A 144,179-nucleotide genomic window follows, 5' to 3' on the forward strand; every position below is an offset into this window, starting at 1 on the left:
GTCAGATTCATGGATAAGGGAAGAACTTAGGACCAAAGAAGATATAGAGAGCATTACAAATGTAAACTAGATCATTTTGATTATATAAAATTGAAGTTTTCACACACACAAAACTGAAGCAACCAAAACTATAAGGAAAGCAGAAAACTAGGGAAATTTTTTGTAACAATTATCTCTACTAAAGGCCTCCTTTCTCAAATATACAGAGAAATGAGTTACATTTATAAAAATATAAGTCATTCCCCAATTGATAAATGGTCAAAGGATATGAACAGGTAATTTTTAGACCCCCCCCAAAAAATCAAAGCTATCTATAGTCATATGGGAAAAAATGCTATAAATCATTATTGATCAGAGAAATGCGAATTAAAACAACTTTGAGGGTGAAAACCTTCATTTACCAAAGTGGCTAATATTACAAAAAAGGAAAATGTTGGATATTAGAGGGGATGTGGGAAAATTGGGATTGCATTGCTGGTGGAACTGTGAACTGATCTATTCATTCTGGAGAGCAATTTGGAACTATGCCTAAAGGGTTATAAAACTGCATGGAAGCAGTTTGGATCCAGCAATAGCACTGCTAGGTCTATATCCCAAAGACATCCAAAAAATATGTACAGCTCTTTTTTTTTTTTTTTTTTTTTTTTTTTTGGTGACTAAGAACTGTAAATCAAAGGGATGTCAATTAATTGGAGAATGACTCAACAAGTTGTGGTATATGATTATAATGGAATACTATTTTATTATAAGAAATGACAAGCAGGATGATTTCAGAAAAACCTGAAAAGACTTACATGAATTCATGCAAATGAAGTGAGCAGAACCAGGAGAATATTGTTAACAACAACATTGTCTGATAAAAGAATTGTAAATGATTTAGCTATTTTTAGCAATATAATGATCTAAGACAATTCCAAAGGATTAATGATAAAGCATACCATCTACCTCCAGAGAAAGAATTGATCTAAAGTTTTTTATTTTTAACTTTCTTTCATTTTTTTCCTTTTATTTGAATTTTCTTATACAAAATGATTAATGTGGAACTATTTTACATAATTGCACATAATTAAGTTATATCTGATTGCTTACCATCTCAGGGAGGGGAAAAGAAAAAGAAGGAGGAATAGAATTTGAAATTCAAAACTTCAAGTAAAAATGTTTTAAATTTTAAAAAGCAACTAATTCTTTGTTTCAGGGATCATGGCCTACCATTTGGCAAAGAACTATTTAGTCACATGTGTTTGCATGTCTCCTTTTCCTTTGCCATGCATTTATTTCAGTCACAGGTGGAGGTTTGTGAGTAGTCCAGGCTCAGGAAAATACCCTAAGGGAAGTACTACTCAGTTGAGAATTGACAGGAAACAATAAATGCAGAGAATATGCTCTCTAGGCACTAAGTTTCCAATTTAATTAGGCAGCTCTTATGAGAAAAGGATTGTTTGAATTTTTATAAGACACTTAGTCAAGAAATGCCACCTGTCTTAACTGTCCCTAGGGAAGATGAGTCAGAGATGATGTGTGCTACATCTTCCTCTTTAAAAAAAATAAAAATAAAAACAGTATATATGGGTTTTCTGAGTGACTACACTAGAAAACAATTTAGTAACAGACAAATTAACAACAACAACAAAGTAATCTATTAAGTACCTTCTATGTGCCAAATATCATGCTATATGCTAGGGAAAAGTGTTTTGTTTTGGGTTTTTCCCCTCAAGGAGCTCATATATTAATATGTGAAGGAACACACATATGGGGAGAGAGAAAGGAAAGAGAGTTTTGGCCTGAAGAAAGTCATAGAAATGGTGCATGGATCCATAAAATGGTCAGTTGCTATGCCCCTTCTAAGAGCAATGGCATTATTACTTTAATTACCATTCCCAAAGCAAGAAGTAAAAGATGCAGGCTATTTGAGAATGGGAGAAAATGAGTCCCAGCAGAGCAGATGGCAAGATGCTTGGAGAGGTCTTGGTTTCCTAGTGGATGATTTTATATAGATCCAGGTATAAAACTCACCAAACAACCTCTTAGCATTAGAGTGACTCAGAAAAAAGAAAGTCCCTTCATCTGTTTGTTTGGCCATCAATAAAACATAACAGGCCTATTCATGTTCATTACTGAGCAACTAATATATGCTCAACTAGGAGGGAGCAAGAAAAGTTCCAGGAGTCCTCAATCTAAGAATAAGTGCCCTGGAAGCATGCTACTCCCCTCCTGATGAATAAATAATGGACTCAGGATGTAGGGTGAGACAGACATTTTTGGACATGGACAAGTTATCAACAGCCACATAAAAAGTACTGCAGATTATTAATATTTAGAGGAATGCAAATTAAATCAGTTGCACTTCCACAGTAACACCCATCATATTGGCCAAGTTGACTAAAAAAAAGGAGAATAACGAATATTATAAGGGAGAAAAGAAAACAAGCACATTAATGTAGAATTGATGGAACTGTGAAATGGCCCAACCATTCTGGAAAGGATTTTGTAACAATGCCCAAAGAGTTATTATATAGTTTGTAGTCTTCAATCCAGCAATCCCACTACTGGGCCTAGAAGAGATCAAAGAAAAGAGGAAAAGGTCCTATATGTCCCAAAATATTTACAACAGTTCTTTTTGTAGTGGCAAAGTTAGGGGTATGCCTAACAATGCCTAACAAACAATAACAAATAACAATGGCTAAATAAATTATATCAATTGACAGGAAAAGATAATGACAAATGTTGAAGGGAACATGAGAAAACTGGGACACTAATATATTGGTGGAGTTGTGAACTGATCGAAACATCCTGAATAGCAATTTGGAACTATGCCCAAAGGGCTATCAAACTGTGCATACCCTTTGATCCATCAGTGTCTCTACTGGGCTTATATCCCAAAGAAATCATAAAAAAGGAAAAAGAACCCACATGTGCAAAAAATGTTTGTAGCAGCTCTTTTTGTAGTGGCAAGAAACTGGAAAGTGAGTGGATGCTCATCAATTGGAGAATGGCTGAATAAGTTATGATATATAAATATTATGAAATATTATTGTTCTATAAGAAACAATCAGCTGGGTGATTGATTTCAGAGAAACCTGGAGAGACTTATATGAACTGATGCTAAGTGTTATGAGCAGAACCAAGAGATCATTATACATGGCAACAGCAAGATTATACAATGATCAATTTTGATGGACTTGACTTTCTTCAACAGTGAGATGATTCAGACCAGTTCCAATGATCTTGGAATGAAGAAAGACATCTACACCCAGAGAAAGAACTTTGGGAACTAAGTGTGGTTCACAACATAGAATTTTCACTCTTTTCGTTGTTGTTTGTTTGCATTATATTTTCTTTCTCATTTTTTTCTGGTTTGATTTGATTTTTCTTGTGCAGCAAGATAACTGTATAAATATGTATGCATATATTGGATTTAACATATTTCTACCATGTTTAACATATTTTGGACTACTTGCCATCTAGGGGAAGAGGTAAAGGAAGAGGGGGATTGGAACACAAGGTTTTGCAAGGATTAATGTTGAAGAATTATCTATGCATATGTTTTGAAAAATAAAAAGCTTTTAAAAAAGAGAAAAAGAAAAAAGCTATTATAAAAATGGAGGAATAAATAAATCTAGAAAATAAATTATTTCAATGTAATGGAATACCATTTCTATAGCAGGAAATGTTGAGTAGGAAGGCTTCAAGAGATATCTAGAAAGACTTGTACCAATTAATGCAAAGTCAAATAATCAAAACCAGGAAAATAATTGATAATATAATAATAACAGTATAAAAATGATGGTGAAAAATGTTACCTTCTGACAGAGAAGTGATAGTGATAGACTAAATATGTGAATGAGACACTTATTTCCCCCCCAGTACTTGTAATGGACCTGCCTTCTTACAATGTACCATAGGATTGTAGATTTATCATTGGAAGATCCTTTAATCCAAATGACTATTTTTACAGATGAAGACACTTAGACCCACAGAGATTAAATGACTTGTCTAAGAATACACAAGAAGAAAATGGCAGAGTCTGGATTTGAACCAAGTCCTGTTTCACAAATCTAGCGTCCTTTCCATCATACTACACTGTCTTCCATTTCCTTGACTTGATTTGAGTTTATAGTTGTCTAAGGAAGTAGGAATGCGGTTCTTCCTCCACTCCCTTTCTCCCCACCCTCTGAGTCAATTGATACAGTCATAAAAAGAACAGATTGTAACAATAATACATAGAGTAATTTTTAAAGATTTGTTGGTCCATCCTAGGAAAACATAGTAACCCATGTTGAAGTTTTAATGTATAAACAAGATGAATCTAGCCAAGAGTTTTTCATCTTTATTGCATATGGAGTCCTTGTAGATGCATTTATTAAACTATAGATGATTATAAGGGTAACCAATTATATTGAAATTGTATTGAAACATATTTATCAAAATATTGCTTAAAAGTTCATGTTCCTTAGGTTAAGAATCCCTAGTTTTATGTCCTATGATACCTTTAGAAGGTGTCAATCTCTTTGATTAGGAAACATTAGGAGCCATATGTATGTATATATGTATATATCTGAACACATGCATGCATTTGCACACATATACACATAAAGTATATATTTGTATTGTGCACATATATATAGATGTCTAAGTACATATACAGATACAGATTCTATCAATATCAATATCAATATTGATATATATTCCTTCTTCCCCCAATAAATTCAGTGTTTAGTTCACAATTGCTCAGTCTAGCATAATAGGGATCTTTAGTATATATAATGATACTTCCTCAAATACCTTAACATCCTATTTCCTCTGACTACTTAATTTCTATTACCTGCTCCTCCACTTCACATCATACCCTTGATCTTGCCATCACCCAAAACATGTTCTACTCCCATGTTCATGAACTCTGAAGTCACTTTAACTGATCATAACATTTTCTCATCCTTTCCACCTTCCCACCTCAACACTTTTATTTGTCCCTATTTTGCCTCCATTCTCTCCAAGCCTCAGTTTTTTATATCTCCTTACTCCTGCACTTATTATATCCTCCTCCCTTCCCTGTCTTGATCCCTTTATGTAACAAATCAATTTTATACTCGCCTCCCTGCTGGAATTCCTTAATCCCTTGTCTTTTTGCCACCTATGTCTTACCAATCCTCAACCATGGATCCCTCTCACTTCATTCACTTTTATTCATAGCACAACCAAATGTAGCTGGAGGAACACAATGAATATGCTACACAGGTGGCACTGGACAAAGTTGCCAACAATTAAAATTCTACAAGATGACATCATACTTTCCAACCATGCATTCTCATCTGCTCTGCTTCTATTTCATTCTCTAAACTGTACCAGAGATCATGCCCAGGAAGAACTAAGTTGCTCAAAACTTGTCTTTCTGGAACCATGCAAGCTCATTTTCATTTTGTCATTTATTGCTCTACTGCTATGTATGCACTCACCTTCTCCAATTTCGACCTCCTGCTCTGAAAATTGTAATCACATCTAATCAACTTTACCACTGATTAAAGGGCATATCAATGGACTGCTCCATTGTTCCTTTCTCCATCTTTGTGACTTCCCTGTTTCCCTATATGTGCTATCTTCCCTAGTTAGAATGTAAGCTCCTTGAAGGCAGGCAATATTTTGTTTTTATATTTGTATCTCTGGTACTTAGCATAGTGATTTGCACACATTAGACATTTATCAAGTGCATTTTCCCCCATTCTTTCATTTACTCATTGGTGGGCCTCATGAGCAGGAAGGAAACCCCACCTACACAAGTTTTCCTATATACAAACAAAAGTCCACATGCCCTAACTAGCCCAGGTTGTTCACCTTGCATCTCTAGATTATGGAGCAGAGTATATTATGAGGATCAAATTTTTTTAAAAAGGATTTTGTAAACCTTAAAACACTTATACAAATGTCAGCAATTATCATTCCATTCTCAGAGCAGATTAGCTGCTGCAAGATATTTCTATAAAGGGTCAAACATTTATAAACATCTTATATTAGCAATGAATCATATCATTTTGTATATGTAATATATTCTAGAGACACCTGGATGACACTTGCTCTGTGGCTATTGAAAGTTACTTGCTGATTCAGTATCCCATTGACTCTAGTCCTGCTTGTCAATCAGTGGTGAGGATGGTATTAAACAGTCCATTGATGTTCATCAAGTAGTCGTCATCTCCTACTTGTGACTTTTGTCCCCATATCTGCAAATCGTTATGTTCTTGCTACCTTGGAGAAGAATGCAAAGGCCCAACCTCTTTCACTGATGTTTATCTGAATTGTCTTCAAATTTACTATAAAAGCTGTTCCCATCTTGAAGCTCTCCTGATATTTAGTGATCAGCCTCTCAATGTTTAGTACCTTGATTACTCATAATAAACTCCTTTTAATTCTCTTGGTCCTGAATTTTGCCTCATTAATCAGGGCAAAACCCCAAATGAAGGATATCGCTTTCAATATAGCCATGAGCAAGTGATTTAATTGTGATGATACCTGGAGTATCTGTTTCACAGGATTGTTTTGCAATAATGAAATAACACAGAGCTGTATAAATATTATTATTAAAATAGGCTGCACTGTTTCCAGACAAATCTAGCTTGTATAAACTTTTAGGCAACTATAATTTTTCAGGGCACCTGGATTGTATAGAGGATAAAGTGACAGGCTTGAATTCAATTCCAGCCTCATATACTAGCTATGTGACCCTAGGCAACTCATTTGGCCCTGTTTGCCTCAGTTTTCTCATCTGTAAAATGAGCTAGAAAAGAAAATGGAAAACTATTCCAGTATCTCTACCAAGAAATCTCCAAATGGAGTCATAGTTGGAAACAACTAAACAAAAATAATTTTTTCAGTGTTTCTGTATAACACTCCTTTCACAGAGATTACAATTAAAATGGATATTCTGTATTCAGAGGAATGTGGTACATTGGCAGTGACAAAATTTCTGACAAAGGTCAGGAAACTCTTTGTGGGATATCTCCTATTTTGAGTGCTCCCTTTTATTCCTTCTTCCCTCAAAGTAAAAAGGCAGCACATGGAGTAGTAGTTCTAGATTTGGGATAGGGGGATATGGTCACATCCTCCTACTGCTTTCCTCCACTAGGTAGGGCAGTTGTAGTGCCAGAATTGAACAGTGTTGGGTCCCTGAGCCACACTAAAAAGCTGTTGTGGCTTAACCTGCTTGTGCCGGCAGGAGCCACTGAGATTTTGCAGAGCACCTAGATGCAATCCCTGCGACTCAAACACCATTATTCAATCCTGCTGTATCCTCCTAGCTCCATTTTTGGTTCTTTCAAAGGTTTTGCAATTTTCTCATATTAAAAAAAAAAATCCATTTAGAAGTTTTTTTTCTTTTCTTTACTTTTTATACCATAAACTCCTTTGGCAATCTTGTGAAGACTATGGATCTGTCAAGGTATTAGGAGACATCCTATTCACCCTGTTGTCAAGACCTAGCAAACTGGCTATGCCCTGAGTTTGGCATAATAACCACCCTTTGTACTCACTCTCTATATGATCTCAGACACAGCAAAATCCCAGAATTGTTTCTGGTCATGAAGCCCCGCTACGAAATAATCTTCTCACTTTGTAGCTGTTACAGCCAATATGTATTGAAATCTCTCCTCATTCACAAGTGGATCCTTCCACAAAGGACAGGGCTCCAACACATGTTCTTGTTCACAAGCTCTTTCCCTCACTTGGAAATTAAAGTTTTATTGGATTCCTAACTCTCCTGTCTCTAGCCTGCTTTGTTCAGCTCCAGACATCCAGAGGTTAGAGGCTGGTTCCCTCCAGTTGATGGCCTTCTCTGAATGTTTTTAGATGAAATAAAACATACAGGATTACAAAGGAAACCATTTATACTGAAATGCAATATTTGATGTATTTTTAAAACTGGTTCATGGATTCCATGTTAAGAACTTCTGATCCTTGTCAAACATGTTGAAGGGTAAGAAAATTTTGAACATGGAGGAAAAAACTTAACATGCCTTACACAAAGCCATCTTTGTCTCTTCCAGATTTGTAAAACAGTTTCCTCAACTTAAAAATAGGAACTATACATGGTTGGTGACAACAAATTTTCTATTGATTGGAATTGGGGGCGTGGCTTAGAAAAGTGACAAGTAGCAGAGTAAGCTAAAATTACAGATGATCTGAAAACTAATAGTTTCAGTCTTATCTATTCTGACTAGAGCAACTATTAAGAACTAATTATCTCACACAATTCCTGGACAGAGGTCTTCATAGGTAGTAAAACTTCTCTGAAGTCAGGCAAACAAATGGACCAATAGGAACAGAAAAAGAAACAAAAGGTTGAAAAGCAAGAGTTCTAGATAATTCATAATTAAATAATCTCTGAATCAATCATTTAACCAATTAAAGTTTATTAAACCCCTTTTATGTGCCAGGCACTGTGCTAAGTATTTGGGATTACAAAAAGAGGTTAAAGGCAAACTCTGCCCTCCAGGAGCTTACAATCTAATTGAAGAAATGTCGTGCAAATAACTATAAAACAAATTATATACAGGATAAATAGTAATTAACATCAGAAAAAAGGCACTGGATTTGGGGAAGATTTCCTGTAGATGAGATTGTTATTGAGATTTAAAGCCAGGGAATTCAGTAGGCAAAGATTAGGAAGAAGAGTATTCCATGCTCTTGGAAGATGGCCAGAGTATGCTTAGAGCCAAGACATGGAATGTCTTGATCATGGGACGGCCAGGAATTCAGGGTCAGTGAATTGAAAGGTATGTGTTGGAGAGATAGATTGGAAAGATAGAAATGGACTATGTTATGAAGGGCTTTGAATGCCAGAGCATTTTGTATTTGCTTTTGTAGGCAATATGAAGTCATTAGAGGGTGTGTGTGTGTGTGTGTGTGTGTGTGTGTGTGTGTGTGACATGATCATACTTGCAAAGTCAAGATTTCAGAAAAAATGTACCATTTCTATGATTCTCAGATCTACTTATGCCAGTTCTCTTTTATTGTCCTGACTCATTTTCTCTAATTGTTCTGCTTCAGTTTATAATTATCAGCTCAAAGCTCAGTTCTGCAAAACCTCCCCTCCCTTTTTATCAGAATATTTGATAAGGATAAAAGATCTTATGTTTTAGAATATCAGAAAGCCTCTCCCCCTCCCAAGTTATTGGAATGTCAGATACCGTCTTATCAAGATGCCTCTCCCCATATCCAGGGTGCCTCCCCCCATTATGTCACCCTCATCTCTGGTGGCTCACCCCACCCTGTCAGAGTCCCATTCCCACTCTCAGCACCCTGATGCCGCCCCTGCCTCAGTCTACCCAAAGTCTAAGCCACATGTGTATATATGTCATTGAGAACTCACACTGCTGAATTCCTGGAGACGATAGTCTCGTTCAGCTCTGGGACCAAACCATGGATCCATTTGGTCCCAGGAAATTTCTCCCATTTAATAAATTATTAAATACTCTCTAATCTCTATCTTGCCTCAGTTTCTCCAGCATTACATACTTAGCCCTAGCCTCTCTCCTGATCTCATCTCACATTTCAGATTATCTGCTGGACATCTTAAACTGGGTATCCTGTATCATCTTAACTCCATAGGTCTAAAAGTCATTATCCTCCCCACCCCAAACTCTCCCCTTTTCCTAAGTTTCCTATTGTTGTTGAGGGCACCATCATAAAATCCTGTTTGGCTTTCACAGTTCATGAGTTAGCACTATTCTAACATTAACATAGTCCTTCTTGCTGCTATTCCTCATCTCCCACCTCTGGTAATTTTTACTGGCTATATCCCTCATGTCTGTCCTTCTTTATCATCAATTTCTTGCCTCTTTGGCTTTCTTCAAGCCCCAGATAAAATTCCACTTTCAATAGGAAGCCTTGATATTTTTAATGCAAGTTTCTCATTATTTCCAATTTATCCTATATATATTTTGTTTATACAGAATTTCCCATTAGACTATGAGGTCCTTGAGAACAGGAACTGGTTGTAATTTCTTACCTCTTAGTATTCCCAGTACTTATTACAGTGGCTGGGATGTAAAGATACTTAATGTTTGTTGACTATCTACCATTTTAAAAATTAAGTCATTTCTCCTTCAAGTGCCAGCATAATGACTTCACATGCATAATCGATATATTACTTATTTGCTAAAGGGGTTGGATGGGAGTGGGAGGAAAGTAATTTGGAAATCAAAATTTTAAAAAATGAATGTTAAATTTCTTTACATATAATTGGGAAATATTTTAATGTAATAAAAATACATTAAGAAAAAAATAAGTACCAGCAGAGAGGCATCATTGCATCAATGAAGACACACGTTGTTGTGGGGAGTTGGGGGTTTCTTTCTAAGACTTCGGGAGGGGAAAAAAGAACACCATATTGTTTACATATAAATAAAATGCACATTTCATAAGCTTACAATTCCCATTTGTGACCCCCAAAGTCCTTTAAACCAAAAACTGCAAAGGCGGAACTCAGATAACTATTCATTTTCTGATCTTTTGGCAAGTGGGGTAAAAGGCCATAGTAAAATATTAAGTAGGTATCCCTAAGTTCACTTCAGCTCCTCTTGGGAGGAAAGTCCTGAACACAAATGGCATCAAACACAAGAGACAAGGTCACTTAAGCCACAAATTCTGAGTGCATTGGTCACTGTCACTTCATGCCTATGTCCAATGCAGCAACCACCACAATAAAGCTGTGAGCTTGCTGTGTTAATTATCACAAATGTCAACAAACTTTGGGAAAGGCAGGGTGGGAAGTATAGAGGTTTTGGAATGTGAAAGGAAAAACACTTTCTTATATACTTGATTTCCTAGATCTCTGCTGAGCCATCTCTCCACTGGATCTGAAATTCATTTAGCCATCCTGGTTCTTAGAAGTTGAAGTAAGCAAAATCTGAACCTCCAATTTGAGATATCAACCTCCATCCTTTATTAGGGCAATCACTTAATAAGTATTATATAAGTCAAACTTAATACATAAAGACAAACAAACATGACCAATGACCTGAAGTAATTGACAGTAATATCATAAAAGGAAGTAACAGATTGGCCTGAGTATCTGAATAGCACCAGCTCTGCACTAACAAGAAGACTTTGGGGAGAATTATTTAATCTATTTGAATCTCAGTTTCACCCTCTATAAAATGAAGAGATTTGGGTAAATGAGTTCTATTCAGGTCTAATCTAGGAATTTATAAAACATAAACCAAAAAATTGTAGTTCAAATTAAATGGTTTGTAATGATCATCATATAGATGCGATTTGGTGGGGTGAGGGGGAAGAGAAAGAAAAACCCTAGACTACTGATTTCATTGATGTAGAGAACTCCTGGTAAGGAAAAAAAAAATTTTTTCTCCTAAACTCCCCCTACTGATGCAGAGAAGCAACTCACCTATAGGTATGGTTGCTCTGTTTCCAATTCAAAAATTCAAAGTAGCAACAGAGCTACTAATATCACAGAGAAGCTAATATTTTAGGATTAACATCCAACTTTTGCACTGTTGGTTTCCTGTAGCTATAGGTGTCATGTACACCACCTTCTGGCTGGTTTGTAGAAAAACAATTACTTCGGTTGGGGAAAACAGATAAAAGCTTATTACATTTTGGATAGTAACTATTGGTTAAGAATTTGGGTGTTCTAGTCTAATTGGTTCTGTCAAAGCACAGATCCCTGCTCTATCACCTCAAACAGCAAAATAAATGACAAATAAAGCAAAATTAAAATGGTGGGGAAGTTTTCTTTATGAAAGGGGAAAAGAAATGAAGAGGGAGGGAAGGAGGGAGGGACAGACAGAAGCATCTATTAAGTACCTATATCTCAGGCACTCTGTTAAGCTTTTTACCAATTATCTCCTTTGATCCTCACAATCCTGGTAGGTAGGTGCTATTCCCCATTCTATAGTTGAGGAAGCTGAGGCTGACAAAGATTTAGTGGCTTGCACAAGGACACACACAACTAGTAACTATGGCTATGTTTAAACTCAAATTTTCCTTACCTTCCTGACTCTGGGTTCAAAGTTCTATCCATTTCACTACCTTGATGCCTCTAAACAAAACTTTTATGAAAAATGTTAAAAGAGAGCTGATAGCTTGGATCAAAGGCGGAGAATTTTAATAAAGTAATGGAATTTTTTTTTAAGGAGAGAATGCAAAAATTCAGCAATGCAATAAAAAAAAATAAGCACAAAGTCAACAAAAGCAACTGACTTAAATTTTTTAATTATGCCTCCTCTTAGCAAAAAAAAAAAAAAAAAAAAAAAAAAAATCCAGTAAAACAAAACAGAATTATCCAGATGAATCTTATTATTTTATTTATTCCTTACCAATTATAAGAACTTTATAATGAAATATTTTGTCCTTAAAAAAAAAAAAAACTTTCTCTACTCACCAGAACATCTAGCATTTACCACTAAATTCAGTGAAACTTTGTTAAGATCCTTAAAACTTCTAAAAAGAAAAGCATTGTTTTACTTGAGTCCCATTTCAGTCTTCCCAGAATATGCACTAACCTGTGGTTTGACTAGAACATCATCAATTCTTAGCCTTATTCTCTAATCCTCCCACTCATTCAGCCCCTTCTTAGCTGGATTTGGAGTCAGCTCCTCAATCCATATTCCCAAGATAGCAGTTTTCAGCTGTTATCACTGAATATTTTGTACACCTCTTCCCCCAGCATATATTCCTCTATTCCCAACCCATCCACTTGATGGCTATCAAGCACTTCTCAAGTAATCAGAATCATCCACCACCACCACTACCACCATCACACCCCACCCTTTTTTTTTTTTTTTTTGGGGGGGGGGGGGAATGAGACAGAATTCAACATGAAGAACAGGCATGGATTGAGGCAGATCACAAATATCATTTATATTATTTTTCTGTCCAGAGGCAACATATTTCCCATTCAATTTCACAGTTATTTATGTCACCTCACTCACCTAATATATCCTATCATTTGCCAAATCTTGTCATTTCTACATTCTCAGTTCACTTTATTCACATAACAACCACCCTAATTCAGGACCTTGATTGCAAAAGCTGCTTAATTGCTCTCCCTCTTCTAAGTTTCTCATCACTTCAATTCAGCTGCCAAAATGATTTTCATAAAGTTCATGTTTGACCATATTCATTTCCTTACTCAATAAACTTCAGTTGGCTGTCTACTGGCCTTAACATTATATATTTTTAATTTCTTTTTCATTGCAATTTTAATGTAAATTTTATAATGTAACTTTCTCATAAGAAAAATAGCCTGATCAATGCCTGTGATATATAACAAATTCTTATTAATTTATAATTAGTACAACAGTACACGTACATAACTTACAATTAAACACATTTATGTGATATACATGCTCAAAATGCAACCAAAAAAGTTGAGAATCTACCAGACTAGGATAGTGCTCTCCAAACTTTTCTCATCATACAAATTCAGTTTCTTTCGTAGGTGCCTTTTTGTGGGTGTGGGGTAATAAGGTTAGACTACAATTTCAAGGGGTTAAGGCCTGGAAAAGAATATTGGGAGCTTATATAATTTTGAAAGGTGAAGAGTTGGGAAATGTTGAACTGTAATGTGTGAAGGATGAGTGAGGTTCCAGAATTGGCTATCTAAGGCATATATATATATATATATCTATCTTTTGGGTTCTAGCCACAGCCCAAACTTTGAACATCAATGGATTAAAGGACATCCAACATGAGGGTTATGACTCGGAAGATTTCTGAAATTGCTATTGGCCTGGAGCCAAAGTATCTTCAGAAAGCTGATTAGAATGTTATGGGTATTGTTTCGAAGGAATTTCAGAAACATTCAACAATATTCTTCTGGAAAGCTGTTTCAGTTTTCAACAATCCTACAGCCAAAATTTCCCCAGATTTATTCCATGCTCATGATGTTGATGAGTAATTACACCTATGTGTACTATAATAAAAGACAAAATCTCTACAATCATTTTATTGGTTATGTAAGAGTCCCCACTAATATTTACATAGTGCAAAAAAGCTGTTATTACTCCAAATGATTAACAGAACAATTATCTTAATATAGCAAAGAACCAAAAAAAATTTAAAAACAAAACCTTCATGTTCTAATTCACACTAAATTTGCTAAATTAATACTAGAGTATAATAAGTTTAAAGATATTAAATTATAGATAAATGTAGCATTTAATTATGAACTATTTAAAATAAAGAAAAACACTATTACACACAACATATGAACACTTTAGAGGTTAGATGTGCCAACAGCAAGTTTTCAGTACTTGGGATTCAAATTTCAAGTTAAACAGACATTTTGGTAGTATTTGTGGTGTGTGGCTGGGTTGATAACTTTATGGTTTTTCATTATGGCTTCACACTCTGCTTATTGAGGGAAAGGAAAGAGAAGGGTTTGTTTATAAATAAATCTCAAGTTCACTGCAATTTAAAGAAAAATTATTAAAACCCAGTACATATTTAAAAGATTAAGCTAAAATTCTGATGAGTTGGCACAACTTATTGTAAATACTTAAAATGACAGTTTTTAAAGCAAACAGCAGCTTTTCAAACAGTAATACTCTGTATACATAAATTTAAATATTGTATTAAATTTAAAGTTAAAGAAATTAATGCAACCACGTGTAGCTCATCACCCATTTGCACGTAACATTTTCCACTCCTTCCCATCCCACCCCAACTTATGTTAAGAAAATCACTCAAGTGCATTATTCTGACATGAACAGTTTCTGAATATTTAATTAATGAACTACATTAATTTTGACTAAATTTCTTTCCCAAATATTGGAGGAATATAAAATACCTTTTCTGTAAAAACGACCTCCAGTCAGCTATTTTAAAAACTGTCCTTCCAACTATATCCTCATATTATTTTCCCCATAATTAGCCAAAAGAAATATATTACAGGATTTACAAATGGTTAAAACTAAAAATTAAAACTAATACAAACATTTGTTTTATGAGTAGTTATCTTCACAGCAAACAAAGCTACGGTAGCAAGAAAATCTGTTTGGGGAGTGTAATAATTCACATAATAAATCATATGCCTATATATTGAAATAGAAATATAAATTTTCAAATAATTAATGCCAATAAAATAACCTAGCCAAAAATTAGAAAAAGCTATGCCTTTGAGTGCTGATAGAATCAACTTTCATTATCATGAATTCTCTTTCTTGTTCTCCAAATGTTCCCTCAAAAACTCCCAATTTTTGGATACTAGAAGACTTTCTCCACATACTGTAGTTATTACAATTATAACATTATTATAATTTATCAAAAGGAAACAAGTCCTAAGCACATTATTAATACTTAAGCATATTCTCTCAGCATGGTAGCACATCCTTTGCCAAATTTGGTTTAGTCTCTAGAGGTGACCTGTCTCCTATTACAAAAAGGCCATGGTCCCTTGGGTGTGTTGGCAGAATGGGTACCACAATTGTGAGAGGAACTATTGCACACATTATAGAATACTTCTGAAATCTATAGCAAAATTACAAGTAATTGGTGGTTTGAGGATTACCCGAACTTTTCCTGTATACAAAGTCAAAAAACTTTAAAATGACAATTCAAGTTCAGAAAAGATATATAAAATATAAGAAACCATTGTAATATCATTATTTCAAGATCAAGAGTTATCTGAATCACTGACACTGACTAATCAAAGGAAATATACATCATGGAAAGTACTAAAAATCTTTTAATTCACTTTTTGAGGGGAAGAGAGATTGTCAGTAGTTCAAAACCTCTATCATTTCCTATGCTGGCTAACATTTCTATATGTAGAAAGTAAGATCTGCCTTGTAACTATCCATGATTACAATTTATGAGGCATCATTCCTTACATATTGCATTCTTAAAATGCCCATTACTTAATGCCTAGGAAGTTTATATTGGGGAACAAAAGAAAAAGACAACAGTGCTCCCCCTTCATATAGCTTCCCCTATATTAAAAGATTATCACTATTTTCTAGACATCTATGTCTCAATTGTGAATATTTTATATAATCCACAGATTTTCTGTAGGTCTCAAACACTCATTAGCATCTCAAAGAAGGCTAACATTAATCATTAACCCTAGAATTTTCCAAGAATCAAAATGCCAACACTGTTAAAATACCAAAACTAATACAGTAGTTCCAATGAGTTAAATTAATATTCTGCCCAATTCTCCTCTTCTGGCTTTGTGAGGCACAACCTGTCAGGTAGTAGTAGAATAGCAAGGAGAGAACTCTCTTTCCATCCCTATATTTTATGTCTGAACCAATCTTATTGCCTAGGTAAGTGAGAGCTGGTGAGCAGAAAGTTGATTTGGTTTTGTGTTAGAGGTGGAGATGGAATGGTCTGATTCTCCTACTCTCACAAACCTGAATATTTCATGAGAGTCTTTTAGGTGTCTGACTGGAGGTGGAGAATTGAGCTCAGTAAGTTTAACTCCTCAAAGCAGGTAGTTTCTGTGCACACATTGCTAAAGAAGGGGAGTGACATGAACTTTTTTTTTTTAAATGATCAAGGAGTAAATATACAGTACATACAACTGCTTACTCTGAATCATCATCTGGTAAATTTCACTACAACTATGACAACTTCCTCTCTTCTTCTATATTTGCTCTTCAAAGCAAAGTCATCAGGATATCTGTTGCAGTTCTGTAAATGCTTTGTCTCTCCTCTACATTAGTAGCTATGGTCTTCCTTCTTTATTTTACAGGAGATATATCATTAGGCTAGTGCAAATGACATGCAAATATTTCATTCTATACAAGATCTTATGTTCCAAACCAGAGCTTTAACTCAAATCAAGAGGGTCAAGATCCAGAAACATGCAAGATATCATTCTCTCAAAATCCAAGCCTCACCTTTGATTACTCTATATCAAGTGCTTCAGTTATAAAAGTTACACTTAACTATTAAATATTTACCTGTCAAAACATGCCAAATTCTGTATAATATAGATGATGTACAACAGCATTCCTGAGGTAAGTGAGTAAAAAACAAATATCAGAATGAGGGTGATCATGGTTTACTTTTCCATAATTGTAGGAAATTAGTATTAGCTGTGACAAACACAGACTATCATTGGTCACCATGGTTTAAGTTTCCTCCTCTACTATAAAAGTTTTAGAGGTATTATCTAACCTCATTACAATTTACATCTTTCTAAACAGAGTAACAGTCTTTGAAAGATGCTTCCAAAGGCCAAGTAACAGTTTCATCAAATTTAGCATGAAACACTTCTGGTACTAGTCATCCTCTTCCTTTCAATGAGGTGTTTTTTTTCTGATGCATTACCCCACCATTTTTATAGCAGCCAGAAAAGTTCCCCCTCTTCCTCCCCACTGTTTTCATTAGAAAAACATGGGCAGAGAAATTAAAATTACAGTGGGATACTCAGGATGAAAATGCTAGTAAATTGTTGTTGATCTTAAAACTTGTATCTTCTACTTTCAAAATATGAGTCTAAATAGGCATTTTAAAATTATTTCTCTTAAAACCGGTCTTTTAACATTAGTTTCTATCACAGAAAAAGCTAGAACTTATCTGTCAAAATTTTCATAGGTAGCTCGTAGAAATACATTTTGATGTTATTTAAAGCTAAGCTACAGATCATAAAGAAACAATTAACAAAGAAAACTACAAAAATATTTCTGTTGGGAATTAAATACACTTATTAAACATTTAACAGTGCAAAATGTTGAGATGAAGCATAAAAGGTAATGGCTGCAACCCTTACAGTTAATTTTATATATAATATATATATATATGTAAATATATATATATATACACACACACACATATACACATATATATGTGTGTATATATGCACACACACATATATATTTTTTAATTTCCTGAGTTATGAATTTTTATGTTGTAGTAGAATCAGAATGCTCTTTATTAAGAGAATTGCAGCTATTAGGTTTCTCTTGGACACTGCTTGCTTGTTTATCAGCTGTCCATTCCTCAATGTCAGTTATTGGATCTGTTTGCTCTGGAACCTCTATTTCCTCTTCTCCACTTTGTTCGGTATTGTCTTCCTCTGCTCCATTAAGAGTCTTCCCAAGCTGAAGGGTTTCCATAGTTCTTTGGGTTTCTGAGACCCATGATTCAATTCTACTGTTGAGTTGCACTTCTACAGATATGGGTTCATGGGGGTAATCTTCATCGTCATCATCATCTTCATCCTCTTCTTCCTCAAGCATCCCTGGTACAAGAGTACTTGTGGTACTAGTGATAGAAGAATTCAAAATATCTCGGCAGCTCCCATCCAAAGACCCTGTCTCTGTACTCTGCTGTGACGCCCATTCTAAGTCATCTGGTTTCACCTCCTCTTTGTCACTCACTGCACATTTCCCAGGGTTTGTAGTTGAGGCAGTGCCACCAGTAGTCACTGAGGGTAGTTGTTTATTAACAAGAACCTTGTCGTTTGAAATTTTATTGGATGTTTCAGGTGCAACGGTCTTACATGAAGCATCTCTCTCATTTTCAGATGTTTCCAGTCCATCTGAGGTTTCTACCATGTTTCTCCAATTTGTTTCTGTAAGTAGCAAAACAGATATTTTCATCAGATTATTTCAAAACTTGCCAACAATCATAATGCAAAAAATTAAGAAATTTTTCATTGTAAGAGATTTCAGCAGCATTTCAGTCCAACTCATACTCAGGAAGAATCCCCATTATAAGATATACAGCTTTAAGATCTCCAAGAAAGAACCCACCACCAAGGCAGGTTTTTCCATTTTGGAGCAGTTCTAATTGGTAGGCCCTTTTTTCCCTCACAGAGCTTAAATTGACCTTGCAATACTGCCCATTATCATAATTCTTTCTTCTGTGGCCAAAAAGAATAAGTCTGATCCCTCTTGTATCACAGGCTTTCTCACATTCTGAGTACAGGTATCATATCCCCTCAGTGGATTTTTTTTTTCAGCCTAAATATCCTATCACCCTTCAATTAATCCCTATATAATATAGAAATAAGGTCCTTCCCTATCCTGGTTCTTCTTCGCTATGCACTACTTAGTTTTATCAGCATCCTTCTTAAAATATGGGGTGCAGAGTTGAACACAATACTCTAGATGTAGATTTATCAGAAGAAAATACGGTAGACCTATCACCTCCTAATTTCTAGGAGCTGTGCTTATACAAACATAAGCCATTGTGGCCATAATGGCAAGATGCCATGCTTTTTCGACTGTCACATTGCATTGCTGACACATCTTGACCATGCCTCCCCTATCTTTTTTTATGACACTGATTTCTGAACTCAATTCTCTGCTGAATTTTGTTTTTTAGATTCAACTCAATCTTCACACCTGTTGAAATTTATCTAGTTCCTGAATGTCTTCTGGCATGACAGCTATCCTTCTCAGATGTTATAACACCCAAAGAAAAGTTAAGGACCCAGAGGCACTCTGCTGGAGAGGTCCTGCCAAGATGACCTTGAACTTTAATAACCATCCTAGGAGCCTGGTGATTTCAACAGTTCTGAATCCATCCAGTTGTACTGTTATCCAGACAACATCTATTTTTCCACAGGAAAAATATGAAAGATTTTACTATATGCTTTGTTAGAATCTAAGTAAAAATTTGTTACAAGAAGAGATAGTGATTAAAAATAAGAAATTAAGAAAAGAGAATCAATGAAAATTTTTAAATACATCAAAAAAAGAAGAGATTTACACAGAAAGGGTAGTATTTGTACTTTTAACAATGTTAAAAGTGATGTAACACTTCCAAAAAACCCTGAATATTGTAGATTCTGTGTGTGTAGATTCACAGCTTCATAAACAATCCTCATGCTTCTGACCTTCTTTGTATATAGAAATATTTACGTCTATTGATTATACAAATTATGAACCTGATTTTAGATTTAGTTCAATCTTCAAACCTGCTGAAATTTGTCTAGTTCCTGACTTGAATACAAGTTCATAATTTATTTTTTTTAAATCTAGGTAAAAAATGCCAGTTTAGAAATCCTATTAAAAGGAAGAAATCAGATTGAGCTGTCCTTGATGAAGCCAGGCTGTCTTGAGGATCCATAATTTCACCAGTTCTTATTTATTCCTGTTAATGGTGTAAATCTCAAATATTCTGTGCCTTATAACGATTTATGAGTTGGTATGGTCAAAAATTTTTAAAAAGTACTATCTAGTGGCCCATCCTCTAAATGATGTGTTTCTGCACTTAGCTAAGCTCATCCTCTGGGCAAATGAATATGGTGCAGTCTGAAGATGATCAGATGCTCAAGACCATTTTAGTTTGGTTTAGCCTGCCAGAGAAGGTGCTCCATGAAGACAGCGTTCAAGTACTCAGATCCCCTGCATATTTGATGAGGCTTTGTGGTAGGACTTTAGTGGAGAGATCATAATCACAGGAGAAAAATAAGAATTTCATATTTAATGAGAAGTTAATCCTATGCCATAAAACAAATATATGCTCAGAAAAACATAATCACAGAATGTTAGAATAAGAAGGTCAGTCTGATCATCTAGATAAAAAAACTGAAAGCCAGCTAAGTTAAGTGTCTTATTTAAGGTCACATACCTCACCAGTTGCTGAACCAAAACTAGAAATTATGCCTTTTGATTCAAAATAAAATGTTATTTTTCTTAGCTAAATAAATAAACAAGTGAATGCTTTTGTAAGGCTTATCTGCAGTAACACTCAGCAAGTAACTCTAGAGAATATAAGTGAGAGCAAGACAAAGAATAACAGAATGTTGTTGTTAGAGGGGTACCTCAAAGAGACATCTAATCCAACTCAGACCTGATAAAAAATCCTGCAACATAGCTGAAAAACAGTCAACTGTTTTTTTTTGCTTAACGAGGGCTTTGCTTAAAGCCCTCGAGTAAAAGATAATTCTAGGGGCAACTAGGTGGCAGAGTGGATAGAGTGCTGCTTAAGAGTCAGGAAGACCTGAGTTCAAATCCAGCCTCAACTATTTAATACTTGTGCTACCTTGGGCAAGTCACTTAACCAGACTGCCTTAAAAAAATAAATAAATAAAAAAGAGGGAACCCACTCTTTTCTTAAGTAACTCATTCTAACTTAGAAGGTCTAGTAGATAATGAAGTTTTTCCTTACATCAAGCCTAAACTTTTCTCTTTACAACTTTCATCTTACTTCCAGTTTTGTCCACTGAGGCCAAAAAGAAAAAAGTCTAATTTTTTCTATGTCACAACCCTATAAATACTAGAAGACAAGTTTCATGTCTCCTGTAAAGTCTTTTCTTCTTCAGGATAATTATATTCAAATTAATTATTTTTTTTTTATTCATGAGGAATCGGTACAGTAGACAAAACAATAGGAATCAGGAGATTGGGCTCTATGTTATCTCTACGATCTTTGGAGAATTATTAATTCTCACTGGACAAGTGAAGTTTGAAGGACTAGTATTTCTGCTTCCTCATCTGTGAAATGAGACTAAGAATCCCTGCCTTAGGAAGCTCACAGAGGTTTTGAGATGATCAAATAAGAATATATATATATATGTAAAAATTACTTGGAAAATATAAAGTTCTAAGTAAATAATAATTATTCAGGAATACTTGCCAAGATAGTGGCAATTTGTCTAATGTAAAAAACAAAACAAAAACTACTGAATTATATAGGTGAACAAATGTCGAGAGACTTAATGAGATAAAATGCGACAAAATAGTGGCACTTAAATAGAACTTTATAGTATTTTACATACATTACTCATTTGATTCTTACATGAGATATGTGAACAGAGCCAGAATTTGAACACAGGTCTTTAACTCAAAAGTCCAGTCCTCTTGCTATCATAATACCACAATTGCTAAATAACATCATTTAAAAAGGAAATATATTACTTAGGAAAAAACTCCCTTTACAATTATATACCTTTTACAGCTATGGATAAGAAATTATTCTTAATCAATTACAAAACATAAAATTGATAAATTTGATTACATCAAATGGAAAGAAGTAATGTTTTAAAGGAGGGAGGAAGGGATGGAATCAAAAGCACAGACCAAAGATTCTGCAAGAAGGAGAAAGAAAGAATGAGGGAAAAACAAAGAAGCAAACCTTTACCTTTCATAAGATTATTTATTTATTATCGATTTTTTTTTGTCTGATGTTTTCATGGGTTTGTGTCATCTAATTGTATCTATCCTTCTTTTATCTTTTATAAATATCCTTTTTTTTCCTTGAAGCAATTGGAGTAAGTGACTTGGCCAGAGTCACACAGCTAGGAAGTGTTTGAGAGCAGATTTGAACTCAGGTCCTCCTGACTTCAGGGCTGGTGCTCTATACACTGCATCATCTAGCTGCCCCTTATAAATATAGTTTTAAAACACGAGTTCATCAGAGGATTGCATAGATAGCCACATTGGTTTCTTCAGATGCCTGATCCTTCATCCTGACAGTATTTTCAAAATGTCTCTGCTTCTCTCTTAAGGTTTTCTTCAGCTAACTTGAGGCACACGTTTTTCTTAAAGTCTCCATGGAATTTATCTTTTTCTGAGTTCTTTTGAAATATTCCTTCCTAATATATAGCTTAAGTTTATGAGAATATTCAGTGTTTGTCAAGACTAAGACTAAGACAATGGCATTAGAGGTTACTTCCTTCAAATTTCAGTTTAAAGCCCTCATTAGGTGAGCAAATCTCTTGCTAAATTAAATGTCTTTTCCACACTTATTTCAGTGTTCAAAAAATCTGACATATAAAAATGAAAATAAAAATTAGGGGGAAAAACCCTCCTGTTCTTTTATTATCTAAGTCAAAAGACATCAAGAGGAACCTAGGAAAACAGAAAGAGCTGGTAGATAAATTGAGTGGCTTGACCATTTATTCAATGGGTTAGGGAATGCCTGTCATTTCTGATCTGAAAATGAACCCTAATTGGCTCCCAAATTGGAAACAAGAACTTGGCAAACAATCTAAAAGGAGCTGAATAAAAAAAGAGACAAGGTATCTACTTCTAGCTGCCATAAGAGGTATGATACAATGTTGAAGTAAAAATACATAGTGACTAGAAAGATAAGACCAAGCTAGTAGCTTAGAAAAATAAAATCATATTGCTCCAGAATATGGTTATAGTGTTTAGTAAATTTAAATTGTATATGCTATTTCTATATAATATGATTTCACTAAATACTAGTAATTATATGATAGAGCATTAGTAATCAGTTAGTGATCATGATTCAGAAAAACAAGAAAAAAATCTAATGGGTCCAGAGTAAAGATCTTTCCTCATTCAAAAGAAGTTCAGGAAATCAAAGCAAGATTGTCGAAAACCTAGGGTTTCAATGCAATGGTAGTTGTCTGGCGAGTCATGCATGTAGATGGGAAAACTAGGAAAACAGGTTCTGGGATCTAAAGATCCCAATGGACTTGTAAGCAATGGCAATTCTTATTAACCTCAGGTTAGTATCCAGAATAATTCAGAAATCTGTAGTTAAGACTTTATATAATAATAGGGTTGGGATAGATGGACCTTAGTGATCATTTGGTCCAACATTTTTATTTTGAAGGTGTGAAAACTGAAGCCTATTCTTGTATGTAACTCTTTATTTCATGATATTATATTATTTTGTTTTTATTGTCTTTAGTTTCTTAGGGAGAAATCTCAATGTTACTATGTATGTCCTTTCCAAATTAATATACTCAATTGGCTCTCAAATCTTTTTGTTTTTCCCCAGTTATTCTCTAACATACTCTCCCATAAAAGCTGCAAATATCCTCTTAAGTCCTCTATACTACCTTTTCCCTGATATATCAGAAAAAAACCTTGAATTCTCATTTCCTGAGAAAAAGAGGACATCCACCAGAAGTTTCTACTTCTCTTGCACTCCATATTCCTCTACTTCTTGCCCTATTCCCTCCTTTCTTTCAGTATTTGAGGAAACTGGTTGCCTTTTTACTCACTAAGACCAACCACTCTACCAAGTGCCCTGATCTCTTCTCCTCAAACTTTAGGATTTAATCTCAATCACCCTCTTTCATCTTAATTTCTCTTGTGCAGTGGCTCCTTTGCTACCTACAAACATGCTCAGGTCTCCCTATCTTTAAAAGCCTTCCTTGTCCCTGCTATTCCCTCAAACTATCCTCCTGTATCTCTTCTCCCTCTCCCTTCAAACTTCTAGAATTATCTATAAATAGCATGGTATAGTGGAGACTACTGGGCTTGGAATTAGGAAAACCTACCTTTGACACTACTTATGTGACTTTGGGCAAGTCACAATTTTGGGGAGTCTTAATTTCTTCTAACAGTATCTGTAGGGTAACTACTTCAACATGTTGTGAGATAAGATATGTAACATGATTTATAAACTTTACAATGCTATATAAATGTGACAATAATTGTCACACTTTTTGCTTCTGTTCCATTTCCCACTAACTTTTCACTCCCTTGCATTACATTTCCACTCCCATCCCTACTCTCAAACTGTTCTCTTTAATGTTACCAATGACTTCTTCATTGCTAAATTCAATGATCTTTTCTCCATCCACATTCTACTTGACTTCTTTGAAACTTGCAATATCCATCTCCTTTCTCCTAAATATTCTCTTCTTCCTCAGGTTCCATAAGACCAATCTTTTGTCTGACTACTCTATCTCTGTCCTTTGCTGTATCATTATCTAATTTCCTACTTTCTGTCATGGTGATTTCATCAGCTTTCATGTTATTCAAGTATCATCTAGATTTATGTGTTCAGACGTGTGTGTGTGTGTGTGTGTGTGTGTGTGTGTGTGTGTGTGTGTGTCCACACACACACATAAACAAACACAAGAACTCCCCTGGAACATAAATTCCACATTAAACTCCCCCTCCCCCTCCCTGAGGCAACTGGGGTTAAGTGACTTAACCAGGGTCACAGAGCTAGGAAGCGTGAAGTGTCTGAAATCACATTTGAACTAAGGTCCTCCCGATTTCAGGGCGGGTCCTCTATCTACTGCATCACCTAGCTGCCCCCTCATTAAACATTTGCATAATGCCCATTTTCACCTAGATGTTCCATGATCAGTTCAAACTCAACACAGTTACAATGGAATTGATTTTTCACCCAAATCCATTCCTCCCACAACCTTCCCCATTTCTGTTAAAATATACCATTATCCAGTAACCAAGGTTCATTTCTTGAATGTCATCCTTGATTACTTCTTCTCCCTTAAGCTTTCATATTCAACTAATAGATTCAATTTTTATTTGTGATTTTCTACATGGACAAATGCAATTGTCTCTCCTAATCAGTTTATTTCATATCACTTTCTTCTAGATACTCTACCTGCCAGTCAAACCAATCTTGTTGGCTATTCTCTAAACTCATCACTTTAGCATCTTTCTCTATGCCTTTCTATAATATAATGTGACTCATACAACTAGAAATTCCCCCTCATCTCCAGTTTTAGCATCCCTAATTTCCTTCATAATTCACTCAATTATCAATTACTATGTGAAGCCTTTCCTAACTCTCTTCTGTTGTTAGTGCTCTCTTCTCTTCTATCTTGCATTTATTTAACTGTGCATAATATACTCTCCAATCTCAGCCCAGGAGCAGATAAACTCCTTTTAAGATCACTTAGACATACAGAAGAAGGAAAATAGTAATATATCCAGCATTGTTGAGAAATAAGGGAGTAGAACAGTTGATCATACTAACTCCAGGATGGATTATAACAGTTAAGAATAAAAGAAACAAGAATAATAGTTGGCAAAGCAATCTGAACTCCCAGTGTGTTTGGGCCCCATCTATTATGTGCTTAGCCCTGCTGCCAGGCAGTGTTAAGAGAGAAGACAAGACCTTTGCCTTCAAAGAATCTACAAGCTAATGCAAACACAAACCAAATACATATGAAATAAGTAAAAATAACTTAAAATGTTAATATATTCAATGAGAAGCAGCATGACAGAGTATACAGAGGGCTGGTTTTAGACTCATAAAAACTGAGGTTTTATATATATATATATATATATATATATATATATATTCATTCTTGACTCTAGTATATACCAAATGTATGAACATGAGCAGATCTTTTAATCTCTAAGTATCCCAGGCTATTCTAAGATTAGTTCCAGATCTGAACAATAGAGGAATTTCCATACTAGGAATTCCATACACCAATGAAATCCTAAATTATAGAACCTCTTAAAATAACATTAAATAAATGGGATTTAGAAAATAAATATAAGTAAAATAAATAAAAATAAATAAGACAAAAAAGTCTAGGAAGATCAGGAAGAAATCACCAGTACCTAGAGGAATGAGGGAAATCTCTAAAAGATAGTGCCTAATATAAATCTGGGAGGAAGTAAATAAATCATTGCACTAAAGGCATGAGGGGTCAACCTGTATGACCATACAGAAGCAGAAGACAAAATTTTGATTTTGGAGATAAATTATCTCAATTGACTATCACATAGAACTCATGAACTGAATTATTTTGAAATAAAACTGGAGTGAAGGAAGATTGAAGCTATACTATGGAAGGCTTTATTCCAGCCAAAGGAGTTTACATTTTACTCCAAGGACAGTAAGGAGTCACACTGAAGGTTTCTGAGCAGGAGAGTGACATTATGAGTTCTATTTCAGATATACTAAATTTGAATCATTATCAATGCAACACCCAGTGGGAGACGTCCAGGAGACCTTAGGAATATTTTTTGGATAATGAACAAGCTGATTTTTGAAAGGTCTAGAAAGATTTGCATAAACTGATGCTAAGCAAAACAAGTATAACCAGAAATACATTGCACACAATATCAGCAAGAATGTACAGTGATCAACTATAAAAGACTTGATTCTCAAAGGTTCAAAGATCCAAAGCAATCCCAAAAGACTTTGGACAGAAAATGCCATGTGCATCCAGAAAAAGAACCATGGAGATTGAATTAACACATGTTATGTTCACTTCTTTATGTTTTTTTTTCCCCTTTCTCCCATGGTTTTTCCCTTTTGCTGATTTTCCTCTCCCAATATAATCCATAAAGCAATGTGTTAAAAATAAAAAATTAAAGAAAAAAAGAAATATATTTTGAATTCATCTAAACAAAGATAACTGAATTCATGGGAGCAAAAAGGATCATTGAAGAAAAGACTTGGTGGACAGTCTCATATAGGAATTTGGGGGCAGATGATGAATAAACAAAAGAAAACAAGAAGGATTAGTCAGACAGGTAGGAAAAGCATGTGGAGAAAGTAATCACAGAAGTCAAAGGAAAAGAAAAATACCCTAAACAAATTAACCAAGAAAGTACTAATACATCAAGGAAAAAGTTTAGGGACTTAAATCATCCAGATTAACAATATATAGGGTAAGAGCTGTGTTATAGAGGAGTGGAATAATTATTAAAATAATGGAGGAAGAGAAGGAGAAATTCAGAAGTTTACAATTCACAGGATTCATCAATGCCAAGGAGAAATCAGAGAGGAAGAGTATCTGGGAGTGTAGGGTGGAAAGCAAAATTTCCCCAATTGGGGGGGGGGGGGGGGGCGAACCATTCAGCAGATCATTGGAGTTAAGTATCCTGAGAATAGCATTTTCAGTAAGGAAAAAGATATGAAAGAATATTACTGTGCTAGGGATCACACAAATTCAGGGGAAAGCTCCAGAACATTGATAATTAGATTCCAAGGAATCCTTAAGTGGTCTGATTCCTAAGACCAGTGTGGTATAGGGAACAGAGTAACAGATTTGCAAAGGACTTTGGTTTGATCTTAGTTCTGTCTGTGTGACCTTGTACAAATCACTTATTTCTGTGAACCTCAGTTTTCTCATCTTTAAAATGAGAAGGTTGAATTAAATAACTCTAATATTCTTTCTACCATTAGATATATGATACCATAAACTTTTGGAATTAATTGGATGCAATTCTGAATAACATTAAAGTCTGGAATACAAATTAAACTATAATACTATCTATTCAATTTAAGCCCGAATCTATTTTTTTCCTGCCTTTTTTTTTTTTTAAAGAAAGTATTTTAAGGCAAACTTAACAATTTAAAAAAAAAATGTACATGTAATTTTAATTTTGGGCAACTTGATTCTGATTATAAATAGAATGAAAAGAGGTAAGACTTTTTAAAAACCTTTTAAAGTACTTCTCTATAGTAAGGCAAATGAGTAATTTACCTCCAAAAATTATTTTAGACATTTTTAAGTTAAAAGTAATAAATAAAACCACCTACCATATTCCTTTTCATTTACTTCGGAGATGGGTTCAGAAATAACACTGCAAAAAGAAATTGCACTTGCTGCAGAAGGATTCCGGGAATGGCCCATGTGATGGGGTACCTTCTTAACATTCTTCAAGGCTTCCTCAGCCTGTTCTTGTTCCATTGCTGCCACCATGTCCTTATAAGCTTTCCTGGCTTCCTCAGTCAGTTCTACCAACTTATTAAATAGGTTCTAAGTGCAGAAAAGAATTTTGGTTAATACTTCCTCTTGCTATACAGCATATATATATATATATATATATAAGTTATATTCAGTTCTGACACATTCTTGGATAAAAATATCCTCAAACAAATTCCATTAAAAATGTATTAATTTGTGTTATCTATGTGAACATGTAAATATGGATATAAAGATATATATGCATGCAAATATATCCATAGATCCTCCCTTCACAAAAACATACAGATATATTTATACACATAAATTTTCACATACACAAAAATGTGTGTATAAATCCTAAGCCTTCAATAACCTGAAAAATAGCTCCATATTAAAAAAGAAAAAATACTGATAAGAGGGTTAATAGTTTCCTAACTATAAGGTTAAATGGGTAGATGAAAAAGGTGATGACTTTATGGACAGGTAGGGAAGTGGTTAGGCAGTGGGTAGTAGAGAAGACACAGGAAAATTGGTGAAATATCCCAAGAGTACGTTACAGTAATTTTTATAAACATTCTTATTAATGATTATACAACAGATATTCCTTTAAATTTTTGATAAAACAAAACAAAAAAAAAGGTTAAATGGCTTATCTATAACTTATAAATTAATTAATTCACTCAATAAGTATTTACCCAGTACCTACTGTGGGAAAGATACTTTTTCTAATCCCAAATCGGGAGAACTGCCAAAAATATTGATAAGTATAGCTAATTTGAATTATTAATATAGAGATTTCTGCTTCTATTTTAAGGAAAGGTTTAAAATTTTCAAATAGCATCAATTCAATAAATATTTATTAAATAAGAGCTTATTATGTGCCAAACACTGCTAAATTGTGGGAATAGAAAGACAGGAACAAATTAATCCTTGCTTTTAAGGGAAAAGACTCGAGAAAACATTTTATCTTTAAGTCAAGAAAAGACAAAATAAATAGAAAGTCATTTCAGAGGAAAGGAGGATTAAAAACTGGGAAAGTTAAGAAAGACTCTGTATGGGAGGTGTCATGTAGCATGAGTCTTAAAGAGTTCCTAGGGGCAGAGGTAAGAAGCAAATCCAATGAAGTCCAGCGCTTTAATGATTCAAAGTTATGATGATGAGGGATGAAATGTCATACACAGAGAACATTAATTAGGCTAGGATGTATGGTCTAATGAGTTCACAAAAGTGTCTATAATGTTAAATAAGAGGAATCAAGATTGAAGATAGACAATGAAAAGTTTTAAATAACATAGCAATTTGTACTTCATCCTAGAGAAAACTTCTTATGTGGTCAGTCAATGAACATTCATTAAGTACCCACTATGTGTGAGGCACTGTGCCTTATAAGTATCAAGAATACAAAGAAAGGCAAAAATATTCTCTGTAATCAAGTGCAGAAGGCCAGAACTCTGAAAAAGTATACTTGAAACAAGGTGTTAACTCAGTGGAATTGATGAGATGATAGTTCTTTAGTTCACATATATACTTAATACTTAGTATAGTGATGTAATGGTTCTCTAGTTCACACATATTCAGTAGGCTGTAATGATGTAATTGCACTAGGTATATAAGGGCTAAGGAGGACTGGAAAGGGGACATACCATCCTTGACCAGCCTTGTGGTGGCTCTCCTGCCTTCATCACTTCTCCACTAAGACCAAGGACTCGGGCTTATCCCAAGGATCTCCAGAAAGCTAGCCCAGACATTTCAATCAAGGAACTCACAGTTTAATGAGGGAGACAATATGAAAATGACTATGCACAAACCAGATAGATACACAATCTACTGGACATAATCTCAGAGGGAAGGCACAAAAACATTAAGGGACAATTGAGAGAGAAAAAAAATCAAGGAAAAATATTGCAAATAGCCAAAAAGAACAATTTCAAGTTCCAAGTCGACTTCAACTAAAGACCAGCAAGGGGGAGAGGTGGAGCCAAGAAGGCTAAAGGCAGGAATTTGCCTAACCTTTCCCCAAATTGCTTCAAATTCCTTTAAATAATGACTCTACAAACAAATTTTAAAGTATCAGAACATACCAAAAGACAGAGTAGAATGTTTTTGAGCCAAAGGCAACTTAGAAGTTCAGCAGAAAAGGTCTTGACATCGGGGTGGGAGTCCTGGGGCATGGCACACTGATACAGCCCCAGCCCCAGCCCCAACCTCTAAGTCAGCAGCAGTGGTGGTGGCTTCCAGATCTCTCAACCCAGAGACACCAAAAAGGACCTAGAAGGTCAGCAAAAAAGTCAGTGGAACCAGAGTGGGAACCCAGTCTGCAGTCCCAGCTCCTCGGGCAGGCCAACACACTGGATCTTACAGCTACAGTGTGGCAGAGACATACCTAACAGCTCCAAGGCAGAAAAGAGGGCTTATAGTCATATTTCTAGAAGCTTGGAACAGGTTCTGTCCCTCTACTCTGGAGATTTACTAAAGTAGGAAAGCCTTACTTTAATTGAGAGTTAAAGGCAAAATAATAAGCTAGGAAAATTAGCAGACAACAAAAAAATTTCTGACCATTGAAAGCTATTATGGAGACAAGGAAGATCAAAACACACACTCAGAAAATGATAAAGTCGAAGCTGCTACAGCCAAAGCCTCCAATAAAAATAAGAATTAGAATCGGGCCATGGACAAACTAAAAAGGGACTTTGAAAATCAATTAAGAGAAATAGAGGAAAAATTAGGGAAAGAATTGAGAAAGATGAAAAAAGAAATACAAAAAAACTAATGAGAAGAATGCATTTTAAGGTATTTGTTCTGATTATTTGCAATATTTTTCCTTGAATTTTTTCTCTCTCAATTTTCCCTTAATGTTTTTGTGCCTTCCCTCTGAGATTATGTCCAATATATTGTGTATCTATCTGGTTTGTACATAGGCTTTTTCATACTGTCTCCCTCATTAAACTGTTGAGTTCCTTAATTGAAATGGCCAGGCTAGCTTTCTGGAGGTTCTTGGGATCAACCCAAGTCCTTGATCTTAGTGGAGAAGTGATGAAAGCAGGATAGCAAAATTGACCAATTAGGAATGGAGGTATAAAAGCTCACTAAGGAAAATAATTCCTTAAAAAAAAAAGAATTGAGCAAATGGAAGCTAATGACTTTATGAAAAAAATCAAGATACAAGAAAGAAAGAAAGAGTGAAATATTTCATTAAAAAAAAAAAAAACTGACCTGGAAAATAGATCCAGAAGAAATAATTTTAAAATTTTTGATCTACCTGAAAGCCATGATCAAAAAAAGAACCTGGACATCATTTTTCAAGAAATTATCAAGGAAAACTGTGCTGATATTCTAGAACCAAAGGGTAATACAGAAATTGAAAGAATCTACTGCTCTTTCAGGAGATAATATCTCAAAATGGAAACTCCCAGGAATATTATAGCCAAATTCTGGATCTCCCATGTCAATGAAAAAATATTGCAAGCATCCAGAAAGAAGCAGTGGAGAGACAGTCGGGATTTAGCAAGCTTTAGCAAGATTTAGCAGCTTCTACATAGAGGGTTTGGAATATGATATTCCAGAGAATAGTGGAATTAGGATTGCAACCAAGAATCACCTGCCCAGCAAAACAGAGTATATAATCCTTCAGAGAAAAAAAAAAGAGATCATTCAATGAAACAGAATTTTCATTTGATTGTGATGAAAAGACAAGAGCTGAATGGAAAATTTTATTTTCAAATATAGTTCTCTGGAGAAGCATAAGAAGGCAATCAGGAAAGTGATACCCTAAGAAACTTAATAAGATTTATCTATTTACATTCCTACATGGGATGATAATATTAGAAGTTATTAGAACATTCTAATTATTATGGCAATTAGAAGGAGAAAGGACATGGATATGAGTTGAATTTGAAGGGAAATTATCTTTTTAAAAAATATGATGAAATTAAGCGTTGAGAAAGGAATGTACTGAGAGAAAAGGAAAGGGATAAGTGGAAGGTTACAAATTATTTGCTATTTAAAAAAAGGGCAAGAGGGAAAGATTCTGGGAAAATGGGGAAGTAGATTGGTAAATTTCAAGCTTTCTTGATTTACCCCACAAATGAACAAAGTCAAACCTCAGGGCAAACACTGACTGGTGAAAAACTAAGAAGACTTGGGGCATAACAGGAGTCTTTCTGGTACAACTCCAGAAGATCTGAAGAAAGGCCCTGGATTGGGGCTTAACCCATGTGAAATGCAAACACTCCAGGGGAACTTTGTAAAAACATCAAGTAGAGATTCCCTCAGGCTAGCTGGATCTAGTTAGATCCTCAGCCAGAACCAATTAATTATTTGTAGAGACTGGGAGCTCCCAACCAGCTGTGCTGCTGAGACCAACTCCTAATTTAAGGGTTCCTGGTGAGAGTGGAGAGTTGAAGGGAAGCTTGAGGCACCATCCCTCACTCCATGATTAGAGATGCTTACACTAATACCTCTTATTTAAAAAAAATTTTTTTAAATGAACTGGCAAAGAAGATAGAATTCCACCCACTGAAACATTTTATGGGAACAAGGAAGTCCTGGAACAGGGAAGAACATCTTCAAAGGAGTACATTTTAGTAAAAAAAAGCTTCTACCCCAAAGAGTAATGTGAAATGGCTCCCTGCCCAGAGAGAATTTATAGAAGAACTCAAAAAAGAATTCAAAAATCAAATGAGACACATTGAGAAAAAACTAAAGAAAAAAATTAAAATCAACCAAGAAAAACAAGATTATAAAAATAAGTTAACCAATTAGAAAAGGAGATACAAAGTCTCAAAAATGAAAATAATTCTTTGAAAATTAGAATCAGGCAAGGGGAAGCCAGTGAAGTTATGAGAAATCAAGAAATAACAAAAGATTATAAAGAATGAAAAAACAGAACATCGCATAAGAAAAACAATAGATCTGGAAAACTGATCAAGAAGAGAACATATAAGAATAATTAGACTGCCAGAAAGTTGTGATCATCCTAGAAAATTGTCGAGGAGTGATAAAATATGAAGGGAAAATAGAAATAGAAAAAATCCACCAATCACAACCTCAAAGACATCCTTTGTGAAAAACACATAGGAATATTATTGCCAAATTTCAAAACCCCCAGATCAAAGAGAAAATTTTCCAAAGAAACAAGAAAAGAACAATTCAATACACTGGAACTATAAATAGAATAATTAGAAAAAGACCTACCAGCAGCTACAATAAAGACTGAAGGTCTTGAATCATATTTACAGATAAGCAAAAGAACTAGGCCTGTGGCCAAAAACATCATATCCAGAAAAATGATCTATAATTTTGTATGACAAAGAAGGGATGTTCAACAAATTTGCAGATTTTCAGGACTTTGTATCAACCAATCCCAAACTTAACAGAAAACATATAAGAGCCAATATCAAAGAGCAATTATAAGGATCTCAACATGAACAAACTGTTTAAATATGGACAAATTACTTTTTTTTTTTTTTAACATGGGAAATGTATACTTTATGTTTAAGATTTACATCAATAACAGGTTAAGCTCAAAAGAAAGATTGGCAGAGTTAAGGTAAAAATAGTAATCAAATTATATAAAATAAAGTGCAGAGGAAGAACAGACAGAGGCATCAGAGGGGAGAGGAGGGCTCATAGTTCTGAAGACCTACTCACATCAAGAATGGGTTCAACAGGCAACACTACAAATACACTATGAAGGGTAAAGCACCCTCCAAAATCTATAAAGAAATAAGGGGGAAGGGATAGGTGAATGAGGAAGCAAAGGGTGAGGGAAGAAGACAAGGGAGGGATCCATAAGTGGAGGGAGGTTAAGTAATAGTGAGGCAAGTTATGGAGCAGAATTTAATGAGAGTCAGCAGGGATAAGAAAGACATATGGGATATATATGTGTTTCTGTGTATATGTATTTATGTATGTATATGTCTACACATATTTACATAAATATATCTTCTCTTAACTATAGCCTGCTTCGAGGTAGTAGCGGGGATAAAAAGGAGATATGTATGTGTTTATGTATGTATATGTATGTATATATTTACATATGTATATATAAATATATCCTTTTTTTTTTTTTGCTGAGGTTAAGTGACTTGCCCAGGGTCACACAGCTAAGATGTGTTAAGTGTCTGAGATCAGATTTGAGCTCAGGTCCTCCTGACTTCAGGGCTAGTGCTCTATCCACTGCGCTACCTAGCTGCCCCACTATGTCCTTTTTTAACTATAGCATGCTTGGAGGTGGGAGGGGATGAAAGGGGGGGAAAGCATAAATAAAGGTGTGCAGCAGAGATCAAAAGAACAAAATTATATGGAAGTAAAGAAAGGACAGACACTCATGAATATAAGTTCTTCTACTAATATATATATACTTTCTTAAATTGGTATTTGTTGTTACATACCTTGAATCCTCCCTGATTTTCTCTTTTTTTTTGTTTGTTTCCTTTTGTTTTAAAAACTTTTTTTTTTTTTTTTAAATTTGGTTTCTTGAAATAAAATAAATTTGGAACAAAAAGAGACAAGAAAAAACTCTTACAGTGGAGGGGAAGAGGGGAAAGAAGGGAGAATGAGTGAACCTTACTGTCATCACAATTGGGGCTCAAATAGGAAAATATATATGTACTAAATAAGGATATGGAAATCTATCTTACCCTGTAGGAAAATAGGAGGGGAATGGTAAATGGGAAGGGGGGAGTGTGAGAAAAGAGAAGACCATTTTGGGGGAAGGAGTGGTCAGTAGCAGAACACTTTTGAGGAGAGACAGGGTGAAAAGAGAGAGAGAATAAATGGGGGAAGGAATACAATTAGCAAAAGTAATTGTAAAAAAAATTTCAAAGTAAGGTTCTCTAATGGAATATTATTGTTCTCTGAAAAATGATGAGTAGGATATTCTCAGGGAAAAAAAAAATCTATCAAGTCCTCCATGAACAAAGTGAGATATACTATATATAAAGTAATCGCAATGTGCTGGGATGACCAGCTATAAATGACTGTTATTCTCAATAGTACAATCATCCACACTTATTCTAAAGGATTTATGATAAAAAAAATCCTATCCATACCCAGAGAAGAAACTAAATGAGTCTGAATTAAGATCAAAGCATTCTCCACTACTCTCTAATGTCTGGGCTAGCTTTCTGGAGGTCCTTTAGATAGGTCATAATCTCAGCAGGATAAACATCATGAGAATGGTCGGGAATAAAGTTTAGATTCTTTATTCTGGCCCAGTCCTGATCTTGCTGCAGGAGGTGTGAGAGCCACCAAGAGACTGTTCAAAAATAGAATGTCTACCTTCCAGTCTTTCTTAGCCCTTATGCACTTTATTGTAATTACAGCATAATGAATATGTGAGATTAGAGAACCATAACATCACCATACTAAGTACTAAGCATATATGTGAACTAGAGTTCCATCGTCTCATCAATTCTACTACGTTAACACCTTGTTTCAAGTATACTTCTCTAAAGTTCTACCCTCTACAACTCTCTCTCTTCCTGTTTTTAACTTAATTTTTCTTGAGGGTTTTTATTTTCATCAGACATTTGTGGGAGATCTATGTTTTCTTTCAAAATTGACTTTTATGAAAATGTTTTACATAATTTCACATGTGGTTTCTTAATTGTGGATGGGCATAAGGGAGAGAATTTAGAACTCAAAAATATTAAAAACAAATGTAAAAAAATTGTTTTGAATGTAACTGGAGAAAAATATTAAATACATAAATTTAAAAACAAATAAAAAGACCAGAGGGGATTTTGGAATGCAATATTCCAAAAGGCAAAAAAGATATGATTCTAAGCCAAATAATTTGCTCTGAAAAATAATCCTAGAGAGGAAAAAAATAGATATTCAATAAAATAGAGAACTTTCAAGCATTCCTGAAAACAAAACAAAACAAAAGATAAGTAGGAACTCTGAAATACAAACACAAAAGTCCAGAGAATCCTAGAAAGGTAATATGATTTTAGAAACTAGGAGTTGTACTGCTGATCTAGTGCTAACATTTTAAGAGAAGGAGATTAAATAAGGATCCCCTGAGATCATTGTTTCAAAAGTTATTGAGGGAGTTAGTAAGAAAAACAAAGGTTCTGGAAGTAAACTGCTTCTTTGAAGTAGGGAAAAAGAAGGAAAAATAAAAGGAATGCACTAGTGTACAAATGAAATAAAAAGTTGTGGTAGAACTTGCTATTCCTCATAACTGGGAGTGCATGAGAACACAAACATTCAGGAAGAAGTGAGGAGTGGACATCAAATGAATCTTACTCTTATCTGAAAGGGACAAAGGAGATTTTCTCTCTCTCTCTCTCTCTCTCTCTCACACACACTCACACACACACACACACACACACACACACACAGAGGGAGAGAGGGAGAGAGGGAGAGAGTTGTATGTAGAAATATATCCAATGCAAAATAGAAAACAACTAAGGATATGAAAATTTAAAAGAAAGACTATTAATGGAATAAGAATATTCAGAAGGAAAACAAACTTCCCAGTTCTAAAGAGGGGTATATAAAAAGAGAAGGGAGCAAAGAACTACAATCTTAGGGGGTACCATAAATAGCCTTTAAGATAAGTGGGGTATGGCTAAATAAATTATGATATATGGTTATAAAATATCAGTATACCACAAAAAATTATGAAAAAGGTGAATTTCAGAGTATCTTGACTAGTATTATCTGAGAGATTGAAGTAAGCAGAAACAAAAGAAAAATTTTTACAAGGAAAAATGTTACAATGGTCTTTTGGTGGGGCTTCACGATATAAAATTCTTCCCTATGCAAGGTATTTTTTAAAATCCCACATAAATAAACCTAGTCAAGCAAGACAAATGTACACAATGACCATTGCCACAAATGGATTTGTACCTTGAGTCTAGCTCTATTGTCAGGATATGGGTGACATTTTTTAAACACACAGAAGAGAACTGAAAAGAAGTTCGGAAATTAAATCATTTTGAAAATAACATGTAGAATTTATCTTGAGATGAAGATTCACAGTTTCATATAAAATCCTCATTTTATATTCTGCTAAATAAATAAGTACTCTTTTGGTGTTTAAAATATAATTTTTTTTTTTTTAAACAAGCAATGGGGAATGACAAAGTTTATTGTTAGGGTTTTTTGGTTCATTTTAGCAGAGTTTAGCAGAGCCTAGCAGAGTACACTAGGCTAGAAAGAGGGATAACAAATAGAAAGTCTTAAAATAAGCAAGAATGAAAAAGAGTGAGCAACAAGCAATAGTAACAATAAGCACACATATGACAAAAAGGGAAGTGATGAAAGGCTAGGAAAGGAAAAATATGTATATAAAAGAAATTTCACAACAGAGGATAAAGGAAAGGGCAAAAAGTCAAAGACTACTTCAAGTATCAGAAGGTTCAGTGACTTTAGTAGTGTCTAGAGAAAAAGGTATTTTAACTAGTCAGCATTCATAATCCAGTCTATTTCCAGATATATCATTATTTTGGAGAAGAATCCAACAGATTGATTCTGTTGATGAAAATGATGAATTGAATGATGAAAATATCTCACAAAATCATCCACCATTCTTTGTTTATGAAAAGTACCAGTGAATAAGCTTCTGATAGTGATTTATTTTCCAAAGGATGCTTTTCTATTGGGAAAAGAATGCAATGATCACTTGACAAGCATTCTAGGCTATTTGGCATACAATTATCTTATTTTAAATTGATTCTGGCTTACAAATCATTTGTTTCAGTAGGCTCACCATAAGTAGTAGCCAGCTAGTTTCTCTCTCTAATGCTATCTTAATTACTCCAAATCAATATACTGAAATAAATTAATCACACACAGACTTGAAAGATATAATATCCCCTGAATACATAATTTTAATACTTTGATAACTATCTTATAAGAAAAATTTATTCTAACAATTGAGATGAACTAAAATAATAATGTGGCATTCCCTTATGTTACAGATTTAGGGGAAGGGAAAGATAAGTATTTAGAAAGTGCCAACTATGTACCAAGTGCCTTTTTTTTTTTTTAAACAAAAATTATCCTCACAACCACCCTATCAAGAAAATTTTAGAAAACACAGATTAAGTGGCTTGCCTAGGGTCATACAGCCAATATGCCCGAGTTCAGATTTGAATTTAGGTCTTTCTGATTCCAAACCCAGTGTCTATTCAGCTTCTTCTACAGAGGTAAATTTAGTCTACTTATTGCTGTGAATGGATTTATCCTCTATAAAAATTCTCTCAAGATTAGGGGAAAAGTAAATAGTAACTCAGGAATTTTTTCTTTAGTCTTTGAAATTTAACAACTCATTTTTTCAAACACTCAAATATTACATGGGAATGTGCCTCCAAAATATGCTATGTATAACTGTATCTTCTGAATTCTTATTACCTCAGCACCACAGTAGTTGAATATTCCAACAACACTGACAGGCACCAGTTTGTTTACACAGCGGCCCAGAGCTTTCCGTCCAAGTGCAAAGACAAAAGGGATTTCTTGTTCCCGTGCCATAGCTATAACATTATAAAGTGCCTCATCTAAGCCACCTGGAAAAAAAAAGTCAAGTTCGCAAATTTAAGTGATTTTATTACCTAAAGTGACCTAATATTCTACTTCTAACATTGCATGTGTTTTAAATTGAACTATTTCATTTTTTCAAAGTGAAAAAAGTTTAAATGATTTAATTCCTATAGCACATTGTACCATAAAATCTCACATCAATAGTATTACCTTCTATTCTATATCTTTTCCTTGTATGTATATCTTGTTTCCTCAACTACACTGTAAGCTTCTCAAAGGGTAGGATTCTTTTCTTCTACATCTTTTGTAGGTATCTTTTGCCTAGCAAAGTGTCTGGGAGTTGAATAGACTTCAAATCAACAAGTATTTAACTTTTCATAATAAACTACAAATTAGTTTGTTGCCCTAACATTCCTTTTCTCTCAGTCTCAGTTCAATATAATAAACACATTACAAAGTAATAAAGAAAATCAGAAACAAAAATTTTCAGTATGTTGCCTATGGACAAGCCTACAATTAACATATCAATCTATTCTATTTGAACAAAAGAAAACCGAGGGCACATCTCTGCTCTCTGAGAAAACAACATATAAAAAGTAATAAGTACATCTGTTCTGTACATGGTAAGTTTGTAACAATGGATTTCATAATACAAAACCTTTACTAATAATGTTAAGGGGAACATTCCTTCTGTTTCTTTTAGCAGAAAGAACAATAAGAAAAAGAAGCATTAGGAAAGCAGATGGCTTCAAACGGGTTGAGAACATACCAGACACTACTATACTAATTTATTATGATCTTAGCATCCTAACAAATATGTTGAACAAATATGTACCCTCATTAACAAAAATGAATATTTTCTTTGAAATACATGCTCCAAATTTGAATTAAATCTAGGTTTTTGAAAGACTCTTCTTCTCTCTTTAATATTTTATAACAAATTGAAATAAGCTACATTTTCCTTCACAGTATATAACATTATATAAATTAAATAATGACACTACCATCATATATACATACACACACACACACACACACACACACACACACACACACACCCCTAGGCACTTTAATAGGTAGGCAAGTCACATTCCTACCTTTTGACTGTATTTTTTCACAATTGGGAGAAATAATAACACACTTGATCTTGTTTAATTTCATATGCTTGGTAACCTCTCGAAGGCCCATAACTAGACGTCTCCTTGCTTTTGCTCTTACAGGATCTTTTTGGTAAATACGCTCTTGAAAACTAACAAGCTCTTGAAGAAGCAGAGTCACACATTCATCAATTTCTTTACAGAGAACCTGATTACAGTACCTGTTAAGAAAAAATGTTTTTAAAAAGTTAAATCTTCCAACACTAAATTTATTTTCTTGCATTGTTCTTTCATCTTACAATACTTCAGGAAACAATTACTATAGAAAATCTTAACTAAAACATTAAACTAAACATTCCCTTTATCCAATATTTGATCAAAAATCATAATACTGAACCTTCTTATTAAATCCTTTGAGAAATTCTTATTATAAACAGAGGAAAAACTCAAAATAACAAATGGACTTTACTGCTTTTAAATTACAATTTCAACTATCTTTTGATTTGGATGACAGATAAAATCCTTCATGAATAAAAGAAAAATTATTCTAATTATCCAAATCAAATGTTACATAGTTCAAATTCTTGGGTTAAGTGAGATAAAAGACATTTTTGCTTCACCCTAGATGAACATTTACAAATGCAACTAAAAAGAACATATTTCAATAACAGGGTTTCACAGTAGAGAGGTGGTGGTTGGTAAAACATTAGCACATCTGCCAAAATGGTTCTATAGCCAATTTTAAATTGACATGATCAATAGGTGCCACTGCCTCCTAAATTTGTATATTTCTCTTGTCATTAATAAATGTTTAATTCTATGGAGACTACTGTTACAAACTTATGGTATTAAACACATACAGTTCTGTCCTCTTCTAATACCTTCTTTGCCCAAGGATCAGAGAAGAGTTATTGGGTCTGTGTCTAAGACCACTACCAGAAAGGGTACCTGTGGCGCAGGAAGGGATTTATTGATTTCTAAATCACCAGAGAAGCCTTGAGGTGAGACAATAGGTTTTTAAGTTCCTTTACATCAAACAAAAGCGTGGAATATCAAATCAGGTATGGTTTCAGTGCAAAAAAATTAGAAAAAAAAAATGAACAGAAAGGAAGGAGTCAGGAATGTGCTATGCTATTTATACTAGCTTTCACCCACATATTCCATCTTGAGAAGAAACATGGCATACTGGATAGAGAGCCAGGCTCAAGGCTAGGAAGATCTTGGTTCAAGTCTCAATTCATCTCTGACATATACTAGCTAAGTGATCCTGAACAAGTCAGTTAACTTTTTAATGCTCCAGGCATCTCTCAAGGACTATAAATTGCAGAGAAGTTGACTATCTTCATAGATACAGGAAGTTTCTAACCCAGGAGATCCCAATATTAATGTAGTCTTAGGGCCAGCTTCTCTTCCTTTATTACACCATACTCAACTCCTTGTCAAAAAAAATTAAATCGATTAGATCTAAGAATAACTATAGTTTCCAATTAAAAATAAGCATATTAATAAAATGGTAAAATTGCATATATTCTATTTTTAGCTGCAAACCAACATGGGGGGGGGGGGGGGCCCGCTGGGGATAAGTGATTTGCCCACGGTCACACATATAAGAAATGTTAAATGTCTGAGACCAGATTTGAACAATGGTCCTTCTAACTTCAGGCCTAGAGCTCTACCCACTGTGCCATCTGGCTGCCCCAAATCAATATTTTATTTGGTAAGCAAGTTCAAGTTCAACTACATATAAGCAACGGTGCAGCTAGATGGTACAGTGGATAGAGCACCAGCCCTGGAGTCAGGAGGGCTTGAGTTCAAATCAGGTCTCAAATACTTACCATGTACTAGCTATGTGACCCTGGACAAGTGACATAACCCTAATTGCCTCACCAAAAAAACAATATAAAAAGAATATATAAGCAAATAATAAAAGTAAATCAAATTTTAAAATTAGATTGGCTAAGAAATTGAAAAAAAAAGATGGGACTTTTAGATAAATAAAGTCAATTCAACTTAATAAGCACTTATTAAAGGCAATTTAATAACCAAGCACGCTGCTAAGGGATGGGGGAATATCAAAAAAGATAAAACAGTTCCTTCTCTCAAGCAAATCATATCCTAATGGGAAGATGATATATAAACAATTATGTACATATAAGATAAATATAGGGAAAATTGGAATTATTACTAAGTGTTACATATGATCATGAAAGCAATTTAGCCATTCTTTATTCTACTTCTATAAGCCTTTTTTATGGTATTTGACTTCATGTAATATTTTGCTCTCCATTCATCAGTCAATATTTGACATCTTTCTAATCTAAGCAAGAATAATTTGATAGTGACATTAGGAAAAGGAAGAAAATGCAATAAAGTTCAAATAAATGCCTAAATCCCTAAAATATAAAGTGACAAAGTATCAAGTATAAGTTCCAATATTTTTAACATATAAAATTAAGTTCAGTAGGCTTTTTTTTTTTTTTTATTTTAGGAAGTAATTCATTCCATCATATTACTTGCTAATGGTTCACTGGAGGCTACATCAGCTAACATATGTGCTGATGATGGCATAATAGTCATTCTTTAGGAGTTTACAAGACAGTTTTAAAACCCTAACAAAGGTCTATGAAAAAATTAAAAATTAGCTTTGTGTAGAAAAGCATATTTCATAATGGTTTGGAAAAATTGTCTCAAAGATTGATATAAAGTACACAATAGCAAAAGTATTTCATGGAAAATCCAAGATAATCCTAAAAGTAGATACTGATAAGGTATTCCAGATATCCATATCAACAAAGTCTTTTACAAAAAATAAATGCATTATTAAATTATTTCTATGTGAAATATATTTTGATCTCTAATGAAATAGGTAAATGCTTTAAATTGATGAAACTTTTATCAAAATTAATTTTTAAATAAGCATTTCCAAAGAATATTAAAATTATTTGTGAATTAAAGGCAAATTTTATTCAGAGTTCAATGAAAACTTAAGTCTGTACTTGTATTCTTGTATGGTTAGCACACACAGTAACAAGTAAATAATAATATTTAAATTCAGAATTGCCATTAGGATATGCTTTCTACAAGATCAGGAAGTTATTTCAGTTCATTGTAACTATTCATATAACCTATTGCCAAACCTCATTTCATAAGGCATTATAGGACCTTCCCTTTGTAACAAAGAAAAATATCTAAGATCTTACTCTCTAAATCTTTTGCTGTGGATTTTGGTAATTGCTGAAGACGCCATTGGACTGCCTATCCCTGAGCTGGCAGGAGAGCCCTGTGATACAGGTGTCATGCAATATGGAGAATTCTGACTTGCTGGAGAGAGTGAAGTATCACTAGGCATACTTAGTCCGGTTTCTGAAATTTAAAAAAAAAAAAAATTAGTTTAAAATCTTTCTGCACCTTAAAAAGTTCTTTAAAATTTTTTAGTATGGTAGACGGTTATTTCTTTAAAATATGCATAAATTATCAATAATACATCAGCATCTTCTAAATTACAAAAAAAGAAAACATTAATTTTATATCATTAAATAATAAAATTTTCCTAAAGAAATATTCAAATAATTTTAAAAACTCTCTAATGGCCTAAAATTAGTCTATGTAGAAATATTGAAGACATGAATGTTAGACTCTAAAATATGAATTCCTAGATTTTATTTCTATGAACAAAAGATATATTAAATTCCTCTGCCAATGACTTTCTTTGCACATTTCAACAATTCCTAGGTTTTTGTTTGTACTACTTAAACACATTCTCCATCTACTCCCTCAGATTTCAGTCTATTTTGATTTAAAAACTTAAAACTCCACAAAATAGAACCAAAAAAATATAACCACATGATAATAATAACTATGAACAAAAAAATATGCTTTGGCAAATAAATAACACTGTTTCCTATCAATCTCTGTGTTTTGTCATCCTGCATACTATTTGAACTCTTTTCTACAGCATTTCCCATCTTTTTCTAGACTCTCAAAAACAACTGCCTCCACTGACATAGCAAAGCTTTATCCCAATCTTTCTCTTCAGTTTGTTTTTTTTTTCTCATTATTCAGACCTTTCCATTTTCTAAATTATGCTTTCATACTACTACTTTTCTCCCAGTAATTACTCTTCTCTTTTACCTCAATGACCAAATCCAGCAACTTAAAGATAACACCATCCAACCCCATGATTACAGGTATTTACAATACTATACTTCTTATTTAAAAAAAAAAAAGTGAAGCAGCAAAGAAAAAAGAACTCCATCATTGAAACATATTATGGGAACAGAGAAGACCAGGGTTCATCTTAAGAGGAAGACACTTTAGTAAATCAAACAAACAAAAAACTTTCTATCCCAAAGAGTAATGTGAGAACAACTGATCTGGAGAATTGATCAAGAAGAGAAAATATAAGAATAACTGGACTGCCAGAAAGTTGTGATCAAAAAGAGAACCCTGACACAATAATGCAGGAAATAATCCAAGAAAATTGTCTTGGAGTGATAGAACATTAGGAGAAAGTAGAAATAGAAAAAAATCCACTAATCACCACCTCAAAGAGATTCTTTGTGAAAAATATATAGGAATATTATTGCCAAATTTCAAAATTCCCAGATCAAAGACAAAATTTTCCCAAGAAACAAGAACAGAACAATTCAAATACACTGGAACTATAATTAGAATTGTACAAGACTTATCAGCAGCTACAATAAAAGACCACAGGTCCTGGAATCATATACACTAGCAAGCAAAAGAACTAAACCTGTGGCCAAAAATAACACATCCAGCAAAATTATCTCTAATTTTGAATGACAAAAAACAGACATTCAACAAACTGCAGATTTTCAGGACTATCAACCAAATCCAAACTAAACAGAAAAAAAATTTAACATATAAGAGTCAATATCAAAGAGAAATTTTAAGGATCTCAACATGGACAAATAACTTAAACATGGACAAATTGTTTTTTGTTTTTTTTTTACATGGGAAAAGTATACTTTATGCTTAAGATTTACATCAACAATAGGTTAAGCTCAAAAGAAAGACTGGCAGAGTTAAGGTAAAAATAGTAGTCATGTTATACAAATGAGGTACAAAAGAAGAATAGACACAAGAGGCATTAGACAGGGAGGAAGGCTTGTAGTTCTGAAATCTCACATAGTGAATGGTTCCAATAAGCAACACTACATATATACCATGAAAGCATAGCACCCTCTAAAATCTATAAATGGGGGGAATGGGCATATATGGAAGCAAAAGGTAAGGGAAGAAAATGAGGGAGGGATCCCTGATAAAAGCAAAGCAACTTGTAGAGCAGGATTTAATGAAAGAAATCAGCAGAGGTACAATAGACATGTGTTATGTATGTATGTATATATTTACACATGTATATATGAATACAATCCTTTCTTAATTATAACCTGCTAGGGAGTGAAGGGCGGATAGGAGGAAAACAAAGAAGTAAAAAAAGCTGCAGCAGAAAACAAAAGAACAATTTACAAGTAAAAAAAGACAGACACTCATGAATATAATTTCTTCTAATATACATATATACTTTCTTAAATTGGTATTTGATATCATATATTTTGAATCCTCCCTGATATTCTGCTGGGCAGATGATAATATTCTCTTTTCTTTTCTTTCATTTTGTTTTGTATTGTTTTTCTGGTTTTCCAATTCTGTTTCTTCAATAAAATAAATTTTGGCAAATAAATAAGCAAATAAATAAATGGATGGGTGAATGAAAAAATACATAAATAAATAAAGAGGGGAGGGGGATGGAGAATAGTCTTAATACTGCTCTTTCTAGGCCATTTCTTTCCAGATCTCTTGAATAAAATACTACATGTGAAAAAATTTTATAAACAATAGTCACAGAAAGTTAAATTATTATTGTTACCTTAGGCATAGTCAATCACATCACTCACTGCTCTAACTTACTGGCTTTTCTTTCAAAAGACAGTATTCCATTTTGAATGAGGCTTCACCATTAGCTAGTTCTGTTTTAACAATCCCAACTTGATTGCATTTTTCCTTCTGAATTCAGTTTTTGGTACCCTGCTATAACTATAACCCTCACGGATCTTAACTTCTACTGACAAATATAATCAAATCTACTTTATGGAACAGTATCTCTTGTTGTCTATAACAGTACCAGAATATCTTTCTAGATCATAAATTAGCAAACTATGGCCTGCAGGGCCAATTCAGTTGACTCCCTATTTTTGTATAGCTCAAATGCTAAGAATAATTTTTACATTTTGAAATAAAGTTGTATTTGTTTTTCATTCTGCTGCAGCTGCTTAAAGTAAACAGCCATCTGATTAGTCTTCTACTTTAAATGATTCTTTTTTTTTTTTTTTTTGGTTCACTCTCAAATCTGAACTCTGCACCTTAAAAGATAATTCATGCTTTAGTTCTAAAAAGATAAATTTAATAATATAAAAACTGTCCATAGCTTACAGATTATTAAAAAAAAAAAAAAAAGAGTTGGTAAGTGAAATTCAGCTCCGAGATTATATTTTGTTGATTCCTATTCTAAATAACTGAATACTATATCTAATTAACCAGAGTAAAAGAATCTACTACTTTCTACACTACTCCTACTGACCAGTTCCTTGATTTCTTTTTTTAAAAAAACAAATAAATTAAATTGATGTTTTTTATTTTTTACACAAGTCATTTGCCGATATATTCCTACACCTCTACTTCTGCCACTGTAATGAAAAACAATGAATCAAAACCAGCAGATACAGTGTCTTCATTTGACAAGCTAAGCAACATTCTGCCCTTAAAATCCTACATCTCTTTAGTCAGAGGATGAAGATATTTTTTATTATCTCTCCTCTAGGCCCATTATTTTCTTTCCCCAATTACTGAAAGTACACGGTTTTGTTTTTTGTTTTTGTTTTTTAGTAATATTTTCATTTGCATTACTGTAGTTATTCAAAATTATTGTTCTGGATCTGTTTCACTCCATACTGGTACACATAAATCTTCCCATGTTTCTCTGAATTCTTCACATTCAATCCAGATTTACAATTTCATTAGTGTGGGGAACTTCCAATAAGACCATTTCTTCTACTAATGCAACCACTTGGGTCCTTCTCTATTACAATCTTAGTCGTGGAGTGTGGTGAGCTTTTTCTTCCCAAAAGCAGCCAGGTGATAAAAGTTCAGATCTTTTATTATCTCCAATATAGCCCGGTTAGTTTAGAGGTCTCTCTCTCTGCTTGGTTCCAAGAGCTCCCTCCGAATGTCGCCAAATCCAAAGGTCTGGTCGTTCAGCCTCTGCCTCTGCTTTCTTCTGCCTCCAACCAGCACAGAGATGGAATGAATCTCTTGTTTCCTTCACTTGGGGCTCGGCTAGCTTTCTGGTGAGTCTTTCAGACCAGCTTGGTCTCAGTGGGGGGCGTGCAGGAGCCCAGCCACCAGCTACAGTGGTGTGAGATGAAGATGAATCTGGTTGTCCACTGAACTCTCCACTCGTAGCTTTATCCTCTGAAAACTCTTCGTCTGCCACCAGCCAGCCAAATGGAATATATTCTGCCTTGCCTCGGAAAGAGGGCTTCTGGCATAATTCCGCTGAAATCCGTCAAAATGCTCTCTGCACCAGAGTCGCTCCTCTCGAGTCCAGCTGAACTCTCCTCTGCGACCAGCCAGCCAAGAGGAAAAATGTATTCTGGAATAGATCTCTCATCACTGGCCTTATATCTGACTCTTTTGAGAGAATGGGATTATGGGTTTTCTCCCATAGTGCTCTCTGGCCCAAAGAGCTTTAAGGGAAGTGTGAACTCCCTTGAAGTTAGAAAGTTTACTTTGTAAAGCTGGCATACTTGTGAACTCCAATGAGTAAAGGTGTGAACACAAGCCTTGTATTAATTAGTTCTACTTAGTACCTTGTTTCAGGTTCTGGCCAAAATCTTCTTGTAAGATTAGATCAATTCTAATTAGTTAGCAGTTAGTAAGGATTCCAACAGTGGAGTACTGAGAAATTGTCTGAACTGGATAGAATAGGTATCAGAAATAGAACCTCGAATCACACTCTTATGACTCAGGTGTCAGCTCTGCTCCCTCTCATTTCTTACAACATAGTAATACTCTATTACATTCATATTACATAGCTTCTTCCCCCATTCCCTCGTTAATGGACTCCTACTTTGTTTCTAGTTCTTTACTAACATAAAAAGTATTATAATAGACATCCTGGTTTCTGCTGAATTTTTGTTTTTTATGTCTTTGAGATATGAACAGTTTACTAATTTTTCTCAATGTCTTTCTATATAATTAATAATATAATATAAAACATGTAATTTGTAGTATCTTTTCTCATATAAGTCTGTAACATTACGTAATTAGTATCAATATAAGATAAGTATTTTTTCTCACATAATTCTGAATTGTTTTACAAAATAGTTGGACCAGTTCACAATTCTACCTTGCAATATTGTTTTTCTTCTTGTTATCTTTGCTAATCTGCAGAATAAGTTAAAAACTTGACTTGTTTTAATATGCATTTATATTCTTATTAATAATTTAGGTCATCATTTTCATTAATAGGCATTAATAAAGTCTGAATGCAGATCAAAGTATACTATTTTTCACTTTATTTGGCGGGGGGGGAGGAAGTTGTTTTCTTTCACAACACAACTAAAATGAAAATGTTTTGCATGATTACACATGTATAATCAAAATTGCTTACCTTCTTAGGAAGAGTCAAGGGGAGGGAAAGAAAAGAATTTGACACTCAAAATAACAAATGTTTAAATTTTTTAAATGCAATTAGGGAAAAATAAAACATTATTAGAAAAAGATAAATAACCTGTACTTTGTCACATATTTGTGTATATATGTTTTCCTTATCATGCTAAAGTGGAAGAGGCAGGGAACAGATCTTACTTATTTCTGTAGTTCACATAATGCTTCATAAATCAAATAGATTTATAAATAAATCATGGCTTACTTTACCTGCAAAATCTTTCCTTTAAAAAAAAAAAGCACTCTATCAGTAATATAAATATTTACTGAATCTCCACTGTTGTCATTCAATCATTTAACTGTGTTCGAGTCTTCATGACTCCATGAACTTTTCCATGGCATTTTTTTAATAAAGATACTGGAGTGGGTCATCATTTCTTTCTACAATGTGTATCCATTTTACAGTAGAAGAACTGAGGCAATTAGAAGTTAAGCAACCTGCCCAGGGTCATACAGCTAATAAGCTGTCAAGGCCAAATGTAAACCTAGGTAATCCTGAGGGTAGTAAATAATGTAGAGATTAAAGAACTATAAACATTAAGTATCTATTTTAAAAAACTGTATGTCATAGCAGAAAAAAGCAGTGGACTTAAGAGTCAGAAGACATTAGTCTGAATACTTTCATGCTTATTAGTAGTATAACACTTAACATCTTAAAGTTTCAGTAGCTTCATTTTTAAAATAAAAGTGAAACTTACTACTGACATTACAGGGCCATGATAAGTACTTTATCAACTTCTTTAAAGCACTTTATCAAAGCGCTATATAAATTTCAATTATTTGAATTATGTACAAAATAAACAAAAAAGTAGGGAGTACACAAAAGAATATAACTATTATCTTTCTCCTCAATCATACAGATTAGTAGTGAGAGAGATAAGTACACACACACAAAAATTTAAAAGAGATTTCCAAAAGTCTTGGTCCCAATCCTGTATAATATTTGGCACTTTCCATAGCTTGTGTAGCAGTAGAAACTGTTTTCTACACAATTTCGATAGCAGAAAAGATGACTGAAGGTTAGCATACTCAGAAAATAGAACAGAGAAGAAACATTCTATTCAGTCAATGTTAGCAATACAGTTCTTAGAATATTTAAACATATTCCATTCTCAAATATTCTATATATTGACTTCTTTCCATTTCAAATTATGTCTGCTACACTATGGAAGATAAGATTAGTTTATATCCCACAATTAGTTGTAATCTATATTGAAAATAGTGATCTTTATTTACTACTAACCAATAATTATGTGACTTTAAGTAAGTCAGGAATGAAAGTCAAGAGCCCTGTATTATAGTCTCAGCTTTATCACTAATCGAATGTGTAACCTTGGGCAAAACACTAAACTTTTCTGAATAGGACAAAGTGGCCTCTGAGGTTTTTGGTACTTAACATTCCATGATACTAAGAAAGGGTAGATTCAGATGGCAGAGTTGAAATATGGGAATTCCACAAGCAAGGACAGAAAAACAAGAATATTCAAGAGATATTCTAGCAACAGTGAGTAACAGTTTGGCTACAGTAGAAATTGATGGAAGGGAGTAGTGGGAGAATGGAAAGATGAGCCTAGGACAAAATGAAGAGGATCTTGAATTTGAGTGGAGAGTATAGGCTTTATTCTCATAAAGTTGAATGAAGATTTATGATTAGGAGACAGACAGAGTGAACCCCCTTTTTTAAAAGACAGACTAAATCGCTAGAAGTGTTGGACAGCATTGTGACATAGTGGAGAGAGAACTAGCCTCAGTACGAAGAATCAATCAACAATTACTTAGTAAGTGCCTGTGGATGGATGGATGGATGGATGGATGGATGGATGGATGGATGGATGGATGGAAGGATGGAAGGAAGGATGGAAGGAAGGAAGGAAGGAAGGAAGGAAGGAGGAAGGAAGGAAGGAAGGAAGGAAGGAAGGAAGGAAGGAAGAAGGAAGGAAGGAAGGAAGGAAGGAAGGAAGGAAGGAAGGAAGGAAGGAAGGAAATAAAAACAAAAAGAAAAGAAAAGAAAAAAAAAATACTTCCTATCCTCAAGCTCCTAACCAATACTGGCTATGTAACTCTAAGCAAGTCACTTAACCTCTGAGAGCCTACAAGAACAGGGGTTGAGCTGTTCGTTGAAACAGGTTTCTCATCAACTCCAGACCATGCTTCATATCCTATCCAATCGATCAACTCTTTGCCATCTCTCCTGCACTATACACATGATATAAAAGATAAAAAAAAAAAAAAATGGAAAACAAGAATCTATATGATTTGGTGACTAAATCAAAGGTTAAATCAAAAGTGATTACTTTAAGTCTCTGATCCTCTTTGACTGGAAAAATGTAAGAAGTAGTTTGAGGAATAAGAATTTTATATTAGACAAGCTGAATTTGAAGTGCTAATGGAACATCACACTTTCATGTTTTACTTTCATCATGCCTAAGTGCACATTCATTAAGCATGGATGACTATGGCATAGGAGAAAACACTAGACATGGATTCAAAAGACCACCTTAGAAGTCTCCCTTCTGATAAAGATTGAACCATGCAACTGTGGACGTTATAATCTTTTTCATTCTATATCTTCATTTTTCACATACAATTCTGGTTTAAAGATAGACAATATCTCAAAATGATGCTTGAAAGACAAATACTTATACAAAATTAACATGCCATACTCTATTGCCTCCAAGAACAAATACAAAAGCATTCAAAGCCTTTTATTACCTCTCTCCAACATTTCCAGTCTTCTTTACTCTACTGACACTGGAATTCTGTCAATTTAATGAACAAGACGCTCCAACTCTTGTCTTCAGGCATTTTCTCCAAGCTTTCTCTCATGTCTAGATTGTTCTCTCTCCTCATTTTTGCCTAATGGCTTCCCTTAAGTCCCAACTAAATCCTATCTTTTACAGTAAGCTTTTCCCAACCTCTGTAATTTCTACTGCTTTCTATCTGCTGTATCCTAGTTTTCCTGTAGCTAGCTTGCTTCTACGTATTTTGTTGGTCTTCCCCATTAGATTGTACATTTCTTGAACAGAGAAACTGTTTTTTGCCTCTTTCAGTATACTACCTGCTATATAGTAAGCACTTAAATATTTAATGATTGATACTAATAAATATATCATTAAAGCATATTTGTTAAAGTTTTAAATAATAATATGTATATAAATTTTTGCAAGGCAATTGGGGTTAAGTGACTTTCCTAGAATCACACAGCTAGAAAGTGTTAAGCCTCTGAAGCCACATTTGAACTCAGGTCCTCTTGATTCCAGGGCTGGTGCTCTATCCACTTCACCATCTAGCTGCCTATATATATATATATATTTTACAACTTTCACTCATAGTTCCTATTTCTATTTCATGAAGTCCAGAAGGACAATATAACATATCTTTCTATGTCACAATCCTTCACATAATTGAAAACAACTTTCATATCTCTCACTGGTTTTCTCTTCTTCAAATTAAATAACCTTAATTCCTTCAGCTAATCTTTGGGCAGCATAATGACCATGCCATTCAATCATGCCATTTTATCACCTGTCCTGTAATTGTAGGTGTATCCCCAATTCCATTCCCACTAGTTTTTCATCTCTTGCTCCAAAGAAAGTGTCAATGGGTCAACTCACTACCCCCCCCCCCACATAGTTCACCAAACCGAACCTCTTTCTTGTCTACCATTTCCCTACAAATTGTCTTCCTCTATTAGAATGCTCCTAGAGGACAAAAACTGTCTCAGTGTTTATCATACCTGTTTATCTAGTGCTAAATTAGCACAATGCCTGACACATAGTGTCTCATAAGTGCTTTTTGTGGATTCATTAATAATTTAAAACCATTCACTATTCTGGTTTATCCTTTTCAAGATTTATTTTTCTTTGAGAGAAAGACAGCACCCAGAACTGAATACAACATTCTGGATAAGGTCTGATCAGGGCAAAGTACAGAGCATTATCACCTCCCTAATCCCAGGCCTTTCTTGATGTCCCTAAGAATGCATTATCTTTCTTGGCTCCTATTATTACATAGTCATTTGTACTGAGCTGGCAGTACACTAAGAGATCCAGATCTTCTTCATATGAACTACTATCTAGCCATGCTATTTCCTTCAATTTTATACTTGTGAAACTGATTTTTTTAACCCAAGTATAAGACTTTAAACTCATCCCTATTAAATTCACCTTATCTATTCTGGCCCAATTTAAACCTGTCAAGATCAAGAATTTTATCAAGTATATGAGTTAGTTGCACTTTGCCAATTTGCACTTAAGTCTCTTTGCCATTGAATATAATTTTATTTTTTTTTTTTTGAGGCAATTGGGGTTAAATGACTTGCCTAGGGTCACACAGTTAGGAAGTGTTAAGTGTTTGAGACCAAATTTGAACTCAGGTCCTCCTGACTTCAGGGCTGGTATTCTAACCACTGTGCCACCTAGCTGCCCCAGTGAATACAATTTTAAAAAGTCTATGATCAAGCAAGATTCCTAGGTCACGCCACTGGAAACCTGCTAGAAAATTAAGAAAGCATTATATAGTAGGCAGAATTTCAATCAGAGATTTAAGTTCAAATCACACTGTGTGAATATAACCAAGTTGTTTAACTTCTAGAGGTCTCAGTGGCCTCATATGTGAAATATAGGTAATAATCATACCTACCTCATAAGGATGCTGTGAGGCTCAAATAAAATAAATTCTGTAAAGCTCTGCAAACTTTAAAGTATTAAAAATGTCCATTATTATCATTACTAACATTGTCATTAATGCCACATTTTAGAATTGGGAGTTCAATGGGTTCCAAATGTAGCTAACTTCTTCTAAGTAGCCCATATCTTCCTTTCTTTTTAAGTAATAATAATTTGAAGACTGTCAAATGCTTTGACAAAATCTATGTAAACAATATTACCATTCTTCCTTGATTAACCAGTTTAGTGACACTGTCAAATACACAACTGAAATCAGTTAGGTTTGGTATGTATTGTTCCTGATAGTCATACTAATAATTGTTGTTGTCATACCCTTTTCTAAATGTAATTATATTTAGAAATTCATTCCTCAGTGATTCTCACCATTTCTGGGCTGACTTCTACAGTAGAAGTTTAGGTCACAAGAGCTTATTTATCCTTTTCTTTTAACAATGTGTTGATACCTGCCCTTCCCAAAACTATGATTATATACATACATACATACATATATATATATAAAATTGGACTATTCCTAGCCTTCCCCTTTTCTCTTTATCACAAATTCTGTGATAGAATTTCTATGACATCTCATTTAAGTTTCCCATCATTTCCACTTCAACAATCAGTTCTTTCCTGCTGTTGAAGATCAAATCTAGAATATGATTTCCTTACTTTGTTTCCCTTGCCTTTTGGAAGATGAAATTATCATTAAATCAAGCTGAGAAATTATTAGCTACTCTACCTTTGGCAGAAAGGAAATGTTCCAGCAGATGTTAAATAATGGAAATTTCTAATCATTATGATACCATGCCAGACTTGTAATGTTTATTTAATTCATCAGTTATTTTCATCTTTGGGGTCCTCCAATAAGAATACTGCTTCTGTTTCTGCCTCTAGTGATCATCAGTATGTTTTTCCAGTATGTTTCCTCCATCCAACTCCTGGATTTATTCTACTCCTCTCCATCTTCATCCCTGTTTTTACATATTTTGTCCTCTTTTAAGTAAGGTCCTTTTAGAGCGATATGGTAGTTCATCCCAGTGATAATAATGAAGCAAAATTTTCCTTCTTTCATTAGGATCTCAAATTCACTCTGCTGCTCACTTTCTGCACAGACATTTGAGACTACAGGTTTTTGTTTCCTATAAACTTTAGGGTATTTCTACTGCTCATCTTTTTCTCCACACTCTAAAACAAGGGTCAAGAGACTATGGCCCATAAGCAAAATCTAGCCTGCTGTCTGCTTTAGTATAGCCCATGAAAAAAAATAGTTTTACATTTTCACATATGACTTTATTTAAAATTAAAATATAAGCTTTCCTTCAAGCTGCAAAATTCAGCTTTGAAATCTAAACAAGAAAGTTAAATAGTCAACTGGAAAAAAGAAGACTAATCAGACAGTTGAAACCATTAAACATCTGGAACACTGCAAAAAGAGAACACAACTTTATTCAAAAATTTAAAACACATTCTTAGAATATGGGTTGTATAACAATAGGTAGCAAGACTAGATTTTTGCCCATGAGCTGCAGTTTGCTAACCATTGCACTAATGTATCTAACTTGGTAGAGATGGATGTGTATGTATGTACATGTAATATTACATGTGTATATTTCTTTTTTCTTCATATTTCATATTCACTGTATATATGTCATGCTACCTCTATTTATTTTAAGTATCGCAGGCTATGTTTTTCTTCATAGATATGAAATACCCTTTGCACTTAAAAACGCTGAATTTAGCTGATTTTTATCAGTCAGTATTCTTTCTTTAGATATATATAATCAAGGGCAGAAACTAAAAACCCAATAATACAATACCATATATTCCTATATAATCTCTCAGTTCTCAATTCTAACTTACTTAGCCATCAAGGCTAAATTCACAAAATCAGTCATAATTTTTCCCACTTTTGTTTTTACCAATCCTACAGTAATGTTTTATAGCATCTTCTCAACTTTCCTAATAAATTCTAATATCTTTCCAGGATAAGACTATGTCTTACAAATTTATTTTCCATAGCATTTAGCATGATGTCTTAATATCCTAAATCTGCTTAGTATAAAAGCAGTTTCAAAATATTTTCACCAATTTACCTCATTAAAGTCTAATAACCTTGAACAAGAAAGGACATATGTCAAAGTGGACAGAGAGATAGCCTCAGAGTCAGACAGACCTGCATAAAAGTCCTGCTTCTGACACATACTGCCAGAAAAGTCACAGAAGGTCTTGGTGCTTTAGGTAACTCTCTCTAAGACTCTAAGCTGTAAAACAATTACTGAATAGCATTACTAAAGGCTATTAGTCAATTTCTTATACCAATGAAATCAAAATAAGTAAACAACAAATAACAAAATGGCCCCTGCTACAGGGGATGAAGAATCTTACAGTTGAGTAAATTAAAGTTCAAATAACATACCAAAGAAGTTGCAATATTTATTGAAATACTGAATAAATTAATGGTCCTAAGAATTTCTCAAAGGAGAATCGTGAAATCCTATATACAGGATAATCCTGATGAAATATATGAAAGATGAACCATCATTATGGAAAATAGCCAGAACAGTATAGAGGGATCAAAGATCATACACATTCTTAAAGATAAAGATCCAACATGATGCATGTTCTAATTAGCCTCCACTATGCACCCGTGTACATGGTCTCTTAAATAATTTTTAATGCATTATAAACAATTCCATTTTTCAAAAAAAGAAAAACAATCAAATTCTTTACCTTCCTGGGAGGCAATCTCCTGTGGCAAATCCTCAATAAAATCTAAGGGCATCTCTATTGGCTCCTCAGATCCTGGAAGACTATGATCTACAGTAAAACGCCCTTTCTTTTCCTCTCTCTCTTTCAGAATAACCTAAAAGCAAATAACAGTACAGAATAGAAAAGAATCAGCTTGACAACACAATAGTTCATATGAAATAGATCTGGGTGTTTGAATTGACCATAGGCTCATTAAGAAACAGAAATACAAAATGGTTGCTGGAAAATGTTGGAAATACTTGGAAGCTATTGGAATACACAGGAGCCACCTGACAGTGGTTGCTGGAGATCCAACCTAGACCTGCAGAATGGATCTCCTCTTGTGAGAGGATGATACAAGGAGAATAAGAGGCAGTCGTTGTGTCGTCTGACTTCTCTCATCTTCCCTCTGTCTCCAATTTATCTCATTCCCAGTCTGCAACACCTGTGTCAGCAAAGGCTGCCCTGCAACTCCTTCCGATGCTATGATCCACAGCTGTGGAGGCTCTCAAAGAATTGACCTGTCCCTTAACAATTCCCCCCACAGCATAGTCTGCACCTGAGGAATGCAAGCAGCACTATCACCTCTGGATGGTTGTAGCAGGTGTTGATCTTATCATGAAGGCGAACTTTCAGTTCAGTAGTCAAAACAGGCATTTAAGTCTCTCATCAGTCTCCTGGCTGGGCTCTTTGATGTGTTGGCCCATTTAATTACCCCGACTAAAAAAATCTTACCAGAGCTCTTCTTCCTTTCTTTCCCCATGGGTTACTGAAGGAACTCGGAAGGATACTTCTCACGTACATTTCTGGTTCTTCTTATAATTCATATGCTTCTTATACCCTATATTCAGGTGCCATATGTTGGAATGCACGGGAATAAATTGGAGGCAGAGGGAAGAGGAAAGAGGTCAAACAACGCAGCAACCTCTCAATGAAAGAAGTGAGAAAACAGCAACTGCCTCTCAGTCTCCTTGTATCATCCTCTCACATGAGGAGGTCCACTCTGCAGGTCTGGGTTAGCAGCCACTGTCAGTTGGCTCCCATGTATTGCCCACAGCTCCCAAGCATTTCCAACAGGAAAGGTTAAATTAAAAAAAGTAAAATTCTACTGGTTAAATTATATTCCAAAATTCAGTGATAAGTTCTGAGAATCATATTTTTAAAAAGACTGATATAATGGAACATATACACAGCAGAATGAACATGACAATAGGTGACAAGAAAAACATTTCATGCAAGAAAAGTTCAATGATAACATTTTACACATGTAAGAATCTGATTTTTTAGATTATACAGTGTCTTTATTCAAATAACTATTCTACACCACACTAGCCATTATTAGTCTCATTTACAGAAGAGCAATACTATTTTCAGAAAGATTATTTGAGCTCTCCATAATTGCAAACTGCTAAATAATACAATAAATGAGACAAGAATCCCAATCTAAGACTAATCTAACTTATAAGTCCAATGTTCATCAAACACTGTTTACCTTAAGGAACAAAACTCAAGACTATTGATAGAATAGGAACTGGTACTGTGAGCTCATTGATACAGGGAACTCCCTTTCCCAATACTAGTTCACATTTTCTCTGCAATTTACAGCCTCAGGGAGATGACTAAAACACTGAAGAAGTAAAATATCTTGCCTAGGGTTACAGAGCCAGTATGGATGCAAGAAGTGAAACTCAAAGCCTGGGATTTCCTAATTTCAAGGCCATCTACAATGCACCATTGCTTTCCAGAACTGAAAGCTACCTTCAAGTATTTGAAAGATGACCTAGATGAGGCCAGAGGGCTGAATCTGGACCATTAGGAAGAATTTAGAGGAGGCAGACTTCAGGTTATTTTTAACAATTAGATTTGGTAAACAATAGAATAACTACCTTGAAAAATCTAACACAAGAAGTATTCATGCAGAAGTTAGATAAGCACCTAATGGAAATATTATAGAACTGATTTCTTCATTGGGTGAGGAGCTAAACTAAATAACCTCCCTCTGACTTCAAGATTCTATAAATATTTTTAAAAAATTCTATAAATATAATATAGCACTGCATTAGAAATTTAAACTTATAAGTTACATACACTCAAAGAAGGGAGACTATCTACTAAATGAAACCAAAAAAAAAAAAGAATTTTAAAATTATTTTAATATAAAAGTCTAAAAAAGGACCTGGAACTACAGTTTAAAATGTGTCTGACAAGTTGAAATTCATAATGGTCAGGAAACACTGCATGTCATATGATATTTTAAAAATTTTAAAGGCCTCAAAAATCATATGAAATTTTCCTAACTGAATGTATATTCCAGTAGTAACTGATTATGTCTAATAAATTCATATTTGAACATGAAATACCAGCACAAATATTCCATAAGTAGGATAAGTTTTACACCAGAATTCATTATACTATAGAAGAGAGTTAGGTTCTTTTTGAATGCTTAGTATTCTACCATTTATTTAATCTTGTAGAAAGTAGCACCAACTTTCCAGTCTTATATTCTGACAGGATTAAAATTGGCCATTAAATGGCCAACACAGAACCAAACATTTAAGAAAAATCGATTGAAAAAACTATCACCATTTGGCAATTTAATCCAAATGAATATATACTCAAAATTAGTGTGAGAGGCAATATAGCCTGATAGAGGGCCTGATAGAGTCAGGAATCAAGGAATACTTGGCTTTTGCCCCCTAAGAGTAGGTAACTAAAGGCAAATTACTTAACTGGTCAAAATGTTGGGCAACTCTCCAAGGTAAAGGTGAGCTGCTAACTTTCAGGGAAGAGTTTCCATTCTAGGGGATCTCTACATTCATGAAACCACAGGTCCAGACCCAAAAAAAAAAAAAAATGGTTTACCTTTTTAAGTGCTGTGGGTCGTTTAAGCTTTGCAATTTCTTTCTCTTTTCCTCTCTTTATTTTGGGAGAAGTAGAGTCCAAAGGGTTAAGAGGTGCCAAACAGGGTTGACTTTTGGTTAAAGACTTTCTGTTGGCAGAATCTTTAGACTGTAAAGGAACAGCACTGACCACTAAAAACAAACAAGGACATTAGTTTCACTACAGAACATTCCTGGAGTTAGTTTCACACGCTTTCAAAATTCCCAATGACAAAATTACAAAAACAAGAACATCCTCTTCCGGTGGGAGGAAAAAAGGCAGATAATGATAATAGGAAGCAGCCTGACCCACTGATGCGTTTATACATATTTCTTATTTTTATAAAGGATAAAACAAGACAAATGTCTTGTATCTTAAACCAATATGGCAAACTCAGAAAAGTGTTCCTAAACGGGTACAAAAGTGTAAAATCCAATAGAATCAGGAAAGTCTGAGGTGGAAAGTACAAAAAACCTGTCCTGTGGTTCCACAAAACTTGCGCTTATCATTGTGCTTCTTTTAGCCTCAACTCTTGCAATCCTGAGTCTGACTAGCTATTTAATGGCAAATTAACCATTTAACACTTTCTTTATTTTTAATCATCCAAATCAACCTTCAGAAAAGCCTTCTCTCCAAACTAAATCTCTGTCTTCTTTGCAATATAGTGTCTATATTTGAGACAATATGGAAAATTCTTTTCTTTATCTGAATTTTTTTTTACTGACAGCAGGATGACACCTGACAAGTGAAAGGAGTCTACCTGTTCAGTCTCACTGCATATCAACCATTCCCTTTGATTCAATCCAACAAAAATGAATTAAATACCTATCCTATGCCAGATACTATGCTAAGCACTGGAGACAAAAAGGACCAAAGAGGTAATCCCAACCCTCAAGGAGCTTATATTCTAGAGAGAAATGGCACGGTATAGAAAAATAAGTACAAAATAGATACCAAGTCAATGAAGAGAGAAGAGCTCTGGTGACTGGGGCAGAGGATCAAGGAGGACAAGCCTCAGAGCAGATGGTGCTTCTTAAATCTGAGTTCCAGTCTACCTGGGATGACAAGCTGTTCACTGCACTCCCTGGCCTCCTACCTCTACAGCTCTGCCCATGCCAGACTGTAACTCCCTACTCCTCTCCACTTCACAGCCTCCTTACTCACTACTGAATTCTCTCTGCACTGTTCTCATTGGCATCTCCCCCAACTGCACCCAGAGTACTCCGTAGCACAATAGAAGCTCCTTGAGGGCACATAGCTTTGCTGTTTTGTTTTTGTCATTATATCTTCAGTGAGTACATATATTGGGCATTTAATAAATATCTACTGAAATAAACTGAGTCTTCTTGGGGTTGCCTGGGATAAAACATGTTCAAGACCTAGAATAAAATCTAACACATGACATTTCTAAATCATTCATCTTTCTAGTCCTCTAGAAATAAAGCTCTGTGTTCTAATTATGCATGTTATTATATATGCCATTACATATGTAGTAAACATGCTATTGTATATATATATATATATAATATATATATATATATATATATATAAAATGCTAACAAGCATCAAATATTAAAAACAAAGGCTTATATCCAAAGACCATATAAAACAGAAAAACAGGTTCTAAATTCTATGTTCAAACATTCTACCCTAGTCCAGTTCCACTATCTATGACTTAATTTGCTAATAAGTAATACGGTACGAGGAACAAAGGGATTTAAAAATTTTTTCAATGCTATTTCACATCAATGATAATTTTTTTGGTAGTGAAAAAAAAAGAAAAAAAATTAAAGAACACATTAGTAACATATGGCAAAGTTTTAAAACAATGACCAAATATGCCAGTACCTTTTTTAATTCCCTCAGTTGATATTTCATTTAAGACATAGATGTACAAAATTTATTAGACACATTTTATAACAGAAATTGTTTCATAGAAGGCAAGCTAATTTCTTCACAAATAGCTAAAAAATTCATTTAAAATCACCAGTTAGCTTGCATCTAATTGAGGAATTAAATTTGGCCAAATTAATATGATTTTAAAATATATGAGATTTCAATCTATTAAAATTACTTTTAAAGAAAAAGACAGCATCCCAAAAGTCTAATAGTTTGTTTCTGGAACATTCTGTTAATGTGTACTTGAAAAACAAATACATCGACATAAACACATATAAATTTAAATACTTCTATATATTGACATCACTTGACTATATATCATGAAAGCAAAATCCTTTCCTCTACATAAATATTATCACCTGTGTATGATAATGGTCTGGTATTAGTGATTTGCCGAGCTTTCATTGCTTGCTGTTGCTTTTCCAGAGCAGCTAACATATCCCCTAAATCAAGCTGTACAGGAGTCTTACTCTTTTTGCCAGCTGCTTTTGATAAAGCTTCCTGGAAGATGAACAAAAAAAGTTTATCTAGATATACAATATAACATAGTGGCAAATTTAAATTTAAGACTGTTATATTTATTATATTCCTCCCAACTGTTCTTTTCCTTAGTATTTGTCAAGTATTAAAATTCCACAAGTAAGAATTATTTTTTAACAAACCTGTATTTTTTTTTGCTCCATACTGATTTCTGAATATTCCTGAGCTGTGGCAAGTGCTGCTGCTAAAGCCTTTTTCTTTTGACTTTTTGCACGTTTAGGTACCGAAGTTGTAATAGGAATTGGAGTCTGAACTATGTTAATTGGTGAATTTTCAGGTAAATCATCCAACTGAGATTTGCAAAACAAAAACAAAAGAATGGGATATTTAATTTAAGGATTATTTACGGATTCTAGGTATCTGTTACTAGAGTTATTTTTTATAAATTAAATTGATTAAAATAACATAGCTACAATAAATCAAAGCATCAATATGGATACAATTAAGATAGTTTATAATGACACTATGAGACAATTCCATCTTCCATCTTTAACTTCAAATATATATAAATGTGAAAAAATTCTATATATTTTGTAGATCAATGTTGACTATAAAAATCGACTTTAAAATTAGTGTCAAGAAACTAGTATATGATTTATAAGCTTTCCCAACCATAAAGAGACATACTTCATATTAATATGTAAAAAAAAAATTGATCTGTTTTGTTAAAGAAATACTAGTTTAAAAAACATGCTTGCTAATACACTGCTGATGGAGTTGTAAACTATGCCCAAAGGGCTCTAAAACTATGCAAATCCTTTGATCTGGCAGTACCACTACTTTGTCTGAATCTCAAAGAGATCATAAAAAAGGAGAAAGGACCCACATGTGCAAAAATATTTGTAGCAGCTTTTTGTGGTAGCAAGGAATTGGAAATCGAGGGGATGCCCATCAAATGGGGAATAGCCGAATAAGTTGTGGTATATGAATGTAACAGAATACTATTGTTCTATAAGAAACTATAAAAAGAGTACTCTATAAGAATACTAGTGTTGTAAGATGAACAAGCTGATTTCAGGAAAACCTGGAATTCTCAAATGAAGTGAATGCTGAATGAAGTGAGCATAACCAGGAGAACACTGTATATAGTAACAGCAAGACAGGATTAGCTCTTTTCAGCAATATAGCAATCCAAGACAATTCTAAAAGACTTAGAATAGAAAATACCATCCATATCTAGAGAAAGAACTAAGAAGACTGAATGCAAATCAAAGCATACTATTTTCACTTTTTTTCCTTCCTTTCTCATGGTTTTTCCCTTTTGTTCTGATTTTTCTTTCACACCATGACTAATATGGAAATACATTTAAAATGAATGTACATAAATAACAAGACTGCTTACTGATTTGGGGAAGGAGAGAGAAAAAAATTGGATCTCAAAATCTTGCAAAATTGAACTCTGAAAACTATCTTTACATGTAATTGGAAAAAATAAAATACTATTAGATGGGAAAAATGAATAAATATAAATAAATAAAATATGCTTGGTAAGGGAATTTAATACTTGCATTAATGGCTATATATAAAATCAACATTAGTCAACAATTTGGATAGTCTGTCCATGTTTAAGAACAAATCACAGCCAAGTGTCAGTCTTACCACTTTTGCAGAAATTTTTTGTTGAATGTTTTCATCTTTAGCACTTCCAGTATCATTCAGTTCTGTAAATTCATCTTCATCCTAAAACAAAGTAACAAATTTTAAAATAAAAATTGAAAAGAGCACAAACCAATTTAGGAGATTTTTTAATTCTTTAAGAGTATTGAAAAAGTCTTAAAGGTTTTTTTTCCAATCATATTGCCACTATACAGACCCTCATTACCTATAGCTAAGTGTATTTTAACAGTTTCTTCACTGATCTATTTGCCTTCATGTTCCTCCTCTATGTGAGTCCTCCTTCCTATATACTGTAACCACAATAATCTTCCTAAAACAAAGTTCCTAATCCCCTAATCAAACACATTCAATGGCTTTCCAAGGCAAAATGAAAAATATCTAAATATAGCATAGAACTTAAGGCCCTACAAAATGTGGCCCTAACTTTGTTTTATCTCCCCCAATCCTACAATTTATCCAAAATAGAATTTATTTTTGTGTGAACACATGCTGAGCTTTCCCATCTAACAATTTTGCTGCCCTTTCCTTTTACCCAAAATGCTTTCCTTTCCTCACCCCTACTTTTCCTGCTCATATTCACTCTCCAGTCACTGCCAAAAGTCCTATGCATGCTTCTTCCCTCTTCATTTCATACCACTCAGAAGCAGTTTGCCATTATCTTTGCTTTTACCCCATCTCACCTGAAGAGGCAGTCTAAGTCTAAGACCTCTACCTGCTCAAAGTGATCCCATTCCACCTTATCATCTTCAACAAATTGCCACTTCTGTCATTTCCACTCTTACTTATCTTCAATCTCTGTCTCCTGGGTCATTCACTACTGCCTATAAACATGTTTCCCTCATACTAAAAAACCCTCACTTGATTCTTCGTCCTCTATCTGTTCTGCCCTTTGTGACTAACCTCCCTGAAATAGCTATCTACAATAATTTTTCTCCTCTCATTCTCTTAACCCTTTACAATTTAGCTTCCAACTTCATCATTCCACCAAAAGACCTCTCTCCAAAATTGTAAATGATCTTTAGCTGCCAAATCCAATGGCCTCTTCTCAATCCTCATTCTCTTTGATCTTTCTGTCACTTTTGGCACTCACTTTTGTCCTTGATATTCTTCTCTAGGTTTTCAGGACATAACTCTCTCCTGGTTCTTCTATATATAAAATTACTACTTTTGGTGCTTAACAAATACTAGATGACTTAAAACAAAAATCATTTGGAAAAAGAAACTTATTTAATTATACTCATAATTTCCTAAACAAATACTGAAATAAACAGGCAAGATACTGCTTAACACAGGGCTTTAAAAATTCTGATATCGCCTTAACCCTCTCTCGTAAATCCTCGTCCTTGATATGACATCAAATGTCTCCAGCCATCAGTACTTATTGTTCCTTCTCCATGTCAAGACCAAATTCTTTATCTATGCTTTAAAACCCAAATCCTCACATTTTCTTCAGCAAATTGCCCGCCTCAATCATTCCTACTCCCTCTCTTTCCTCTTCTTCATCTTCCTTATCTCCTCTCCTTTCTTCTTCCTTTTCATCTCTTCTCTTCTCTCTTCAATATCTTTCAATCTACTAGTTTTTTCTCCTCTTCTTCCAAACATCCCCATCCCCAATCTTAAAAAAAAAAATCCTTAGTACTCACTACTATCTACTAGTTATTATCTCTACTAGCAGCACTTAATCTCTCTCCTATCATAGCCAAACTCCTTGAAAAAGCCTTCTTTCTCTTCTCAACTCCCTCTAAATCCTCTGCAATTTTGCCTCTGACCTCACTCAATAATTATAGAGTTTTCTCCTTAGTTTCCATATTAACCACCAAATCCAACAGCCTGTTCTTCAATCCTTATCCTTCTTGACACTGTTGACCACCTTCTCTCCTGAAAGTACTTTCTCTGGCTTTTTTTTCTGGCACTATTCTTACACGTTCTGCTCTAAGTTTCCCTTCTCAGTTTCACTATCCATTATCATACCCACTGGGAGTATGTAAACAGCATTAACCTGTTCAGTTTTTGCAAAAAGACTAAAAGTTAGTTCCTATTTGTCATTTTCAAGTAAGGAATTTTTTGGTTTTACTTTTTAATGGCATAATAGCCTATTAAGCATAACTGGTATTTCAAATTTGAACCAACACACATACACACACACACAAGAGACAAAATAATGTCAAGAATACAGAATTTAGAATCCAAAAAGCATGTTTTATGAGTTTCAGTCCCTTTATCTGTAAAATGAGGAAATGCATTCTTACATCTAAGATTCTTTCCAACACTAACATTTTGATCCTAAAAAGGTAATTCACTTATCCACAAGAAATTTAAAATCTAAAAGAAGACATAAATTTAAAAATATTATTTGATCAGTGTATACTTATCTCTGCATCAGATATCACATTAAGCACTAGAGAAATAAATATCAAGAATTAAACAATTGTTGAGAGATTAATCGAAAAAAAAAAAAAAGATTCAAAATAAATGTTGTATTGGTAGAAATAACTAACATCATCCAAAGAAAAGAGAATACCTCAAAGTATAATGGGTCGGGACTTGGTTCTACTCTATGAGATTGACTGCTTAATGGTTTATTGTCTTGTCTCTTCTGCAAACTTTGTCTTCTTTCTGAGGATGTGCTATGTCCACGACATCTGAATCCAACCTAAATAAAGTCCAAGAATAAAAAACAAACAAAAAAAAAAAAAACAAACTAAAATTTCATAATATTAAACTTTTAAAATAACTTAATTCAGTACAATAATCACAAATATAAATATTAACATACAAATGTTAAATTGCTCTTATCAACATTCACTATCACCAGTATTTTTAAATTGTACTTTTAAAAAATTCTGTTTAAATCTGGAATTTACAGGAAAGCTGACAATAAAAATAACTTCTTCACTAAAACACACTAAAATAAAAATGCTATTCGTCTGTTTGAAATATAGCAAAATGCACAGTTTAAACAGAGCCAAAATAAGTAGTAAATCTAAAATTAGCATCGATTTTCAGATCACCTTTTTTGAAGTACTCAATTTATTAGTGTTAAATACATTCTCTTACCTAGAAAAATTTTAAAGAACTAAAAACTGTAGTCTCTAGGTTACATCAACTACCAAAACTTTTTACTAAACTCAAACAGTGCAATTACTGGACTAAGAAAGACCTTGAGAGGAAATGCTTTTACACATGCCTTGAATTCTTTAATCTGAAAGCAAGCATATGAGGGTTTTGAAACATTTTTATACTCTTAGAAGCTGGTCCTTATTTCTAAGAGTGAAGACGAGAAGAATACTGACTTTGTGTGGTAGGCCTCGGTTACATTAAAAGTAAGAATATACCAACACAATCACAATCTGGGAGTTCTGCTAGGGTAAATGTGGCTCTCATTAAGCTGCTAGACACATGACAAGGGCCAAATGAAAATATCAGGCTCTAGAAAGCAGAGTTAAAAGGACTGCAAAACACAGCATGAAATTACCTGGGATCTATTCCTACCTCTGAGACACTGGGAAAGTCATTTAATTTTTCTGGGACTCAGCTGCCTCATCTTGTAAAATACAAAATTTGGATGAGATGTCATCTAAGATTTCTTCCATTTCTAAAACTTAGAGCCTATGAGTTTAAAAATAATAGATTTATAACAAATTGTTCCTCTTCACAAAGTCTTAATCCAACATTTCATCATGTAGAGATGCCTAAGGTTCTAAAAAGCAAAAATCAAGTTTAATCATATTATAGGTTTGAGAATTTCTAATAAAGATGGAAGATATCATTTGTAAAAATCATTTAACTGAAAAGATATGTACCAATGAAGGTAAACACCTACAATTACCATATTGTTATTTATAATATTAATGTTTATGATAAACGTAGTATATTAATGAATTTTTTGTAAATTTAATTTTTTAGTTTCACAAAATATATTCTTCCTGGTAGAGACAAAAAACATAGAACAACATAAATTCAATATTAAAAATATGTCTATGAACTTAGTTGTTAAATTATAAAGCCTAAAGTGAAGTAGGTCAGAATAGGGATTGCACAGAGGTTCTTCAGAAAAACAAAGACATATGATTTGACTACTATGATAAATGATGAAAAAAGACAAAAATAACCAGACCCTAGTTTTTAGGTATCAATATTAGAAATATTCTATTCAAAGTGATATTCACTTGAACACTATAATTCTCCCAACCCTGCCTGACTTATATTTCATATCTTTTCCAATGATTTCCTTTCTCTTCATATGCTTTCTCTCTAGCAGGCTGCTACAACAAAAATGAAGTTTTGCATTTCTGAAAAACTTAGTAAAATTGAAATTTACAACCTGAAGGTAGGAACTATGGCATTTTATACCCTTTACAGTTTTAGTGGCTCTCAAGCCCAATGAATCAAGAGAATGATCTGGCAACAACTTTAGGTTGCATTAAAAGTTCAAAACTAGGAAGGTACATAGTTATGATTAGACCACACTTGTAATACGCCTCTCAGTTGTTGGTACCACATTTTAAGAATAACATTAATAAGCTAGAGATTAATCCGAGGAGTATCCAGGATTGTAAAATATCTTGAGTCCATGCCATCAGGGAATCAGCTGGACGAACTAAGGTTATTAATCATAGAGAAGAAAAGGAGAGTTATCTTTAAGTATTTAAAGGGCTGCTATATGAAAAACAATTAGACTTGTTTTGTTTGGCCCCAGAAGACAGATCCAGAGCAAATGGTGAAATTGCAAAGAATAATTTTAAGCTTCATTAAAGAAGGAATTCTTAACATTAGAGCTATCCATAAAAGTAGAGAAGGTTCTCTTGGGAGGTGGTGGGTTCCCACCTCCCTATTTGAGATCTTCAAGAAAAAGCTGAATGGATTTCTTGGATTTCAGGAGGAATTCTTTATCAGCTTCCAACACTGGGAAAAAATACAGACCATGAGGATTTTCCCAAGTCTGCCATTCTACCAATATTTATCTGTAAATAGAAACTAAAGAGTTACTTAAAATTCTAGCTTTTAAAAAAATAGATTTTTGCCTAATAGATTTTCTATAAACAACAATAATTTATTCTTACAGAAGAACTGCAGATCAGTTTTCAAGAATGAGTTCATAGAGGCAGCTAGGTGGTACAGTGGATAAAGCACTAGTCCTGAAGTCAGGAGGACCTGAGTTCAAATCTGGTCTCAGACACTTAACACTTCCTATCTGTGTGACCCTGGGCAAGTCACTTAACCCCAATTGCCTCAGCCAAAAAAAAAAAAAAAAATGAATTCATATTAATGATACCTAAGTATCATTACTAAGTAAGTGTTCTCAAGTTTTACCAAAATCAAAGATTCAGGTAAGTAAATCACCTAGGCAATTTATCACTCAATTAACATCAACAACTATGTTTTTTTTCCTTTAGAAACGAAAATGCAATTTTAAAATTCTAGATAAGTATTACACCTCAAGCTAGTTATTAGTTTAGCAATTCAATAAGCATCTGTTGCCAGGGGTTTTAAAAGCCTAAACCCCTAACACAAAGAAGTTCCAGGTGGCATTAATTCTGCTTAAAGGCAGAAGGGGGAAGCAAGAGAACTGATTTTTACTAATAAGGACAAACTGGCTGCTAAAGCAGAAATGATGGGAAACATCTGGAGGAAGTGACCATGCCATATTAAAGCTCATTAACAATCAGTAATAAGAGAAAGTTGGGCAGAGTTTGATGCCCACCCCAGATTTTGGATATTCAATTTTCAAAGTTCCAAATTAAAGTAAAAACACTCTACCTAAAATTCTATAAAGAAAGCTAGCCAAAGAGATGGAACCTTCAATAAAAAAAAAAAAAAAAATTTAAAAAAAAACCTGACAATTCTTGCAAAGAAAAAGACGTTCTATTTAAAAACTAATGTGAATATGCAAGGAATTCAGTAAATAATTTTGGTTTTAAAAATACTTGTACATAAAATGGAAGCAAATGGAATTAATTGACAAGGAATACAAAGAGCATAGCACTGTACTGTACTTTGAAAATGGTGTCAAGAATGCTAAAGCTTAGAACAAGTTAAAAGTTGTTAAGTGCTGAAGGTAAGAAACGAGATATTTTAAATGCTATTTTGCAGATAAAGTGAAGACATAAAGAAGGGAAAGAAAGGTTATCTTGTCTTTAAAGAGAAAAGAGCTTTATACTCTTTCAAGGAAGCAGCTGCTTCTCATCCAAGAACTATAATGTTAGGAGAGAGATTATCCAATAAGGATCACAGGAAAAAGGAATAATTAGTAATCTCTTGCTGAAGGCTACTGCTACTGAAAAAGATATCTGTAAATCTCATTTTTTTAAAAAAGTCTCCTACCTTCCCAGGGTCGTCTGCTTCTTTCCCAAGTAAACCCAAGGATTTTTTTTTTAAAAACTACCCAAAACTTTTTCAAATGAGATTACTAGTATTCAGTTCTCACCATTCACACAGGCACTGTCAGGAAAAAAAACACAATTGTCATATATTTCAAAGTCTTGGGTAAAAAAAACCTGAAGGCCTTAGGAGTACCAGCATTGTTTTTATCATTTCTGTTCATCAAAAAAAAAAAAAAAAAAAGAAAAAAGTAGATTTGGTAAATGAAAAATTGGTTTCAGAAATGAATCTTTCCTGTGATTAAGAATATAACAAGTTCCTAAACAAGGACGGCACCTAACAATAACTGATAAGGATATTCTTGCAAATCTAATCAAACAAACTTTAAACTGAAAATGGAAAGGTGAAGGAGAAAGTTCTATAAATATAGGAAAAATAGTTGAAGCTGAAATCTACAGAGAATAAATCCAAAAAAGAAATCAGCAATAAAACCTAGGCCTCAATGTCTAAGTATTGGTATTAGCAAGATTTACTAGGGGTCCTAATATATAGTAAATTAGACTGAAGTATCATATAAGATCCATGACTGGAATGTGATAGAAAAGCTTCAGCCAAAATAAAAGATGATAGATTTATGGGGATGGAAGGAAAGAAAATAGGGAAAAAGGAGAAGAGCATGTATATTAAGAAGATCTAATCGGGGAGGAAATCCAAGAATCAGAAAAGGAAGCACAGTTAAGAACACATGAATGAAAATCAACAGATAAAAATAGAGGCAAAATTTTTTTACATAAAAAAATATATGAAGAGTCTTGTGAAATTTCTCTTGGAAAAGAACCAATGAGGAAAAAATATCTAAAAGATGCAAGTAGAAAAAAGGGGATGAATAAAGAATCAGAGTTCTATAATTAGTAGGAAGTAATAATAAGATCAGGTGAGGAGCAAGAACACTTCATTTTTTGACTTAGGAGAATGACTGAAGATGGTAGTCTTCATTCAAAGACTTCAATCTTTTTAATAAAGTGGAAGGCTAGATCACCTAAAAATTTGAAGAGCTGCAGTACAGTTGGTTTTGGAAGAGTCTCTATGAGGAATAAAAAAGAAATAGGTAAAATAGGATTTTGGGATAGCACTGACTTTCAACTCATATTCTATGACTATGAAATAGAAGTTACCTGTGAATTATTCCTTTGCTCAGTTTGCCTTCCACCTCTAGAAAACGGCTGACTTTTTTCCATCCAAGGTTTTTTCTGAGTTGCCTGAGAACTTACATTGGACCAACTTGTCCCACCTACAAGTGATGATGATAAAGATTCTTTAAAAAGAAACAAGAAAAACAGGGGAATAGGAGTAGGGGAAGGAGAAGACAAAGTTATGTCTTATGTTTTATAATTAAAATAAAATCTATGTCAAAGTCAAACACTTAATCTCAAGCATAGAATATAATAAAGTTGGGGAAATTCTCAAAGTTGGAAAAAATATTTTTGTAACATTCTTATTCTGAACACATATGTATCTTGCCATACACTTTTAAGTTTTCTAATTTGCTCAGGAAAGGCATCTAAGTTAACATTAACTTTTTTGGAAACTTTGTTTTTTGGGGGTTTTTTCCCCCATTTTCAAGTCTCATATGAAGGAGCATGAAGAAAGAGGAGCAAGAAGGATGAAACAACATGAAGATTATAGCAAGTAGATGATAGTATGAGAATACTTAGATAAATACCTGAACATATTGATGGTTCCACAAGCTGAAAATAAGGGGAAAAAAATGTTAGTTTGCCACTTTGAAATAAACACTTTTAACTTTGCAAAAACCTTCACACCATAAATATAGCACACTCACTACAATTTTAAGAAAAAATCCCCTCTATTCATTATTTTAATAAATTTAAAGGAAAAAGTATATTCAATATAAAATAAATGTTCAACTATAATCTTCTCATTTCCATTAGCAACTATTAGAGAAAGTAAATATCTAATCACAGTTACATTCAATAAGTGTATAAATCTAGACAACGGTTACATACATTAATTGTACCACAATCAATGTTTCTGGAAGTCATCATTGTAGCTTGATTGTTGCTGTGTTTGGGACTACAATAACCACTATCACTGTCAATGTCAGCTTCGCTAGCACCTTGCTCACTAGAAGATTCTGCTGTAGGATGGGATGATCTCCTCCTCCTTCCTTTTGATTTCCAAAGCATTGTAGAAGTACTCTCTGAAAGAGACTTATTAGCAATATCTGATGGAAAATCTGAAAAGTAAAGAAAGCATAACAATTCTTTGTTAAAAAAAAAAGTCATTTTTATAAATATAAAAGTTTACAAATCATTACAAAATAAAGCAGTTAGTTGTAAAAGAAAATTGCAGATATATATCAGTTCTTTAAAATGTAGACCAAAAGGTTCATCCCTTCTGAAGTCAAACATCAATGCTTCATCATAGTAAAAAAGTGATTTTTGTAGGCTATTTTAGCAGAGCCCAGATTTAAAAAGTTTTGACTAAATTGAAAAAACTTTTTCTATGAAGGTGACTGTGGATTTTACTGGTCAAGTGAAAACTATCCTGCCCATATATAGACAGACTCATCATAAAGAGGTTGGCCTCAACAGATTAAACACTCAAAAGGTCAGTCAGCCCTGGACAACCACATAGTAAAGTACAAAATTTCTAAAACTGTGGGACATGACTCTGTATGGGGCCTGATAAATGAATATGAGGGTCACAATGTTTTATTATCAATAAATTTTTGATTTGTATGTCTATTTTATGTACCTACATACCTGTAGTCATATAAAAATTTCTTAGGCAAAAAGGGGTTTCAGGAGGAAAGAGTTTTAAGTCTTGATACAGCGGAAAAAACACTAGACCTTAGTCAAGAAGCCTGAGGTTTGACTCTTGCCTTAGATACTTACTATTTATAAAGCCCTGGGCTGGTGACTAGACAACTCTAAACCTCAGTTCTCCATTTATAAGATAAAGGGATCAGATTTATCAATAACCTCAAAGGTCTTTCCAGCTGTACATCTATGATCTCCATTCTATAGTGAGGATGGTGAAGCATCAAAAAAGGAAACATAAAATGCTAAGAATTATAGTTTTAGACAATCTACAATATGTTAATTGTTGGTACTTAAAATGTGACCTTTGTCCAAAACAAATGAGAAACAAACAAGAAATTATTTCATGAAATGACATAAATCCACATTCAGTTACCTACAAGATTATTAATTAGTAAACACCAATTGCACTATATGCAGTTATGAAACTTCCAAACAGAGCTATTTAAAAAGCTGTTGATGCTTTTAAAATGGGAAATAGTCAAGAGTAAAGGCACTGACTCTTAAGTGATGCAAAACAGTTAAAATGAGGCAGTCACAAAGGCCCAGAAAGATCTCAAGCAAACATGGGACTTCCCTGCTAAGCAGAGAGAAGGGATAACCAAGGTTAGTTAACACTGGTTTAGAGTACAAGCTTATTTGCAAAATATTACTGAGAACAATGAGCAAAACTTTTTTCAAAACAACACAAAGCAGTTAAGAAAACGACTTGACAGATAGCCAGATCATCCCAAGAACATTCATTGATGAAACTGGAAATAGGACAAAACAGTTGTTAAATGGAACAGGTTTTATCCAGAATTTTTATAGTCATTTATTCTCATGAATAAAAATATTTTTTATCATCACACTATTCTCATTAGAAATGGAACCTTAATACCTGATGTATAAGTGTCAATGACAAAAAAAAAAAAAAAAATGAACTTGTGATGAATGGATAGACCCAATCAAGAAATCAGTAACAGAGACAATTCAATTTTAAAGGAACTCAGGGATTGATTTAAAGACACTCAAACAATCGAACACCCCAAGACTACAGGGTTCTTTTGCCAAGAAAGAGAGACTAAAACATTAACAACTACTAATTCTTAATTCTCTCATATACATAAAATTGCAGTGAGAATGCAATAGACATTATTATGAAGATACCTGATATATGAGTATAAGGAAGTTTTTGCAAACTTTTTCATACAAACTATATTTTTATGATCACACAATGAAAAAAAGCATAGAAAATAAGATTCCATTTTATGATAAAATAGTAGACATAATACCACAAAATGTAGTTTTGAAGGTACCTTTTAAATATGAGAACATCAAAATTACATATAGTTATAATAGTTGCAGTTATGAAAATAACACTGTTCAATGGTATGAAACCATAAAAGCCATGTGAAACTATGGAAAAAGTACTTAATCTGGATGAAAGGAGAAAGAGGACAAAAGGAACCTAGTGTCTGATAAATGCAAACTCCAGCCTTGGAGATAAGAGTTCAATATTTATAGCAGCCCTTTTTGTGGTAGCAAAATATTGGAAATTGAGAGAATGCTTATCAATTGGGGAAATGGCTGAATAATCTGTGGCATATGAATGTAATGGAATACTATTGTGCAATAAGAAATGATGAACAGGCAGATTTCAAAGACTTGAACAAACTGATGCAAAGCAAAAATGAGCAGAACCAGCAAAACATCATGCACAGTATCAACAATACTGTGTGATGATCAACTAGGATTGATTCAGCTCTTCTCGGTAACATAATGATCCAAGACAAGTACAAAGGACTCACGAAGGAAAATGCTGTCCATAACTAGATAAAGAACTGATGGATTTGAAATGCAGATTGAAGCACATTATTTTCACTTACTTTAATTCTTTGCTTTTTTTTTTCCTTTTGATCTGTTTCTTCTATCATAACTATGAATAACATGGAAATATGTTTTATATGATAGCACATGTATAAACTAGATCACACTGCCTACCTTCTTCAGAAGAGGGGAGGGGAGAGAGAGAGAAAACTTTGGAATTCAAAATTTTATAAATATGAATGCTAAAATTTTTCTTGTCATGTATCTGGGGAAAAAAATAAAATACCATTATATTAACAAAAAAAGTTCTTAATCTGGAGTCAGAACACCTAGTTTCAAACCATTCCTCTACGGTTTTACTAACTTGCATTGTGTAACTCCCATAATTTCCAAAAGCCTCATAGAGTTTGCACACATATAAAATGAGGGTGAATTAGATGGACTTTGAGGTACCTTCCACTCTAGATCTATGATCTACCTCATATGTTTGCTATTGCCAAGGGAAAAAGTACACATAAAAGTCAAACAAAAGGATTCACTGGTCCCATCTTATTAACTATTTGATCCCTAGAACACTATAAAGACTTCTCAGTGAAATCCACTGCAGTGCAGGCAAAACAAAATGGATGAAAAATATGCTTTTTGCCCATTTCTGTAAGCTGTACAGGCAGTGTTTCAAGTTTGTCCAACAATATGTGTATTATATCTGGGACAGGCACTGCAAATAAAATCTAGGCTCAGAATTGAGGAGGAAGAGGAAAAAAAATAAGACAGACTGAATTCAAAAAACTTAAATTACTTCCAATAATCCCTATCTGTTTTCAGCTACAAAAGCCCATCTTTAATACAAACATTTCTCCTAATAATGAGACATTCCAATAACAGAAGAATTAAAATTACCAACAATCCAAAGGGCAATGGAATGATTTGTAGTGGATGTAAGTATGACATATATGGCATGTTAATTATGATGATTTGTAAGAAAGTTGTATAAATTAAAAACACATTTGACCTGAAAACAAGATGTGCTGTTCATAAACAAAGAACAGAAGAACAAGAACAAAGCACATAAAGTCTAAGGGATTCGCTGAGACCTTTAAGATCTTAGATGAATGAGAGGAAACCTCCAGAGCAATGAATAGTCTCCCTATGGATGTACTATGGAACAAGAATTATATAGAATGAGAAGATATGGAGGAGCTGCAATCTACTTCAATGGAGGAAATGATATCAGTTTCAAAATACTAACTATCCTTTACTGAGCTTAAAGACATAGGAAAAAAAAGATGAGTTAATATATGACCATTTTTGAACTGTAGCAACCAGAATCAGTTGTAAATTGATCTGAATTAAAATCCTTAGCAGTAAGATTTAAGAATTCATCTGAAACTAAACTTAAAATACATAGCAATCAACTCTAGAAGCTACCCATTAATTCAAGAGCTGGCATTTCATGTTCTTCACAGCATGGCTCCAAACTAGCCTTATTACACATTATTGCCTTTCACATAAACTAAAGTCATCAACTCCCATAGATTCAATGATTATCTCTATATATACAGATGACACCTGTATCTAGTCTTTATCTCTCTCTCCAGAGTTCCATTTCTGTATCTCCAACTTCTTGTTGTTCTGTCATTTCAATCATGTCTTACTCTTTGTGACCCCATCTAGGGTTTTCTTGGCAAAGATAATGGAGCAGCTTGCCATTTTTTTCTCCAATTCATTTTACAGATGAGGAAACTGAGGCAAACATATTTACACCATTTACCTAAGGTCACATGGTTAATAAGTGTCTATGGCAAGTTTCGATTCAAATCTTCCTGACGCCAAGCTTGGCACTGTATCGACTGCCCTACCTAGCTACCCTGGATATTCACTTCCTCCAGGTCATTTCAAACTAGATGCTAATATGAATCTCAAATGCAACATGCCCAGAATATAACACATCTTTTCTCTGAAATCCACTGCTCCTGAACTTCCTTACTTCAATTAATACAAACACCATCCTTCCAAGTCATATAGGCTCAGAACTTCACTGTCATCCTTGACAGCACTATCATTTACCTCACATCCCCAATGAGCTGCCAAACCCTTGTCTATTCTACCTCTACACCAAATCTGTCTTCTTGTTTCCACTCACACAGTCTCCATTACTATAGTATATGGACTCTAAACACATCTCACCAAAGATTTTGAAAAAGCTTCCTGTAGGGAGTAAAATACAATAAAAGGGAAATAGGTACCTTTCTCCATGCACAGTAAGTTTATTATTAGTGATGCATGTAACTAGCAACAAAGCACAATTAACAAAGCAGGTCAGACTGGCCCCATCAGTTAAGGCCAGTGCCCCTCCTTCAATGAGAAGGGAAAGAGCATTTCTTCTGAGATGCAAGAAAGGTGGTGGGGTATTTGGGGAGTCTTAGGATTAGCTACAGGTGAGGAAAGTTGGGTCCAGACTTCAAATGTGGCTTAGCATACACCTCCCTGACAATAAGGGAATGTTAATTGTTTTATGGGCCACAACTATCTCTATTAATCTTACTTAACTAGAAAATCAAAACCACTTAAACCAAGACCCCTCTAGTTAGTTGCCTTCTGAGGGAGGATCAAACATCTCTACCCAAAAAAAGAAGAGAAAGGACAGAAGATTAGTCTTTGGGAAGGAACTCCAGGTTAAACTAGTCAAGGTTTACAAATTCCAGATTAAAATCCCAAATAAAACCTAGGAGCTAATTACTGGAATGATTAATGATTATGACTGGGAGACTTCATTCTGAACTGGGTGAGTTCAGCAAATGCTAGCCATTATAAAAATCAATACTGTATAAAATCATTACATTGAAAAATCAATGCAGTAGAGATCAGAGGAAATATTAATTTCTATCATTTCACACTTCTAATTGGTTTTTCTGCTTCAAAGACTCCCATTTCATCTTCCACATAGCTACTAAATTGCCTAAAGCACAAGTTTGACTCCTTTTTTTTTCTACTTAATATACTCTCTAGTAGTCTTCTGTTTTCTGTAGGATAGAATATAAACACTCATTTTCAAAATTTAAAATTCTTCATAACCTGGTCAAAAGCTAATTTTCTAAACTTTATGATTCAAATTTTCTTTGAGGAAATTACAATAAAATTTCACTGTTTAAAATTTTATATAAACCAATGGTTCTTTTAAAAAAAAAAAAAAAAGTCAGTGCCAAAAACCTAGTACATAACAACCATCTTAAAATAACAAAACAATCTGTGCAGACAATGGAGGAAGTAAGTTTAAAAAATAAAGGAAACAGATTGTGGCTCCCTACTTCCAAGGAATTTTATAAATTAGCAGACCAAATAAAGGTAAGAATGGGAAGGATTTCTACTGAGTATTATTTTTTATATTATACTTTTAAAATGGTATAAGCATTTTTAAAAATTCAGATTTCACTTTCAGAAGTCTAAAACTTTTATATCTACCCCTTCTCTTACCTGTTTGCTGGGAAGCATCCACTAGAAGCACAATTTTTGACCGATTATCAGGTCCTGCAGCACTGGTTTCTTTTTGAGTAGCTACGCTTTTTACTGGTGGCCTTTTACTTTTTACATGTTGCTGTAAAAGCTGCTGCTGCTGATTTAAATTGAAAAAATAATATACTACTTCAATAAAACAATACTACAAAAATAAATACAAGTAAAATGGGAATAGACTAGATCAGAGGTGTCAAAACAGGTCCATAAAATTCTGAAATGCTAATCAGATTAAAATGCAATTGAGAACGCTTAACAAAATAAATAAAAAGACAAATACAATATATAGTTAATTTGTGATTTTCTTAATCACTATAAAGGCAGGGATCCTTGATAATTGATTGATTTCTAAATCTCCTTTTACCTACAGAATTTTATTACAATAAGTATTTGACACAGTATGTGAAAATAGATCACCTTAACCAAAAAACTGAATTTTTGTTTCATTAACATATACTTATCATTGGTAAGAATTTTCTCCTGAGAATGAAAAATTATAAGATGATGATTTCTGCTTAAAAAAAAAAAAAAAGAAAAGAAAAGAAAAGAAAAGAAAAAAAAAAAAACTCTGAATTTCTTTTACATGGCTATTCTTTGCTTACAATATACTGACTTGATGGAATTTTGAAATTGAAGAACTGAACTTATTTATTAATTCCCTCAAAAGTAATATCTCTCTCATTTTTGGAATGTAGGCCTTATGTGCTATTACCTTACTTCTACCATCTTGTAGCCTTGATCCCTTAGAAATCAATGCAATATAGATGACCTGGGACAGAGACAGACCCAAAGCTTGTACAGCAATTGCTACTTTTAGTTTTTACTTTCTTCCACCTTCAAAAGCATACTATAATAGATGAAAGCCTTTTCATTGGTCAGGGAAAAAGTACTGGTTCTCTGCTGTGGTCATATAAGTGGCAACCAAGAAGTTATCTTTCAGGTTTCGATTCTATTCAAGATTAATTCTGTCAACTCCAAGTGATTGTGAAGGACATGATTTTTAATGGCTAGTAGAAAAATTAAGGTTCTTCGATCAAAAAAACCTTAAAACAATTTGTTGTCTTGTTTGTCACAAACTAATCTTTAACAAATTCACTTGTGTTCTTAAGGACTCCATTAATTCAAGGATATTTAGTCAAAGCCAGAAGCAGGAAAAGGGAAGAGGAACTGTTCTGTTTCAAAAGATGGTTTTGAGCATGTATCTTTAGTTTTGATAATAAATATGGTATTCAACTCACTTTCCCTACTCCCTGGCTAGCCAGTTTTAAATTTTCATTTTGAAGCTACTCTTAAGTTATACCTAGAAAGGGTGATTCTGTTGGTATTGTTAAAAATGAGTAACACTATTAATGCCTTATCATCAGTTTAAAAAAATAAAAGGAAAAAACTTCCCAGTGACTGTACCCAATTGCATATCCAACAGACCTATACAGAAGGTCAACTTGAACCACTTCTGTCTAACAAGTAAGTAACCAAACGATGGAATATATAAAAAGGGAAGGAAAAGACAAAAGTTCAATCCTTGAAATGGAGAAAAAAGTTGGACCAAAAGGAGTACTTCAAGACACAGAAGGGAAAAGAATGAGTGAGACATTAGTCCCAAACTTCTCTAAATTCCTTCGAAAGGCTATTCAACATTCCTGAGTTTGATTTCATTTCAAATGGTTTAGGAAAAAAATATTTCCTGCTAACTTTAGTAGATTTTTTATTTAAATCAATGAGAAAAACAGAATGTTAACAAAAATTCACATTTATAGCTAACTTTGATGAAAATCTATTATTCCCAATATCAAGCAGTTATAGAAATGCTTCTTTCCTTATATTGCCCAGCATTTTATGACTTAATTTTTTCAATTCTATGAAATGACATAAACAGAATCAAACACAGAAGTAAAAGGGAACAACTTGAGAATAATTCTTTAAAATATCATCATATGATCAACTATGATGGACTGGACTCTTTTCAATAATGAAGGGATTCAAGACAATTGGCTTGTGATGCAAAGTGCCATCCCCATGCAGAGTGAGAATTATGGAGCCTGAATGTCAATCAAAGCATAGTCTTTTTTTTTGGTTTATTTGTTTGCATGGTTTTTTTTTTTTCTTTTCATGATTTCTTTCCTTTTTGATCTGATTTATTATTATTTTTTTTTTTGTACAGCACAATGATTATAGAAACATGTTTAGAAGAACTGCACACAATTGTCTGCTGTCTTGGGGAGGGGCACAAGGCAGGAGAGGGAGAAAAATTTGGAACACAAGATTTTGCAGAGACGAATGTTGAAAACTATCTTAGTATGTATTAGCAAAAGTAAAATACTATTAAAATAAAATAAAATAAAAAGAAGAGGACACATTAAAAAAAATCACAGTAGATAAAGACACCAATTAATCAAATGTGACCTTTTACAATCCCAGTTATTGTTTAATTTCCAATTCTCACTACTAAATTTAGTGGATTGCATTAAAATATTTATTTTTTGCTTAGCATGACCGTAAGCAAATATTAAATAATTGCTTCACAATAACGTAGGTATAATATAAATTCTGAGTTATTAATTTAAATCCTTTGGAAGCACAAGGATATTGTGATTACATAGATTTATATGAAAGATTAATGAAAAAATCCCCATATAGAAGTTATTAAAAATAAATGAATGGTGGGGGAAAAAAATTAATAACCGTCATCTGTCCTTGTATATGACACAACAGATATGTCTCTTGTCCAGGATCAATCTAGCTAAATTTAGAGAGGTATATCATTAAGTTGGTGATAGGATAATGAGCTTTTATACCAAATGAACTCTCAGAATTATCAATCAAGTCAGAGAAAGGCTAGAGTTTGGAGTGTTGGCAGAAATACCTACACTGACCAAAAAAAAGAACAAAATGTGAAATAAATGATATTTATTTATCATGGTGGTGAAAGAGCCTACCAAAAAATTTCATTTACTATACTGTATACTATAGTTTAAAACCAAAAATGATGAGTTACTTGCACCAACAATAACAAAACATATACACAATTTTAAAGAAGTCAAAGTTACTTACTTTCTGCACAATGGGACCTCTGTTACTACTTCTACTTCTGTGGCTGGACAGTGGAAAGACTTGTCCAATCTGATTTGGACGGTCAGTGCATTCTGTAGGAATAGTATTTAAAGTATTTGCTGTTGGAAAGGTGCTGGAGTAAGGTGTAGGAAAAGGATGATAAAATCCCATAACTTGGGCACATGGAGCTGGCATCAACTGGTAATATGTATATTCAGTAGAAACAGGTGGCTGAGCAGATATAATGGGATAAGCAAGGTATGGCCCTGGAGGATTTGGATTTGGTTGCTGCCATCGTAAGTCACTGTTATATAACGGAAACTGTCTGTAAAACCAATAGGAAAGGAGAAAAAAATTTATTAAATAAGCAATTTTTTTTAAAAAATCATGTTTAAGATTTAAAAGTTTTTTTCTAAATTTAAAGTCTAAAACAAAAACAAGTAATGTTTCTATTATGGAAAAATTAATTCCTTAGAACCGCCATATAATGCTAACATGGGGAACAAAGTTTCCTTTCCTTGCTCTAGTTATATGCATGTGAAAAGATTAAACATAAATTCAATATACCTTCAAAAAGTTCAACTGTATCAACCACATTTGCTTAAACCTGCAATTTTCTTATGTTCTCACTGTTTTCATCTTAAAATCTCCGACAAACATTTATTTAAGTAACTAACTACTAGATCTACCAACCAATTTCAAAAGCTATGTGGCAGGATTCTGTAAAGACTTATGCCAAGGTGATCACCATATAAGATTCCTCTTTTGTTTTTTCACTCCTTTTTCATATTCCTCTCTTAATAACATGAATGGATACTCTTATGTGCCACTCTAACAATAGAAATGCTAACCAACGGCAAGAAAAGTAAAAATAAAAGCATTAAGTTTTTCTATTCCAGTAGCAGTAATCTTAGTAGAGCATACTTTTGAGGCTCTCAAATACAATGGAGGAAGAGAGGTTCCTGTCTTTCATTTACAACTTCTTTAGGAATTCTACTGATGAGAAGTACAAGAGAGTAAAAGGGTTTTTTTGTGGGGAGATGGAAGCAGAGTGGAGAGAGGTAAGAGGGAGATATTAAGAGAAAAGGGGAAGATATTATAAAAAAAAAAAAAAAAAAGCCTTTTTCTTTGACTTCTCCAAATTCAGGAGATGTACATGCATGAAAAATAGTGGATCTTAAAAAAAAAAAAAAAAACCACACCTACTATTCAATATAATTTCAAAAGTATTAATGATGTTTTCTTTACTTATGAATTCTCCAAGATAATTTGCTAAAAGGCTACAAAAAGAAAAACAATCCCCTTAATAAAAACAAAATATACACTGTCAAAAGTTAACTAAAATCATATGTAAAGGATTTTATTAATGTACATCCCAAAGGAAAATTTAACGATTTCCTTAATTTTCTGTTATTTCTTTTAATATTCTGTTTGTTATTTCTGTTGCTCAACTCAGTATCATTTATAAAATACTAACAAAATCTCAATAAAAACAATTTTTTCATTTCCCCATTATATAGCCACCTTAGCAATACTCAGAATCTAAGAGTCTTGAACATTTGGGGACAATTAACTTGAATGTATAATATTTCTGGAGTACAGATTTACTGTCTTCATAGATCACATATTTTGTGTTAATAAATACACAAATTTAGTAGCAATTACATTGCTAGCTATGATGAGAAAAGTTTACAAGAATACAAAAACAAATTCTAACCATTAAATGACATAATTGCTAACTACAAAGTAAATATTATACTAGCACCTAATATCTAGATCTTGTAATAAATGTTTTCTGACTGAAAATAAATGGTAAATAGCTATACAAGATTTTATTGCTAAACAAAATTTTGGGCATAACTTATCATTGTATTAAGACTTAGCAAGATTAACTACAATATACATAAAAAAGCTTTTATTGGGGTTTTTTGCACCCTTCACTTCTCCTTCATTAATTCAATTTTTAATTTAAACAAAATAGAAGATCATGGAATGATGAAAAAACAAATCTCTATGTCATCATTTTAACGTGTATATCCACACATACACATAGAAACGCTTGTCTGCACTATATAATTTTTTTTTGGCTGAGGCAATTGGGGTTAAGTGACTTGCCCAGGGTTACACATCTAGGAAGTATTAAGTGTCTGAGGCTGGATTTGGACTCAGGTCCTCCTAACTTTAGGGCCAGCACTATATCCATTGCACCATCTAGCTACCCCGTATGATATTTTTAAGAGTACTGATTTTTCAAGTTTTAAGCAAACATTTAGTTCTATAAAGGTCTTCAAACATTTTATGAACCAGAAAAAGTGCCAATGTTATAAGTCACCAATTATGACAATTAAGCCTAGCAACCTTTTACACTTTGCCCTTCCCCCAAAAAAAACACATATACATATTATATACACACACCCAACACAAAAGTTACCTATTAGACTGGTTTTCCTGCACAAAGGGATAACAAGTTATCAGGTAGCTGGGAATTGGAGTTGGTTCCACTCCACTCACACTTCCACTATCAGCTGGAAGTGCCATTGGGATCATAAGTGTGTCAGGAGTCTTTTTCTGAGGAACAAATGGCTCTACTTCGGCAGACAGCTTGACATTCTTCAGAGAAAAAAAAAGAAAAATAAATCAATATGTTATGAAAAGAAATGTTACACAAATTTGACAAGAGAGAATCTTTCAGAACAGCAATAGAATTATCTTTATTTGGAACCCTCACAGAACATTTAAGATAGAGTAGTATTACCTAAAAATAACTGAACAGTGACCAAGTTATTCATACAAAGCCATCAATTAAAACAATGGAAAAAATGCATAAAAGATTACCAAGTTTCAATGAAATCATTTCTTGTTACGTAATCAAAGATGTTAAAGTAATCAAGAATACAAGGAAGTCATACTTCAGAGACTAAAAATAAACTTGGTAGTAAGATATTTAATTCCACAGACAAAATAGTTTGGGCTTTACTAACTTCTGGTTTTTTTGCATTCAGACTAAGGTGAAAAGTGGTCACTTCAAAAATATGAAAACATGCACTGAGATTTCAATATACAATATAGACATCTAACTAAAAAAAAAGTTTTTAAGATGAAATCAAATCTAAATATTTAACACAAAGAAACAACTTTCTTAAATGGATAAAAATTGTTGGAAAACTGAAAATGAATTCAACATAAAATTTTTTTAAACTTCAAAAAATGTTTCTATATTAAATGTTTACTTTTCTAAAAAAAAAAAAAAAAAAAAAAAGCCAGCTGGATAAATTCAAATAAGTTAACTTCTTTTGCATGGCTATGTCATTATAATAACAATATACATTTTATAATACTTAATGCTATATAACTGTGGGAAAATTCTCAATTATTATCAAGCTCATTAACTTGAATGTGAGATCTTCAGCAATTATAAAATCACTAAAAAAATTTATGCCACAGAATTTCAATGAAATTTGTGAGGAAAAGTAGTTTCATCACCTATTACTTGATATTAATTTAATTCATCTGGATCAGAGATGATAAATTGTTGACCTCTTTGTCAGTCTGGTTAAACCTCCAGAGTTGTATAGTTTAGTTCTGTAATGGTCTTCAGTCATTTTTATGAACCAAAAAAAGTGCCAATGTTAAAAGCCACCAATTATGACAATTAAACCTAATCAACTTTTATCCTCTGCCCTGCCTCCAAAAGAAAACACATACACACATTAAATACACACACAAAAGTGTATGTGAACTATTAGACTGGTTTTCCTATTCAAAGGGATTATAAATTATCAGATAGCTGGGAACTGGGAATTGGTTCTACTCCACTCACACTTCCACTACCACCTGGAAGTGCCATTGGGATCACAACTGTATTAGCTTTTTTCTTTTCTCAGAATATTTTTAAAACATTGAATTTTTAAAAGTATTAAAAATATATACAAGATCACAAAGGAAACCAATTTGTATTTATTTATTCATAGCTCAAAGACCCAGATTAAAGACCTTGACTTAGGTTTAAAAAAAAAAAACTGTGAAAAATAGAGTTAAAATGTCTTTAGTTATTAAAATAATTGAATTCTTAACACTATTCAGAGTTTGTCTCAGACAATGCTGTCAAAAAAAAATTACAAGGTCCCTATACAAAGCATATTTTGTAGTAGAATTGTAGCATTGGACTCAAGAGTGAAGAAATGGGTTTAAGTCCCACCTTTGACTAGCTATGTGGCCACTTAACATCTATGAGCCAGTTTCTCCAATAATAAAATGATCACAAATACGTAATAGGGTCATTGTTAGGTTCAAAAGGTAATCTCTAAAAACCAACAAATGTCAAAACACCATGTTAATACAAATAATAATTTGAATTGATGTAGATCACACATTTTTTCTTATAAATAAAAGTCTACTGACAACCTACTGTAAAACATTCAAACACTATTTACTTAAAAAAAAAAAAAGAAAGAGCTGCACTCAAACCAGATAACTGGTTTTTTCTTAAACTTTAAGCTTTTCACTGAATTTCATTCTTCAGCCAATAACTGAAGTAGATAAGGCTTTGCTGTCTATATTCATATGAAAAAATGCTCTAAATCACTATTAACTAGAGAAAGAAAATTAAAACAACTTCGAAATACCATCTCATACTTATCAGAGTGGCTAATATGACACAAAAGGAAAATGTTAGATGTTGGAGGGGATGTAGGAAAATTGGACACTAATGCACTGTTGGTAAAGTGGTGAAAATTAATCTGGAGAGCAATTTACAACTATGTCCAAAAGGCTATAAAATATGTGCATACTTTTTGATCCCACACTACTACTACTAACTAGGTCTATGTTCCAAAGACATTCAAAAGAAGGGAAAAAGACTTATTTGTACAAAAAATATTTATAGCAATTATTTTTGTAGGAGTTGTAAATTAGAAATCAACTGGGGAATGGCTAAACAGGCTATGCTATATAATTGTAATAGAATAATAATGTGCTATAAAAAATGAAAACCAGGATGATTTCAGAAAAAACTGGACTTATATGAATTGATGAATAGTGAAGTGAACATAACCAAGAGAATGCTGTATACAATAACAGCAATAATGTTCAATGAAGAACTGTTAAATAATCCAAGACAACCCCAAAGGTAATCGATTAATAATAAAGCATACTTTCTGCCTTCAGAGAAAGAACTGGTATTGTTTTTCACTTTCTTTTTTTCCCTTTTATTTGAGTCTTCTTGTATGAAATGGCTTTTACCAAAATGTTTTATATAATTGCACATATATAATCTAGTTTACAGTCTCAGGGAAGGGAAGAGGAATGGAATTTAGAACTCAAAAAATGTAAATAAAAATGTTTTTAAAAGTATTGTTGCTTTGAAGTAGTTAAATTAAGAGCTTAAAATTCTCATTTGATTTAAAGACTAAGAAAGTCAAATTTAGACTATAATTTTACCTTAACCTTAGTAGCAACAGAGAGCAAAATGTTACTACCAAACTATGATCAAAAAAATTAGTACTTCTTACCAATCGAATTGTAAGTGGTATAGAAACACTCCAAATAGTACATCAATGAACAGATAGCAAAAGACTATTATAATTGAAAGTTTCCCCAAATGCAAAAAAAACCCAAAAAACTCAAGTCTTCAAATATAATTGAAAGAGGAGTAATATATAGGAGATAAAGGACCTGGCTACAAGTTCTGACTGCAAAACCTTTGCAGAATATTTTTTTAAATTTATAGTCAAAGCTTTCTTCAATTCAAAGCTTAAGAAACAGTTTTCACTAAGTTGTTTGTGGTGCCCCAAATATCTTTTAGAAAGCTTGATCAATTTGATCAATGAAATACTCAATAGATAATATGTATAAAATCAATAGATTTTTTCATATAAAAAATTTCATATTTATTCAATTTAAGCTTGTTTTCCCTTTTATTTGATGTTTTTCAACAGTACCAGTTATATATTTCAACAATTAAAATCACAATAAATATAAATGACCATTTTGTTCTCTGCCTAAAAGAAAAGCTATTGTAGTCATTACCAGCTGCAGAGACAGAAGATGTCACTAATAGGAACAGACTGGTAAACTATATTCAACAGTTGAAGTACTAGAGAGGTTTTTTTTTTTTGTTTGTTTTGTTTTTTTTAAGATCTTGTTTGTTGTAACTTTAGGAAGTTCTGTACCTCACATTAAAATGCATTGTCTTCTCTAAAACTCCAACCCACTGATGAAGAAAGCTACATAAAAATTTCCAATTGTTCTCACATATACCACAATTTGATAAAGCAGACACAGACAATATGTTAGGAATGACTATAACACTAAACTAGAGAAAAGATACACTTTATATTTGTGTGAAAATGAAAATAAAAATTTTGCAGTGACCAAGAAAATATAGTCAGCTATGGGAATATAAGAGGGCATGGTACATAGCTAGGTTATGGTTTTACTACTGGATATTTAAATTTTGGGTTTAATTAGATTAAAAAAAGTTTAAGTCATTATTTTTCAGCTATCAAAAAATGACATTAAGAATCTGACTGAAACAAAGTTCTAAAACTATAAAAATACATCATGAGAAAAAAAAAAACAAGTATTACAAAAGCTAAATTATACTTTTGGCTTAAATTATCTTTAAAAAAATCCAACTATGAAGTTAAATTATATTTTCTTCTTTAAAGTACTTCAGACTCAGTATATCTTAAATGAAATTATTTCATAATTTTAAAACGATCATTGCAAAAATTATTTCCACATAATTATACCTGAAACTATTGCAGGTACATTGTGAGTTTATACAGTTCATTATAATCTTTTGGGGAAATTACATTAATAGAAGCCATTAATGACACTATTTTTACAGCTAGGATATTCATGTTACCTCTCTGCCCTCCCAAATTGATAATTCAGAAAGAGATAAAAATCTTCCAACCTATTTCATTAGACTACTCAAATAAATTCAATGGACACTAGTGAGAACCTTCTTAAATTCAACAAGTATTTATTGATGCAGCTTTGGGAGGAAATAAATACTATCTATATATTTATTATTTATTCATAGTGTATATTGTACATTTTTTGGTGATGAAGTTACCAAAAAAAAAAAAAATAGACTTCTTCCCCATTCCAAACAATGTAAAACTAAGACTAAACAACCTGCATTAGAAAATAATAATACTATCTCATAATGAAATTTCAGAAGAAATTATGCCTCCCACTGAAAGAAAAAGGAAAAACTTCAGATTGTAAAAACACTTTGTATTTTATCCATCTTAAAAAGGAAACTAAAATCATGCTTTAAGATATTTTGCCTTCTGTAGCCAAAATTACTTTCTGAAGCAAAGTGTGATATAATTGGGGGGGGGGGGGGGGGGGGGGAAGAAGAGTATGCAAGAGAATCCCAGAAGCTATCCTTCTAACAGCCTGGAGATTTACCCAAAATGTTTACACTGATTAAATAAACTACTTGCCAAAACAAACTACAGGAGTAACTTTAGTCTGAATGTAAAAATTTTGCAAGATTTTAGAACACATTTAGAAAAATCAAAGTCTGTAACTTTAACTTAAGAATCAGTTGCCCATATGCATTCTTATTCATCTGATTTTTTTTCTTTTTTTTTTTTTAATTAAGTAGACATAATCTAATCCAATTCAAATAAAATACTGGATGTAGCACAGTGTACATACATACTATTTATTAGTACTACTACACTTTCTGATTTGTGACTCAATGACAGAACTGTCATGAAATTTGTGTCATTTGTTTTTGCATTTGTCATTTGTTTTTGCATTCAGATAGAGAAGCCAAGATCAGTTACCCTAATTCTATAGTTTAAAAATGAACACATTTTGGGGTAATTTAACATCATTAATGATGTTACTACAATTTGTAAAGCATTGGGAATTATGAAAACTTGTTTTAAAAAAAAATAAGAAATTCCATTTTCAATAGGTTCCTGGCATATTGTATGTTTGTGTGTGTATATATATATACCTCATATATTACTGCTTTCTATAAATCTTAGAAAATTACAAAAGAGTCTAACAATTTCTAAGTATATAACTATCTATTAGTTATTCATTGGAAAGCAGGTCAATTTTTGAATTTTGTATACTTAAATCTTAAATCTGTGTAAATAAACTGGTTAATATTTCATATTCAAGGAACAAGATTTCTTCACTGTGTGTAACAGATTATGATTTGCAGTTTTTGTTGCTCTGTTTAAAATCAAACATTAAATAAAACAAAATCTAATTATTAATTCTTCCTATCCCTCCTCACAATGCTTTTTTTCCCAAAAAAACTATGCATGACTGTTCCTAAAACACTTAAATGAAATCTAGAAGTTTGTCTATTTTTCTTGGTAGTTAAGACTAAAATACATGTTTTTTAAATAAAATTATCTACAAGACTAGTATTATTCTTTTCTAATAAGTAATATCTTTTCTAAATGTTGTAGTCATTATAACAATTAGGATTATTTACAGAATCACAGTACTTATATCTAATAAATTTATGTTCTTAGAAATCACCTACTCCAAATCCTTCATCAGAACTGTTAAATATATACTCTTTTACACTGAACAAGAGATCACAGATAGGTCTACTTAAAGAATTAAGGGAATACTATTAATATCAAGAAAAGAGTCAACTGAGTTTTTTAGGTAGAAAGGTAAGTACACATATAGAAAACACTTGAGGTAAAATACACACACAATTTATACCAATCTCCAGCCTTCACCAGAAATTATTTCCTCATACACTTCATGTTACAAAAATGACCACATTCAAATAAATAGCTATGTTAAAAGTTGTTGTTTAAATAGTTAATTGCACTTCCTTTAGGATGAAAGGGACTTTAAGTATACACTAGCATTATTAGTTACTGCTCTGGCATCCTGGTGAATAACCAAAATATTTAACCCTTTCATTAACCTACATCTATAAATAAGGAAATGGTTCAACAATTTCTTATTTTGTCACCCTTCAAAAAGTCAGCCATCTTTGATAAACACTTCTTTCAAGCTTCAGTTAAACAGGCCACAGAAAATAAGGCAGAGACATTAACAAGGTCAACAGAATATAAAATATATTTGTAAAAGCCCTTTTCTATGAATATTCCCTTGTTAATTCCAGATACACTCTATCAAATCCATTCATATTTTTAAAATCACACGTGTATATACACATCTAAAACTGAGAGAAGGAGAGGGAAGGAAGGGAGAGGGGCAAAGAGAAAGGAGGTGGAAAAAGAGGGAGGGAGGAAAAGGGATGGGGGAGGCAAAGAGGAAGAGGGAAGAGAGAGAAAAAAGAAACGGAGAAGGGGGAGAAAAAGGAGAAAGGAAGGAAGGAGGGAGAGAAGAGAAAGGGAAAGAGAGAAGGAGAGGGAAAGGAACAAGAAGAAGAGAAAAAGAAGAGAATCTGGATCATAAAGTCTTAGGAAGTTGGGATTCCTTTTCTCTATGAACATGGCTCCCTATCCCCAAGATACATTCACAATTCACCTCTCCTCTTCTTTCTCCATCCTACTGCCCATTACCTGGTTAAGGCTTTTAGAAAAAGACATACATTGAAAGGAAATGTATCTATCAAATTTGCTTCATGTTAACAGCTCTTGTAGAAGGTTTGGGGGAAAGGAGGCTAAAACATTTTACTGACATCTTTTTTCCTTTTTTTTTTTTTGGGGGGGGGGGGGCATTTCAATTATTCCTGTCAACCCGTAACACTAATGGCGCTCTAAAACTTATCGAGACTTTGGTATAAAAACAAATCAAACAAATAAAAAGTCCTTTCCAGATTTAAAAAAAAAAAAAAAAAAAGAGGGGGAGGAGGGGGGAATTGGCATATTACTTTGGTTCGTTGAATGTCCCTGAACTTTTAAAACCAGCAGGTTTGTTTGGGTTCGGAAGCGTACCCCGCACTGCCTACGTTGCTAGTTCGTGGCTGTTCTCCCCGTCGGGGAGCGTGAGGACGTCACCGAGCAGGAGGTGGACGACAGAACTATCTAAAATACCTGCTAGCACCTGGATGCAGGTATCCCTAAAACTGCCATTTCTTTCTAGGAGACCTCCACTAAAATGCCCTCTTTCGCAAGTGTGCATTCTGATGACACATCTCATTGACACTATTTGGGGGAATTAGGGGAACTAAAGATGAGACCACTGATTGGGGGGAGATAGTACCTGGATCACGCAGGTGCCCAAACCCGCCGTCAGACCCAGCTCCGCCAAAGCTAAAACCCTCGGAGTGGGTGAGGTAGGGAGCCTCCCACCCTCCGGCCCGCCCAAGCACCAGAGGTACTGTGAATATCAGGGGGGAGGGGGAAGGGGAACTGTCAGACGCGGCCCCGGAACGAGACTTTCTTTCCGCATCCATACCGGGCCTCGGGCCTCTGCAGGCTCCGGGGCTCGCCCGGTCCGGCCCCGCGTACCTGGTCCCCGGCGGCGGCGGCAGCAGCAGCGGCGGCTCGGTCCATGGCGCCTCTTACGGTAGCGGGAGCCGCTCTCAGTCAGCGTCGAGAACGACCAGGGCCGCTTCCCCCATGGCCCCCACCCGGGACGTGACCGTGATCCAGGCCCGCCCGCTCCTCTAGATCTACCTCAGACACAGAGTCCGGCTGCGCCACTGACCGCGGCGGCGGCTCCTGGACCTCTCCGAGATGATGGAGGAGGAGGAGGAGATGGGGGGGCGGGGGGAAGGGGAGAACCGTGTAAGGAGGAGGCGGAGGGAAAGAAGCAGCAGAGGGAAGGGCGGGGGATGGGGAAGGGGGGGAAGAGAGAGATTATCTAGGACGGGAGCCGAGGAGGCTCAAACGATTGCGGAAGACGTTGTCAGCTCCAGAAAGGAGCTGCCTTCTGGAGAAAGAATGGGGCGGGACTCTGGCTGACAGAGTGACGAAGTTTCTCAGCCAATGATGGCCCTCACAGCCGAATGCTCAGAACCCTACTACTGTGGCTATTAGGGTATAAGACTCGAGATGAAAAATGCGCTCTAACTCCGGGGAGAGCACTCACGTAGTCTGAATGCGGACTGAAGTATACTTTGTTCATTTTCTTTATTTTTTCTTGCAACATTGCTAATAAGAAACTAACGTTTTGCACGTGTACAATTGATATATTTACTTTCGGGAGGAGGGGGAGAGGGAAGGTCTAGAGGGAGGGAGAGAATTGAGGCGGAACTGGGGATGGGTGGCTCTCATTTGAATATGAATTTATGCCTGTAGGCACTCGTACTGAAAAGCTCTGTGTGGTTTGGGAAGTGGCCCCAAGGTCTTAGTATCTGGGACACTTTGATTCTGCCCCGGAGTACACTCAAGATCCTCTCCCGTCCCTACTCTGCACCGTAGGAAAGAATCATTTGTTACGGTAATATTGTTCACTGAGTTAATATTTAAAAGACATCCTTTATTAATTTCAACAAACATTAGTTCAGTATCTACTATGTGCCCCACTTGGTTCTTCATTCTGGAGATTTGGAGATGTATCCCCATGGTTTTTATCCTTAAGAAACTTAATGTAATACAGGGAATGAAACTTGCAATTCAATTCTACAAACGTTTATTTAGGGAACTTACAACGTGCAAGACAAGGTGCGGCTGCTACAGATACTATGTGGCTTTCATAGTACAAAGAAGACGTAAAACATTGACTGAAGATAAACTCCCCACTCCCTTAAAATTTCAGTGACTTTCAGTAAGCTCACTTAAGTTTTTTAAACCTCAGTTTCTTCACCTGGCAAATGAAGAAACTGAACTAGATATTTTCCCTATCCCTTCTTAATTTAAATTGGTGATCCCGTGATTAGACCCTTTTTAAACTTACTATTAGGGAGGAAATGACATGTACACGAGGGAAAATGAGAGAAGGGCAAAAGAGAGGCCCAAAGTTGGAGAAGCAATTTGAAGAGGGAGAGATCACTTTCAATTCATGGAGAAGATGGTATTTGAATTGAGCAATGAAAGAAGGAAGGAATCTCAATAGATAAGAAAATTAGAGGGTGGGGTAATCCATTCTATGCTTGGAAAGCTATACTGTATATACAGAGACACAAAAAGAGAAGATACAAAATAACAAATAGAAAAAATACTATACTACAAGTTACAACATGACCAAACACATTTGCATTTTTATTGTCAATGCCTATCATTTATTTTAAATTATACTTTTACCTAAACAAATAAAAATACTCTTAAATTTCTTTTTTTTTTCATTTAAGAAAGACATATCTTTATTTTGTTTTTCTTTTCTTTTTTTTTTTTTTTTAATAATTATAACGTTTTATTGACAGAATCCATGCCAGGGTAAATTTTTACAACATTATCCTTTGCACTCACTTTATGTTCTGATTTTTCACCTCCCTCCCTTCACCCCCTCCCTCAGATGGCAAGCAGTCCTATACATGTTAAATATGCCACAGTATATCCTAGGTACAATATATGCGTGCAAAACTCACCAGTTCTTTTGTTGCACAGGAAGAATTGGATTCAGAAGGTAAAAATAATCCGGGAAGAAAAATAAAAATGCAAACAGTTTACATTAATTTCCCAGTGTTCTTTCTTTGGGTGTAGCTGCTTTTGTCCATCATTGATCAATTGAAACTGAGTTAGATCTCTTAAGTCGAAGAAATCCGCTTCCATCAGAATACATCTTCATACAGTATCGTTGTTGAAGTATATAATGATCTCCTGGTTCTGCTCATTTCACTTAGCATCAGTTCATGTAAGTCTCGCCAGTCCTCTCTGCATTCATCCTGCTGGTCATTTCTTACAGAATATTAATATTCCATAACATTCATATACCACAATTTACCCAGCCATTCTCCAATTGATGGGCATCCATTCATTTTTCAGTTTCTGGCCACTACAAACAGAGCTGCCACAAACATTTTGGCACATACTGGTCCCTTTCCCTTCTTTGTATCTCTTTGGGGTATAAGTCCAGTATTAGCACTGCTGGATCAAAGGGTATGCACAGTTTGATAACTTTTTGGGCATAATTCCAGATCGCTCTCCAGAATGGTTGGATTCGTATACAACTCCACCAACAATGCATCAGTGTCCCAGTTTTCCCCGCATCCCCTCCAACATTCATCATTATTTTTTCCTGTCATCTTAGCCAATCTGACAGGTATGTAGTGGTATCTCAGAGTTGTCTTAATTTGGATTTCTCTGATCAATAGTGATTTGGAACACTCTCTCATATGAATGGAAATAGTTTCAATTTCATCATCTGAAAACTGACCTTTGGCCATTTATCAATTGGAGAATGGCTTGATTTCTTATAAATTAGAGTCAATTCTCTATATATTTTGGAAATGAGGCCTTTATCAGAATCTTTAACTGTGAAGATGTTTTCCCAGTTTATTGCTTCTCTTCTAATCTTGTTTGCATTAGTTTTGTTTGTACAAAAACTTTTTAATTTGATGTAATCAAAATTTTCTATTTTGTGATTAATAATGGTCTCTAGTTCATCTTTAGTCACAAATTTCTTCCTCTTCCACAAGTCTGAGAGATAAACTATCCTATGTTCCTCTAATTTATTTATAATCTCATTCTTTATGCCTAAATCATGGATCCATTTTGATCTTATCTTGGTATATGGTGTTAAGTGTGAATAACCTTGAATTTCACAATTATTTTATAATTCTCCATTTGGCCTTGCATTTCCCAAAGCTGACTCTGGGTTCAGTCTGTTACATAGTAATTAAAAGACATGCAGATAAACCGATACTAATTCTTCTTATTGGAAAGTTAATAGAATTCTGAATTTCCTAATTTGTTTTTTCAGGGCTGCCACAAAATTAGACAGAACTGATCTTTGGTCATAACAGAACTAATCCAATCCAATCCAATCCAATCCACAGTTTATGGAAATATTTTCCTTGTTTAGGAAAAAAAAGTTCAGTTGTCCTAGTAGGGGATTGAGCTAAAGAAATTCTGTAAACTTTTTTGCTACTTTTTATTTCAAAATATAAATATGTGAATAAGTTATTGAGTGTAAATGAAAATAGAATTAAAATTAAGTTATTTCCTCTGTTTTATAACTTATTTACATTTTCATTTATAGAAGGGAGAAAACTAATTACATTTGCTGAAGATATAAAAAAAAGAAAAACAGAATTATAGAGTTGGAAATTACATCAGAAATTTTCTAGTCCAACTCATACCTGAAAATAAATGTTCCTTATAACATCCTTAACAAGCAATTATTCAACCTTTTCTTTAATATCTCTAATGGAGGAGTGGGAGAGAGCAACTACTTTCACAGAGGTCCATCTCACTTTAGGACAGCTCTAAATTTTTAAGAATATATTTCTTGCACAGAGCTAAAAATCTACCTGTCTGTAGCTTTTCAAGTTGGCTGCTAACTGTTGAGCCCAAATAAAACAATCTAGTCCTCCTTTCACATGACAGGCCTTTAAATATTTGAAGATAAGAATTGTATTTCTCTTCCCCCTACCACCTCAACAAGTGTTTTCTTTTCCAGGTTTAATTTCCTTCATTCCTTCAAACACTCCTCTTATGGAATGATTTCCAGTCCTCTCACTATTGAAGTTGTCCTTTGAATTTACTCCAGGTATCTTCCTAAACATTTGGCAACCAGAATTGAATTTTGCAGATGAGGCTTGGTTATTGCAGAGAACATTGATCTCTCTCATTATAAGCATTATACTTCTATTAACATAACTTAAGTTCCCATTTTTTTGACTGCTATATCATACTGTTAGATCAAATTGAACTTATAATCCACTAGACTTCCTTCATAATAAATGTTTATTGATTTATTGACATCAACTATTGCCTAGACATGTCTCCACAATACTGCAATTATACAGTTGGTTTCTTGAACCCATGTAGGAATTTTACATTTACCATTATTAAATTTTATTTCACTATACTCTGCCCATTCTTATAAGCAATCAAGACTTTTTGTTTCCTGATTATATTGCCTAAGTTTTGCACAGTGGCACTATTGTAGCCAGTGAGGTTTAACTGAGGTAATTATTGCTAATTGAAAACTTTTCTGATGTCCCACCATGAGGACCTGATTATATTGCCTAATATTTTAATTCTACCTCTCATTTTCCTATTATCTAAAAATTTATTTAAATATAGCACATATCTCTTGATTTGTCATTGATTTAAATATTGAAGAAAAACAAAACAAGGACAAAAAATAACTCTTGAGAAAACACACAGCACTAGAAAGCACTCTTTGAATAGGCCATTCAGGAATATCCAAATACATTTAACTTTTGTAAAACCTAGCTTCCATCATGTCATCTTGTCTATTATGAAAGAGACTTTCTCTAATGCCTTGCAGAAATCTATATATGTAAATTGCATTCCCCTTACTAATCAGTCTAATAAACTTTATGATCTGTTTTTGATGAATCTGTGTTAGCTCTTATTTATCATCACTCTCCTTTTTAAGTATTTATATACTTCTTTAATCTTTTAAAATAATATGTTCCAGAAATTTACCAAGATCATCATAGATTTCTGAGTTCTCTTAATTTCATTATATTGGAGGAAATATATACATGTGACTAACAAGAGGTTGTATAGAAAAATATTTAAAACAGCATTTTTGTTTTTGCCAAAAGAACAAATATAGTGCCCATCGATTGGGAAAATTTCCATTTACTATATGTTATAACCATCTCTGGAGGATCTTTTGAGGTCACTTAATACAGCTTCCTACCAAGACATTGGAGCTACTTAATTAAGAGGGACACAGTTAGACCTATACTTTAGGAAAACCATCTTGGTATTTGTGCAGAAGCTACGCTGGGAAAAGGAGAAATAAAGTACAAAGACCAATTATGAAGCTCTTACAATTGTATAGCTAAGATGTAATGATAACCTGAATTAGGATATTAGTCACGGGAGATGATAGAAGTAATATGAACAAATTTCTGTCGAATCAGAACACACTTAAAAAAAGTTTTATTGACATTACAGAATAATACCTTTTCCTATAAGATATATATCAAGCACCACTTTTTTACATGAAGATATTCTCAACTGCTGGTCCTTCCTTTCAAATTAACTTGCATTTAACTACTTTGTATTTATTCTCTTCATATTTATTCTACATCTACTTATATAATGTACTTTTAAAAATTCCTCATTAGAATGTAAGTTGCTTTTGAATAGATTGTTTAATTCTTTATATTTGTGTTCCCAGTGTTAATGCAGTGACAAAGACAGTGGGCATTTAATAAATGCTTGTCTATAGATTGTATGATTGATTTACATCAGAGTCCTTTCTTTTCCTGCCACCCTCCAGTGTCCTCTCTTATAACAAATTAAATTAATTAATCAACAATATATAAGATAATATATATTATGTAATATATAAATAAAAATATATAAACAATATATAATACAAAAATATTTTTCTCATTGTGTGTATTCTATCCTAATTTCTCACCTTTATGAGGAAGAATTTTATATTTATAAACGTACACATACGTGTATATACGTATACACGATACATAAATATTTGTATATATAATTCTCCTTTTCTGAGACTTTCATTGTTGTTATTTTTAATTTTTCAGAGTGAAGAAGAAACTTTCTATTACATTATTTGATGTAACTAACCAGCAATACAAATGGCCATAATAATACTAAAATAGGACAAGATGTCAGAATGTTTGAACCTATGGAGTAGAATATTATAAAACACAGAGGGGAAGTAAAAATAAAAGGAGAAATTGTGTCAGTTTTTGTTCATTTGTAAGCAACTGCAAGGAATGGAAGTTTAACAATGATAGAAATGGATAGATATCCTTTAACTTTCTAGTTTGAAGATTGCAAGCAAAAGCCTTCCTCTTTGCAGAGCAGGCATTCAAACAAAAGCTTCATGTTTATTTAAGATAGGGGAAAAACATGGAAATGAAGCACATAGTGAAGAAACTTTTACTACAAGTTTTGATTGGTTCAACAACTTTAAAAATCAATTTCTATTGCATAATGTTAAAAATTACTAGAGAAGTGGCCAGTGCAGATGAAGACGTTGTGGCTAAATATCCTGATGAAAATAATCAAAGATGTATATATATATATATATACATATACTGAAAAGCAATTTTTAAGATGAGGACCTTGTGGCTAAATATCCTGATGAAAATAATCAAAGGTGTGTATATATATATATATATATATATATATATATATATATATATATACACACACCTTTGATTATTTTCATATATATATATACACATATACTGAAAAGCAATTTTTAATGTGAATGAGACTGGTTTATGCTAGAAAAGGATGTCTTCCAGAATAAGAAAAAAAATTCAACTTGGATTTAAAGTGACTAAATATTATGTAAAACTTTTGTTGTTTTGGGCAGGTAGTGCAAAAGTAAAGGAATTTTAAGTTAAAATCTCCCTCATGTCTCAAAATCCATGAACTCCTGAGAGACCCTGCCTGTCAATACTCTTTGGCATGGATGACTAAAACTGTTTTCAAGCCTTATTTTCAAATTATTTTAACCTAGCATTGAAAAATATTGCAAAGACAACATTGTGTTGAAAGCATTACTGATTTTAGATTATGTCCCAAGTCATCTAACTGCACTTGGTTTTTTATATGAGAATGTCAACATGCAAATTTACTGATATGTGGATAAAGTCCTTTATACCTATCAGCCTACTTATGAAGATTTAAAGAAAAGATAATTCAATAATTCAACCCATACTGCAAAAATAAATGACAATAACAATATTTTCATCATATTGTCATTGTAGACATATTTTAGGTTACAATATTCAGTTACTTTTAATGTTTAAAATTTTACTTTCTACAATTATTATTTTATTTTATTTTTTGCTGGGGCAATTGGGGTTAAGTGACTTGCCCAGGGTCACATAGCTGGGAAGTGTTAGGGATCTGAAGTGAGATTTGAATTCAGGTCCTCCTGACTTCAGAACTAGTGCTCTATCCACTGAGCTTCCTCACTGACCCTTATAATTATTATTTTATAATAACTTGAATCAGAAATAAACTTTTCTTTATCCTTTGCTCTTATATTACTCTGATAGAGATTTTTAAAAATCTTATTTTTAACATTTTTTCATTGCATATTTCCATTGAACTAGATCCAATGACCACATTTTATTTATAGTTTTAAGTGAGAATAATACAAGTTTAAATGTGATCACTTCATGGAACTTATTATTTGCACTTTTTATACAAAGTGTTTTATTAACTCATACAAATTTCATGTGCCTCTAAATTCCTGACATCCATTATTTCTTATTGTATGGTAATATTTTATATTCCTTTCCCACAATGTTTCTTCAGTCATTCCCCTAAAAATTGGGCAATCACTTTATTTCCTATTCTCTACTAACACAAAGAGTTGGGGAGGAAGGAATAAGCATTTATATATCACCTACTGTTCCAGACACCATGTCAAATACTTTACAAAAATTACTTGATTTGATCTTCATATCAGCCCTGCAGGTTAAGTGCTGCTATTATCCTCATTTAAGAGTTGAGGAAACCAAAGCAAATACAAGTCAAATAATTTGCTATGGCTCAGAAAGCTAATATCTGAGGCTTTTTGAACTCAGGCTTCGTGCTCTATCTACTTTGCCTACTATGACTATATGGAAACATACTAAATCTTTGTTTCTCTCTTTGATTTCTTTGAAGTGTATGCTTGTTTGTGGAATTGTTGAGTTGAAGGTTTTGACAGGTTAGGCTTAGCTCTGACATTTCATCTACATTTGGAAAATTGTATAATTTTATTTTTAAAAAAAAACTTACTACATGTGCTCATTTTATCACATCAATAACTTTTGCTCTTACTTAAGAATATTTTAATTATCATTTCCCTGGTCTCTAACTTCTATCCCTTTCCCTCTTTACCTCCATTCCATTGAATACAGAGTAAGAATGACTTCTCCTTCCCAAAGTCCCATTGGTAGAAAGGGAGACAATAGCTTCCAAATCAAATGAAAAATAGTGAACAAACATTTAAGCAGCCATATACAAAGAAATAAAAAAGAAATTGAGCCCTCAAATTTAACATTAAATCATAATGCTCAGTTGCTAATTTTCTCTAACTTGATCTTTTTTACACTATTAATTCCCTTTTATAACACATTCTCTTTGGAAGTATAATCATACATCAGTTCCCTACTCAAAAACTTTCCATGGCTATTCATTACCAGCCAAATAAAATATAAACTCCTTAGTTTTGAATCCAAAGGCTTCCCCCATCTGGTGCCACTATCCCTTTCTCTTTCACTCAGTTGACTTTGCAGCCATATTCAGAGTCCAGAATTAAAAATTCTTATTTTATTTAATAAGCAATGGAGGGCCATTGTCTTTTTGTTAGCCTTTTCAAAGGCCATTCTCTAGGCTTAAAATGGACTTTCCACCCCATCCATACCCATCTCCACATATTGACTCCTTCCCTTATTTCTATTCCTAGGTCATGTGCTTCCTTGAAATCCTTAGTGATTTTCTCATGGAGATGATAACAAGAAATGAAAAAAGCATATTATGTCCTATCAGACAACTTGTATTCCAATTATATTATTGTTCTATAAGGAATGACCAGCAGGATGAATACAGAGAGGACTGGTGAGACTTACATGAACTGATGCTAAGTGAAACGAGCAGAACCAGGAGATCATTATATACATCAACAATGATACTGTTTGAGGATGTATTCTGATGGAAGTGGATCTCTTCAATAAAGAGAGTTAATTCAGATCAAAGATGGACAGAAGCAGCTACACCCAGAGAAAGAACACTGGGAAATGAATATAAACTGCTTGCATTTTTGTTTTTCTTCCCGGGTTATTTCTACCTTCTGAATTCAATTCTCCCTGTGCAACAAGAAAACTGTTCAGTTCTGCACACATATATTGTATCTAGGATATACTGTAACCTATTCATGTAAAGGACCGCTGGCCATCGTGGGGGGCGGGGGGGGGGGGTTGAGGGAGGGAGGGGAAAAATCGGAACAGAAGTGAATGCAAGGGATAATGCTATTAAAAAAATTTTTTTAACCTGGCATGGGTTCTATCAATAAAAAGTTATTTAAAAAAAAAAAACAAAACTTGTATTCCAATTCCCAGGTCTTTGTGATCCTGGACAAGTCAATTAATTTCTCTGGGTTTCAGTTTTTTCATCCAGAAAATAAGGGAATTTTGTAAGATGATCTGGAAGTTTCTTAATTCTAAATCCTATATATTCAATTTATAACCTGTTTTATTTGTATATACGCCTCATTTCTCCATTCAAGATTGTAAATTCCTTAAAGAGAACAATATTTTTCATTTTTTATGCCTCCAGTGCTAATGTGATTTAAGGACAAATTGATATAGGTAATGTAGACACCAGATGATGGTAGTCACCAAAAGGTGGGATTCAATCACATGAAGAATTCATAATAGCCATTCTCTTTGGCAAAAGAGGAATGGGTTACAGGCAAAATGAAAGGTTACAAAAGATGCCAGGAATAGTAAATATGAAATAGAGTTGGGAGAGCTTATGAAAGTTCTTACCCAGTAGAAAGGGAGTGCCCCATGAGGTTGGGACATGCCCTTAAGCTGGCAGGCTAAATCTTGAAAGGGATTTAGTATCCTAAAAGAGTCAACTCTAAGAGAAGTGGGATCAGGAGGCATAGTGGAATTAGGGGAGGTACTACATGGCATGGGGAAAGGGGAAGGGAAAAGACACCACAAGGCAGAGTGATGTGGCAGACTGACCCAAAGGAGGGCAGCAGCCATGGGATGGGGGCCATAATAGATTTTATTGGAAAAATTAAATCTTAGGGATATGATTGGGATTTCTGACAGGGCATGGCAAAGTGAGACTGCTCGAGATCTCTACAGAGGGTGTGTCTCAGGCGTTTGATATAACTTGGGATTTCAGACTGAATGATAGAGATCAGAGCCTTCTTCCTGCTTGCCTCCAGGATCAATTCTTTAGTTTCTCTCTGTCCAACATCCTATTCAGGACCTCATCACCTAGTAACATAAATATATGACATTTGTTGAACTACATTACATTTTTAATTTTTTCACTAAGAAAATAATACACCTTTCCTTACAGATCAAATAGCATCAGACTTTTTCTACCTCCCTCACTTCACCCCATCCCTTTTTTTTCTTTAAAGCAGCAAGATAACCAGTAAAACATTAATCTCAGAGTTAGGGTTAAATGGAGCCAGATCTGCCAATATATAACACTTGTTGGTATTGTTCCATCACCAAATTTCCCTAAGGCTTCCAATCAGTTATACTGACCTGACAACCAGCAGCATCAATCCCAACTAAGCAAAAATAAGAAAAGACTCTAAAGATACTACAAAAGTGCCTACTGTTCTGGATTAGTTTAAAAAAGCAAAAAATAATTCATGAAACGTGTATGACAAACATTAGGACATGCCATCCACTTATGTCTTCCTTGCCTCTTCAATAGAAATGTTTATTTATACATATAAATGTATGTATATTATTTTTCCAGTTACATGTAAAATAATTTTTTACATTTGTTGTTAAAACTTTGAGTTCCATATTCTCTCCCTCCCTCTTTCCCTCCCTTCTTCCCTACTCTCATCCCCCTTTGAGAAGACCAATGTAAAATTGTACAAAGCATTTCCATAAAAATCATGTCACAAAAGAAAATATAGATTTCCCCTAACCTCAAAAAAAAAAAAAAAAAACAACCTTAAAAAAATAAAGTTAAAAAAAAGTATGCTTCCATCTGTATTCAGACTCCATCACTTTTTTTCTCTGGTATGGTAACATTTTTCATAGTAAGTCCTTTAGATCCTTGGATCATTATATTGCTGAGAATAGCTAAATCATTTGCAGCTGATAGAGAATATTTGCAGAACACCTTGAGGAAATGTAGGGATTTTTTTTTCCTAAAAGATTCCTCTTCATCATTCTTCTTTCTTCCTCATTTACCTCTTTTCTTCTCCCCACCATCTTTTTATCAACCCCCTTATTTCAGCGACCAGAGACTAGAATCTGAATAACTTAATTCTTTCAGCTCCAGAACTCTTGACTTGAAATGCCCAGACTCTGATTAGTTAATACTTCCTCGTCCATTATATGGTTCACTATAGCAGTCCAGTTGCTCACTGTACTCCCTTACCATACTCATTAATCACTTTTTGGCCTCACACTTTCCTTCTTGGCTTTCCCCAGTTTCCTCCCTTCACATGCACACAGTTCCCTCTAGCAACGCCTAAAAACTTTCTGGTTTTGGAACCAAATTGAACCAGAACTTCCATTGCTACAGGAAATAATATTTCAATCTATTGTTTCTCCCTTGAGTCCGCTCAATTTTATGAGCCACAATTTACCTTCTTGGCCACCAGTGTTTTATATGTATCACTTCTCCTTATTAAGATGTAAACTTTGTAATCAGATGTCTTTGTATTCCTAGAATTTAGCAGATTATTGGGAACACAATAGGATTGTAGTTCTAGAAATCACAAAGGCAATATATGGCAAAATCAAGCTTTGGACCCAGTCCTCTTATTACAAATGCATCATTTTCCCCTACAGTACCATACTGCCTCAAGTGCTTAATTAAGGCTTTTTCATTTTTACAATTCTAGAGTCATAGATTTCTAGCTAGAAAGAACTATAGCAGCCATCTAGTTTAATCCTTAAATTTACAAAATCAAGACTTTGAGGGGTTTAGTGATTTGTCCAAAATTTTTTTTCTTTTTAAAATTCTGTCCCCTTTCTCATTCTCTCTGTCTCTATTTGTGTCTTTGTCTCTCTTGTCTGTTGTCTTTGTCTGTTTCTGTCTGTTTCTGTCTCTGTCTCTATTTCTCTCCTCTCTCTCCCTCTCTCTCCCCCCTCTCTCTTCCCCTCCTTTTCTCTTTCTCTCAAAAGAATCATCAGTCTTCAAGAAATTAGAACAACTGAACTAAATTGGGAAATTTTAACTTCTCATCACACAAACGTACTGTAGATACTATGGAATATGCTTACCATAGGTAGGGAAAAAATGAGAAAAGGCAGGTGTGAAGTCTTATCACATTTTTATCTTGCAGGATTATTGTAAAGACAAATAACATGATATATGTGAAGGACTTTTGAGATGCCCTGGAATTAGATTTTTATAAATCCCATTATTTTGGAAGAAAGAGTTTAAAAGAGCAGAGGAAACACCTGTCCCTTTTTCAGAACTGAAACCCCAGAAAAAAATCTTAAGAGGTCTTAGTGACTAATTTCTGCTTTGATTCAAATCTCTAGAGTGCATATGTAGTTAGGTTATACAATATTAGTTTGCATTAAGTTGTATACTATGGAGTCTTATTTGCATGGTTTTTGCATTTCACATAATAAGGGCTTAACAAATGCTTTTCCTTAATAAATGTTTTTTCTATCCTTAACTAAGACTATAAGTACTCTGTGTTTAGTGACCATACATTTTATTTATATTTTTATTCATATAAAATCTAATATAAGTCTTGAGACAATGTTATATTTTTAAAAATTATAATTGACAGGGGAAGTTTTTTTGATCACTAAATTTAAAAGTTGTTTAGGCAACTGTTAGCTATGTGAAAGGAAAAGTCAGAAATAAATTCTCTGATCTCTACTATGAAAGGAAGGATGAGTCTAAGAGGTTTTGGGAAATCTTTGATTCATCTCTCTCTTCAGTAATATTCAAGTCTTGATGCTTTTTTTGAACCATAACTTGTATCCTCCTTTTCCCATTCCCACTGATAATCATTCTCATCTTCTCACACTTGTATTATGGTAACACCCTAGTAGCTTGTCTTCCAGCCTCATTTCTCCCCCTCTCCAACCCATCCTGTACATAACTGCCAGAGGAATCTTCCTAACACATTGCTTTCATCATTTCACTTCTCTGCTCAAAAGTCTTCATCATCTTTCCTTTTGTCAACTACAGCAAGAACTAGCTCCCCTATCTTTCTTTCCTAAACCAACATTGCCTATAAAACTGTACCTTTCACTACTTCCCAATATATAGTCTATACCCCAGTTAGGTCACCCCCCTTCGTCATTACCTTACCTGGTTTCAGTGGCTCATGGTTCTTCCATGATTTTGACCATGTTTGCCATTAGAAGTTCCCTTTCCCCTCCCTTTGCTCTATTTATTCAAATTTTGCCCATATTTAAAGGTTCATTTTAAGGCCCATGGTCCTTTATAGAGTCTTCACTGAGTACTGCATTCCATTCTGACCTTTCTCTTAATTTTTTCTTTTTTTTCTTTTTTTATTATATCTTTTTATTTACATGACATATTCATGGGTAATTTTTCAGCATTGATCTTTGCAAAACCTTCTATTCCAACTTTTCCCCTCCTTCTCCTCACCCCCTCCTTTAGATGGCAGATAGACCAATACATGTTAAATATGTTAAAGTATATGTTAAATGCAATATATATATATATGTGCACATATATGCGCATATATATACATATTTATGCAGTTATCTTGCTGCACAAGAAAAATCAGATTTAGAAATAAGGTAAAAATAACCTGAGAATGAAAACAAAAATGCAAGTGGACAATAACAGAAGTGTAAATGCTATGTTGTGGTCCACACTCATTTCCCATAGTTCTTTCGCTGGGTGTAGCTGGTTCTCTTTATTATTGAACAAATGGAACTGATTTGGTTCATTTCATTGTTGAAGAGGGCCACATCCATCAGATTTGATCAACATATAATATTGTTGTTGAAGTGTATAATGATCTCCTGGTTCTGCTCATTTTACTCAGTATCAGTTCATGTAACTCTATTCAGGCCTCTCTGTATTCATCCTGCTGGTCATTCCTTACAGAACAATAATATTCCATAATATTAATATACCACAATTTACCCAACCATTCTCCAATTGATGGACATCCATTAATTTTCCAGTTTCTAGCCCTTACAAACAGGGCTGCCACAAACATGTTTGCACATACAGTCCCTTTTCCTCCTTTAAGATTTCTTTGGGATATAAGCCCAGTAGAAACACTGCTGGATCAAAGGGTACGCACAGTTTGATAACTTTTTGAGCATAGTTCCAAATTGCTCTCCAGAATGGTTGGTTGCATTCACAATTCCACCAACAATATATCAGTTCCCAATTTTCCCACATCCCCTCCAACATTCATCATTATCTTTTCCTGTCATCCTAGCCAATTTGAGAAGCGTGGAGTGTCTACCTACCCTTCTTTGCCCTCCCTTATTCTCTACCTTTTCTGGTTCTACACTGTAGTAGTTCTTCCATTTAAGCCTTGCTTGTTTGAGATAATTACTCTATTTTACCTCTACCTATCTATTTTTTTTAAGGTCATCCCATTCTACTCAATTCAGTCCCAAGCTTTCTATTTATGTATGCTCTTTCAAACTACCCTAGTAGTGCTAGCACTGTTAAGAGTTACAAAAAAAATTTTCCATATAAGAAATAAACATGTTTATTTTCTTATGTTTTTACTGATTCTTGTTGATTTAATTTTCTCTTCAGTTCTGGTCTTTTCTTCACCAATACCTGAACATCCTTTTAATTAATAAAATATCTTTTTTTTTTTTTTCACAATGAAGGATAATACTCAACTTCGCTGGGTGAGTTCTTCTTCATTACAAACCTAGTTCCTCTGTTCTTCAGAGTATCATGTTGCATACTCTGCAATTTTTAATGTAGAAACTGCTAAATCTTGTGCTATCCTGACTGGGTTTTATTATAATTTTTTTTATTGATTATTTCTATTTTTCTATTGATTGCTTATAGTATTTTCTCCTTGTTTTAGAAGAAAATTACATTTAATTATAATATGTAATATAACATGTATTAAATTATATTTATTAAGAAGCCATGAAAACACATTAAAAATTAATTAGATATTTAATATCCTAATCTTAAAGTATGAATGGATTAAAGAACAAGTCATAAAAAACAATAAAAACTTAGCTATAATGTTCCAGTAAGTTTTCATCTTGGGATCTCTTCTAGATGGTAATTGGTAGATTTTTTTTTCAATTACTGTTTTGGATCTCTTTTTCCAATTGATTGGCTTTCTTTTCATAATTTCCTTCATTTTTTTTCTTGCTTTACTCTTATTTTTCCCCTGATTTTTCCTCAGCCTCTCTTACTTGATTTTCAAAGTCTTTTTCGAAGCTCTTTCAAGAAGTTGGGCTTGTGACCTTCTTACTTTTTTTTGGAAGTAAAAGCAACTATACTATCTTCTGAGTTTGAACTCAGATCTTCTCTATCACCACAGAAACTATCTATGGTTGGGTCCTTTTTCTTTGGCTTATTTCTTGGCTATTAACTTTATGTTAGAGTTGGACTTTGGTACCAAGGGTAGTGATGTTTTCAGAATGGTGTTTTCTGAGCTCTATCTGGGGACCTGACTCAGGTATTGCTCTCCGTCCCTGAGCTTTGTCCATAACCAGCAGGGCCTTGCCCTTCTGCGACTCCTATATCTGACATGTGCTCACAGACTGGGACCACGTCTGGTCAATACATGCAGACTCCATGTCCAGGGTGCTTACACAGAGCCCTGAAATTTTCCCTTGATCAGCCAGCTGACACCCAAACTGTCCATGAGGCAAAACTTTCTTCCTTCCTTCCTTTCTTCCTTCCTTTCTTCCTTCCTTCCTTTCTTCCTTCCTTTCTTCCTTTTTTTTCTTCTTTTTTCCTTTCCTTCCTTCCTTCCTTTAAAGGAAAATAAATCAAGATAAGGAAAGTCATAAATTAGAGGATATTTCTGTGGTTAGGAGTTCTAAACATGGAGGGCAGACAGACAGTTGATGCAAATGTGCAGTGGCAAGATTGGAATTTCAAAAGTTTTGTAATTTTTATTTTTCAGAGAATGATAGAACAGCTCTGTAGTTGCACACTGAAATGAAAGGGAATAAAGTAAAAGGATGATCAACACTCAATTACTTGTGGTCATCTAGAGATGGTGACTATTAGACAAAAATTAGACATTAAAAATGTAATTTTACCTTTAGTTTCAAGTATATCTAAACTTTTAAAAAATCAGAACTGAAAACAAATAACATAGTGATAGAGTTGAGTTTCATCATTTAACTAATAATAGCAATGCTATTAGCAAGTCAAATACATCATTTTTATGGTTTAAAATTCTTTATTCAAAGCTTTCCAAGAAAGACAGCATATTATAATCTCTATGGACATATAAACTGAGATTCAAAAAAATTAAGTAATGTGCCCATACTCATTTATCTAGCAAGATTTCTGACTTTATGTCCAATGCCCTTTCTAGTATTCCATGTTGCTTTCCACTTTTCCTCACAAACCTCTGTTCTAAGTTCCTAATGAATAGGACCTCCACTGAAGATTCCAGATTCAGTTTCTGTGCCAACCTCAAGTTCTTTTTTCCTCCAATTTGTTTCTAATGAACAAAGGGGCTCTGCTTGCACAAAGGGTAAGGGAGGTAACTGTTGTGTGCCATGCAACCAATTCCAAGTATCTTATTTGGCAGACTAAATAAAAGTTCTGGAGAAAAGGTAATAATAAAGACAGTAGGGATGGGATGATAGGAATCTTCAACCAAATAAAAAAATCTCCCATGCACAGTAAAGATTGATTTCAGATAACAATATCCTCTTTTAAAATAAAATGTTCCCTGCAATTATAAACCTCATTTATACCCTAATATGAATTTTTATCATAAAATCAGAACACTTTGCTGCCTCAAAAACTGGCAATTTGATACACATAAGAGAGACAATTTTGGAACAATAGGACAAGCCTGGATGGAGGAGGAGACTGGACAGTGGGAAGATAGTGTGAAGAAATTATTGTCAGAGATACAAGAGAGGCTGACAAAGGCTGACAAAGATAATCATTATCTACTTTTAGAACCAAGATAAACTCAGTCCAGATATGAAAATTGATTTCCTTGTTTTAATCTCTACTAGACTGAATATGGCAATAGGTCAACATAAATGCCTACTGTGCCATGGAGAGGGGAGTTTTCTGGCATTAAAAATATGCTCATTTGTAAGAGAAATATGTAAAAATTCTGTGTGGGTTGGGTCCTAGGCAGTTTCCTCAAATGCCTATTCTTTAAGTTTTGACTCTGTCTGTTTTATGCTTTGGGGCTTAGAGTCTGGAGACATTTGTGATAGTTTGCTGCAAGCCTGACAGCTTCAGGTTCCTCCAATTCAACCCAGTCAGCCCAGTTTAACGCCCTTAGATCATTCTATATCTTTCTATCCAATTCTTGTCTTTCCCCTACTGAGAGGAAAAGGAGAATAGGGACAGAAAAGGAAAAAAAAAAAAAAAAAAAAAAGGAGGTAGAGGCAATATCTACTATTTGCATGTCCTGAGTTCCTCCTTCCCTCTTTTCTTATCACCAATTTAACTTGGTTATTCTAGATGCACTCCTTAAGAATGTATCTCCTAGGCAAAACCAGGGCCCTGCTATGGCTAGCTAACAAAGAGAAACAGAAGAGCACAAGTCAGCCTCTTTCCCTGCATAGTAAGCCCTTGAATCATCAAGAGTTTCAAGTAATAAACATAAAAAAGTAATGTTTTGGTTTCCTTTACAGAGAAAAGTAACATCTTTTTATTGTATCCATGCTCTTAAATAGCAATTCTTAGTTAATCAATTCACTCTAATTGGACTCTGAACTCCTTAAGAACAAGGACTGGGTTGTGTTTTTTGGTTTTTATTTATTTATTTATTTGTTTGTTTGTTTTGCATCCCTTGCATTTTGCATTCCCAGAATTTAGCACAATACTAAGCATGTATTTGGTGCTTAATTAAACTAGAAGAACCAGGAGAACTAATTATATCAAATTATGTAAATATTTTAAAGACTATATATATTAGCTGTAATTTACTATAATTTTTCCTATCTTGTGCAAATGTATTTTAAATACAAATGATTTCTTTTTTTAAAATAACTTTTTATTGACAGAACTCAGTGTAATTTTTTACAACATTATCCCTTGCACTCACTTCTGTTCCGATTTTTCCCCTCCCTCCCTCCACCCCCTCTCCCAGATGGCAAGCAGTCATGTTAATAAATAATAATAACATGTTAAACATGTTAAATAGGTTACAGTATATCCTAGATACAATATATGTATGCAGAACCGAACAGTTCTCTTAAATACAAATGATTTCACGGAGATATTATAATTTTACTATGAAATAAAAATTTTCATCTTACTATCTCTCATATGTATGTGCAAATGCACTGTGTGTGTCCATTGGCACAGCTTGTTCCTTCAAGTCATTCTTACATTTCTAGTTCTTCTTGCTTGTTAACTTGATTTTCCTTATTGATCTTCCCTGTTATACTGTAGGTCTCACCATGATCACCAGACCTTTGAGCAGAAAGTAGTCACAGAAGCATTTGAATATTAAAAAAAAAAAAAAAAATTGGACCAGATTTGTCATTTCAAAGGATGAAGAAATTCTAATTAATGCAGTTCCTCACCCACCTACTTGGCAAGTTAGAGTCTCGAGAATTGCTTGAGGGATTGAAAGATTACATGAAATGCCCAGCTTCTCATAGTCAGTTTGTGTCAAAGGTCTTCCTAAGTGAAGGCCGTTCTGAAGTCTCACTTACCCCCTCTAGTCTTGAATTATAGTACAGGCATCACCAGTATCTTCAAATAGTTTCAGAGATTTTTAGATTTAGAGCTAAAAAGGACATTCTAGGTAATCAAGGAATTACATTAAAGTCTAAATTGTCCAAAAAAGACAAAGAATTCAGGTCTTCCTAACTCTAAAATGGACTCACTAACCACTATTCCATGCTATTTTTTTTTTAAATCTTTATTTTAAAAGTAAAAAATATGTTTCCCAAATTGTATGGCAAAGATGTTCTTGCTTTCCTAAAGTGTATACTTGCAAAAGAATACCCTAAACACAGCCTCCTGAAGGCACCACCAGGCAGCTTGCACAGAAAGGGTATTTTGACTTCTTGTCCTGAACCACTTCTCTATCCTGGCCTTCTATCTTCTATCCAGAAAGCACAATTTTCCTTAATACTCTGCTTCTTTCCCAGTTTGTGAGATTGTTTTGAGGAGAAATGAAGTAACTGATTGCTAGTTAAAAAACTTTGTTTTTACTTATTTTCATTCAAAAGAAAAAGGGAATAACTACCTAGCAAACCACAGAATCACAGTTTTAGACAATGAAAGTTTAACAACTTTGAAAATCCAACTGCTTTGGAAGTAGATATTGGAATCCAGTGCCATCATTTTACTATTTCTCATATCTAACAAGTAATATATTCTTGAGTTGGTTCTGTCTAGGTAAAACTAGTCTCTTCTAATAGGATCAGAAATATACACCTTTAGATTGAAAAGAGACATTTTAGGTCATCAAAGAATTGGATTAAAGTCTAAATTATCCAGTGAAGACAGAGAAACGTCTTCACAAGTGTTTTTTGACTTGGCAGTATAAAATCACTATCAAGTACTGTCTGCCTAGCAGTAGCAATAGTCACTTAATCAACAAATGCTTATTAAGCACCTATTGTGTACCAGGTACTATACTAGGTGCTGAGGCCATAAAAACAAAAACAAAAATAATCCCTGTCCTTAAAATTTCACTTCCTATAATGGAAAACAATGTGTACATTTAAAATATATGCAAAAAAAGTATAAATAGAATAAAAGCTAATTTGGTAACTGGGAGGAATATGGAGAGGTGGATTTAGAGCTGAGTTTCAAAGGAAACTGGGGGTTCATTGTAGCAATAGCAGGACAACCTATGCAAAGACACAGAGACAGAAGAAGAAATGACATGAATTAAGATCACCAGTCTTATCCATTTGATACGACTGATGAGTTTGTGAATGGAAAAATATATAATAGAGAGAGGAAGAAAATAAGCATTTATATAGTGCCTACCATATGCCTGCCACATAGCTGAGTGCTTTTATAAATATTATCTTATTTGATCCCTCATTTGGGAGTTAGGTGCTATTATGACTATCACATTTTCAGATGAGGAAGCTAAGACTAAATGACTTGTCCAGAGTCACATAGCCATTAAGTGTTTGATGCCAGGTTTAAACTCTATTTACTGGGTCACCTAGCTGCTTCTACTAAAGTTGGAAAGATAAAATCTGTGTGTGCTACAGAAGCTAATATTTCTGTTTAGGGCCATCCTTTTGTGTAAGTTATTCCTCATACTACTGACATTGATATAAAAGAATCCAGTTTTCATTGATTAGTGAGACATTGTGTTGTAATAGAAAGGACAATAGACCTGGAATCAAATAAACATGGATTTGAACCCTGAACTGAGAGGGTTGCAATAGGTGATTTCTCTGGTCCCTTCTAGCTCTAAATTTTATGATCCTATTTAACATATATCTTAACATGTTTAACATATATTATTTTACTTGCCATCTAGAGGAGGGAATGAAGGGAAGGGAGCAAAATTTAGAACACAACATTTTGCAAGGGTCAATGTTCAAAAGTTATCCATGCATATGTTTTGAAAATAAAAAGCTTTAATAATAAATAAATAAATGATTTTATAATCCTATTATACACAAAAGGTTTAACTGATTTTGCTTTGGGTTTGAGGATCATGTCTTAAACTGGGATGAGACTTTCAAGCCCATGAGTCTAATTTAGTGTCTAACTCATGTTTGTTCCTACATCTGGCCACTTAAAAGGGCTTGAAGAGGAACATGATTTTAAATCAAATGGAGTATCTTGATTAGGAAAGAAACAATAACTGGGTTTGTAGGTGAAAGGTTTTCTTAACAAGTACATGCATCACTGTACAGTACAAGGAAATGTTTGAGTATTTCCCAATCAGTAGGGAACAGAGATCAGCTTTAAAGAAAAATTGCTCCATAGTCAAGTGGTGTCAATTTTTCAATTTTCCCAAGGGGAATTTCTAATAGAATGCTACCATATTTTTCCTTCCTCCCCCTACCACACACACTCCCCTACCCACTCACCCCCCCACACACACTCCTTGCCCTTTCTTCCTTTTTCATTCTGCTATTCCCCCATCCTGGTTTTATTTCCTTTTTTTTTTTAATCCCACTTGTTCTTTATATTGCAAAGAATGACCAAGATCACCACATATTTAGCCTTACTGCTTGTGCTTGATTTAAAAGTATTTATTTGACCACCCTTCTAGTATATGAGTTGTTCTAAATCATGCTACATCTTGTAAATGAATTGAGGGAAAGATCACAGGCGTAAGAACTAAATCCCCTTGCTTCCATGAGATCTTTTAGTCTTCATATTTCACAGGGCCTCACTAGGGGCAGCACTTGGGGAACAAGGAGATTGCTTCAGAAAAGGCAGGAGGGCCAAAGAAGTTAAGTGCAATAGGCTTTTGTTTGACATATTTGAATAAAGGAAAGTGGTCGAGCTTGAGACATCAAGGTTCATGAAGGGTTGGGAAGCATGAGGAAGGTTCCATCCAGATCCAAGTCCTTAGGGAGACAAGAACATAACTAGAAGGCTTTAGGGGCCAGGGTGTGAGATTTCTGAGTGGGATGATCTTCGGGGCAGTATAAGAGGAAGAAAGGAACCAATTATCCAGCAAGAGCAGTCCTCCCAACATGGCACTCAGGAATTGTTGGGCTGTTACCATTCCTCCCAGTTAGGTAAGGGAACATCTGGGTCATCACACAATAGGACTGCTGGGCAATATAGATGAGGGCCAAGGGATTAATGCTAAAGGATTTGCAGGAGCATATCTGATTAGTTTCCTACCACTGTTGTGGGCATGATGGTGTTAATGAGGCAGCTAAAAATATCCAGATATGGGTGAGAAGGTCTTGAAAATACTAAGTACATTACTACTTTCCTGTAATGAATATGATGACTATAGAGAAACATGGGAAGACACATGAACTGACAAAAAATGGAGATCTACAAAGAAGGGGAATATATAGGGCAGAGGCACCCATTTGTTCTTGATCATTGTGAATTTCAAATAAGACTTTCTATCCTTCCCCCAAACAGCAGTTTATCAGACTATCATAGAGTCATATCAATAATAGAGAGAAATGTTCTTTGTAGGATATAACACAAAAACTTTTCTCTATACAAGAGGAAAAAGAGTAGGAAACAGATTTCCCTTTAGCTCAGGGCTTCTAAATTGCAATAAGACTAAAAGTGATCAGGAGGCTCCACTAAGACCAGCACTAATATGATGAGCAACAGCAATGGCCCCTAAGGAGGAGAAAACTGGTTTAAGTTGGGAAACTGGAGGTTAAAATTTCTATAACAATCAGCATAAGAATTGGTCTGCTAAATGTTCAGTACTAGTGAGAGAAGGAAACCCATTTTAAAAAAATAAATAAATTGAATGCTGGAGGAGGAAGGTAGGTTTTTTTCCCCTATATATATTTTGTTTTTACATTAGCTACATTTCACAATCCCTTCTCACTCCTACTCCTAGAGAGCCATCCTTTAAAACAAAGAATAAAAAAGAAGTAAAAAATAACAGTTCAGCAAAACTAATGAAAATGTTACCTGACTGTGCCATTATGTATAGTATTTCAGACCCATAGTTCTCTACCTATGTCAAGAAGGGAGGGAGGTATATTTTCATATCTCTTCTTAGTTTTATTGTTATATTTTCAGAGAACTGTTTCATTTGCTGTTCTTTCACTTATGTCATAGTAGTCAACGCGAATATTTCTTTCCTGCTTTTGCTTCATTTTTTGTCAGTTCATGTGTCTTCCCATGTTTCTCTATAGTCATTATATATATTACAGGAAAGTAATAATTCATTACATAACTTGTTTAAACATTCTCTAATCAGGGGACAACTACTTATTTTTTTTCCTACTTCTTTGCTATTTGTACAAGGATCCTTAAAAGTTTCTCTTTAAATATTTGGCATATATGGAACCAAAAGGTAGACTTTTAAATGCTCTTAGATCCTAAGACCCATCTCACTTTTTAAGTGAGGAGAGAGGTGAATGGACCTGTGGTTTCAAAGTGAACTCCCATTGAAGAATCACTAAATGAAGATCAGTAGCCTTTCTTAGAAAGTTCATTCAGGCACTGAGTTTAGTGACTTGCCCAGGATCACAGAGCCAGAATATTAGGGACAGGTCTTGAAATCAGGCTTTCTTGATTTGGAAGCCTTCTCTGTCTACTATGCCATCTTGTTTTTCTGGCATCTTATATAACTTCAAAATCCTTCAACACTTCATGGATCTATGGCTTAATCAACATGGTTACCCTTTCCACCAACTCATTTGTGCCTTTGTAGGTAGTCTTCAAGGGTGAGTAGGATGTTTAGGGAGGACTAGCACCTCTGGTATCAAAGCTTTGTCTCTCATGCATCTTTGGTGTCTACTTTCACTCAACTCTTACCTGCAGCTCCAAGAAACTCTCGCATGTAAAGTAGCCACAATCCAGTAAACCATTTCAGTAAACTGGCAAGCCCCACTTGAGAGTAACTGACAGGCCTCAAACCTATTGGTGAGTTATTCTATCCCAAGCATGTAAAGATTTCTCCCAGCAGAGTGGATAGGTGAGAGCAATTCGTTCCAACATGCAGGAAAGCTCCTGAGGCAGATGCTGTGGGGCATTTAGAGCAGGGTCAGATATTGAAGCTGCTAAGGCCATCCACTGCATTTCTGACCATCACCAATTGTCTTGACTTTTGCTTGCCACTGACTTCAATGTGTCAGGGAGAAAGCGAGACTGACAACTTACACAACATGTCAGAACATCACCTGCCATGTCATTGATCCTCTTCAAAAAATGAAGAATGAGCAACAAGATGTTCTTTAAGAGTTGCATGGTCAAAATCCAAAACTGATCATCTGGCCAAGTGATGAGCTTTCCTACATTAACAGTCAATTGGTTCTTCCCAACTTGTGTCCTTAGTCACAAAAAACAGAATTGTTCTCATTCTTAGCCTCTACAAATTAAAAATAAGTTTTTACAGGTTCTTGTTTTTCTTTTATAAATGATGTTGAAACACTCTACCTAACATATAAACACTGCCACCTTAGGTAGCCTGTTCCATTATTGTGTAGTTTGGCTTGTAAGATGTATCTGATTTACAGCAACTACTCAATAAATGCTTTTTAAAAAATCATTTCTCAATCTGCTTAAATTATTGAGTCATAGTCTATGGCTGGTCCCGAATCCAAGCTTTTTCACCTGGATCAATAGAATCTCACAGAGTTCAGGGATCACTGGGATAACCTTCAAGACTCCAGGGTGAACCCCAATGTATCATTATAATAATAGCTGTACAATAATGCACTTTCAATATAAGGCAGGTAAGTCAAAACTGCCCTTAGCCAATTGGAATCTATTTGACTCCATCATCATACCCAATAAGAGACAACTCTCCACCACTTCAAGAAGTTTGGGGAAATGGGATGTCCATTGGATATGTTAGTGTTAAATGTAAATACGGAGAAAAACATGCTATACAGTTGGTAGGAACAGAGTGAAGTAATGAGAACAAGACATGAAGGAGCGTTACAATCATAGGCATTGTGTTCCCTTCAATGCTGCATCTCACTTCTTGGGCGGTTGGGCCTGTAGGACACAGATTTTGTGGGGGTGTGATGAAAAAAGCTTTTCATCCTCCCTGAATAATTAAATCACAAAGAAGACTGTCCTGGAACTATTTAAGGGAATTTGTTTATGTTAGAAAAAAAAGAAATAGCCATATAGAAGATTGAGAATATTCCTAAATCCAGCTTTAGAGATTTTGAAACGCTACCTCTGACTATTATTTGTGTTACTTTAGGCAAACCATTTAGGCCTCAATTTCCCCTTCATTAAAATAGAATTGGATTTAAGATTAAATGGCTTCTGAGATCCTGTCCAACTCTAGATTTATGATTCTATGATATACCTTGGGCAGCGCCTTCTGGAAGAGGACATCAGCCTGTAGAAACTTCTTTACAATTCTGTAGACTGGGAATTTCCCAGGGTCTTTCCCTGTGACTAAGTAGTGGCACAAGGTGGTGGACAGCTTTGCCTACTATTTCCAAAAATTCAAAATTTTAAGAACTTCCTCAGGTAACATATAGGACCTCTTTTTCAGGAATTTAAAAAAAAATCATTTCCAGTAGTAAAATGTTTTCAAATAACAATTCTTGTTAAATGAAATATCACAAGGCTCCCCTGATTGGCAAATTACTTTGCCCCAGAAATGAAAGTACTATAAATATGACCCAAATAATCAGCCTCTAATAATTTGCATTAGCTGATAACTAAGATAAACAAACTGACATAAAAGCAATGATTTAAATTTTTAAAGATGTTTAAATAGTGCTGATTTAAATAAATCACATTAATTTTTTTTACTAAATTTATTTTTAAAACCTTCACATATACTTTTGGAATAAATATCATCTACTTTATTGCAAGATTGCAACAAGCCACATATTCAATATTCAATTAATTATTATAAAACTAAAAATTTAGTTCTGGAAGGGACCTTCAAGGTCATGTAAATCCAAAATCTTCCATTCAATTCAAGAATTCGATGCATAAAATTTTTCACAGATGGTGGTCCAGTCACTATTTGAACACCTAAAATGTCTTATTTGTAGTTTGTACCCAATATATATTCTATTAATGGATTTCCAGTGAAAAGAAATCACTGATTTTTAATATATGTTAATAGTGCATTAAGATTTTCAAATATTATATAAATATTTCATTATATATTTTTTAATAAATTATTTCATTTGAGTTTCACAGTCCTTCAAGGGCCATGGGTTTATTATCATTGCTTTAAGGATAAGACAGACTGAAGCTCAGGAAGGTTTGATGATTTGCTCAAGATCATACAGTTCAATAGACATCAAAGGCAAGATTCCCACACAGATCATTCTGACTGCTGGTCCAGTGCTCTATTCACAAATGCTGTTGTTTTTTGTCTTTCATTTTCAAAGAAGGCCAGTGACATCATGGGTGATCTATTGACTTGCTCATGAATTGGATTTAAGTGAGGCAGAATTGCACAAAGTTGTCAGCCTCAATATCTCTTCCTGACTCACTGAAGTCTAGGGGCAAGACAAAGTCTGGATGATTGGTGATGGCCCAGGATGCAGTGGATGACCTTGGTGATTTCAGTGTCTGACAACAGCCTCCTTCATGGTTGTTGCACCAAGTTGTTCTCATGCTCCCATTTCACTTGGGAAAATTTTCACATGCTTGGGGTAGACATCCCTCTAACTCACCATGAGGTCTGACATCAGTTGGTTACCCAATTGAATAATCTGCTGAGTGTGTTCACTGTACATACTTTAATTTCTTGGAGCACAAGTTGGATAAATCAGGTGGACACCAAAGGTAGAAAAACAGCCCTAAAAGGGGCTTGGCAAGCCCTCACACCAGAGGTGCTAGTCCTCCCTAAACACCTCATACATCTCCCCAGCCAACATATTTTATAATTGGACAGTTCTGCTTGTTAGAAATGCTTGGTTTACAGGAAGTACTTAGTTTTTTTTTTTTTTTTCCTAATGCTTTTTCATTCATTAGAAAATCCTTCATTTTAAACTTGTGTCCAAAAATGAATTCATTATCTTTCCCCCAGAAATGTTCTGTCTACCTAACTTCTTTATTGCTCTGAAGGGTACCACATTCTCACATTCTCTCATTCTCTCTCTCTCTCTCTCTCTCTCTCTCTCTCTCTCTCCTGTAATGTTCTCTTCCCTAAAATATAATGTTCTCTGGGAGCAGATTTCTTGGAGGGCTTCTGGAGGCAGCCTTAGTTTCAGTTCAGATCAATAATCACCTCAAGTGCAGCCAGCAGTTAAAAGTTCAGATCCTTTATTATCTCTTTCAAAATAGCCCGGTTAGCTTTCTTAGAGGCCTATCTTTTTCCTTCATTCCAAGAGCTCTTGCTGCTAGTCCTTTGTCTCTTCTAGCTTCAGCCTCTCTTCTTCCAAATGTCTCCAGCCAGCACAAAGGCAAAGATGGAATGAATCTGCCTTGCCTCCTCTAGTGGGCTCCTCCTCTAGTGGGCTTGTCCTTCTGACTTGTGAATCTCACACTGAATCCTGGCTCTGAATCTCCTGGAGTCCCTAGTGGGCTTGTCCTTTTATATGCTCTTTTAGAGGTGTGAACTCTTAAAGGTGTGAAAGGTGTGTGAACTCTAATGTGTGAACTCTTTTAAAGGTGTGAACTCTTTTAAAGGTGTGAACTAAGTACATAAGCATTGTCCTATAAATCCCAGTGACTTAGCACCTTGTTTCAAGTTCTAGCCCATAACACTCTCCCTCTCTCTTTCTCTCTTTTTCTCTGTCTCTCTTTTTTTTCTTTCTACCTCTCCCCCTCTCCATCTTTCTTTTTCTCTATCTTTTTCTTTTTCTCCCTCTGTCTCTTCTTTCTTTCCTCTAATTCTGCTCCTACCTTATCACAGTCTCATCACCTCACCTTTAGAAAATATTGCAATAACTTGCTGGTTAGTCTGTCTATCCCAAGTTTCTCCCCACTCCACTTCATCCTCTATTTAGCTGTTAAATTGAATTTCCAAAACCACAGGCCTGATCCTATTATCCTCACTCCCTGTGGCTCCCTATTACTCCCAAGACTAAGTATAAAATCCTGTTTGACTTTTCCAGGCCCCCAATGATTTTCTCCTTCTTAACTTTCTAAAATGCTTCTATTTTACTCCTTTCCATGTACTCTGCAATCTAGTGACAATGGTCTCCCTGCTTTTCCTTGCATACAAGACTATCTCCAGACTCAGCATTCCCACAGGCTCTTCTCCCATACTTGGGACACTGATCCTCCTCTTTATCTTTTGGTTTCCCTGAAGTCTCAGCTAAATTCCCTCTTTCTTCAAGAAGTATTTCCAGTCCTCCTTAACCTTAGTGTCTTCCCTCTGAGATTACCCTGAATTTATCATAACTAGATTTTATTTGTACATAGATATTTATCCCTCATCAGATTGTGATGTCATTAACAGTAGGGACTCTTTTCTTCTCCTTTTTTAAAATCACCCTCCCTCATTTAGCACAATGCTTAGCACACAAAAAAATTCTCTTAGTAATGTTAGCTGACTTGACTTCATTACATTGAACTAAAATCGCTCTCCCTAAACATTCATTTTTTGATCTTGATTTGGTCCTCTGATGTTGTGATACAGGAGCCACCTGGTAGTGGCTGCTGGAGATCCAAGCCTGACCTGCAGAATGGATCTCCTCGTGTGAGAAGCAGTTGCTGTTCTCTGACCTCTTTGACTGAGAGGCCGTTGAGTTGTCTCACCTCTCTCCTCTTCCCTCTGCCTCCAATTTATTTCATTCACAGTCCTCGAGGAACATCTGTGTCAGTAAAAAGGCTGCTTCGCAACTCCTTCAAGTTTATGATCCACAGCTGTGGAGGCTCTCGGAGAATTGACCTGCCCCTTCACTTAGGCATAGTCCTTAACACTCTGGAACCTCACATTATAAATTTCTTCTCTCTCTCCCTAATTAATTCTTTGATTATTTGAAGAATGCCATTTTTAACTATTATGCTCCCATTAAATCAAGGAATTGGGAGTCAGAAGGCCTGGGCTTGAATGTTGACTTGGCTTCATGCTTACTCCACATGCGGTCTAGGTGAGTGACTTCCTCTCTCTGGGCTTCAGTTTCTAGTTTTTCTGAGCCTATGTAAAATGGCTCAGAACCTTCTCGTCCTATTGTTTCTGTACCACATAAATCTTTGTTATACATTTACCAAATAATTCAACATCCTGGTCACCTCTCCTCAGGTGCTCTTCACTTTGTCAAGGTCCTTTTAATATAAATATGGCATATAGGAAATAGGCAATCATCCAGATCAGGGTATAGTGGGATTATTGCTTCCCTTGATCTGGACATTATACTTCTACTAATTACTAGCCTGAGATTATTTCCAGCATAAGATTACATTAGCTTTTCGTTTTGTTTTTCAGACTTGAGCAATAGGAAGATTATTTTGGCAATTGTGTGAAAGACAAATGACAAGGGGCAAGGAGACCAATTGTATTTCATCTGTGTATTTTGGCCCATTGTTCCAGCCTATTGAAATCTTACATGAGTATGTCTTTGTGGGAGTAAAAAAAAAAAATGGTAGACAGAACAGGGCCAAGGATAGAGCCTTTGGGATGTAAATAGCCAATATCTCTCTGGAGTGAAATTGCTTCATCTGGATGCTCTCTTGAGATTTCGTTAGTATTGGGAAATCCCTTTTTGGAAATTCCTTCCACCCATGCAGGTCAGAAACAATTCTAGAATGAACAATTTAAAAGTTGCTTAGGGGAACTACTAAGAGTGAGAGGTAGTACTTAAATGTACCTCTTCCCTAATTCAAGACTGGTTTTCTAGCTCCTAATCATGCTGGCTCTCACATTATTTCATGAATCAGTTCAATACAACAATTCAACAAACCTTTATTAAGTACTTAACAACAACGACAATAACTCACACTTATGTAAGATCAAAGATTAACAAATAACTTTGCTCACAACAACCCTGTGAGATAGGTATGATGCTGAAATCACGACAACATAGAAATTAAGTGACTAGCAACAGAACTAGGATACATACTCAGGTTTCCTGACTCCACGTCCAGGGTTCTGTCCATTACTTCTGCTTCACAATCATGGGCAAAACCAAAGCTTGTCAGGTACAAAAATTTAAAGAAGACACAATTCTTACCCCCATAGAGCTTATAATCTGTTGAAGAATATGACACACCATAAACTACTGTGCACAATTATAATACAAAATCATTAAGAATGGTGCATCAAGTTTTTGATCTGAGAAAGCAAAGTTCATACTCACTGGGAGAAGGTGTTACAAAAGAGAGCTTTCTGGGGGGTGGCAATTCATTTGGTGACTAAAGAATAAGAAGAAATTCAACACATAGACAACACAGCATTCCAGTGCGAACAAGAGCATGGAGTTAGGAAAGGGTGTGATATATGTGAGGACGACAAAAATTCCTATTTGGCCTGAACATAGTGTACCTGGAGAAGCGTGAGGTAAGAGTAGAAAGGTGGGAGGGGGGTAGCATTAGATTGTCTAAAACCAGGCAAGAGAATCTGACCTTGACCTGAGGGTCAAGAGGGAGGTATTGAAGGGTCTTGAGTACAGAACTGCAAAGACTAGCTCAACATTCTTTAGATATGATTAATTTGATTGTTCATCCAGCTATGAATTCATCTAATTATACTATCATTCAAATCTTGTAGCACAAGTTAAAGAAAAATAGGAATCATTCATTCTACAGTAAAAATCCAACCATTTTATTAAGCGCCTGCTACAGTAATAGCAATAGTAATTAGTGTCATTGAGATAGTGCTTTAAGGTGCAAAAAAATGTTTTACATACATCATCTCATTTGATTCTTATAACAATCTTTATGAGATTAAGTACAAGGATATCTTTATACCCATTTTACAGATGGAGAAGTCGATGCTCTGAGAAGAGGCAATGTAGTACAATGTAATGGAAAGTGAGCTGGATTTGCTGTTAAAGGATTTGGGTTGGAGATATAAGATTGCTACTGCTTGTGTGAACCTGGAAAAACTGTTAGATAGATGGTCTCTTGAGGTTCCTTCTGGTTCTAAATTCTGTGATCTTATACAATTTGACCATTTTCATACTAGTGATTAGCAAAGGAAAGATTCAAATCTAGTTCCCTTCTGATTCCAAGTATAGAACTTTCTCCATTAGACCATATTGCCTAAAGCACTGCTTTTGCAAGCACCATACTGCATGATGGAGATATGATAAAAATAAAAAATTTCAGTATAGCAGAGAAGGAAAAGATGTGTACGAGTAACCTTTCTCTGATTGGTACAAGAGAAATCTCTCAGATGGACCCAAGTTTAAATCCTGAATCTGCCACTTGCCACCATGGGGCTTTACATGAGTCATTTTTCCTGTATGAATTTCCTCACTTGTAACAAAGGGTCCTTTGAGTTATAAATCCATGAAATATATACAACTTAAATATCATAAGAAAAAATGTTAAAATATTATTAAAATGGGAGATCAGGATCAACTCACATAGACAGAAGGAAGTCATCAAAGAAATGGACATGCTGTAATAGTGAAATTATAATACAGAACTGGAAGTGATCTTACAGACTGATTATAACACATTTCAAGGTTAAGAGTAATTTGAGAAATATATGTTTACTGGTGATATTTTAAAGAAAGTCACACCAGTACAAATTATTGGCAATCATTTAAAAACTTGGATTTTTAAGAGATGATTGAAGTGAAAATAGGTTTTCAAGAACAAGAATTATTCTGCATATGAGTACAGATTTAATCACTTTAAATGGAGATGCCTAATTGAATAGCTTCAGAACATCATCCTTTTTTTCCCACCTTTCTTCATTTTCTAAATAATCACAAAATAAGTGAGAACAGAGCTGAATATTAACTAAACCTATTATTTTCAACTGCTTGCTTTGGGCCTGCTAAAAAGCTATCCACACTTTTTTTTAATAAAGAGAATGTACTTTCCATTTGTAATTTAGAGGTTACTCAGTGGCACAGTGGATAGAGAACTGGACATGGATTCACGAAGACTTGAATTCAAATTCAGTTTATGGATTGTATGATCTCAGGCAAGTCACTTAACCTCTGTTTCTCTCCATATTCCTGAATATAAAATGGGAGTGAAAACAGCATATCCCTTTCAGGGTTTTGTGAGGAGTAAATGAGATATCTGCAAAGTGGCTTGCAAATCTTAAAATGCTATTAAAAATGCTAGCTGTTATAATTCAAAGTTTAATTTTTTTGAAAAAACATGCTTTCATTAAAAGAACTTATATGTGGTTGAAGCAAATATTCATGATAGTTGAAACTATCTTCGGCAAATAAAACTACTTAAATGCTGATAAGAGATAACATATCATGGCAAAAAAAAATATTCCAAATACTCAGATTTTACTTGAGTTGGAGAGAACTTGCCTTAATGATTTTGCAAATATATTGTCCCCGTTAATTTTGGCAATGAATCAGGGTTAAGTTTTGTGATGTAGTCACAAAAATGTGAGTTGTATCACTGCTTTAAAACATAAAGTTGAGTGGCTTCTAAAAAAGTAATTGAAATAACAGTATTATTTCATAATGTTTTAAATCTTATGGAACCCTTTTATTATGACATCTGTGTGAGGTAAGTAGTGTAAGTATGGACAAGCAGTTCAACTTAGTACTTAGGATGTACAGATTTTTATTCTCTATTAACCTCCAGAATTCCCAGATGAGATTGCTTAGTTGTGTCCTGAAAATGAAAACTAGAGGAATGAAAGTCCTTCCTTACCAACTGAGATCTGAGCAATCACTGGGGCAGGCTACAGCACAGATCTAAACAGAGAAAGCCTCCTTCCTTCCCATCTCTGCATTGCTTTGATTTGGATCTGAGAAGGATGGATCTGGACTTGGAGGAGACTCAATGTTCTTGTCACAAATTTAGGCAGCCCAGAGTAGAAATGTCTATTTGCGGGTCAAGTCAGATCCCAGAAGAGTGAACCCAAAAAAGGCTGTGAAAGGACAAGTCAGTTACAGCGAGGATCAGTCTTTGGCCTGTCCTGGGAGGAGTTTAGGGACAGTTCAGAGAGGACTAGATCGAGCTGGGAAGTAATGGAATAATTTGTTCGCTCCTTAGGGCCCATCCTCAGGGAAGCCGGAATCACAGCAGTCAGCATGGTGGACAGACACAAGGTCATGTTTAGCTTTCTTTGTCCACAGCCTAAGTCAGTGCTACTCAATTCAACTCAACAAACATTAAACACTTTTGATGTGCAGATTGAAGGTGGTGAAGAGGTGTTGGAGAAGAGAAATAGGAAAAAAAAAAAAGGGTAAGGTCCTGGTACTTAAGTGCTTAAGATCCACTCAGAGGAGTCTTGATGTATACAAATAAGCATGATACAAAGTAGGGCGTAATTGATGCCATAAGAGATCCAGATAAAGTACTCTAGAAAGTTTTAAAAGGAGAGGACATTTGGGCAGATGATGTCATCTCTGAGCATATTTCTTTCTTTGTAAAATGGAGGTAAGACTGGATGACCTTCATAGCACTTTCCAACTTTTCCTTTAGGTTCAATAAATAAATATTGAGAAGAGGATACATTAGATGGAAGTCTAGCCTGCAAATAGAGAAATTACGCAGAGAATCATGAATAGAGTGTGCTTGGGGAGAGAGTTACCAGCAGCCAAAGTAGATTGGTTTGTTTTGGGTTGTTGGGATAGATATAATCCAAAAAGAAGGCTTTATGGGGGAGAGGGTGGCAGAACAGCACATCCAAACTGGGAATAGCCTTCCCAAGTGGGAGGAGAACCAAGGAGAAATGAGAAAGGAGCCTAGCTAGGTCCTAGTGGGGTGGGGGACACAGAATTAGAAGCTTAGAAAAGCTTATGAGAAAAGTAACAAGCTTGAGAAGAAGCTTAGAATTAGAAAGGTGAGAAGAGAACCAAGATAAAAGCACTTGGGGAAGGAAAAAGTAGGAGGAGATGGTGGCTTAAAATATTGAATATTGTAGAGATGCTAGAAAGAGATACTGCATTTAGCAATGAAAAGATCAGCCATGGGCTTTGAGCAGTTTTGGTGGAGTGGTGGTAGCTTGGATTCAGATTGTAAGGGAATATTAACAAAATAGAAACCTTCACATTTGTGTGTGTGTGTGTGTTTGTAGTGCACATACACATGTATATGCTGTTATTCAGACTATGACTCCTTAATAATCAGCTGCAAGAAACCTTATAGCTGCCACAATCAACAGTGGGGTCAGAGAATCACTCAATTGTACTCTAGGGCCTTGTGCTTTCTTTGTCAGATAACTTGGAATAAAAGGAGCATTGAGGAACAGTTGGATGACTACTGAGGGAGAGAAAACTAGAGATTTCCTGTGTCTTTTAAACAACCAATGAACCATTTTAATTTTATTTTGCCTAAGCAGGGGAAAAAAAGACACTAAAGAGCTTGACAAATATTATCTTATCTGACCTTCACAATGGACCTAGGAGTTAGGTACTTTTTTTTAATTATCTCTATTTTACAGAAGAGGAATTCAAGGGCCAAGAAAAGTTAGATGTTTTGTCCAGGATCACAAGGGCTGGGCTGGATCTAAGATCTTTGTGTCTGCAGGATGGGCACTTTTGAATCACCCAACTGCCTCTAAACCTTAGATAACCCCTAGAATTGAGGATGTGGCCTATGGCAAAAATGATGAATTAGACATTTGTTTTTGGTCCCTTTTTTTTTTTTTTTTGGGTCATGTCTTCAATTCTCTATGGTCTTATACTTTCCTGACTCTTTTTTGTTAGCAGAAAAAACTAATAAACAGAAAAAAAAGCTAATAAACAAATTCATACTAAAGTGTTAGTAACTTAAGACTTTATTTCTCTGAGAGTTAATTAAATTTCAGGAGAGGTTTAGAGGGGTCATTATTTACAAAGAGAAGATACTTTTATTGGCAGAATTTTCAAGTACCCTAACAACTGATTTTGTAGAGGGTACTTCCCTGAATTGCCCTTCTTTATTTATTTTCACTTATTCTACTTATAATAGGAATTATAAGAAGCATTTATTACAGAAGCTTGGATGGGCTGAAACTCTTTTTTCACTAGACTGTGAACTCTTAGAGGACAGAGATCAGTTCTTACCCAAACATTGCTCATTTATCCTCCAGTAACTAGCACAGTGTTCTATACATTATAGTTAGGAAACAAGCCGATATGCGGATGCCTTTATTTATTTGGATAACCAAAAGCAATTTGTTTTGATGTTAATAGAATTTTTAGCATGGTGATCATTGGTATCCATAACCACCTTTCCTAACAACATATACACAAGAATGGCTACCTATTTACAGATAGGTATACCTTCCTATAAATCATTATTTGAAGCTAGATCTGATTCCAAGTTCAGCTCTCTAAAGATTGTATTACCACACTGTCTCAGGAGGTTCTCAGAGATAGAAGAAGAGGGACAACCCTAGATTAAATCAACCTTACAATTAACTGATATACTTTGGAATATTTAACAAAATGTACACTAAGGTCTAACTCTTCTTTTTTCTATCTTACACACTTTGCCTATAATTCATTAATGAATTTTTACACATGAACTGAAAGACTATGCTCAAGCTCCACTTAAAACTATTAGGGCAATCATTACTGACTTAAACTAAATCCACTTTTTCTTAAAAGTAAAAATTATTTCAGGTACCTTCTAAGGGATAGTTCTGTCTGTTTATTCACACTCTTGCCATTATGGTTTTTAGAGACCCTGGGTAAAGGCATTACAATAATATCAGTTCCCTATTTGGGCCTTAACCAGAATGATAGAACAGTTACTTCTACGGGTTCCCCATTGAAATTCCCTCCTGTGCTTCTCTTTGGGTGAAAGTAAATCTATGCCATATATAAAGTAGAAAAGGTATGAGAATATAACCTCTGGCCTGGGTTCAGATTCACTTTTGTGATCATATCCTCAATTGAGGTTAATGAAGGTTAAATGATTTGCCCAACGTCCCAGGGGACTGGAATTCTAGATTCCTCCGGTGTCAGATGCAGTTTAAGGCTTGGTGCCCACCTTCCACCCCAATGACCTCCATTTCTCACTTCATTCTCAGTCATACAGCATTACGGCCTCCTAGGCCAGCCTTAGCCTCTGGGGGTGGAGACAGATCCAGATCAGAGGGAATGCTGACCCTCCCCTGTGGGTCTGGTCCTGATGCCCATTTGGCTTTCTCCCAGTCCTACTTCCTCCCTGACCATGCCTTGTTGAAGTGATTCTATGCCCTTAAACATGACTCATCTTACCAGTCTAGGTATGGTCCCTCACTCGCAGTGATTTATGGCTTGCAAAATGCTTTAAATTATCTCATTTGATTCTCAAAGCAATTTTCTAAGGACTGTGTGATGTCCCTCAACAGATCAGCTGTTCATCCTTTGTTCTTGAAAAGGACCATGACATCAGGGAGGGGATGCCGTGACATGCAGGTGAATTGGACTTAAGTGAGGGAGGCTGGGCAAGTCACTGCCTCACTCTGCCCTCCAGAGCCTCTGGGTCCAGTGGCCAGACACAGATCAGGATGACTGGAGACAGCATGGGAGACCTTGGTCTTTTGAGCTAAGATGTTTAACAAGTCAGTCTGATTGAGGCCCCATCCATTCAGTCAATCAGTCTAGGTAGCAATTGAGGCAAAGAATCTCCTTTTTCCTCTAATTTAAAAAAAAAAAAAAAAAACTAAATAAATAAATAACTCAAAAAGGGAAGATCCTCTGGGTTTCTGGCCAAAGCAGAAATGATTGCTTTAGTTTATTTAAGAATTGAACCTTAAGAATGAAATCTAGCCATATAAACTCCAAGATATCTTGAGAGGGTTCATGGCACAGTGGATAGAACATTGGCCCTGAAGTCAGGAGGACCTGAATTCAAATCCTGCCTCAAACAGAAAAACAAAATGAAACTGATAGAGGTTGTCACCTGTTCAGGATCAAATTTGATAAACAAGTGTCTGAATCATGAGTTGAGGTTGGATCTGACTCTAAGTTTAGCTCTCTATTTAATATATGACCATATTGCCCAGGGCCATATCACATACAGCAAAGACTAGGGATAATCTAGGACTAATTCTAACAACTCAAAAAAGATTATTTACTTTGAGACATTTAAAAAATTGTATACTAGCATCAGGCTTTCTCGTTCTCTCCTAAGCACATTTTGCTTATAACTCATTACTCATTTGTTGATGGGTCTATTATATAAATATGACTTCTCAATACTAAAAGAGCTCAAGGAACAACTTAGAAAATTTTAAGGTCATAGTGAACATTGACATATATAATATTTACACAATATTTCCACCATTAGTTAGAAAAAGTTTTGCCTTTTTAAAGGGCCTAATTGAATGTTCTTTATGGTACTTTCCATCTTGGCCAGTATCATCCTCCCAAGAAATCAGATTAACTGCAAGAGCAACCAAACAATCATATATTTAAATAATTTCCAAGTGCCCACAATTGCACAAACTTGATATTTCAAGTTATACAAAGAAAATGTATGACATAATACTTGCCTTCAAGAATCTTACACTCTAATTGGGGAGGCCAATGGATGAATATGAAATAATTATAATAACATTTCAGCATTATATCTGAATACAAATAAAAGTTATGAGAAGGAAAAAAACTCATAAGGGCCAGTTAAGTTGGTTGGGAAAGGCTTTATGGAGGTGGCAGGACTTAATTAGGCCCTAAATAATGGGTTTGATTTCTCTAATTGAATGATATGAGGGAGCACATTTCCCCAAAGAGAAGCCGCGAACATAGTCTCATTATCTTTTCTTGTCATGACTATTGTAATTTTCTAACTGGTTATTTCTTCCCCAATATCATTCTTCATGTAATTTTTCCAAGTAATGATCACATTACTCTTACTTGAGAATCTTCAGTATGTTCTTACCGAACACAAAATTTAGTATAATAATTATCTATTATTTGCTTCAAATTCAAGTTTTTAGACTGCTTCTTTGACATACTCTAAATCCCAGCAGCGCTGGATTACTCACCATTCCTGGAGTGGATTTCTCCCTATTTTCTGTCAGTTGAAGACCCTCTTTCTGTCCTAAGAGTGCCCACTCTTTCATGAAATCTTCTGTATACCAATATATTTCCTGAATAAAGTGGTTTCTTTCCTTCAAACTTATCATAGCCCACTTCCAGGACTCCTCTTGTGTACTCACACTTTTCCTAGTTATTTGTGACAAGTAATTTTCCCCTTATGAGATTATTACCTTGAGGGCAAAGTCTAGGTTATATCTATCTATGTATCCCCAATGCTTAGTAATAATAATAGCTAACATTTATATTGTAATTTGTTTACAAAGCACTTTATATATTATTTCATTTGATCTTCATGATTAACTTAGTAAAGCAGAGGCTATTATCCTCATTTTACAGATGAAGAAAGAGACTGAGAGAGATTGAGTGATTTTATTAGGGTTACACAGCTAGTCAGTATTAGAGATAGGATTAGTTCTCTAACAATGCTGAACTGAATAATATATGTAGAGAACCATGCAGGGGAATCTCAGTAGAAAAGAGAATATGAAGAAGAGAGAAAATACAATTGAATTGGTAGGATGGGGCCAGATCACAGAGAATTTTGAAAACTACAAAAAAGAATTTTGGATTTAATGTATTAGGTAATAGGTAATCATGTTTTTTATCAGGAGAATTACAAAATGCAAAAGATATTTGGTATCGATATTTCTGATGATTCAATTTGGTTCCATAAACATCTAAAAAACAAAAATAATACCATTACCCAAGTGCATTAGGCCAAGAACTTGGGATATAATAATGATCCTCCTCAGGGAGATCTAGGAAGAGGAAAGATGATTTTTTAAAAATGTACATAAACAGCCATCATACAAAATAAAAATAAGTACAAAGGAGAGTTCCAATTATGAGAAATTAGGGAGATCAGCTGGAAGGGGGCTTGGCTCCATTCACTCTTCGATCCCTGAATCCCTATCTAGGACAAAAGGAAATGCCACAACAGGGAGAGGTTGGACAGATGGGGACACATGCAGACAAGGGAGGAAAGTTCAATTAAGAAGAAAAAACTCCTTCATAATGAGTGCTATCCCAAAGTAGGGGGCCTGCCCTGGGAAGAACTGGATTCTCTTTCACTAAAGGTTTCCAAGCAGGGACAGGAAAGCTCCTTGCCAGTTATGTTGTAAAAATGAGATTTTTCTTCAGATATAACTGGACTACATAGCCTGCGATCTCTTCCAACTTTAAGATTGCTGATTTATGATGAGTACTTATGTTATGTTGAAGGTAAATTGTTGCTTTCTATAAATATAATATGGCTATAATAGCTACATAGTTATAATCAGCTGAGAAGATGAAATTCAGACCTTTAGCGGGCATTCTTTGGCATTCTGTTAGAGGCAAGCTAGGAGTTCTGGACTTAAAGTCAAGAAGACCTAAGTTCAAATTTAACCTCAAGTATTAGTTATGTAACCCTGGCCAAATCACTATCAAAATAAAAATAAAATGGAGATAACACCACCAGCCTCACAAGATGATTATGAGGTTTTAAATGAGATAATAGTTATATAATCTCACCACCAAAGTGTTACATGTTTCCTATTCCAAGTCCAATTTCATTACGCCACACTGCTGTTGTCAATATTAGTGATCCTAAAAATTTAGGTCTAAGTCCCAGATCTCTATTCTGCTTTTAGCTAATTCAATTTTTTTTGGTTGAATTTGGAAATTCTCTAAATTTGGGCTCCCAAACTCAAATTGAGATAATTATTCATTTTTTCATCAGCGGAAATGAGGGAGATTTTCATCAGTTGTAAGGTCTCTTTTATATTCAATGATTTGATTTCAAAAATCAAAATCTCCCTCTCCCCCCAAAAAAAGTTTAGCTTCAGTTGGAAAGTGCTTCTTTAATGGAATAACAAACATGGTAGCAATTTTACTGGTGCTGGGTTCTAAACCTTCTGTCTCGTTACTATTGTATTGATGATTAATGAACTACTTACATTTTCAAGATGTGGATGCCACTGAGGGAATTTGGAAAAATAACCATGTTGTATAAGATCTAAATTTTCAAGGAGAGGATGATTTGGAACAGAAGGCTTCGTAAGGATAAAGGTTGAAAAATTACCCATGCATATGTTTTGTAAATAAAGTTTTAATAAAAAGTTAATAGAAAGATCTAAAGTTTCTAAAATTTAATATAAAATGAGTGTTTTTAGTTCTTCCTAATTTTCAAAAAATGAGCTCTATTTTTTTAATGTAGAAGCAGCATATTCATAGCTGAATTGTACTTTTTGGTTCTGGAACATTTTTGGTACTTATAGTAGGCCTTGTCTTAGAAATATACCATAGCCACAGATATAAAAGACAGAAAGGACTTTAGGAGTTGTTTTATCTAACTCCCTCAAGTTACAGATTAATTTAGGCTGAGAGGTACAGGCATTTGCTCAAGGGCACACAGGTAGTAATTTGTACTCCAAACTGCTTCCATCCCAAGCCTTCAAGGATGGCTCCATTAGTGTTGCCAGATCTTTGGTCTGTCTCACTTGATCATGAAGGGTTGTGGTATGAACATGAGCTTCCAAGTCTGCTTGAAAGTGTTCTGGAGGTTCCCAGGTAGGAAGTAAAGTTGCCCAGCAGTGCAGAAACTGAGACCTGCCAGGCTTTAGCTCCAATTTTAGCCATTCTTTTTGAAAGACGCCTTTGTGCCCCCAGACTTGCTTTCCTACGAGGGATTCATAAATTTTTAGAAACTTTTGGGCTTATTCTCCAATTGATAAATGGTCAAAGGATATGAACAGACAATTTTCAGATGAAGAAATTGAAACTATTACCACTCACATGAAAGAGTGTTCCAAATCACTATTGATCAGAGAAATGCAAATTAAGACAACTCTGAGATATCACTACACTCCTGTCAGATTGGCTAAGATGACAGGAAAAAACAATGATGAATGTTGGAGGGGATGCGGGAAAACGGGGACATTGATGCATTGTTGGTGGAGTTGTGAACGAATACAGCCATTCTGGAGAGCGATCTGGAATTATGCCCAAAAAGTTATCAAACTGTGCATACCCTTTGATCCAACAGTGTTTCTATTGGGCTTATACCCCAAAGAGATACTAAAAAAGGGAAGGGGACCTGTATGTGCCAAAATGTTTGTAGCAGCCCTGTTTGTAGTGGCTAGAAACTGGAAAATGAATGGATGCCCATCAATTGGAGAATGGCTGGGTAAATTGTGGTATATGAATGTTATGGAATATTATTGCTCTGTAAGGAATGACCAGCAGGATGAATACAGAGAGGCTTGGAGAGACCTACATGGACTGATGCTAAGTGAGATGAGCAGAACCAGGAGATCATTATACACTTCGACAACGATATTGTATGAGGATGTATTCTGATGGAAGTGGATTTCTCGGACAAAGAGACTTAACTGAGTTTCATTGGAGAAATGATGGACAGAAACAGCTACACCCAAAGAAGGAATACTGGGAAATGAATGTGAACTATTTGCATTTTTGATTTTCTTCCCGAGTTATTTTTACCTTCTGAATCCAATTCTCCCTGTGCAACAAGAGAACTGTTTGGTTCTGCAAATATGTATTGTATCTAGGATATACTGCAACATGTTTAGCATATATAGGACTGCTTGCCATCCTGGGGGGGGGAGGAGGGAGGGAGGGGGAAAAAACGAAACATAAGTGATTGCAAGGGATAATGTCGTGTAGAAATTATCCTGGCATGGATTCTGTCAATGCGAAGTTATTATTAAATAAAATAAAATTTATTATAAAAAAAAAAAAAAAAAAAAAAAAAAAAAGACTTAACAGCTTAAAAGTTGGTTATCTTCAGGTAAAATTATTCTTACAGATTCCAGTACAGTCTGTCATTATGTTCTCCTAAAACTGTAAGATATGAGAATCCAACTTTGTGCTTATATTTAATAATCAACAAATAAACCTAACTAACTAAAAAAAAAAAAAAAAAAAAAAAAGAAATATTAAAGTGAATAGGTTTTGAAACACTGAAAAAAAAAAAAAAAAAGAAACTTTTGGGCTTTAATAATGATAGAGACCCTTTATATTTTGTATAGGACTTTTTATTCAAAACATGAGTCTCTGGCCCTTAGTTACACTAGATAAATGGTCACCAAATTTTTTTTGATTCTTCTACCATAATGTGTATATTTACTTATTTATAAATTACAAATATGTATGTGCTGTACTTTATATTATGAAACTTACACAAAAAAATGGAAATTAAGAAAGGATGAGATAAAGACATAATATTTTTAAATCCTCAGTTCAAAGCCCCTGGGGCTTACTGAGCAGAGAAGTAACAGTGCAATCTGCACTTGAGGAAAATCAGTTTGGAAGATGTGTAGAAGATGGATTGGAGAAGAGACTTGAGGCAAGGTATGCCATTAAGACATAGTGCTATAGTTTAGGTGAGAGGCAATGAGGAACTCAACTTAGGGTAACGAGAAAGGGTTAAATGCAAGAGACTTGGTGAAGGAATTAATGGCAAAATTTGGCAACTGAATGGTCAGATTATGGTGATGGGAGATGGCACAGGCATTTTGTCTGCATAGCTTATTGCAGTTGCCCAAATCAGTTTAAAATCTCTTTGAGAATCCCACACCTGGGACAGGTCCCAAAAAGCCATCAGTGATGGTGGGAGAGGCAAATACTGAAAGGATTAGGTTATTTGGGAGTCTACAGGGGTGGAATTGAAATACAATCCATCTTCCCATACCTTCTGATTGGCTGGTCACATACCTCCTTTGGGAAAAGCTTCCAGTTTGGATATCACTGAACTAACACACACCATTACACAAGACAACTCTGAGCAAAACTAGGTTGAAGAGGTTAGGGACCACTACTGGCACTCTGGTCCTACTGAGTTGCTACAATTTTCTGTAAATTATGAAGGTTGCAAAGGCTACACTCAAAGGTATATATGCCACATTTAACACTGTATTTGCCTATCCTCTCTGTTAATATCATCTACCACTCCAATCATATGCCTACATATCTTTATCTACATCCAGACACTTCTAACTATTTACGCATATTCATTTACCCACAAGTACCAAGACTTGTGGAAGAAAGGATGAATATGTGAGAATAGTTAAAATGGGAACATATACACAACAGAAAATGTACCTGTAGAGGAGGAATGAATAAAAGAACAAGCACTACTGAGTGCTTGTATATAATAGGCACTGGGAAATACAAATACAATGATTCCTTTATTTAATGAGCAAGAATGTGAAAAGAGTAAAGGAGGAACATAAGAAGACAGAGAGTACAAGAACTGGAGTTTAATATCTACTATTATTATTTTTAAAAAATGAGATAAAATGGAATAATTTTCAGCTCATCTTAAAATGAACTATTATTAACACAAAATAACTATCAATAGCAGTGACTGAATCTGCCTTAGATTGTGAATTTCTAATTTCTTGAAGGCAAACTTTTCTCTCTTTTTCTAACTCCAGAGTTTACCCTAGTAGCATTTTAAATGCTTGTGGATTGATATTGATTGCTCTGCCTGAATTATGCTCAGGGAAATTCTAAATGATTTTGGTATTCTAATTGGGTCAGACCTGCTAATCAGGAATAAAAAAAACCTGGGGAAATCTTAGGAAAAAAATAACTTGATAAATAATTCACATTTGTATAATAGAGGATCTCAAAGCACTTTCAACAAAACCACACTGAGGGGCAATGTAGTGTGCTATGGAGCTTGCTTAAAAATCCAATTAATTCCAGTCGGCTCCTATATCTTGAACATGAGAATTTCCCTGACAAAAAAGTTAGTGAAACATCCTACTATTTGCTACTAGTGAATTCTTAAAATCCCTTCTTTGTATAATGAATGAAATTGAACATAGAATGCAATGGAATGGGAGAGGAATCTCATCCCAAGTTATGCTGACCCCACAATCTCCAATGACATTTTGCTAAGATATTTGCTAGATTAAAAAAAATAATAATAATGAGCTGTTGTCAAATAGTGTTTATTGTAAAAAACCCTGCTTGTGTTCTTGCCATACATACCAAGTTAAAGGTCACTTTAAAGTGATGTTATGCTGTATTCAAGAACAAAATAGAAAACTTGGAAAATGTCTCTTTGTTTTGTGGGTGCAATGCTATGCCTCCCCTACAACAGGGGTTCTTAACATTTTTTGTGTTGTGGATGGCTTTGGCAATCCAGTGAAGCCTATGGATCTCCTCTCAGAATATTTTAATTCCATAAAATACATACAATTACAAAGGAATCAATTATAGTTATAAAAATATTCAAAAAATAAGATTGCAGACTCCAAATTAAGATTCCTTATGAGTCTACAGGCTTTTAGTATAGGCAAAATATGTAGGGTGAGGGTAAATGACATGATTCTATTAGCTGAAAAGGAAGGCTTAGGTGAGGGAGAAAGGTGAATAGTATTCAAAAATTCTTTCACTTTTAAGACACATATAGAGTAAATGTTTTGGTTTAGGCATAAGCAAATACAGGCGGATTCAAGTCACAACAGCATCCACTTTTCAAATACAGGATTTAAGGTAATTTCCATTAAGTTAATTACTTTCAAGTTTTCACAGGATTGCTTGGTAAATCTGCTATTTATTTTTGTCTTCTGTCTTATCCTTCTAGATGATAAATGGCCAGAGAATTCAAATGCTGAACTCTTTTAAAAATCTATAGACTGGGCCTAGGGTCAGCAAGATGTGAGATTAGATTCAGCCTTCTACACTTACTGTGTGACTCACTTTGGGCAATCCCCTAACCGATTTGAAGGTTTTCTGAATTGTAAAATGAAAACTCCTCAGAATTGTGAGGATCAAATGAAATATTATTTGTAAATTGCCTAGCAAAGTTGTTGGTATATAGTAGGCATTATATAAATGCTATTATTAAAACTTTTTATTCAGAGAAGTTATCCATTTAATATTTTCCTTTTTGTAACTGTTTATAACATTTTCTGCAAGGTATTTATGTAACTTGTATGAATTAAGTTATTATTTAGGCTTTAATGATTTAAAAAAAAATAACTTGAGTTTCTGATCCCCATATTGGCCAAAAAACTTATTCCCCTATTCCTTCTTCCTATTTATTTTCAAGATTTCCTGATATTGTGACAGAAAGTCAAGCAATTGCTTAGCTTTTAAATGTCATATGTTTCATTAAAAAGTATGAACATATAATGAAATCATGCGACTTTTTCAGGCAGGAAAAAAAAAAAGCTTGTAAAATGTTTTGAGGAATCTAAGATACTAAGAATAGGCAGCAAAAATAATACCATAATCAAGTTCAGAATGACTGCTTTAAGACTGACTGGAAAACAAAAGATTCTACACATTATCAGGAGCCCCAGGAAGAGATGGGGGGAAGGGGGAAATTTTAAAATGAGGAGGCCTTAGGCAAAAATAAGCATCTATATATAGTAAGATTTTAATATGTATAGTTGTATGTTTTCAGTTTATGCTTTTGTCACTTGAAGACTATTTCCCTATGGAACTGACACTTAAAATTGCAGTCCACCTATGCTGATGACACTCTTGATTACATTACAGGTATTTCGATAAGTTCAATATATCTTCTTTGTCCAGATGCCATTCATCTGGGCACTACTTTCTCCATGGAGACAGAATTATAAGCTTATAGAGAGAGGTGGAAGAGACTTCCAAGAGGTCTTTTGGTTCAAAGGAAACTGATGCCCAGAATTTAAATACTCTACCCAAGATCAATGGTGGTAAACTGGGAATCTAGCTTTGGTCCTCTACTACAAACCCAAAGTATCACTGATCACTATCTCACTTTCCTCCAAGAAAAGATTCTGAACCATGTGATGAAACTTTTGGTGATAAATCTATCCTGACCTATCACTGGATCTGAATTTAGTCTTCCCAGGTTGATAAGATCAACCCGAAATAATTTCTATAGCACGATAACCACTGGATAACTATGAATGTAGTATGATGGTAGTAGACAAAGTCCTCCAAGCAAGCACCAGTTTTGCTAATGGTTATGCAAAAAGGCTATCTGTCTCTCACCTCAATGGGATTCCGTTTTTCCACTTGCTAGTTAGGGATAGTTGAGCCTGCTATTGATTTGCTATGGATAGGCTAATGCTAGCATGGGCTAAATGAAGACATGTCTTTTTTGTAAAGGAGTAACAGTTTAAAATCTCCATTTGAAATCCATTCAATCTGAATCCCTTACTAATTAATTACTGTTTCACTTGAACCATCCTTTATTCGTCAATCTCTATGTTACACCATTTATTCTTACCTGATTTCCCTGTTGTAGCCCACATTGTGGGGCCAAACAATGTATTCGAAAAAAATAACATGGACTTCTTGGTATTTCTGGTCTCTTTTCCCAGAGACATTCTACTCAAATAGGGAAAGGAGAACTTTGAAGTCACTGAGACTTATAGGGAAAAACTAATTCTGGTATAAAAAAGTAAACAGGGAAAAAAAAAAGGAATCCCCAAAGTTAAGGCAACACATGTGTCCTGTTTTAGGTAGAGCTGCTTTGTATCTGCTTATTTCCTCCTGCTTAGACAGATATTATCTATCTATCTATCTACATCCACAATGGGAAAATGTTCTCCATATCATTGATAATGGAAATACCAGAGCCAGTGTCATTTATGTGCCTAAAAAGGGAAGAGAAATAAATAAGAGGAGAGAGTAATGAGTCATCTCCAGGCAGAAACTAAAACATTAGGTAAATATAATGGACTCCAGATAGCATGTTTCCTGGTAACAAGAATTCATAAAAACTAAATGGCAGTTGTGCAAAATACAAATTTTGTGCATACATTTTAAAGTATTTAACAGGAAGTGTGATACTTCCTATAGGCAGGGAAATGAACTAGACTTGTGGATTCTCTTGTTATAAAGTTCTTCCAAATGAGGAAATTTTCTCAACCCATGTTAGGTCCATACCTACTCTTGTAACTTAAGTCTTAGGGAGTTTGCCTTAAAGCACTGACAGAATAATTTCCTGAAGGTCACAAAGCTAGTATGCATCAGCAGCAGGGCTTGAAACCAAGTCCTGCTGGCTCTCTATCCACTATCATACTGCCTCCTGAAGGTTTGTGAGTGTATGGCTATTGAATTTTAACCTCTAATATAACTTATTCTTATTTTAGTTTGCAAAGCAATTTGGGTGAAAAAAGTTGGGGCATTTATTCAAAGCCTACTTTTCCTTCCAGTTTTTCTAGCATTCTGACTCAATCCTTGTTCATATGGAATGGAAATCAAAGTGAAGGTCTCAGTAATTAGTCAAAATTATCTACATGAACCAGAATATCTATGCTTGCTACAGGAACATTATTCACACTGCATAGTACCCCAGTCTTCTACTCAATTTCCAATTGAGTATTTCAGTGATGAGACCAGGGATTAGAAAATGTTTCTTTTTTCCTATTTTAGGCCACATAATCAAAGAGAAAAATCAACTGAAGGTAATCTGGAAGTTTAAAAGCACATTTTTATAGGAAACTTACTTTATAAAAATTTTTTACTTTATACTTTATAAATAAGATAGAAACAAAATTACACTTAATCACAATACACACAGAGGTGAAACTAACGTATACATATAGAAAGATGAAATGGAAGAAGAGATGAAAAATGAAAAAAATGTATTTGGGGAAGACTGATAAAGAAAAACAAGGAGGCATAAGATTATAAAGTGTCAACATGAAAATGTTCTTATAGTTAACTGGGACTATGATTATCTTAGCAAATTAATATGTTAGGGTCATTTGAAACAAATGTATAGCTCTTTCTATAGTGGGAAATCGTTAGCTCTTTTCAACCTAAGTTTATTTGAAACAAAACATGCTTCAGGTTTGTGATTTTATCAGCATGGGTAACTCCATATGAATATTCTTTTAATTTAGTTTTACAGACCTGCCTTAAGTATTGAGATGTTAAATAACATGGTCTTGAAACTATAATCCTGTCAAAGTCAGGCCTCTATTTTTGAAAGTTCTATTTTAAAAAGGAAATTTCAAAGACTTTTTAAAAATGTGTAACAAAATAATTTAGGTTTTAGAAATTTACTTTGCGATTTTAAAGTTGTTGATCACAAAGCTATATATCAGTTGCATCAACTTTCAAAATTTCTTTAATTTATGAAGTTATTTGAGAAATCAGGTCTGTCCTACTGAACTATGTTTAAAAGGTTTACTTGAAAAAATTATTATTAGCTCTTGATGAAAATCCCCAGTAATTTAAACTATTCATTTGCATTTGCAATAATTAAAAACTGGGATATTCTTTTTCCTTTATCAGTGACATTGTGACAATGAGCTTTTTCACTAAACTTAAAAATCCTTAGTTAGAAATGTTCGTTAATTTAAATTTGAAGAATGTTTACTATGAAACATTATTTTAGACCAAATCATTAACAGGACTCAGGAGAGGCAAATTCTATCTCCTTGAATGTTTCAAAGTAAATAGGAATGCAGTCCTAGAATGGAAAACACTCCACTCATGATCTTAAGATCTAACAGATCAACTTTTCTTCTATGAAAAGTAACCATGATTAAGTAAGGCTTTCTGAAATTTTAGTATTAAAAAATGCAAAAGTACCCTCTTAAAGAGTACAAGATATTGAGCTATGTAGTCAAGGAGATAACTTGCACTGTTTATAGCTAATATATTTGTCTGGTGCTAACAGCAGCTAACCAAGATTTACACAGTAAATATTTTTATAAGGCTGGTTATGCAATTTTTTTTTAACCTACAAGTAATTTTTCTTTGGATGAGTCAGAAGTCTTGTGCTAAAAGTACAGCATGTAAGCCTTCTAACTCACCCTAAATATATCAGCCAATTCTCAATTATTCATTCAAGGAAAATCCTCAATAGATGTTTAATTCTTTGCTGGCTGTCTTGGCATTGCAGCATACTTCTAGCCACCTGCTCAGTACGTACCCTGAGAGTACAAATGATTTTAAATATTAGGCTTAAGCACAACAGAGGTGGGAGAGTAACCCATATTAAATCATTCCAAAATCAAATTTAATGTCGATAGCTATGTTACTGTTTCCTTCCACTGCTGCAGATTATTGACATTTAATCAAATAAAAGCTTTTGTAACTATATAATGTGGGTTTCAAATGTGATGAGCAAAACTCTAATAAAATGGGAGAAATTCAAAATATACAGTATTGAAATGATACTGCTATATATCATCATTGGCTGTAAATAAAATGTGACAAGTGCATAGGAAAGTCTATTCCTTACTCCCGTATGATCAAGTGTTATAAGTTATAATTTAGTCAAATGATCAATAAATCTATATTATTTCATTCATCAAATAAAGTCTTTGGCACTAGTTTTTTAGGAATTAAAATAGCTAATGCCAATCAAGTAGACTACTTTTAACATCTGATAACAGCATATTTTGATAGAGTTAAGAACAGAACAGGAAGGCACGGAGGGATTTAATCTGTGCCAGCGTAGGGACTACTCAAATTACACCACCAACACATCTAAATATGTTAGAAACCATTTTAAAATACATTTATCTTCTCTAGAGGATTTCATGTACCTATAACTCTATCCCTGGTAATAGTCTTCAAACTTCCTGGGGTAGTATAGTTGAAAGATTAATGGTCATTTGTCTTCATATGATGTTATGTGATGCTATTTAGAACCTGCTCTCTGCTAAAAATGAAGATCAAAATTTCCAAATTACATAGAAAAATTAACTGATAAATCAAGGAACTGAGTAAGTTTTTACATATTTAAATGTTGAATTGGTCATCCATGCTGAAAAACAGACCATTTATAATCTCATGTAGGTACAACTATTTGGACAACATTGTAAGACAATGCAAAAAGCTAAATGTAAGTATTTACTGATTTGGGAAGGACATGGTGCTCATACTTGACAGTACAATAAAGAACTTTAACTCTTCCTGAAGTAAATCCCCAGAGAATTCATGGGGACAAAATCACACTGTTCTTTCCTATTGTATTATACATTGTGTTATATACATTATATAAAAATTTAAAAATAAATCTTTCCAGGATTTAAAAGAAAACAATTATTACTATATTTCAGTTTGGGGAGTAAATGTCATGAATCACCAACAGCAAGTTGAATTTAGTTTTTATTTGTAGGGCTTAGTTTCACAAAACATAAATCCTCTTAATAGCATTAAGATTCTGATTTAGCATTTTCCCATACTCCATTCCAAAAGATTTAGATGATTACCATAACACTCTCCTACTTGATTCAAAATAATTTTAAACTGCAACTTAAGAGCCTTCAATGTGCACATTACTTAAAAAAAGACACAGACATTTTAAAAATGGTTCTAATAAGAGAACTCCCGATATGATGTTACAAAGAATTTCATGGAGTTTTTCTATAGAACCTAAATCTTGCCATCAATACATGAAGTTGCCTGAAAAAAGATGCTGGTGCATTTAAAGCCCAAAACACTAGAGGAAATGTTTTGTTCTTGGTCACACAAATAAAAAAAAAATAGCAAGCTGTGTGATATGACACCTAGTCTCTTGTTCTACCTACTGATCATGTTCTCTAACACTCTGGAACAGAACAGTTGAAAGTTAATTCCTTTCTTAAAGAAGTTAGCTGTATGGACTTTAATTCATAATTCTGCTCTTTCCAATGGTAAACAGAATAGAAACCAGAGGTTATAACAGAGAGAGTGCTGACCTTGGAATCAGAAAACCCTGTGTTCAAGTCTTGGCTCTTTCTTTTATTAACTATGTGACATTGGCAGGTTACTAGACACTTCTGAGACTTGGTTTCCTTACTTATAAATTAGGAGTAATAATATTTCCCCTATATCCTAAAAAGGACTATTACGTTATCACAGCCTGGTGAACAAAGTGTTATAAAAATAAGACGTCATTAAAGAAATAATCACAAAAAGAATGGAATTCTTTGCTCTGCTTAGGCATCTAAATAATTTAACAAGCATAGGAATTATAGGTTTTCAATGATTGAATCAGGTTTTAAAAAGCCCCAAACTTTCAAATGTGTGTTTTATATGAAAAAAAAAATTCCCTCCCACTTGAAGCAAACAATTTTAGAAGCACAATTTCAATTATACAGGTTAAAAATAACTTTGCAATTAATTTAATATGTACTTCCCTGTACCTATGAAATATGAAACATTATTTCAAACTAGGTCAAGCTGGAAAGGCTTAAAAACAATTTTGGCAAAAATAGCTCCTGTTATTTCTTCTCCAAGGCACCTTTACTGAGGGAAACTCAGTGGGCAAAATGCCCACTTAATATATTAAACACTATTTCCAAAGAGTTTACTTACCTGTATTCACCACCACATCATGCAAAAAACTGATTTGAAAATTTTATTTTAGAAAAAAATCTCTAAATTAATGGAGATGTTAAATAGTTTCTATATTTTCTAACAACATTGCTCGATGAGTGGGTCTTTTGTCTGGAAAAGATCTATGTTATCTTTCCCCTTTGCAATGAAACTGTACTGTAAATAGTGTAGCCCATTTAAAATAGGCCTCATTTGAATTATACTCACAAAGTGAGATCAAATTTTCATGAGTCTTGAAAAGATACACCATCACCTAGTTAATTATTAGTAAGAACACCATTATATAATGAAATCAATACATTTACTAACATTCTAGGAATTTTTTTTAAAGTGCCAAAAGACCGTTTATATAGTACATTCATGTTAATTTTCTATTATGTAAAAATGTAAACTAAATAAATGATAGTGAGTCAAAAAGAAAACACTGAAATAAACAAGGGAGATATATATGTATGTATGTATGTATGTGTGTATGTATACCCACACCTACACATGCACACATAAATACTTTTGTTTGTCTACAGATCTAAATTAGCCATCATTGTAAAATAATCATTTTGAGAGGATGAGGCAGAAGCAGAGAGAAATCATTCATATACATATGAATGATATCAGCCTAAGTTTGCAGCAGGGCAAAAGTAAACTACTAAATTTTAATTGAAAAACACTAGATGAAAATATATTATAATTTAAAGACAAAAATTGTGTTTCATAAAAATCAGGGATAAATCTATCAATAGACTAACATCAATGCATACTTGCCTGCCAAAATACAATTTAAATTCAATCTTTAATCTATGTTTCAAGCTTACAAAATTAGAAAAACAAAACAAAACATAGAGCTTCAAATGTTAAATTGGAAAAAAAAAATCCAAATACCGTTCCAAGTGACAGTCAATAGATATTAAGTACACATTCTCTCACAGGGCTAAATTATGTATTCTAAATGATTAAATTTAGAAAAGTATCCCTTGTAAAAACTGAATTAGGTGTACTGATACTGAAGTGATTACATTTAAATTAAAGATTTTAAATAAGAGACACATTTAGACTGATTCTCTAACCAAAGCATGGATGAAATGAAAGTTATATAGGGATGTTCTTTGAGAATTATGAGATGTGAAAATATACTTTTTTTCTTTAACATTATAGTCTGTTTATGGTTTTCTCTCCTATACAAAAAAGGTGTACTATTGAACAAAACAAAGCTGGAACAGGAAAACTGGTAGATTTGTTGTATTAATAACACTGGAGATCCTGAGACAAATCACTCTGAAATCTAATTCTATTAACTAGTGCTGGAAAATTTCTGTTTACCACTATTATTTTATTCGTAGGCATGTTCCTTCACTTGTTTACCTTTAATTTGTCAGCTATTATGATTCAGATAACAAAGGATTTCCAAATACTGATACATTTCTTTTTTATGTATTAAAAAAACACTCCTGAAATAAATAACACATTATTTTATAAAGGCAGGATATGCTATGTAAAAGAGGAGAAAATACACATAATATGATAAAATTATCTTCAACTCTTTTATTCCCTACCATAGACATGACTTTCATTTTTGGTTTCCTTCCAATGTTCTACAGTTTCCAACTTTCCAACTGTTTATTCACACTGCTTTTAATTTGATAGACATTGGTTATTGCCTTCCTAAATCTAGAGATGATCGAGCTAGAGTATAAATATATACCACAAATCTCCATAAAATGCTGACAAAACTGAATAAGCATGCCTTGGTTTAAGTCCATGCTAGTACCGCTGATTATAAAATGGGATTTATCTACCAACAACACTTTGTTTTCACTCTGAAAGTTGTAAAGAGTT

At 34.2% G+C, this 144,179-nt stretch overlaps 1 protein-coding gene and 1 pseudogene across 2 annotated transcripts; one reads left to right on the forward strand and one right to left on the reverse strand.

Moving 5' to 3' along the window:
* Positions 1 to 17,804: 17,804 nt before the first annotated feature.
* On the reverse strand, positions 17,805 to 91,640 carry SECISBP2L (SECIS binding protein 2 like). Of its 2 annotated transcripts, none has more exons than XM_051980608.1 (18): positions 90,949 to 91,640; positions 82,962 to 83,140; positions 80,531 to 80,855; positions 77,441 to 77,576; positions 71,342 to 71,571; positions 71,038 to 71,062; positions 70,490 to 70,605; positions 65,515 to 65,646; positions 62,976 to 63,056; positions 61,499 to 61,666; positions 61,196 to 61,337; positions 58,920 to 59,089; positions 56,040 to 56,172; positions 43,092 to 43,254; positions 39,892 to 40,112; positions 38,666 to 38,820; positions 28,153 to 28,372; positions 17,805 to 18,532 (listed from the first exon to the last, which is right to left on the reverse strand). In XM_051980608.1, the coding sequence occupies exons 1-18, from the start codon at positions 90,991 to 90,993 to the stop codon at positions 17,862 to 17,864; spliced, it is 3,312 nt and encodes a 1,103-aa protein (XP_051836568.1). In that variant the 5' UTR covers positions 90,994 to 91,640; the 3' UTR covers positions 17,805 to 17,861. The 2 variants fall into 2 exon arrangements, with proteins under 2 accessions (XP_051836568.1, XP_051836567.1); XM_051980607.1 differs by having other exon boundaries at positions 77,441 to 77,579.
* A 3,828-nt stretch (positions 91,641 to 95,468) lies between these two features.
* LOC127552730 (uncharacterized) lies at positions 95,469 to 95,587 on the forward strand (annotated as a pseudogene).
* Positions 95,588 to 144,179: the final 48,592 nt, after the last annotated feature.

Source organism: Antechinus flavipes, chromosome 2 (genome assembly GCF_016432865.1).
Source record: "Antechinus flavipes isolate AdamAnt ecotype Samford, QLD, Australia chromosome 2, AdamAnt_v2, whole genome shotgun sequence".
NCBI classification, from domain to species: Eukaryota; Metazoa; Chordata; class Mammalia; order Dasyuromorphia; family Dasyuridae; genus Antechinus; species Antechinus flavipes.

Bases quoted from the DNA above. Each gene is read 5' to 3' on its own strand.
- SECISBP2L (XM_051980607.1), bottom strand. From the start codon at position 90,993: ATGGACCGAGCCGCCGCTGCTGCTGCCGCCGCCGCCGGGGACCAG. The intron at 70,606-71,037 runs GTATTTATCTAA...CATCACTTGTAG, and splicing joins GGAACCATCAATATGTTCAG to GTGGGACAAGTTGGTCCAAT. The intron at 38,821-39,891 runs GTAGGAATGTGA...TTTTTTTTCCAG, and splicing joins TGAAAAAATACAGTCAAAAG to GTGGCTTAGATGAGGCACTT.